This window comes from Schistocerca serialis, chromosome 8 (genome assembly GCF_023864345.2).
Source record: "Schistocerca serialis cubense isolate TAMUIC-IGC-003099 chromosome 8, iqSchSeri2.2, whole genome shotgun sequence".
In the NCBI taxonomy this organism is placed as follows: Eukaryota; Metazoa; Arthropoda; class Insecta; order Orthoptera; family Acrididae; genus Schistocerca; species Schistocerca serialis.
In genome coordinates this window covers 107,781,262-107,925,440 of record NC_064645.1, presented here as the reverse complement: position 1 = coordinate 107,925,440, position 144,179 = coordinate 107,781,262, and the positions used below count along the sequence as shown (strand labels likewise).

Here is a 144,179-nt window from a genome sequence, read left to right as displayed (position 1 = left end):
CTTGGGCAACTTCAACAATGATAACTAGCAATGGCAGAGGCATCGAAACTTTACTGGCACAGCTCGATCTTTGCTTCTTGAACTGTTGTGCCCCATGCAATTTAGTGTGGCACAAGCAACATACTTGGCCATTGATCTTCCTTGTTGCAGCTCTGCTCTGCTACAGTGTGTCCAGTGGGCAGTCGACGATGACCTGTGTGGTAGTGACCACTTCGCAATCTCCCTGTCCCTCACCTGGACGCTCGCCCAGATGAGTTCTCCATAATGCCGACATGTATGGGTTCACTTCTGCTGTTGTCCTTAGTTCCCGATTGCAAGGCTGTACGATATGGCTGTTCAGTATTCAATGGCGGCCATTCTTTTTGCTACTAACCAAGCCATTTCCTCTTCCTCTGGTTCCCCCTCTTCTGAACATGGTATCCTGTTGGACACCAGTGATCACTGCACCCATTATAGATCGTAGACAGGCTCTCCAACGCCATAAGTGGAGCACCTTATTGCCTTCAAAACAGCTCTGTGCCGTGTCCACTACCTCATAAAACCACGAAAGCAAGAATCCTGGGGATGGTATGTTTCCACCATTGGATCATGTACCTCTCAATCACAGGTATGGGCAAAGATCAGATGCCTCCATGGCTTCCAGTCCCCTACAGGTATACAAAGTATTTGCTTGAATGCTTCCATTTATACTGACCCAGATACTGTCACCGAATATTTTGCTTAGCATTATGCCCATGCATCTCGGTCTGAGAACTAACACCCCACCTTCAGACTCATTAACAGCGAGAGGAGCGAATGTGCTTACCTTTTACTACCCACCACCTGGAGCCGTATAATGCTCCATTCAGTGAATGGGAACTCTACAGTGCCCTAGCCCACTGCCCTGATATGACCCTCCACGGGGTCCACAACTCTTCTGTGGATATGTGTGTGGCGAGCACAGGGCCCCGAGCAACTTCAGCCTTCCTTCTTTCCAGGGTTGCATTTCCTTCCCCCTCCCAGCCCCCACTCCCAGCCCCCCCCCCCTCCCAGCCCCCTTGCTTATGTTGGCCCCTGCTATCCTCCTGGTTACGTTGGTTATACAATTTAGCTTTGTTATGTAACCACCTCCTTTTGGCACTATCTGGTCCCCCTCTGGGGTTTGACCTCCATTTCTAAATTTCTCTTCCGTAGTGTGAGTCATTTGGGGAAGAGCACCTTACCTAGTGTCTCATGTGTGCCCTTTTAGTTCATTCCACCTTTTCTTACATGTCATTGTCTGATGCTAGGGTGCATAGCCAGGATGGTAGCCAGCCCGTGTGGTGGGGTCGTTACGTACCCTTTTGGTTGAGCCCCCTGAACACACATGGATCACACTTCTGATACCTGAGCTGTGACCACCTCATGCAAGCCTTGGAGTGGTTGCTAGTCATCCTGGATCATTGGAACTCCCAGTAATGGCCGCTGTGCCAGACGGCCCTTGCTGTAGCTGGGTGAGGAGAGCCCCTGATCGGAGTGGGTGGTATCAGGATGGACGCTATGCAAATGAAACACGTACAGGTCCAGAACTCTGTCCATTCTTCTGCGGCCGTCTCTCTGTGTGGAACTGATTCTTCTAGTGCTGCTTCTCCTGCCCCTTCAGCCTTCCCTTCGATGGCTACACCCTGGGAAGAGGGTCAGCTTCTGTGGTTCTACAGGAATCCCATTTTACTGATGATCGCTCACCGACCCTCTGTGGGTTCCGTGTTTTCTGTCGAAATTGGGTCAGACCCCTGCGGTTTTCTGGTGGCGTTTGTACATTGGTCTGTACAGACATTGCTAGGGTGTGGATTCCTCTTCAAACTACATTGGAAGCGGTTGCTGTTCGGGTCCACCTGGACTCTGAGGTCACGGTTTGCAATCTTTATCTTCCTCCTGACAGACCTCTTACACTTGCTGCTTTGACTGCCCTTCTTCAGCAACTTCCTTCTCCGGGATTTTAATGCTCATCATCCTGTGTGAGGCAGTGCATTTCCATCTAGATGAGGTCTTCTCTTAGATCAGTTTATTACAGACCACGACTTGTGCCTTCTTAATGGTGGCTCCCCTACTCATTTCAGTGCCAGTCATGGTATCTTTTCTGCCATTGATCTTCCTCTTTCTCCTCCCTCTCTCCTCCCTTGATTACACTGGTCGCCACACGACGACCTTTGTGATAGTGACCATTTTCCGTTGATTCTCTCTCTCTCTCTCTCTCTCTCTCTCTCTCTCTCTCTCTCTCCCTCTCCCTCTCCCTCTCCCTCTCCCTCTCCCCCCCCCTCCCCCCAATGGACAGGTTACCTCGTTGGTCTTCCCAACTCGCCGATTGGCCTCCATACACTGCACAGGACGTGTTTCCTCCCTCTTTGTCAGGATGTATTGATGTCTTACGCGACGTGTGTGATGCGATTGTTCGCGCTGCTAGCCTTGCTGTACCGCGCTCATCTGGACCATTTCGTCGCCGACCAGTCCTGTGGTGGACTACGGCCAATTCCATTGCCATCTGTGATCGCCGTCGAGCTTTGCAACACCTTAAGAGGCACCCATCCGTTGTCAGCCTTATTACCTTTAAACGCCTTTGGCTAAAGCCCGTTATTTAATCAAACAGAGCAAACGGATATGTTGGAATGATTTGTTCCTTCCATCGGTTCTACTGTCCCTATCTCACGGGTATGGGCTACGCTTCCCCCTCTCCAAGGTTGCCATTGGCTGTCCACCCTCCCAGGCCTTCACCTCCCAGATGGCCTTTGTACGGACCCATTGATTCTTGCGGAACATCTTGCGACCCATTTTGCAATGGCATCAGCATCAGCCTCCTATCTGGCTGCTTTCCTTCACCGGAAACAGCGGGCCGAAGCTTCCACCTTATGTTTTACCCCTTGTCAGTCAGAATCTTAAAACAAACCTATTTCTGAATGGGAATTTCCTTCCGCCCTTTCTTCTTCTCATGATACGGCCCCTGGCCCAGACTCCATTCATTACCAACTGCTTCAATATTTCAGTGCTCCACAACGGCAACATCACCTCTGGGTGTTTAACCATATCTGGCTCCAGGGTCCTGTCCTTAAGCCTGGTAAGAACCCCCTATTTGTTGGCAGCTATCGGCCAATTAGTCTGACCAATGTAGTTTGCAAGTTACTTGAATGGATGGTAGCCCATCGGCTCAATTGGGTCCTCGAATCTCGGGATCTATTGTCCCCATACCAGTGTGGCTTCCGAGAGGGATGGTCTCTGATCGATCATTTACTTCACTTGGAATCTGCAGTTCGGCAGGCTTTTTCCCAGTGCCGCCATTTGGTTGCAGTATTTTTTTACCTTCGCAAGGCCTATGACACGGCCTGGCGCCATCACATCTTACTTTATCAGTGGGGGTCTTCGGGGCCCACTCCCGATTTTTATCCGCCAGTTCCTGTTCCATCAGTCATTCAGGGTTCGGGTTGGTACTGTTTTTAGTTCTCCACAGACCCAGGAGACGGGCATCCCACAGGGTTCTGACTTGAGTGTACTTCTTTTCCTCATTGCTTTCGATGGACTTGTGGCCTCTGTCGGTCCTTTGGTCGCCCCTGCCGTGTATGTGGATGATTTCTGCATTTGGGTTCGTTCCTCTTCGATGGCCTCTGCAGAACGGCAGCTCCAGGGAGCCATACGGTGTGCCTCGGCATGGACCCTCTCACAGGGGTTTCAATTCTCTCCTTTAAAATCACTGGTGGTCCACTTCTGTCGCCGTACTACAATCCATCCTGATCCAGAGCTCTATCTCGATGCACAACGATTGCGTGGTCCCACAGTTTCGTTTCCTGGGTCTTCTTTTCGACGACAAGCTTACTTGGCTGCCCCATATCAGACTTCTGAAGGTAGGATGTTTCTGTAAACTCCATGTCATTCGCTTCCTTGCCCACTCCTCTTGGGGTGCGGACTGCTCCCTCCTTCTCTGTCTTTATCATGCTTTAGTTCTGTCTCGCTTGGACTATGGTTGTCAAGTTTATGGTTCGGCTGCTCCTTCCACACTGCACATGCTGGATCCAGTCCACCATCATGGTATCTGTTTGGCCACCGGTGCCTTCCCTACTAGCCCTGTTGATAGTCTCCAGGTTGAAGCTGGGATCCCCCCCCCCCTTTTCTGTTCGGCGGTCCCAGCTTATGGTGTCTTATGCACTCGCCGTCCGTTCCTCTCCCACTCATCCTTCCTATTCTATCTCGTTCCAAGAGCATGGACATCGCCCACCTGATTCCTGCCCACAGGCAGGTTTACCGGTTGGGCTCCGCCTTGCGTCTATTTGCCGTGATTTTCAGCTTCCTTCTTTCTCTGTCTTGTCTTCCTCGCTCCCTCCCCTCAACCCCCCCCCCCCCTTGGTTAGTTGTTAGTTCCTCGGCCTCGAATTCGGATGGATCTCCACCGAGGTCGGAAAGATTCCATCCCCCCGATGGTGTCCCATTCCTTTTTCCGCCGAATTTTATGGGAGTTTCGGGATGCTGTGGTTTTTTGCACTGATGGCTCTAAATCTGCTGATAATGTGGGGTATGCCTTCACGTCCTCTGTTGGAACGGAAAATCATCTGCTGCCACCTAGATGTGGGGTGTTTACTGCAGAATTTATGGTAATTTCCCAGGCCCTTACCTTTACTAAACAGTCCCAACACAACCGCCTTTTCTTATGTACGGACTAAATGAGTGGCCTTCTGGCTATTGACCGATGTTTTTCGCGCCATCCCTTGGTCTCTGCCATCCATAACCATCTCGCTGCTATTCACCATGCTGCTTGTTCCGTTGACTTCCTTTGGGTCCCTGGCCATGTGGGTATTCCGGGTAATGAGCTCGCTGATCGTTTGGTTGGGGGAGCAGTCACTTACCCCCCATTATCTGTAACCCATCCTGCAGCGGATTTACGGCTTCACATCAAATCCCACTTCTTGCAATCATCGACCAACTTTTGGGAGGCTACTTCCCTGTCTAATAAACTTCATGCAATTAAGGTGACATCAGGCCCTTGGTCTTCTTCCTATCGCCTCTCCCAAAAGGACTCGGCCACACTGTGTCATCTCCGCATTGGCCATACCAGGCTAACCCATGGTTTTCTTTTGTGTGATGAGCCATCCCCACTTTGTGGTTGTGGAGCCTTCCAGTCAGTAGCCCACATTTTGGTTGAATGCCCCTTCTTTTAGCTCTGCGTGCTAGGTACAGTCTCCCCCGCACTTTACCTTTGATGTTGGTTGACGATTCCCGGATGGTCGACCTAGTTCTCGGTTTCCTCCAGGAAAGTGGTTTTTATTCTCAGTTTTAAGGTTTATAATCTCCATTTGGTGTTGGGGCAGGGCGGTGAGTGTTGGGGTATCTCCCACTATAAGCCGTGTTTGGAGATTCCTGACTCCCCTCCCTGGCCGAGATCCTCTTTTCTTCCCCTTTTACTCTGTTTTTATCATTTTTTAGGATTGATTAGTCTCCTTTTCCGTTACACACTTCTACATTCTAGCTGTTGCACCTTTTAAGTCGCAGGTGGTCTTCCCTCTGCTGCTTCAGAAGTGAAACATTTCCTGCCTGTAGCATAGTGTTGGGTTCGCTCTCATGCTGACTTACCTCATTTTGTTTTTACCATTGACAACATGTCTGCCCTTTTACAATTTTTAACCTTTTCCCTTTTATCGTTCTCACTTTTCTGAGATGTCAGACTATCAGAATGGACCATATTTGAAACAAGGGACTGATGACCTTGCTTTTTGGTACCTTCAACCCCCACCAACCAACCCTGATATGACCCAAGGAGTAAACCGCATCAAAAACCAAATGTTCAAACATCTCTCAGTGGATTGTCACAGTCACATGCTTGCTCTCTTTATTCAGATCTAGAATGAGGATAAGTTCCAATCTCAGTGACGAGAAAGTGCGATAATTCCAGTAAAGGAACCAGTAAAGAGATACAGTTCTCGCCCAGTCAGCCTTACCAACATTATTCCCTGCAAGTTGCTTAAACACATGGTAAGCAAATGGCTGTGTTGGCTCCTTAAGGCGTGGGGTCTCGAGGCTGCCTCTCAGGGCAGTTTTCGCAATGGTTGCTCCACTGCTGATAATTTGGTTCACGTAGACTCTGCCATCCAGTCAGTCTTTGCACGTTGCCAGAAACCCATCGCTGTCTTCTTCGACCTACAGAAGTCTTATAACGGAACATGGCATCACCACATTATTTACTATGTTTGAGAGGGGTCTCTGTATCTCTTTCCACCCCCCCCCCCCCTTCCCATATTAAAGAACATGGTCCCACAGGGCTCTGTGCCGAGCATCTCCATCTTTCTAGTGGCCATCAGTGTTCTGGTGGTGGCTGTGAGGTCTTCGCTATTGCCTCCCTTAAATGCCAACAAGTTTAGCTTTTGTGGATTGCTCCTCTAGGGTGCCATACGAAAGGCGCAGTCATGGGCTCTTACCCATGGTTTTCTGTTTCCAGCCGCAAACACTCATGGTATGCACTTCTGTCGCTGTTGTACTGGCCATCTCCATCCAGAGCTTTACCTAGACGATGATTTACTGCTGGTCGTTGGGACGCACCATTTTCACGAACTAGTCTTAAATCCCAATCTGACATGGCTTCCCCACCTTCGCCAATTTAAGCGAAAGTACTGGCGACACCTCAATACGCTTCACTGCTTCATTGACACTAAGTGGGGATGCAGATCGCTCCACAAAGCCCTGATTATGTCCTATCTTGATTATGATAGTCTTAGTTGTGGGGGGGGGGGGTCGTCCTTGGTTGTTGTTGGGGGGGGGGGTCGTCCTTGGTTGTTGTTGGGGGGGGGGGGTCGTCCTTGGTTGTTGTTGGGGGGGGGGGTCGTCCTTGGTTGTTGTGGGGGGGGGGGTCGTCCTTGGTTGTTGTGGTGGGGGGGGGTTGTCCTTGGTTGTTGTGGTGGGGGGGTCGTCCTTGGTTGTGGTTCAGCATCACACTCAACATTGCAGATACTGGACCCCAGTTGTCATTGTGGGATTAGACTTGCGACAGGAGCCTTCCAAACTAGCACTGTGAAAAGCCCACTAGTTGAGGCTGGAGTTGTTCCATTACCTATCAGGCAGCCAAGAAAAGCCTCTGAATTGCGCTATATACGTCGTAAGATAGGGCTTTCTGGCCTCACTGACTTCCTGATAGGTTCATGGGGCCTCTCTCTTCTGCTCTGCCCCATCCACCCTCCCAGGGGTTCCTTTGTGGCCCTTGCTTGGTGGCCCAGCCTGGCCTCTTCCCTTTCTACCTTTTTACGTTATTCTTATTATTTCTCGGTTTTAATGCCTTGTCTGACTTGTCTGTTCTGTCTTTTTTTCTGGGCTCTTACCTCTGTTTTTTTGTTGCGTTGGTTACATTTAAGCTTTCCAGGATTTACCTATTGTCCCCTTCCTTTGACGACCGCTTCTGGGTTGAAGGGACTGGCGACCTTGCAGTTTAGTCCCTTTCACTCCAAGCCAACCAGCCGTCTGAATGATAGTGTAAGATAAAGGTTAAATACACAAAAATATTAATACTTAGTACTAAAACATGGTCCTCAGTTGGATGTATCATGAAATAAGAAATATGTTCGGCCTGTATTAATTGGTCCTCCATAATATTCTTGAAAAACGTCACTGTATGTGTTACAGAAATGTTCACTGTCACAATGGTGGCATGTAAAACTACAAAAACATTACTTACTTATCGACCTTAGTTGGATGCATTCCCTTATCTAAATGTTGGTTGACCTGAAACATAAAAGATAGCAGAAAATAGTCCTTCAGATTATGAGAAAAAACAACTCTCCAAATACACAGAAAATGTCGTGAGGTACCATGCAGTACAATGTGACAGAAGGTGTGCCGTAGTATCACATACGTAAGATATAAAAGGGAGTCCATTGGAAAAAGTCATTTGTACTAGGTGCTTCATGTGAAATTGTTTCTGATGTGATTGATACAATCTGCATGCAGAATGGTAACCGGAGATAGATGCAAGGGACATAAAAATTTTGGTAATCGTTAAGGAATTAAATATTCCGCGACCCACAGTGTCAAGTGTGTGCTGAGAATTCCACATTCAAGCATTACCTCTCACCACAGACAATGCAGTGGCTGACAGCCTTCTCTCGACGACAGAGCAGTGGCTTTTATATAGAGGTGTCAGTACTACAAAATGATCAACACTGTGTGAAATAATCGCTGAAATCAGTGTGGGATGTACGCCGATCGTGTCTGTCAGGACATGGCGGCGAAATTTGGCAGCAGACAAAAGAAAAGAGTGCCTTCGCTAACAGCGTGATATCGCCTGCAACGCCTCTTCTGGGCTCGTGACCACATCGGCTGCACACTAGACGATGATGCCTGGTCAGATGAATCCCGATCTCAGTTGGTAAGAGCTGCTGGTAGGTTTCCACAGTGGCGCAGGTCCCACGAAGCCATGGGCCAAAGTTGTCAACAAGGGACAGTGTAAACTAGTGGTGGCTCCATAGTGGTGTGAGCTTTTTGCGTACAGTGTACTGGGTGCTCTGGTCCAACTGAACAAATAATTGCCAGCCGAAGTGGCCGTGCGGTTAAAGGTGCTGCAGTCTGGAACCGCAAGACCGCTACGGTCGCAGGTTCGAATCCTGCCTCGGGCATGGATGTTTGTGATGTCCTTAGGTTAGTTAGGTTTAACTAGTTCTAAGTTCTAGGGGACTAATGACCTCAGCAGTTGAGTCCCATAGTGCTCAGAGCCATTTGAACCAACAAATAATTAACGGAAATGGTTATTTTCAGCTCCCTGAAGAGCATTTTCAGCCATTCATGGGCTTCATTACTTCATTTTCCCAAACAATAATGGAATTTTTATGGATGACTATAAGCCATGTCACGAGGCCACACTTGATCACTGTTGGTTTCGAGAACCTTTCGGATAATAAAAAAAAACCGTTTGGTTGCCCAGATCACCCAATTTTAATCCCATCGAATATTCGTGGGACCTAATTGAGAAGTCCGTTCGTTCACAAAATACTGCGCCAGCAAAATTCCCACAATTATGGATGGCTATAGAGGCAGCATGGCAAAATATATCTACAGGGGACTTTCAATGACCCAAGTCTGTCGCATCAAGATGCTGTGCTATGCTAGACAAAAAGAGGTCCGATATATTAGGAGATATCTGATGGCTCTTGTAATTTGGGGGATGATAATGTTCGCATAAGTATTTGTTTCGTGGCACTCTGTCTCCCAAGGACACAATGAGGGGAGGGGTATATGCAGAGAGGGCATCTACTCAGTTTATCGCCTCAATCTGTCTTTACTCAAAGGCCACGCAAAGTTGTTGACCTGCATCAGCAAAACATTGTCCTATCATAAATCACAATTTATTAATCATTGTTCACAAATCTCTCTACCTGCAGCCTGTAGCGGGCCAGGCCCTAATGATGACATGAAACGTCCTTAGGAGGGAACTACACACTGCTGCTACTCTTAACACACATGTTCGCAACCTCTGGTCCATTCAAGTACCCAGTGCAGCACTCAGGATATTGAGACTGTAAGTCATTTCAATTTATCACTCTTCAGTGTAGTCTGCAGCCTTTAATTTTCGGGTTGCCCACTTCTACATGTTTGATATTTGTGTATAGGTCAGTGGAACCCCGCCTCCCGGTAGGACAGCAGGCCTGAGACAGTAGCAGACGAAGCAATTATGTGTGGCAACGTATCTCCCAGTGGTTATATCAGTGTGGGTGCTCTTTGTGGCCTGCAAGGAGACTGATAGTAGATCAGCTGATGGCAGCAGGCAGTGACATGTGGGCATGATGGCATGATCAGTCCGGACCAAGGCTGGTGGGAGCTCAGATGGGCTGTGGAATGGGAAGCAGCAGGAGGTGACGGCTACTGTTGCCGGGTGCAGACCATCCTGTCTGAGCTGTGGTCTTTCTTCTTTTTTTAACGAAGTCTGAACTTCAGCTGGCCACAGGTATACTTGGCCTCGGATTTCGACAGTGGCCTTGGCATTTGTGGCACGTTGGCTCCCCCTACCAGAACGGACCAGAATATGGTAGCTTGCATCTGTGGTTCACTCTTTCGCCTCCCCCCAGATGACGACTGCTTCAGCGTTTGCTGCCCAAGCTTCACACTCGAGTGTGATGGCGTCATGCCTCATAACAATTTTAAGTCACTTGGACTATCTATATTCATTAAATGAATACTTAAATAGGACATAAGCAATTTAAAATAGGGCGGGGGTGCGCCCCCCCCCCCCCCTACACACACGCGCACACGCGCACAATATAATTGTTACATAACGAAAAATGGCGGCCGGTTTCAGGATAATAAATGGATTGTTGAAACTGCTATTAACAATGCATTTACCTAAGAATAAAAAAACATAATTTTGAAAGGCCTTTAAAATGTAATTGAACAAAATAGTTACGCATGATAAATCACCTAAAACTGGCGCTGCGAATATGTTGAAATGGAAAGTGTTACTGATGTGAGGTTTTCACAGATTGTATTTGCAGTTAGGGGCACATATCATTAGCCAGTCAACAGATTGTAATAACACTTAGAAAGTGTATTTTTTGTGCAAATATACAGTTTGTAAGTGGAACAATACCTACTGACGTTAATAAACTAAAAGTAGGGTAAATTAAACTGTCGGTCGTATTTGTTGCAGGATTCTGCTGTGAGTTGCTCACGAGAAACCATATTTTGAAAAGTTCTCACGCCTACGCTCGTAAAATACGTGGTAGCAGATACTAAAGAATAACACCAGTGTGTACTCTAGTTATGGCTCCCAGCAGCCTCGCCACCCTTTGGCAGGTTCGTGCTCGACTACCACGGGGCCCCAGCCTTTCCAACATATTCCCCCTCCCGTGCTGCATGTCTGTCCTCTTGCTATTCTTTTTCGCCTCCCTTGGGAACATGTCAAGGCTGTTCATGGAAATGTATTTGGCATTTTCGTTAGCCAATATCAAAATACCCTTTACTGTTCTTTGTTCCTTTTCTCTTTCTTCATTCGCCTTCTCCTATCCTTCTTCCGCATCGCCGTTTGAGGTTCCTCTTTTTTATCTTTCTCCCTGTGGAGCCCTGAAGGCCAGCATCATGCATCTGATGAGTAAGACTTGACTGAGTAATGCATAATTCCCAGCCCCAGATTGACAGGTAAGATTCGCCAGGCCCAGGAAGGGGTGATTACCTGAGCTGCTACCTTCCCGAATTGCCGATTGGTTTCCGGGAGGTGTAACCCAAGGTGTCAGTAGTCACCTTAGGTGGGCGAGCTCCTTTCTGAGTGGAGCCCCCAGCTGCAAGGAGCGCGCCATCGGGGATGCTGGCAGTCATGGAGATTTTCTTGTAATGGACCAATCATCATATTTACAGTCAGTGTCTGCTAAACGCAAACAGAATGAGGCTGATCATTCAATGACCCTCCCAGCTTCACCAATGTTCCTCATGGTGTCACGTATTCAAGATGCAGTCCTTCGCTACAGTAAATCCGTTTATTATTCAGAAAGGTGCTGACGCAGATGCCAGCTCTGTGAAATTCTGCTCTCGTTTACACAATGGCACTTCGCTTTTGGAGACTTTCTGATTCTCAAGCACAGAAACTGCTTGCCACTTCACTTCTCCATGGCTATCCAGTTCGTGTCGAGGCCCATAGAACTGTGAACTCGTGCCGTGGTATTATTTGCACAAGCCTGCTCTCAATGGTCTGACCAAGGCAGAAATGCAAACATACCTCTCTGATCAGGGTGCCATAGCATTCCATTGGGTGATGGAAAGGTAAATCGACCCTTAGTGATCACCTGCAGCCTTTTTGTCACTTCTGATAGTGTGCCTTCCTTCTAAGATCAAAGCAAGCTATGAAGTTATCACAGTACAACCATACATTGCAAACGCAATGTGCTGCAACTAGTGTGAGCGTTTCAACCACACTCAAATGTCCTGCAACGCCTGGCCAAATGTGTAAGCTGTGGTAGATATGCTCACAATGGCGACTGACTGCCTCCTTTTCCCCACCGTATCTACTGCAAAGGCGACAGTTCTGCCTCCTTTAGAGATTGTCTGACGTATCTCGATGAGGGGGCTATCCAGGAGCTCTGGATGAAGGAAAAAGTGCTTTACCTGACTGCTCACAAGGTACTTGCTAGTCGCAAGCCTGCATTCTACAGGGTGTTTCAAAAATGACCGGTATATTTGAAACGGCAATAAAAACTAAACGAGCAGCGATAGAAATACACCGTTTGTTGCAATATGCTTGGGACAACAGTACATTTTCAGGCGGACAAACTTTCGAAATTACAGTAGTTGCAGCGCCATCTGTTGTTGAAAATTGTAACTACTGTAATTTCGAAAGTTTGTCTGCCTGAAAATGTACTGTTGTCCCAAGCATATTGCAACAAACGGTGTATTTCTATCGCTGCTCGTTTAGTTTTTATTGCCGTTTCAAATATACCGGTCATTTTTGAAACACCCTGTACCATGGCCATGCAGACATGCGATCTCTAATTCACCACTGCAGTTGTAAAGCCGCCTAGTGTCATGGTAGCGTCACCATCTCCCCGTCCAGCTGTGCAACAAGCCACCATACATTAGCCTCCCAGGGCGAAGTCACCTGATACACAACCAGGCCAGAAAGCATAGAAGGAATACTCCCACGAAGACTTCCTGCGTCCCTCCAGCCAACAAATATGAATGAGTCTTTCTCTGCCACATGATACCCTCGCCCAGTCGTCCTCCGTGTCGCCAGTGTGCACCGCCAATCATTTTTCTGCAATAGGCTCTGCAGACAGATAGGAGTGTACCAACACCTCTGTAGATCTCATAGAGCAGGGACCTCTAGCCTCTGAACCCTGTAGCAGAGGTCTTTGAAGGCTGGCACTCCGCTGTCGCCGAGGTAACACTCCTTCATTTTTATATCTCCTCCCCTTTCCTCGTTACGATTCGCCTTCAATGGAACGTTAGTGGTCTTCAATCACACAGAGAATTTGTGGCTGCTTTTAAAATCGGAGCTTGGTTTGTTCCATGCCTCCAGGAAACAAAATTGTGTTCTGCCGACTGCTTTGATCTCTTGCCATTTTTTCCTGGTCCGTTTTGACCTCCTCCACCCCTTACGCTCTGCAAAGATGGCATTCCATCTAATGGGGGAGTCGTCTGCTCATGCAGAATGACGTTCATAATCGACCCATCTCCCTGACTACTCACATTTCAGTGTCGCATTTTCCCTTTTCCTTCCTCACTTGACCTTTTCCCTATGTACAATTTACATCCCTCAGTCATGCTGTGTCACCAGGGCAGACTTTCTCCACCTTAGTGAGGGACACCCACACACTTCCAACACGCACCATACCTTTCAGGGCTCGCCCAGAACGTGTCCAAGAGGTGCCCTCTTGTCTGACCACCTTAATCAACTTAACCTCCTCGGTCTTAACATAGGAGCACCCACATTCATTTCAGACGCCACGAACACCTATTCCCATTTGGACCTATCCTTCTGAACTGCCCAGCTTTCTCATTTCGTGTGGTCCCTCATTTCGTGTGGTCCCTCATTTCGTGTGGTCCCTCATTTCGTGTGGTCCCTCATTTCGTGTGGTCCCTCATTTCGTGTGGTCCCTCATTTCGTGTGGTCCCTCATTTCGTGTGGTCCCTCATTTCGTGTGGTCCCTCATTTCGTGTGGTCCCTCATTTCGTGTGGTCCCTCATTTCGTGTGGTCCCTCATTTCGTGTGGTCCCTCATTTCGTGTGGTCCCTCATTTCGTGTGGTCCCTCATTTCGTGTGGTCCCTCATTTCGTGTGGTCCCTCATTTCGTGTGGTCCCTCATTTCGTGTGGTCCCTCATTTCGTGTGGTCCCTCATTTCGTGTGGTCCCTCATTTCGTGTGGTCCCTCATTTCGTGTGGTCCCTCATTTCGTGTGGTCCCTCATTTCGTGTGGTCCCTCATTTCGTGTGGTCCCTCATTTCGTGTGGTCCCTCATTTCGTGTGGTCCCTCCTACCTCACCTACGTGCACACGCAAATGGTAGCTGTCTAACTAAGGCTGACTGGAGGCCTTACTCCTCCCTGTCGACCTTCGACGAACATCATTTCCCCAGATCTGATGACAGGGTAGAATATTTTACAAACGTTACCCTTACCACCGCAGGACTTCCATTCCTCTCACTTTCTCTTAATCACACAGTGTCCCAGACCCTTGGTTTACTGAGGCATGCAACGACGCAATTTGCATGTGGAGATGGGCTCTCCGCGTTTTCAGCCATCATCCTAAGATGGCATACTCCATTCATCAGAAAGAGTTGCATGCACAGTGTTGTCGTGTTCTTCAGGAATTCAAGCTTATTTCATTCACTAGTACTTCTAACAGTACCACTCGCTCTTCTGTCATGTGTGCCAACCTCTAACAACTCTCTGGGACCAAGATCCAGTTCCCAATTTCCAGCTTGCCAGTAGCAGACGATGTCATAGAGGACCCTCTTGCTATCTGAAACATCAGGAGCCACCATTGCGCAAAACTTCAGAGTTCCTCCTACTATCACCCTGCCTACCTCCAGCGGGAATGAGTCGAGGTTTGGGCGTTACCCTTCTCTTGTCGCAATCGTGACTGCTACAATGCAGCCTGTACTATGATGGAGCTAGGTCATGTTCCCACTTCATACCAATCCTCCACCCCAGTGCCAGAGGCTGTTAACATTCCGATGTTGCAGCACCTTTCTCTTGCGGGCAAGCACTTCCTGCTTCATATGTGAAACAGCATCTGGGTAATGTGCACAGTTGCCAGATGCAGGCGTGAAGACACTATTGTACCCACACCTAAGCACAGTAAGGACAAAAACCTTCCTTCTAGCTACCACCCCATTTCCTCACCTGCTGTACTTGCAACGTCATGGAACGTATGATTCATGCTTGGCTGGTGTGTTGGTTTAAGTTTCGCGGTTTGCTGACCACTGAACAGTGTGGATTTCGAACGCGCCGCCCTGCAGTTGACAATCTCGTCACTTTGTCCACCCACGTCACGAATGGTTTTCTGCGAAAATCCCAAACTGAGGCCGTGTTTTTCGATGTGGAGAAAGCTTAAACACCTGCTGGAGGACTGGTATCTTCCATATTCTACACATCAAGTATTCTGAGGCCGCGTGTCCAGTTTCCTTCAGGAATGTTTAAAAGACAGAATTTTAAGGGTACGTGTGGGTTCTGCCTTATCAGACATTTTTATCCAGGAAAACGGTGTGCCTCAGGGTTCCGTCCTGAGTGTCTTCCATTTTGCTATCGCCATTAACCCTGTAATGGGCTGTCTCCCGCAGGGCATTTCAGGCTCCTTTTTTGTTGACTATTTTGCCGCCTATTCCAGTTCCCCATAGGTCTGTCTCATTGAGCGGAGTCTTCAGCGAGGTCTCGATCATCTTTACTCATGGAGCATCAACAGTGGCTTCTGTTTTTACACTGATAAAACTGTTTGTATTGCAATTGGTTTCCTCGATCGTCTTTACATCTTGGGCCTGTTACTCTTCCATTAATTGAAACTAAGAAATTCCTGGGACTCAAGCTCGATAGGAAACTTTCTTGGTTCTCCCACGTGTCTTGCCTGGCAGTCCCTCAATGTCCTACAAGTCATCAGTGGTACTTCCTGGGGACCATATCAAATGACTCTCCTTTGTTTGTATCGGTCCCTTGTGTGCTCGAAACCAGACTGTTTCGTTTATGCATCTGCATGTCCGTCCTTAGGCCGTCTCAATGCTGTCCACCAACGTGGCATCCATTTGGCGCCTATTACGCTAGCCCATTTGAGTGTCTGTCTGCAGAAGCTTCCGAACTACTGCTGTCCTACCGCCGTGACTTTCTCCTCAGCAGATATCATGCCATTTGTCTGCCACGCGTGGTCACCCATCCTATGACTCCTTATTCGATGACTCATTTGGTCGCCAAAGTGGGGTGCATCCTTCTATTACCTCCTGGCGTTCGCTTTAGACTCTTGCTCTAGCAGCTTAACTTCTACCTCTTTCCTGATGCGTATGAACCCTTCATCACCTTTGCTTCATGCGGCGGCCTGACTTGACCTTGGCCTTCATTTGCTTTCTAATGACACTACTCTAGCCTCACTCTGTCGCCTTCAGTTTCACGCCCTACACAGTGAACTTCATAATAGTACCTTTGTGTGCACCGATGGTTCTCGGACTGACAGAGGTGTGGTGTCTGCCTTCGTCATCGGCACTTTCTTCGGTATCGGCTTCTGGAACACTGCTCGGTATTTATAGCAGAGCTCTTCACCCTGCATCAGACCACGCAGTACATCCGGCGACACAGACTTTCCAATTGTGTGATTTGCTCAGACACACTCTGCCCTTGAAAGCCTCTCTGTGCTGTACACCATCTATCCCTTAGTGCAATAGGTACAGGAAAGTTGCTTGCTCACTCTTGATGGTGCCACTGTGATAATTATGTGGGTTCCTGATCACTTTGGTCTGCCAAGGCTGCAGTCCTCATACCTTGGCCTGCTAGTTCTGACATTCCCTCCGATGCTCACTGTGTTGCTGTCTGTTAGCAAGTGGTGTCACTTCGTATCAGCACTGGTCCTCCCTCCATGGGTTCAAGTTCCAGGCTATGAAGCCTTTCCCAGGGGGTTGGACGACCTCCTCTCGGCCCTCTCACCGTGAGAACATTTTAGCTAGGTTGCGTAACGGGCGCTGTCATTTTAGCCGTCGGCATTTAAGTGGTGCTCCCCCACCACTTCGTGCTCATTGCGTCAGCCTTTGACGGTCCGCCATTTCTGATGGCCTACCCATTTTTAATCACTTACATCCTCGTTCCTGTTCACCGTCTGTGTTATCGGCCGTTTTAGCGAACGACGCGCGGGCTGTCGACCGCGTTTTCTTTTTCCGTCCTAGCAGTATGACGAAGGACATTTAATTTTTAGTTCTAGACCTCCATTTATCTATGATGTATTTTGTAGACCTCTCTCCACGTCCCTGTTTATAGCTGTCTTCTCTTCCGTCGGTTGGGATTGACGTTTAGTCGTTTTAACTCATCTTTGTCTTCGTGTTCTACAGTTCTGACATGGGCGCGAATGACCCTAGTTTTTGCGCCCTAAAACAAAACAAGACTCTAATTATGTGGAGTCTGACCAGTAACGAGATAACTGAACAAAACGGGCTGTGTTCAAAATTATCACCAGCAGCGGCAATACACGCTTGCAGTTTGGTATGGAACGACTGCCGCACGTATGCTAGCATTTCTAAGGAGACGTCGGAGTGGGCTGCAGTAATACATCTACATCTACATTGATACTCTGCAAGCCACCCAACGGTGGGTGGCGGAGGACACTTTACGTGTCACTGTCATTTCCTCCCTTCCCGGTTTCAGTCGCGTATGTTTCGCGGGAAGAACGACTGCCGGAAAGTCTCCATGCGCGCTCGAATCTAATTTTACATTCGTGATCTCCTCGGGAGGTATAAGTAGGGGGAAGCAATATATTCGATACCTCTTCCAGAAACGCACCCTCTCGAAACCTGGCGAGCAAGCTACACCGTGATGCAGAGCGCCTCTCTTGCAGTCTGCCACTTGAGTTTGCTAAACATCTCCGTAGCGGTATCACGCTTACCGAATAACCCTGTGACGAAACGCGCTGCTTTTCTTTGGATCTTCTCTATCTCCTCCATCAACCCTATCCGGTACGGATCCCACACTGATGAACAATAATCAAGTATAGGTCGAACGAGTGTTTTGTAAGCCACCTCCCTTGTTGATGGACTACATTTTCTAAGGACTCTCTTAATGAATCTCAACCTGGTACCCGCCTTACCAACAATTAATTTTATATGATCAATCTACTTCAAATCGTTCCGCACGTATTCTCCAGGATATTGTACAGAAGTAACTGCTACCAGTGTTTGTTCCGCTATCATATTATCATACAATAAAGGATCCTTCTTTCTATGTATTGGCAATACGTTACAATTGTCTATGTTAGGGGTCAGTTGCCACTCTCTACACCAAGTGCCTATCCGCTGCAGATCTTCTTGCATTACGTCGTTGTATATCATCAGCTGTAGTTGGTGTGTCCATGTAGACAGCGTCTATCAGCTTTCCTCACAGAAAAGCGTCTATAGGCGTTGAATCCGGCGAAAGGGCCGGCGAAGGGACAGATCCTCTGTATTTAATCCAACGATTTGGAAACACTGTAGTATATCATGCACTACGGACCGGATAGCCATCATATTGGAACCACAGATTCCTCCCAGTCTGCAGAGGAACATTTTCTAGCATCCATGGAAGATATTGTATTAATAGGCTGCAACACTTATGTGCGTTCAGTGTTCTGTCTAAGAAAAACAGGCCTATGAGCTGATGGTTTACTATACCGCACCACACTTCTACACTCCATGGACGCTGATGTACCACATGACGAGGCCAATGGGACCAGTAGTGCACGGTTCGATGGTTTACTTGGCCATGATGGGTAAATGTGGCTTCATCACTGAACAAGATAAAAGATGCATCTGGTGTACCTTAACGCCTATGTACAAAAGTAAATACAATTCTCATAGTTGTTTCCATGCAGCTCTTGATGGAGGAAGACGATAGGACTGGAACCTATGTCTATGAATAATGCGTAGGACACTTGCCTGACTCGTCACTTCCCTCCGCTATTGCATGCGAGCTAACATAGGGATCAACTGGTACAGAAGCAAGAACATTTTTTCCCTCTTCTGTTACGTTGTCAAAGTGTTACACGCTACTTTCGTACAAGTAGTTGAAGAGGTTGATAAATAACTGCCGAGATGGCTTACGTCTCTTGGGATATCTTGCCACGTACACTGTACAAGAAAAACTGCAATCCCCTTACACTTCCCGTACAACATGAGCATGTCAGCTTTTTCTTTATTTGTAAATACCATCGTCCACTCACGACCTACTGCTTGGACTGCCACACACTGAATAGCAAACTACGATGTACTCCAGAATCACACAAGCGAACTGTAAGCAAACATAACATCGTAGCTAGCAACTACGCGGGTTGAATGGCGCAAGTCACAGTGTGGAAACTTTTCAAAATGTATATCGTAAATGAATCGCACTAAAAGCATGCAACAATACCACTAACGTTCTAATTTCTTACTTTTAATTTCACTAGCCATTATTCTACTTAAAAATTTTGTTTGCACAAAATAGGTATTATTACAATTTTTAGTGGCTAACAATACGGGCCCCTGACTAAAAGCCCATTCTGTGAATATCGCATATTACCCTTTCCATTTCCGCAGCTTTTACGATGCAAGTTTTAGGTGATACACCCTGCGTAGGCAAGCGACAACACTGCTCATACCCCACCGCGACAATGAATATCATTTGTTGCCGTTACGATTATTCTAATTCGGTATGAGTCTACACAGATGGATCGGAAGTCGATGACAGAGTTGGTTACACTTTTGTACGTACAAGGATACATGAGAAGCACTCTTTGCCGAGAGCCTGTAGTATATACACTGAAGAATTGACTGTCGTATCTCAGGCTTTGCGGTACATAAAGTCTCTGGCCAGCGCGAACTTTCTGATCTGTAGCAATTCTATTAGTTGCTTAAAAGGCATATCCCTGTGTTATAACCCTCAGGGGGCTCAGCATTTAGTTGCTGGGTACGGGCTTAGCGACCCCAGGATCCCTGAGCTGGGGACTGGGAAGCGCCACCAGTCCTCAATACTGTAAGCTCTGAGCGTGCTTCATCGACCACCGTAAGGCGCGACGGTGGAACGTTGTATGGTACAGAGCCCGGGGATCTTGGCGTACCTGCCTGGGTCGCGAGGATGGTATAAACCTCTATAAAAAACCCTCAATCTCAAGATGTGCTGCGCGCTAAGGAGATGCATGGCTGTTGAGATAGAACAGTTGCTAGCGGGTGACCTCTGGGGAACCTGCCGCCCCCGGTTGTATCATGCTTAGCCAGGCAAGTGGGGCTCTGTCTGGGTGGACAGTCCTTTCCCTAGCTGCTTGTGGGACCACCATGAAAAGAAATACGAATAGTGCGCAAGCACGAGTCTCTAAGAGAGGAATGTTTAATGCTTTAAAGTATGATTCCCCAATCGTTTCCTTCCCTGCCCACACCAGGGGAGGAACGGCAGTCTAACTTACCTGATGAGACGTATTCTCCTCGATTTCTGGTCTGCAGCCGAACAGATGGGGACTCATTTCTGACCACAAAGCCTCAGTTTTTTGTGGAAAATTTAGAGGACAAGTTCGGAGAAGTTTAGGGCATGTCTAAAATGCGGTCTGGGGCAGTCCTCATACAGACAGTATCCCCAGCACAGTCACGGGCACTGCTTGTTTGTGACAAGCTCGGTGATGTTGCAGTCTCTCTTACGCCTCATAAGAGCCTCAATATGGTTCAGGGACTTATTTTTCATCGTGACCTGTTGTTGCAGTCTGACAACGAGCTCCGTGCAAATCTGGAACGCCGTCGTGTCCATTTTGTACGTGTCTTCAGGTAACTAAAGAGTGTAGGGTCGCCACCGGCGCCTTAATCTTGGCTTTCGAGGGTGACACCCTGCCTGAGAAGGTCAAGGTGGTGATATATCGATGTGATGTTAAGCCTTACGTCCCTCCTCCCATGTGCCGCTTTAAGTGATGGAGGTTTGGGCATATTTCATCGAGATGAGACGCCAACCCTACCTGTCGGGATTGTGGACGTGCCTCCCACCCCAACGTCCCATGTTTGCCGGCCCCTGTTTGTGTCAACTACAGACAGAAACATTCACCTTGCTCGTCAGACTGTGCAGTTTATCATAAAGAATGAAGATTATTATGGAGTGTAATACCTAGGACAGGCTCACTTACGCAGAGGTTAAACGCAAGTACGATCGACTTCACCCTGTGCACATTTCATCGACATTTGCTGCAGCAGCTTCGATGTCGCCATCCCTGGCGATAAGCCACCAAGCTTAGCCACTTTTTGTGGGCCCTCCAGCTCGGCCGTCTATTCAAGCCCACTAGTAGTTGGGGAACACCCTCTTCCATTGCTCCCCTGTTTTCAACATCGGGAGTACCAACCCCTCCTTCTTTGGGGACTTCAGTCCTCACCTCTGCGCCAGAGAAGTGCCCACCTCCTCTGGCTCCCCACGCGCAGAAGGGATCGCTTGGTGCCCTTCCTTCCACAGTTACTGGCCCTCCAGATGTCAGCCAGTGGCTGAAAAAGCCACCACCTGAGGGCAGTAGGGCTTCCAGGTAATCCTCGGTCCATGAGACTGGGTCGGAAAAGCCCACCCAGCCTGATAAACCGAGGGACAAATGGGACCCTACCAAAAATAAGAAAAAGCAAAAGGACATAGACATAAAAGGAGTTCACCACTGCACCGGAAGATGATGATGTGGGGCATCTAATGTCCACTCAGTAGCTTGATGTTGCTCGACCCGCAGCTCCTATGGAAGTTGATCAGGCTACTTCGCAATCAGTGGCGGCAAGCGCTTCCAAGGCGTGACCTATCTCTCCCCCCCCCCCCCCCCCCCAGGTGCTTTCATGTCTTCACAGTTGGATACCATTATCCTTCAATGGAATTGCCATGGTTTTTTCCACCACCTTGCTAAGTTGAAACAGCTTTTGTGCTGCTTCCCTGTCACTTGTCTTGCCCCCCCCCCCCAGGAAACTTGGTTTCCTGTTCAGCGGACCCCCTCCCTCTGTGGCTACCGGTTTACTATAAGAACCACGTAGAATACGACAGGGTGTCTGGCGGTGTCTGTGCTTATGTTCTTGCCACTGTTCCTAGTGCCCCAGTGCCACTTCACACAGCTTTCGAGGCTGTGGCTGTTCAAATCTGGGCAGGAATGGAGCTTACCATCTGTTCCCTCTACCTTCCCCTGGATGAGGTTGTCCCTCTTGCTGATCTAGCTGCCTTGTTCGCCCAGCTCCCCTTGTCTTTCCTCCTTTTGGGGGACTTTAATGCCCACCACCCTTTATGGGGTGGGGCCCAGATCTCAGACCAGGGTAGGAACGTTGAGGCGCTCTTGGCACAACAGGACATTTGCCTCCTTAACATTGGTGCTCCCACATATTTTAGCTTGACTGATGGCATATACTCGGCCATTGACCTCTCTCTTAGTAGCCCCGGTCTTCTTCCATGCATCATGTGGAGGGTCCACGATGACCTCTGTGGTAGCGACCACTTTCCTATCCTGGTTTCTCTTTTTCAATCCCTACCCCCTGACCAGCTACCACGATGGTCTCTTCATGGAGCCGACTGGGCAGCCTACACCTAAGCTACTATGGCCATCGCTCCGCTCCTAGTGACATTGATATGGCAGTGGACGAGGTCACTATGGCTATTGTTTCTGCTGCAGAGGAAACTGTCCCCTGTTCTTCAAGTACCCTAAGGCATAAGTCAGTCACTTGGTGGACACCAGAGATTGCAGAAGGTATCCGGGACCGCCGGCGAGCCCTGCAACGACACCGGCGTCATACTTCCCTAGAGAATCTGGTTGCCTTTAAATGGCTGTGGGCCCGGGCTCAGCGGTTAATCTGGAGGAGCAAACAGGACTGCTGGGAACGATATGTTGCCACCATAGGTTCTCGCACCTCCCCATCTCAGGTGTGGACGCGGGTTCGGCGCATTTTGGGCTTTCTGCCTCATGCGTCTGCCCTTCGTTTTTCTCTTTGAGGTACACTTTGTACTGACCCAATCGCCATCGCCGAACATCTGGCAGAGTACTTCGCTCGTAGTTCGATGACAGCAGGCTACAGTGCAGAGTTCTGCGTCATTCGAGAGCAGGCTGAGCGTACGCAGTTGTTGTTTCGCACGCACCGTTGGGAATGATACAACGCCCCGTTCAGTGAACGGGAGTTCCAAAATGCACTTACAGCTTGCCCTGACACCTCTCACGGTCCAGACCGAATTCACAACCAGTTTCTTTGCCATTTCTCGGCGCCCTGTCAGGATGAATTACTCACCCTGTTTAACCGCATCTGGATGGAGGGCGTTTTCCCGACTAGTTGGCAGGATAGCGTTACCATCCCGATGCTGAAACCTGGTGCAGATCCGCTGGTGATTGATAGCTATCGTCCTATCAGCCTTACCAACGTTATGTGCAAACTCCTGGAACGAATGGTGAGTTGGTGGCTCATGTGGATCCTCGAAGCTCGGGACCACCTTGCCCAGCAACAGGGGGGCTTCCGTCAGGGCCGCTCAGCGATCGACAATTTAGTCTCGCTAGAGTCGGCTATTCGTACAGTTTTACTCGGCGAGAACATCTAGTTGCTGTTTTCTTTTATCTTCAGAAGGTGTACGATACCACATAGTGCCATCATATCCTTGCTATGCTGCACAAATGGGGCTTACAGGGTCCACTTCCGATTTTTCTACGGAATTTTCTCTCCATTCGTTCCTTTCGGGTTAGAGTTGGCACTTCTTTTAGCTCTGCTCATATTCAGGAGAACAGTGTCCCGCAGGCCTCGGTTCTCAGTGTTCCCCTCTTTTTGGTGGCGATTAATGGTCTTGTGGCTGCGGTGGGCTCATTGGTCTGTTTCTCTCTATATGCCGATGACTTTTGTCTTTATTACAGTTCCCCAGGCATCAGTGTCGCTGAATGGAGGCTGCAGGGAGCTATCCGTAAGGCACATTTTTGGGCATCCAACCATGGTTTTCAGTTCTCAGCCTCTAAGACCAGAGCAATGCATTTGTCGTCATCGAATGGTCCACCTCCATCCAGAGCTCTACCTTGCCACTGAACACCTTCGCATTGAGGAGACACATCGTTTCCTTGGCATATTGTTTGATGCTCAGCTCACTTGGACATCTCATCTGTGCGAGCTTAAACAATGGTGCAGGTGGCACCTCAACATCCTTCGCTGCCTCAGCCACACCATTTGGGGGGCTGCACGAACAACCCTCCTACAGCTCTAAAAGGCCTTAGTCCAGTCCTATCTCGACTACGGGAGCGTGGTGTACGACTCAGCAGCACCTTCAACGTTGCAGATCCTCGACCCGATTCTCCATTGTGGCGTCAGACTGGCGACAGGTGCCTAACGCACTAGTCTGGTGACTAGCCTTCTTGTAGAAGCTGGAATCGCTCCCCTACGATTCTGCTGACAACAGTTGCTTGCATCATACATCGCCCGCGTCCATGCCTCGCCCAACCACCCAAACCGCCGGCCCCTTTCTCCATCTTCTGCACTCCCCTCCCCACGTCGGCGGCCTAGGTCGGGTCTCCCGATCGCGGTCCGCGATCTTTACCTTCTCTCGTCACTCAAGTCATTTCCCCTTCCTCCATCCTTCCGGCCCTCTTCTTCTACCCCTCCTTGGTCCCTCCCTCGCTTGCAGCTTTGCTTAGATTTGTCCTGCGACTCAGTCCTCAGTTCCACCTGCCAGTCTTCAACAATTCATGGCTCTTCTTGCCTCGTTTCGCAATGGACATGTAGTCTACACCGATGGTTCTGTGGTCGATGGACGCACTGGGTTTGCTTTCATCCACGGCGACTACATTGAGCAGCATTCCCTGCCTTGTGGGAGCAGTGTTTCCACTGTGGAGCTGGTTGCTCTTTGTCATGCGCTCACTCACTTTTTCTCCTGCCCTGGGGAGTCACTTTTCATATGCAGTGACTCCCTGAGTGGATTGCAAGCACTCACCAGTGTTTTTCTTGGGACCCTTTGCTGCGCAGTATTAAAGATGCTGCTTTTGCTCTCGTCGAATGTGGTTGTTCAGCGACGTTTGTGAGGACCCCTGGCCACATCGGCATTCCAGGAAACGAACGTGTCGATCGATTGGCCAAGCAGGCCACCGCTTCGCCACCGCTTCGCCACCGCTTCGCCACCGCTGGAGCTTGGTCTCGTGGAAAGAGAGCTCCAGTCAGCCTTACATCGCAAGGTCCACGGCGTCTGGAGCTCTGAATGGTCTGTCTTGAACACGCCAAATAACCTCCGCATGGTAAAGTCGTCCACAGCCGTATGGAACTCATCCTTGAATAGCACGCATAGTGACTGTTCTTCTCTGCCGTCTCCGAATTGGACATACGCGGTTGACCCACAGCCCAAGTGTCACTGTGATGCAGGGCTGACAGTGGTCCATCTTCTGATGGACTGTCCCCTTTTAGCCCCCTTGCAGCAGTCCTTTAATTTACCAGCTGCACTTCGTTTAATTCTAGGTGACGATGCCTCTATAGCTGACTCAGTTTTATGTTTTATCTGTGCACTCTAGTGCGGGCACTCTAGCATGATTTCTCAGGCTACACCCACTCCAGCGACTTTTGTGACGTGGATACCAAAATAGTGTCTTTCATGGTAACAAGTTGTGTTGGTACCTCTATCAACACTTTCCAGCTGGAGGTTCTTCGTTTGTAGTTAAGTGGTTGGCTTTTACCTGATCCATCAACCACTGAGGTCTGTTTTACTCTACCTAACTATTTGCTTTGCTCCTTTTAAGTGTCCTTTATTTTGTGTTATTGCGGTGTTCATTTTAGCTCTGTACCCCTTGGTGTTCCCTCCCTTTGAGTGCTGAGGTTACGCATTTACTGTATAGGCCTTTTACAGGTATGTCTGTTTGGAACAGAATACTGTGGTCCTCGATGTTTAGCCCCCATAAAACCCCAAAACCAACCAACCCACCCACCCTGTGTTACCCCAAAAATCTTTGGCTAGTCAACATCCAGGATCTCTGCAGATCTGGAAAGGCAATGACCTTCATATGAACACTGAGTCACATAGGCATTTCAGAAAACGAACTCTCCAACCGTCAAGCTAAAGACGCAGCTGTAGATTAACTTGATGTCCGAATACTGGACACAGACTTACAATTACAACTTTGACGAAATATTTTGAGGCTCTGGGAATTGGAATGCCAGGCTACTGCGACCCAACACAAGTTAAGAGCGATTAAGTGGTTCTCAAAAATGTCGTTCATCTTTCCAGGTCTCTCAGAAAGATGCCATTGTGTTGTGCCGACTATGCATTGTCCACATTAGACTAAGCCACGAATTTCTTCTGCATTAGGAGGATCCCCCCTCACGTTAGCCTTACCTGTTTACTACTTCATCTCATGAGATGGAAGCACTGGTGTTACAGTAGTTTAGTCCCTTTAAACCAACGCCGCCGCCACTACGAAATAGAATAAAGAATAAAATTATCCACAAGTGTGTGTGAAATATAGGCGGAAACTCAACGTATCAAATGATAATCTAAGAAACCTAAAATAAGAGAACTATTATAAAACAAAAACCAACAATCATGGCGTGACTTGTCTGTTCCATGATGAAAGTCAGTTTACAGATACCATCTGATAAAGAAATTCTGAGAAATAAGTTGCTTACTATCACAGGGCTGTTCCAAAGTAATTGCTTTGTTGGATACGAACTACAGAAGTAATTCTGGCTCAGTCTATCAAATTTCGGATACTGGTTCGTATAAGCGAAATGGACTAGTGGAAATAAACAAATTGCAGTATAATTGGATAATATAGTCCTTAAGATTACAGTATAACCATGGTATTTTCCAGGAAATTGACCAGCAAGCGCAATCTGGAGCTTCGCAGGGCCCACACCTGCATGCACAACAAGGAGCTTGGCAAGCCCCATACCTGCATCCACAACCTGGAGCTTCACATGGTGGCTACCTGCCGGTCAAACCTGGACCTTCGTATGGTGGCGACTACCAGCCGGGAAAACCTGGGCCTTTGTATGGTGGCGACTACCTGCCAGGCAAACCTGGACCTTCGTATGGTGGCGACTACCTGCCGGGCAAACCTGGACCTTCATATGGTGGCGACTACCTGCCGGGCAAACCTGGACCTTCGTATGGTGGCGACTATCTGCCGGGCAAACCTGGACCTCCGCATGGTGGCGACTACCTGCCGGGCAAACCTGGACCTCCGCATGGTGGCGACTACCTGCCGGGCAAACCTGGACCTCCGCATGGTAGCGACTACCTGCCGGGCAAACCTGGACCTCCGCATGGTGGCGACTACCTGCCGGGCAAACCTGGACCTCCGCATGGTGGCGACTACCTGCCGGGCAAACCTGGACCTCCGCATGGTGGCGACTACCTGCCGGGCAAACCTGGACCTCCGCATGGTGGCGACTACCTGCCTGGCAAACCTGGACCTTCGCATGGTGGCAGCTACCAGCCGGGCAAACCTGGACCTTCGCATGGTGGCGGCTACCTGCCGGTCAAACCTGGACCATCGCATGGCGGCGGCGGTGGCTACCTGCCGGGCAAGCCTGGACATTCGCATGGCGGCGGCGGCGGCGGCTACCTCCGGGGCAAACCACCTGGACCTTCGCATGGCGGCGGCGGCGGCGGCTACCTCCGGGGCAAACCATCTGGACCTTCGCACGGCGGCGGCGGCGGCGGCGGCGGCGGCGGCGGCGGCGGCGGCGGCGGCTACCTCCGGGGCAAACCACCTGGACCTTCGCACGGCGGCGGCGGCGGCTACCTCCCGGGCAAACCTCCTGGACATTCGCACGGCGGAGGCTACCTGCTGGGCAAACCCCCTGGACCTTCGCATGGCGGCGGCAGCGGCGGCTACCTGTCGGGCAAACCCCCTGGACCTTCGCATGGCGGCGGCGGCGGCGGCGGCGGCGGCGGCGGCGGCGGCGGCGGCGGCGGCGACGGCTACCTGTCGGGCAAACCCCCTGGACCTTCGCATGGCGGCGGCGGCGGCGGCTACTTATCGGGCAAACCCCCTGGAACTTCGCATGGCGGCGCCGGCGGCGGCGGCGGCGGCGGCGGTGGCGGTGGCTACCTGTCGGGCAAACCCCCTGGACCTTCGCATGGCGGCGGCGGCGGTGGCTACCTGTCGGGCAAACCCCCTGGACCTTCGCATGGCGGCGGCGGCGGCGGCTACCTGTCGGGCAAACCCCCTGGACCTTCGCATGGCGGCGGCGGCGGTGGCTACCTGTCGGGCAAACCCCCTGGACCTTCGCATGGCGGCGGCGGCGGCGGCTACCTGTCGGGCAAACCCCCTGGACCTTCGCATGGCGGCGGCGGCGGCGGCTACCTGTCGGGCAAACCCCCTGGACCTTCGCATGGCGGCGGCGGCGGCGGCGGCTACCTGTCGGGCAAACCCCCTGGACCTTCGCATGGCGGCGGCGGCGGCGGCGGCGGCGGCTACCTGTCGGGCAAACCCCCTGGACCTTCGCATGGCGGCGGCGGCTACCTGTCGGGCAAACCCCCTGGACCTTCGCATGGCGGCGGCGGCTACCTGTCGGGCAAACCCCCTGGACCTTCGCATGGCGGCGGCGGCGGCGGCGGCGGCTACCTGTCGGGCAAACCCCCTGGACCTTCGCATGGCGGCGGCGGCTACCTGTCGGGCAAACCCCCTGGACCTTCGCATGGCGGCGGCGGCTACCTGTCGGGCAAACCCCCTGGACCTTCGCATGGCGGCGGCGGCTACCTGTCGGGCAAACCCCCTGGACCTTCGCATGGCGGCGGCGGCTACCTGTCGGGCAAACCCCCTGGACCTTCGCATGGCGGCGGCGGCTACCTGTCGGGCAAACCCCCTGGACCTTCGCATGGCGGCGGCGGCGGCGGCGGCGGCGGCGGCTACCTGCCGGGCAAACCCCCTGGACCTTCGCATGGCGGCGGCGGCGGCGGTGGCGGCGGCGGCTACCTGCCGGGCAAACCCCCTGGACCTTCGCATGGCGGCGGCGGCGGCGGCTACCTGCCGGGCAAACCCCCTGGACCTTCGCATGGCGGCGGCGGCGGCGGCGGCGGCGGCTACCTGCCGGGCATGCCTCATGGACATTCGCATGGCGGCGGCGGCTACCTGCCGGGCATGCCTCATGGACATTCGCATGGCGGCGGCGGCTACCTGCCGGGCATGCCTCATGGACATTCGCATGGCGGCGGCGGCTACCTGCCGGGCATGCCTCATGGACATTCGCATGGCGGCGGCGGCTACGTGCCGGGCATGCCTCATGGACATTCGCATGGCGGCGGCGGCTACCTGCCGGGCATGCCTCATGGACATTCGCATGGCGGCGGCGGCTACCTGCCGGGCATGCCTCATGCACATTCGCATGGCGGCGGCGGCGGCTACCTGCCGGGCATGCTTCATGCACATTCGCATGGCGGCGGCGGCGGCTACCTCCCGGGCATGCCTCATGCACATTCGCATGGCGGCGGCGGCTACCTGCCGGGCAAACCTCATGGATATTGGCATGGAGGCGGCGGCGGCTACCTGTCGGGCAAACCTCATGGACATTGGCATGGCGGCGGCGGCTACCTGTCGGGCAAACCTCATGGACATTGGCATGGCGGCGACGGCTACCTGTCGGGAAAACCTCATGGACATTGGCATGGCGGCGACGGCTACCTGTCGGGCAAACCTCATGGACATTGGCATGGCGGCGACGGCTACCTGTCGGGCAAACCTCATGGACATTGGCATGGCGGCGGCGGCTACCTGCCGGGCAAACCTCATGGACATTGGCATGGCGGCGGCGGCTACCTGCCGGGCAAACCTCATGGACATTGGCATGGCGGCGGAGGCTACCTGCCGGGCAAACCTCATGGACATTGGCATGGCGGCGGTGCCAGCTACTTGCCGGACAAACCTCATGGACATTCACATGGCGGCGGCGGCTACCTGCCGGGCAAACCTGCTGGACCTCCACTGGGCCAGTATGCTCCGCCACAAGCTGGACCTCCACTGGGCCCAGAGTGGGCACAACATTCCAGCAGAGTTGAGGCAACACATCTGCACTTGGGATACATTGCAGGACAACATCAAATAGCGCGCCCCCTCAGTGCTGCACCACTGCGAATAAGGTAAGTCAGTTAAATGAATGACAGGTTCCTCGCTGTAGCTCCCTTCCCAAATACTACAGCAGTGTTATTGGTTCCCTCATGTTCACATAAAATTGAAACTAGTTAGTGGTGGAGGTAAATCAGTGCTCTACCAGGTGATCTGTTGAACACCAGCATTTCACTATCTGTGGATTTGTTGAGTGTTCTTGCATTGCTCCAGCCACTGAACTGACTTACCCATTTATAGTGGGGCTTACAGTTTCACGTGGTCTCCAAGCAAAGTTGCAGATTATCAGTTTTAACATTCACTAATAATTATCACAGGTGAAGGAAGCGATAAATGATAAATAACCCTAATACCAATTGTGGTTTGAACTTTGGAACTGTGCTGTCACACTAATCTGTGGAGCTACTGAGGCTCAATAGATAACTGAATGCTTGGTGTATGCTTCTAGAAGTGCATGAAATTTTCTTTGTTAAGCAGAACTTCCTTCTGCAATTGCAAACAGAGCTAAACTCTGCAGCAAAGCCTGAATTGGTTTCAATCTTGTTAGCTGATTAAAATTGTTGGCTGTGTTGTAGTTTCATAATTAGAGCACAGTGCTACACAGAGGTCAATGGTGGCGACTTAAATGAACTTCTATGATGTTTCTTTAACAGGGACCGATGATGCCTCTCTCATTGTAAATATTTCAGTCATTTCCGTTTTGCAGCCACTGGCTAGTGCATGCTAAGCCAAAACCTAAAAGTGTCACCCTGTTCTCTTTTAAAAAAGTCGACATATTGGGGCCAGGCAGTTTCTGGCGCACTCTGCATTGTTGCCAGATGTATCAAAGATTGCGATGAGCACTCTTGGCAACAGCTCATGACGTCATCCAATATGGCGGATTTTGGCGGGAAGATATCAATTGGGCAACCTCCACTAAGCTAACTCCCTCCCTCCCTCTCCCCTAGAAAAATGGAGGGATGTTCAAATTCCAACAGGATAATACATCACACCTTAGTTACTCTACCAACCTAAGAAAATGGTGGGAAAGAAAGGTAATCTCCACTAATCTGTCACCTAAACGCCACCTCCCCCCAGGGATTCGACCAGTGCTGGACGTAAGTCTTTACTTAATTAGAGGCACTATCACCATCTAGTCTGTTCGCCACAAGGTCCTGAGCCGAACTGACATAGTACACTGTAGCACTACCAGAGGGTGCTGTCATCCATTCTGTGATGTAATCCAAGGTCGCAGTCATGTCAGCTGATGATGCAAGTACAGTTATCAAAGATGGCGTCAGTCTGTTAACCACGAGGTCTGGACCTAGTACACAGTACTGCCACCAGAGGGTGTTGCCATCCATTGTGTGATGTAACCCAAGATGGCAGTCTCATGTGGAGGAAAGTTGTGGGAAAACGACTCAGCCTGCACCGGGTTGCTGGATAGAGTAAGGAAGGAGTGTACTTTATTTATTTTAGAACAATTTATTTAGGGATGGAGTATATCACACTGATACAAAACACATGCTTGGGGTCATGAAACACAGTCCACAGACCTGTAAACTACTCCTAAATATCGCTCTGAACACACTCAACTCCTGATGTATCAAAATAATTTTAGTACAGACATGCAGACTGTTCCTAAATATTGCAGTACACTGATGGATAGACATGCTCAGTACTTGCACACTGTCCAAATAATGCGTAATGCAGCATACAGACATGCTTCCAAAATAATGCAACAGACACACAAACAACTGTACGCAGACACCGCCCGTCGCCCCCTGTCCATTGGACTGTGCAGGAGGGTACTGCACATGTTACCAGAAGTCAGGATGCACAGACACCCCTCCCCCTCAAAGTGATGCACAGATGCCCACTCAGTTCCCACATGTATGAAGTGACGACATCCCTTTCATATTCCTCTTGAAATACGTGTTCACCTTGGCACTGTTCCTGAAGTGACAGGACGGGAGCAGAGACCTTTTTACAGAGAGCAGATGCTCCAAGGTAGGCCATGCGCACATGTGTTCGCAGTTGTGGCGTGAATGCTCCCTCTACCTGCAGTCCAGCAAAGAGCTAACTGCCGAGTGACGCCCCAGAAATCCGTTCCAGAATAGCACAAGCTGCTTTCTCCATAGCAATTCTAATGGACCATGTGTGCCATATGGCTGATGCATCGCTGCGTGTAGCTACATACCATCGAAAGTGCATCTAGCAATGTTCTCAATGTTACACTGTAGCCACTGGAAATCTAAAACAATAACAAAGTCGAACTCTGGCAAATTGCGTAGTGTCCCAGAAATACTTAATGTGCGCTTTTGTAAGAGTTTTCGTGATGTCTCAGCTTGTATGCACGGAAATTCTTGCCCTAACCGAACATGTTTACGAATACAGCGCAGAATAACGTCGAATGCAGTCTTCCTAGCGGCCCTAACATGGCACCCCATCCATCACGTGTTACCCTTCCTGCTTTCAACATGCACAAACGTTCTCAGCACTATTTAGAAACTCTTATATCCCTGCACAAAGGATGTCTTGTGAATGAATGGGTGATTATGATTGGCTCTCATTGAATGTACCCTCCAAATTACTGATGCCGTTGGTGTGGAAGCACCGTCCACCTTGTCTTTTCCTTTCTGCAAACAAGACTTTCAGCGGCAGAAAACTATTTTACACTGATCGCCATATTCCAACAACTACTAAACCTCGCAATGTGCCCTATGTATCCTTCAAGTACAGAGGGACTCTTATTCAGTTACACTGTCCTCCCACTGAGGACAGGAGCTTGAATATTAGAGCGTGAAACTGATCTCCAACCCAGCCCTATATCACCATGTACCATGTACCATGTACCATTTACCATGACGATGTAGTAAACATACAATTCGTATCCTACACCATACCAAAAGTGCCCCTTTTACATCATTTGCACAGTTACCATGAAGACAGATAGCACCATAGATACACTTGTGGCAATAGGTAGTTCCCTGCGAGGTTGGCAGTCATCCACTCCCGACATGTGATCAGAGCACTGTCAGCGGGCCAAAGTCGGAACGGTTATACAAATTCAGGATGGTTCCCCCTAGACAGCTGGCTGTTTTGACCGAGTGGTTCTAGGCGCTTCAGTCTCGAACTGTGTGACCACTATGATCGCAGGTTCGAATCCTGTCTCAGGCATGGATGTGTGTGATGTGCTTAGGTTAGTTAGGTTTAAGTAGTTCTAATTTCTAGGGGACTGATGACTTCAGAGGTGAAGTCCCATAGTGCGCAGAGCCATTTGAACCCTCTAGACACACACACATTGTGTAGACCTGCTTCCCTGCTTGCTTTTTTTCTACACCCATCTCCATACTCGGGGATGACAAGAACAAATATATTTCCACATGGTCCGCACACAGGAGTAGCCTACTGATCGCTCATGCAACATAAATCTGAAGATGCAGACTGGGAATTATTTCTCAACAAACCTGACCACTGAGTAACTAGAAACTCATCCCGTCTGCGAAGACCTTTACATGAGAACTCTAAACAAATTGAGGAAATAAATACTTCCACTTGTGAATACTGACGTCGGTGATTTAACAGATTCCAAATCATCTCTATGATTTACAAGGTCAACTAAGGTAGTTCTCATGTCTAGAGAACCGGCAAACGTGTCTTCCACATGCTAGATGCACACACCACAATCGATCTCTCTCAACTAAATCAAGACGGGAAATGAGAAGAAACTATCAACTGAACAATTTACATGGGAGGGAATAACCATCCAATGCAAACTCACCTACATACTTCTCAAATTTTCACTTGATCACGAAAGCTGTCCAACACATACTAAGTATTAGTTCGCTATTTGGTCGTCTAGAGGACAACAGTTAATTCATCTACATTCCTACACTCCAACAGACCTATCCATTCTGACAGCTCCTGCCGTTAATGGGAAACGTGTATCATTCCCACCACAGGCCGGGAAGAGAGAGTGAACGCGGAGCAGCTAGGAGGCGTGAGTTACGCATGCACTGTGTTGGGAAGCACACTGGGTGTCAGTATAAGCTGGCAACGCGTTGAACTGAGGCCGTTAGTACTAGCGTTGGTGATTCCGACGTTCATTAGTTGACGGAACTCTCAGTGGACAGCCTTGATTCTGCTCACGACGGCATTGGAACAATGGATAGATCTTCTTTTTTTTCTATTGGTGAGCAAAATTTCAGCCCATGAACTGTGGTAACAACGTCATTTAATGTATTGCTGCCTCTTGTTGCCTCATTAGAAATTCTCGTCAGCTACTTAAATCTGTGCTATGGGTATTGCCATCTGCCAGTCCTGAACGATTTCCTTAGTAGTGAAATGCCCTTATTTTGATGGTTTATCAAATGTGGTTAATTTTTTATTTTGTTTACTGGACCAATTGGTTGCTTGAAGTTTTCCAGGCCATAGCTTAAACTGTCGCTATTGTCTGCCCTGTATTCCCTAAAGCACATATGAGCATGTTATTGAGGCTTGTTGAATTAACACCATCTGCTTGTGTTTTAGAAGCTTGTCTTGTTACTTCGTGTTCTCTTCCGTGTGTACAACGACCTGCCTGAGGAGACGGGCGAGCTGGGTCTGTTGATTGTTGGAGAGTAAAAGGGCTCGCACCAAGAGCGGCAGTTCATGTGTAATGAGAGGAAAGCAGTGTAATCGTGCTTAAAGTACACGCCTCCATTTATAACCATTATCTATTGATGCATTTGTAGTTGCGTGAGTGGTGGCTTAAGTTTAAAACCACGAGTTTCTTCAATTTTGTTTAATGATCCTGTGTTGAACTATTGCAGAAGTTAGCTCTAAAGTCATTCACTTGTCAGCTTGAATTTGTTTTAGAGATTTCTATATTTAGAGTAATGGTTTTATGAGGAACTTTCTCTTAAAATTCTATGCTCTGTGCTTTTCTTTTTAACAAGTTCCAAGGAATGAAACTTTCTCAGAGTTACATTGTAATCTTGTTTGATAATTGTGGCCTAGTCCTTTCATTAAATGAAACTTGCCTGTGCTAGTGTCAGAGGCGCAGACTTGAATTTTTTTTTTTTTTTTTTTTTTTTTTTTTTTTTTGAGGGGAGCCAAGAATCATTTTATTAGGTACTACATTTGACAGGTAACTTCCCGTTTCCATCTACATGTTCGTCGACACTCCAAACCAATCCCATTTGCAGATGACACCAGTGTATTGATTGAAGGTGGAAATAGAAAAGCTCTTAGGCTGTATGCTGAAGTCACAAATGAACAGATTTGAGTGGTTTGTGAGGAATAAGCTACTGATTTACCCTTAAAAAAAAAGAAAAAAAGCCGCCACTATACAATTCCACACACAGCAAAATTAAAAATCCATTAAAACCAAATATTTCTTTCGAAAACCAAAAAATTGTCACTGAAACAAAATTGCTTTGTTCACTTACAAGACAATCTGAAATGGAATTCCCACATCACATTATTAAATTCTAAGCTATCTAAAATGACCTATGCAATGAGAATTACATGGAACAACACAAGTTCTGAAGCAGAGAGGTGTATTATGCACACATGCTTTCCCTTTCGAGTTATGACATAACTTCCAAGAAACAAAAAATATTGTGAGGGTAATGAAAAATGCAAACAGCTGAAAATCATGCAAACTACGATTGGCTGGCGACTAGCCCCTACCCCTCGACTCGCTGAAACGTCAATCACAATGTCATTTCAGTCGGAGTATAGGTCAGTAGTGGTACAGTACATATATAAATGAAGTTGAAGAAACATGCCTCAATTTTTGATGGCAAATGTACTCCTCAGATCATTCCTCATATGAACTCGCATATGGCATCAAGGTCGAGTTTTATCGACTCTTCTCTATGGGCGTTGAGAAGGGCGCTCGCATTACGACGATCCTGCCTCATTACAGAACGAAGATAAGTTTTCACCCTCCGCAGACAAGAAAACGATCACTTAGCGGTGCAGGACGTTACCGGAATCGTCAGCACTACACGTTTGAATTTCACTAGTTCAGGCAGTACGTCAAACAGGTGGTTTTCCTGTTTTCGGTATTTCGCTATGTCATCCAACGAACTAATATTCGCAGAATCACTACTTCGGATAATCTCATGAAATATGCTTCGGTGGAGAAGCAAGCGTTCTTTGTCTATATCTGATTCGTAGAAAGATAAAATATCGAATGAATGTTTATCACCAAGAAGAAATTGTTCAATTTGATTTACAAACATGACTGAATGATTGAGTTTTGAACCATGATTCCAAGAAGCTGGTGGATGTATCCATTGTTTATCTTCTATATTTGTCACATACTTGAGTGAATGTTTCTACACATGAATTGGAGTCATCGTATTTCTTAGGAACTTTTCTTCTAGCGGGTAATTTTGGGAATCAACATCCATATCTTGACATTTTGAAGTTACTTCACCCCCGAATGATTCAAAATTGTTTCTCATAAATTTAATAGAAGTTACAAGAGTGGAAATCCTCTTGTTGGCCGCCTCTAAGTGTAGAGATTTCCTCTGTAGTGCTGTGTTTACGGTATCAATGTGACCTAACTGTTTTCCCAAAGGTGATAACATGAAAAAGAAATCACATGTCTGCATATTAATCAAAAAGCCGCTTGCTTTGGCCCCAGTGTCTGAATTGTCGTTTCTTGAAACATTTAGAAAAAATTCCTGAAGTTCTGTATAGTTGGACAAAACTGAAGACATTGCCAAGTATCTTACGGCCCACCTTATAGGACAGAGTTTTAACGAACCGTGCCATCGCCCAGGGCGGCAGGTCTTTGGGGGCGCAAATCCATCTTGCGTAAATGAAGGAATGTGAGAGTAAATTGGAAACGCAAATTATTCATAAAATCAAGGGTCTTATTGAAAATTAGCTATGGTACAGAAACAGTGTGCTCAGATTTACGAAAGAAACGTTTCCTCCAACAAAAATGGCTTAAAATGTATTGCACTGTAAACGTATCACTCACTGCTGCTTTGATCTTAAAGACATATTCACAACAAAGAGACGAATGAGTGTGATATGTGAAAATAAGGCGTAATGTATTAAATATATTGTGGGAAAAGTTGACTATGTCGAAAAAGGGAGGGGGGTGGCGGTTGACACGTCCGCGCCGGGCGGCAAAATCCCAGGAGCCGGTGCTGATTTTGTGTGGTGCTGATTTTGTGTGGTGTTGTACCTAGTGATTGTCAATAGAATTTACAAAAACGAACGAAGAGTCTTTAACGTTACCTAGTCCTTCTAGCGATCGCCATCAAATTCGGCGTCACTATTGCTCATTAGTTTCTTTACAAGGAAGTGGAGCTCGTCCTAGCAGCCAAAGCGCTGCGAGCTCATGGTGAACTTACGTTCCCCGCATACCTCCGTACAGTAAAAGTGTGAGAATAGTACAGATGCAGGGGACAAACCCCGTCACGACACTTCTTCATATGCAGGGGTGGGAGCAGTAGCAGAAAGTAATACGCAATAGCTCGTAAAATCGGTATTTTTCCCTAAATAATCGTTACATCCTATTAAGCAAAAATGTGTATAAAAGTTTCAACAAAGTTCCCAGTTAAGGCTGAGGAAGGGGGGAGAGCGGTAAGAAATGCATGTTTGAATATTGGGGGGGGGGGGGGGGGGGCGAGGCCCCTACTTTTAAACTATTGGGGGGGCACAAAGTACCTTGCCCCCCCCCCCCCCCCAATAACTTGGCGCCACTGGTTAGCGTAAAGTTGCGCTACAGCTGTACTTACAATTAAATGTTACGATTGAAGGCTCAGTTGAACGACACTCGACAATGAGCGAAGTATCGTAAATACACCCTGCATTATTTTCTTTATCTGTGATCCCACAGTCAGCAGCTTTGGACTTTACCTCACACAGTTAGGGAAAGCCTAGGAAGTATTTGAATTCCTATTCAGAGCTTTGACAAGCTGTGTCATTTGGCCCAACTTTTAGTGGTTCCCACTTCACGTTCCTCTTTCCACACATAGAATTCGCTTCTCTTTAGCCAGGTCCGCCTATTTTAGTGAGAATCAGTGTCTTTGCTGTCCTGAAGGCAAATAAAAAAGGAAACAGTAAAATCACTTTGCAGACCAATAAGTTACTCAATTTTGATGTCTCTTCCATCCCTCCGTCCCATCCACACATTTGATGGATTCTAGCAAGAACTGGACGCTTGTGTAACTCTTAGAGATTAACTGAATGATACAGATGAAATGATGGGTATATATTTCCACTGTAAATAAATTTTGAGGCTTTTTAATGAGCTGTCTGTGAATGGATGACAATGGTTTCGATTGAAAGGCCTTGCGACAGCGTCAAATAGGCCTTTACATTATGGCAGAAATTTATATCATTTCACGAGAAAAAAGAACCCCTGGAAAAATCGTTGTGGAAATACCTCCGTTCAGAAACGAGCACAGATTTTTCGCGTAACGAGCCACTACACAGAGGTGACAAGACACGGCACATCTCCTAATGACGTGTTGGACCTCCTTTGCCCGGCGTAGTGCAGCCGCTAATATTGAGCAATGCTGCCTCTATAGTTGTCCATAATACCGAAAGTGCAGGGTTTGGGGCACGAATTAACGTCTCGATTATGTCTCATAAATGTTCAATGGGATTCAATTTAGGCTATTTGGATAGCCAAATCATCGATCGAATTGCACAGAATGTTCTTCAAACCAATCTGGAAATAGAAATACCTGTACCATCGTTATCACTTTACTCTTCTCTCTATCACAGTATCCCACGTCAAATCCATACCTTCCTTTCTGCACATGTCGGAACACAAACACATACTTTATAAGCCTGATGCTCAAGGTGAACCTATCACGCATCCCCTACTACTACTAAATATAATACTTCGCCAATAAATGATTGCCTACGATACGAAATAATAGTGAGAGAAAATCAATTGGAGTGAAAGTAAACCCATCCTAGTGTTGGGTGGACATGTCTCATAACTTTTACTTGCTGGTGCTACCACGTAATCGGCCAGATGTTAAAAAACCCGATTGCAAGAACTACTGTATGTTACTGTCACAAGCGGCCTTGCTTCCACAGGTGCACATCATTATCGATGTTAAGAGCTATACTTGCTTTATAAATCTAGATATGACATTACCTCTGAATGAGGTGGTTTTTCCGGACAAATACCGAGACGGTGATCACTGGAGTGTGTATTATCATACCAGCAGTCCAATTACACGTAGCCCACGATGCAGCCTCGTGATAAAACCGCTGAATTTTGACAGTGATTCAGCTAAGGAACGTGGTATGTAACAGGTATTTGTGAATCCCTCATGCCACTGCAGCTAGATATTTCTCCAATATGTGTAACGTATTCTGTCGCGATACCATATCAGAGGTTCTGCGCTATAACCACTGAGTTATAGGCGATGACTGACTGAGAAGATCACAAATTGCAGTAGATGGTGAGCTGATTGAGGTCGTAAGACATGTACACCAGCTTTTGAGATGTCTAGAAATGATGCATATGATTTGTAATAAAGTCCTCCCAGTCAACTACATACCTGCGTTGGATCATAACCACAAGTGAATCATATTTCTAACACTGTTGTAAGATTTCAGCATCATAACGAAGTAAGCGATAGGTGCTTGTGAGGGACTGCAATCCCCATTTATACATTTGCCTGACGGATGTGCTGTTTACAGAGTTCGTGACAGTGACTTGTAGACCACATGTCGGAAACTGCTGCCTTAAGTTCTCTCTCTCTCTCTCTCTCTCTCTCTCTCTCTCTCACTCACTCACTCACTCACTCACTCACTCACTCACTCACTCACTCACTCACTCACTCACTCACTCACTCACTCACTCACACACACACACACACACACACACACACACACACACACACACACACACACACGTTTTGTAAACAGATAGTGTTAGGGCAAGAATTTCCATGCATGCAAGCAAGCTGACACATCACGAGAACCTGGGCGCTAATGACCATAGCAGTTTTGCGCCCTAAAACCAAAACAACAAAAAAAAAATCACGAAAACTCCTACAAAAGCGCACGCAGTATTTCTGGGACACTATACAATTACTTAGTTAGACTTAGTTATTATTTTAGATATCCATGTGGCTTCAGTATAATACTGAAAACGTTACTAGATGCACTTGCAATGGTATGTAGCTACACACAGCGATGTCAGCCACACGTCTCCCATGGTCCATTAGAATTGCTTGGTAGAAAGCAGCTTGTGCTATTGTGAAATGGGTTTCTGTAGCATCGCCTGGCAATTAGCTCTTCGCTGAACTGCAGGTAGAGGCCCACCTTGGAGCGTCTGCACTCTGTAAATAGTTATTTGCTCCCATCCGGTCACGTCAGCAACAGTGCCTAGGTGAAAGGGTATTTAGAGAGGAATATGAAAAGGATGTCGCCACCTCATGCATGCGGGACCCAAACAGGCATCAGTGCATCACTCGGCACGTGGTGTTGATGCATCCAAACTTCTGGGAGCGCCTGCGGTACCCTCCTGCCAATGGACAGGCAGTGTCTGCGTACGTTGTTTGTGTCTGTTGCATTATTTTGGGAGCAGGTCTGTGGGCTGTGCTATGCGTTATTTGGACTTTGTAAGAGTACTGAGTGTGTCTACTCAAGTGTACTGCATTATTTAGGAGCAGTCTGCATGTTTGTACTGAAATTATTTTGGTAAATTAGGAGTTGTTTGCTTGTCTGCAGAGCGTTATTTAGTAGTAGTTTACAGGTCTGTGGGCTGTGTGTCATGACCCCAAGCATGTGTTTTGTATCAGTGTGATCTACTCCATCCCTAAATAAATTTTTCCAAAATAAATAAAATACACTCCTTCCTTACTCTCTCCAGCAACACGGCACAGGCTGGGTCATTTTGGCGCCATTTTCCCCCTCCAGACCACTTGGATTGTCACAAGAGGGATGACAGCACCCTCTGGAGGCTGTACTGTGTACAATGTCAGTTGGAGTCTAGATCACATGGTAAAGACACTGTCTGCAATATAGACTTACGTCAAGCAATGGTTGAGTCGTTTTCCCAAGAATCCCTGGAGAAGGTGGCAGTCTGGCGACTTACATTAGTGGAGGTAGTCCAGATTAGTAGAGAATACTGTGGTGTGATGCATTATCCTGTTGGAATTAAAACTTCCCGCCATTTTGCTGGAGGAGGGGTGGGGTGTGTTGGGTGGGATAGGTTAGTGGAGGTTGCCCAATTGACCTATCTTCCCTCCAAAATCCTCAATCTTGGATGACGTCACAGCCACAATCTTGGATGATGTCATGCACTGTTGCCAAATCTACACATCACAACTTGGCTGACGTCATCACCGCCATCTTGGCTTCATCTCGCAACAATGCAGAGGGCGCCAGAACTGGCCTTGCCCCAATACCCATGTGTGGTTGGATTTTCTTCTGATCCTTACATAAATACGTTGCTGCTTCAGCATATAATTAAGGTAACCGGATCTGTCAGATTCTGCATGTATCCCTGTGAGTCCCACACAGCTGATAGATGATTGCAACTAAATATAATACACATCGATTTTATATAGATCTACTTTATAAAAAACGCAGTGCACCTCACTGTTAGTGGGAGATATTGCAAGACTCAATCCAGCGACCTTGATGTTCACATATATTTAGTGCTTGCATATTACCAAAATTTTCAACAGTATGATTGAAAGCACAGCACAGCAATCTCCCACTTCATTTTGCTGTCCATTTGTGCGCTATGTAGTTTCGCATTCCCTGTCCGGTTAGGTCTTGGCTCAGCTGGACTCACAATCTCATAAATGGATTCCACGTACTCTTTCAGGTATGTTAACATGAAACAAAAATCTTATCTTCATAGTACAGAAATTTCATGAAACTCTACAATTAGTCACAAGTTACTTCTGTATTGTCGGTACTGCGTTTTTGGCAGTCTTTGTGCGTTTAACAATGAGACATACTGAATTACCACACTGCAATGTAATGTTTAAGTAATGTCTTATGAGAGACAGACCCACACAGACAGAGAGACAATATTAAAATCTAATACCACTGAAACACGACATAAGGCGTCAATCTAGCTTTGCGAGACGTATAGCTATCTGCCCTAGTCTATCATATACTAGTAAAATCCCTGCACAGAATAAAGCGCAGCTTTTGTTTCGATGTTAGTTAAAATCTTTCTGAAACACTCCGTATTAAGCCTACGACTTCTTGGCAAATTAGTTACGTAGCCTGTGCTTCTCTGCACTACTGACTGTGTCGAATAGAGAGACAAAGTATTGGAAGTGCCGAAAGAAAGATACTAACGCAGAACAGTGGTTATAGATAAATTCAATGACGTAAGCACATTATTAAGTTCGTCTGGCTGATTGACATTGGGTGAACAGAATCTCAAAGCACACATCAATTACGTTATTCTTTCCAAAGTCCATAGAAAATGAGCAGCACAATTAATTTACTAAGAATGGTAAAATTCAGAGCGATATTAGCAACTGCTAGTTTGTATTTCCACTTCACAATCACATTACATGGATTGTCTCCTTCCCAATATCTCGGGCTCCCTCTTTGTCGACGATTTTATGATCTCCTACAGCTCTCAACGGACCAGCCTTCTTTACCGACGTCTTCAAGATGTCTCGATCGCCTCCCCTTATGCAGCATCGAAACCGTTTTCCGATTTTCTCCCAGTAAGACCGTCTGTGTAAATTTTTGGCGTCGTGCGGAATTTTATCCGCCTTCCATACGTCTAGGCGCTGTTGACCTTCCGTTTGCGAACGTCGCCAAATTCTTGGGACCTATGTTTGATATAAAACTGTGCTGGTCTTCCCACGTTTCATATATTTCGGCTCACTGTCTGCGATCCCTCACCATCCTCCGTGTTCTGAGTGGTACCTTCTGGGGAGCGGAGCGAGTGTTAATCATCCTATATTGCGCCTTAGTGCGCTCGAAATTGGACTATGGAAGCACGGTTTACTCCTCCACACCGCCGTCTATTCCTCGGTGTCTAGATTCTGTCCACCACTGTGGTTTGCGTTTAGCGCCTGGAGCTTTTTATACCAGACCTGTGGACAGCCTTTACGCTGAGACTGCTGAACCTCCGCTGTCCAATCGGCAAGCTGCCTTAGTCGTTAAGCTACTAACGTCTTCCATGGCTGCTCATCCAACCCATGCTATTTCCTTCGATGCCTCCTTGGATTTAGGGTATGCAGGCAGCCCTTCCTCTCTACTACCACCAGGAGTCCGCTTCTGTCACCTGCTACATGCACTTTCCTTCAAATTTCCTGGAACATTCTTGAAAAATAAAGGTACATTGGCTTCGCCCTCGAACCTGCTTCCTACGTGATCTTAGTCAGGTTCCCAAGAACAGGAGCCCCCATCTTGTAGTTTATCGTAGGGCATTTGTTGCTGTATGTGTACGAATGGAGGATCCCACATTTATTTATACTGTTGGTTCCAAGGCCATCTTTGGTGTCTGGAGTGCCTATATTATTGACGACACCCCTATCAGATTTCTGCTTCCTGACCAATGTTCGGTTTTTACTGCGGAGCATTACGCTGTTCTCCAAGCTGTCCAACATATCCGTCGCCATCAGCGGAGCCTGTATATTATATGCTCGGATTCGTTCAGCTCTCTTCTCTACCTCGAAGCTCTTTATCATGCCCACCCTCTGGTACACCAGACTCAGGACTGCCTCCACATGCTCCACTTTGGAGGGCATCTCTGTGGCATTTCTCTGGATCTCTGTAGCATTTCTCTGGATCCCAGGGAATGTTGGTATACGAGAAAACGGGGCAGCCCATTTAGCGGCAAAGTCTACTGTATCTCTTTCTCGGCCCGCTGTTCGCAAGGTTCCCTTTGCCGATCTACTGAGTGTTTTATGTCGTCGTGTTGCTTTTTTATGGCACACACATTGGTCGGCACTTCAGGATAATAAGTTATGGGACATAAAACCTCTTCCCTGTGCTTGGTCCTCTTCCTCCCGAACGCGTCGTCGGAAGGAAGTAATTTTAACTAGACTCCGGATTGGACACTGTCCTTTTAGCAATCGACATCTTTCAAGTGGCGATCCTTCCACGCTTTGTCCCCATTGCTCTCAATCGTGGACAGTGAGACGTCTTCTACTTCAGCGCCCCTATTTTAATCCGCTACGCGCCCGTTAACTGCTGTCGCCTGTTACGTCTTCCCTTTTGGTGACGCGCGCCTAGCCGATCGCGTCCTTGAGTTTGAGTGTTATTGAGATGACATCGGTTATTTGAGGTTCTTTTTTGGGATAAACACCCTTTCAATAGCACTTTTCTAAGATTTCCTTCTAGTTTTAGTTTCCCTCCTTGAGTTTCACTCCCATAGCAAAAACAATCCAATCACCAACAGTCGACCTCAGGAAGGTAGGAACATCATTGATGAGCTTATTATTCAGGTGACATCGAATGACTAGTCCAATTTCGAACTCGCTGAGCTGTTCTGCCCGTCCTAGTCTGCTGCTACTGCATCTCTACTGGCAAAATGCGCTAACCTCTCCAGAGCGACTCCTCCAAGGAACATACACAGCCGGAGTAGTAGTGTTGGGAGCGTCAGAGCGGGTCTCAAAGATATGAGTAGAGGTTCATTGCCGAGCTTTACGCTTAAGGATAGAACAGCCTACGCTCCATATTCCCAGACTGACTGACCCCGACATCACTTCGAGCCCATGTCAGTAATGACTGTCTTTTTCTATGTTTATTATCAGAATTTCTGAAGTAAGCTCAATGGATAAAAGCATTTCATCTACATTGTTGTCCTCATTGTCTCATCTGGTAGCTCCTGTCTTAAATCTTTTGGCAGAAATTTCAGATTTCCCCATGGCTGCGGAAAAATCAGTCTAACATGCATTCCTGTTTTTGGATTGGCAAGTATTCCTAACGATTGTGAATTACCTTCCACCAACATCCATGAAGCAGAGTTAGTACTTTCTGCAGATGACACAAGCGTTAGAATTAATCCTGGTAGTGAGAAAGCAACAGATTAAAATGTTAGTAATAGTTTTCAAAGAATTTTTCAATACTTACCTGAAAATACCCATTATCTTGTAGAAACACAGTGTATTCAGTTACGGGCAACATACTGACCGCGAACTACTGATAGACCTTGATACTTTCAACATTGCAACCCCGTCAGCAATCGGGATAATCTAATATATAAGAAACTATCAGCCTCGAATGCGGTAATGAAACCAACCTAGGTTTCAGCCCAAGTATTTGAGCCTTCTTCAGAAGATAAACCTGATTCTACAATATGTCTACGAGGGCATGGTCTAGAAATAAAACTTCAACAGCCTGAATAGGCGTAGTCACATTTTAAAAATGCGGTACTGATAGATCTTATAAACTGGAGACAGTAAATAGGACATGAGATTGCCAATTTTTTGGGGAAATAATGATTTTTACCGGAACCTAGCACTGAGCTGCTCAAAGAACTTACTTGTAACTTTTGCTCTTAGCATCATATCTAGCTTTGGAAACACCAAATTGTGGTTTCTGTTCTTAAATTGGTCTTATGCTCTAATTGAAGCGTTAATCCAGAAAATTGTGCCATATTTATTGCTCTACATCGAATATGTGACGTGCATCCGCAATAAATTTGTGGACTGCTCATAAGGGAGTTAAATTTTAAACGCTCGTCAACATTACGTATGTTAGTCATAAAATTAAATCTAAATATCACTGCTCGGAAAGAATAGTTACGTCCACAGTTAGAACATCAGGAGGAAAAATAACTTCCATCGCGCAATAGTAAATCTATCATTGTCCTAGTACCCACGGTACTCAGCAGCAGTGGGTCGTATCCGCGCCTGGAGATGTCACGGCTGAAGTGGCGCGACCTTGTGACGTCCTCTGGCCGGCGCTGGACCTGGTTAATTGCTGTTGATGCAGACCATCGTCGCTACGTCTTCAGCTGGGTGTGCTGGCAGCCTGTTTCAGCAGTGACTGACGACGGAAACGATGGCGTTCTGAGAGTGAACCTCGGCTCTGACATCTGTTTGGTGACGGGGGACACTAAACGGTTTGGTCGCTAGAAAGGTCCTAGTTTGACCCTCATACTATTGGAACTGATGTTAGACCATATGGCAAGCAGTCCAGAAGACGAACGTGGCAGTGCTTCTCAAAGCCACGTCTAGGTAGCCTTCTCCACGGTGACCAGTCTCAGTATCTTCTCGCAGTTATGTGGCAGCTAGCACTTATGTGCCCAAGGTTTAGCCATGTTTACGTGTACATATCCCATGTGTCGTGTCTTAATGCATCCCAAATCTCTGTAACACTGCTGGTTGCTGACCGGCTGGTCGTAATAAAACAGGGGCCAGCTACGTTGGAAAAATACTAATATAGATACTTGCTGTAATTGAGGTGGCTTGTGCCAACCAGTGCCATGACAAGGCCCCTTATCTTTTTTGGGTTCAAATACCTGAGTTAATTGAACAACTAGATCTTTCAATCGATCATCACTGTGACTATACGGCTACAGAGGGGCTGAGTAGAGACTCTTGCAGGAAGTCAGTACAGCTGTTGGGAACCTGTGAAGCATCTTCGACACCAGTAAAACATTAGTTGGAGTTTATTCACAATGTTTACAACTCGTCTTTCTTCTGCACCATGCTTGGCTGTTGCTCATTCAGCTGTGTGTGTTTGAGTCTAGTCGACGTCTGTCCGTTCAGCTCAGCAGTTGCACGCCAAGGCGAGGAGTAACGATCTCAGCACGGAGGCAGATTCCTGGCGAGTTAGTACGACTGTTGCCCAGTGCTAAATAGTCTCATGTTGGCTCCCAGTGTGTCCACTGTCCCACTCAGAAGTCTACTCCGTTGAAGACCCATCAGCACTGAATCTGGTGTCGGTAATCTTGTGATTGGCTGATCTTTGTTACCAGCCTGATAGATTTCAGCACCAGGAGGCACCTGAGTGTTGAACATGAACCACAAGAGGCTCTGTTGTTGGCTTCCACTTTGAAGTTAAATGCTGGCAGCACCCTATGATGATGTGTCATGGTCAGAAGTCAGTCAGTTGATGTACCAGGATTTGATATATGGCAAATAGCATGAAATCCATCAGGTGAAGGTTACCACTTCGAGTACATCTGCAGTTAGTTCGGTGTGTGTGCTAGAGAATCTAGCACTTAGTCACTACATTATTGTAATCGTAGAATCAAGTGATGTTACTGTAAATGACATCGACCCCTGTGGTCAACTCGTGATGAGCTGGAACGCTGGATTATTCAAAAGGAGCTAGGATGAGGTTATCACACGAGGCTCAGTTTGTAATGAACACATGTCCACCTTGCTCTGCTGTATTCACTTCAAAAATTGTTCGAATGGCTCTAAGCACTATGGGACTTAACATCTGACGTCATCAGTCCCATAGAACTTAGAACTACTTAAACCTAACTAACCTAAGGACATCACACACATCCATGCCCGAGGCAGGATTCGAACCTGCTACTCAGATTTAAGGAAAACTCCCCTATCCCCAAAAGCTGGAGACTCGTCATTTCCTGGATCCAGTTTGTTAAGCAACAGCTTCAGATAACTTTGATGTCCACACTACGGTTAGTGACAATCTGCTCTAATCGCAATTATTACACATAAAATAACTCTCCAAATAGAAATTTAGATCGTAGTCATACAATTAGTTCTCAAACAACTCGTCCGTAGCTCCCTGGAAAACTTCAATATTTCGAAAGAATGATATCGCTAATCTGACCCTGCATGTTCTCGAACTATTCCTTTCTTTCTACAGGGGTCATCAGTCTTCTAACTAGTCTGGTGCTTTACAGTTTGGACTCCCCTTGTGCCAGTCTCTGCAACTCGAGTAGCACCTACATTAATCTTAAATTATTTGTTGCCGGCCGGAGTGGCCGTGCGGTTAAAGGCGCTTCAGTCTGGAACCGCGTGACCGCTACGGTCGCAGGTTCGAATCCTGCCTCGGGCATGGATGTGTGTGATGTCCTTAGGTTAGTTAGGTTTAATTAGTTCTAAGTTCTAGGCGACTGATGACCTCAGCAGTTGAGTCGCATAGTGCTCAGAGCCATTTGAACCATTTAAATTATTTGTTAGCCATGTCATGTATGTCGACTTCAGCAATGTTTGCCCTCTGCACCTCCCTTTAGTAGCGTAATTTATTCCCTGATTACTGGAGACATCGACTATCGTCCTATCCCCACCTCTAGTTACTTTCCCACATTTCTTTAACTGATACTGAGAACATCGTTTCCTACTGTCAACTTGATTTGAAACATTCTTCTGGAATATATTTCAAAAAAATTCTCTGCTTTCCGGTTTTCCATTAGTCCATGTTTTTAACATGTACATCGTCGAACATTTATTTCTCAAGTCAAGTTCTGCGTTTGCTGCCTCTACGCTTGTTTTGGCGAGGAATAGTCTTCTCTCTTCTTCTAGTCTGCTTCTTATGTAATCTCCATCGGCCTAACCTTACTTTTCTTTAAGACTGAGAGTACAACATGTGCTACATAGAGGATGGCAATATCATCAGCGAATCTTGTCACTGGCATCTATTCACTCTGAATGGTAATCCCCCTTCTGAACCTGTTTTTCCTTCATTGCTTCTTTGCTACAGTATGGGAGCGCCTGTTTCTTTGCCTTGGTGCCTTTTTGATAAAAGTACTTCTGTCTGCCGTTCTTATTGTTCGCTGATTGTACTTGAACGTATTGCATATTTCCAGTCTTTCCTTATACTGGCCGCACGGGGTAGGCGTGTGGTATGAGGCGCCTGGCCACCGTTTGACTACCTCACGTACCAAGAGGCCGAGAAGAAACAGGATCGCCTACATTATAGACATAAGACGGGGACGAATACTGCTACTACTATGACATCATCCATCTTAGACGTACTGCAATCGCCTTCCATGTCTTCTATGCCTGGCTCTTGGGGTCGCCTCATTTCACTTGCTCTGCTGATGGTTTGGCGTGCTGCTCGTAATACTTCCCCCACATCCCATTTAGGAGCATCGACTACCTACCCACTGGGACATCAGTCCCTGACCCCCAGGCAGAGAAACAAAGCCCTCCTCCAGCACTCTTCACCAGCAAGGGGTCCAAAGGGACACTCCCTTCCCAGGACTCTGTGGACTTGCACCTGGATACCAGCCAGTGACTGAAGGAGACATAGGTTTCACATTGTAGGACTTTGCATTCACCTGTCTAGCTAGCAATGGTCTAACTGCAGCTATGGAATCTGCGGTATCATCCTCCCTGCATGCTGACAACTTTTGCGTTGACTACAGCTCCTTAGTTGTGGGTATTTCTGAACACCAATTGCAGGGTGCCATATGAAAGGTGCAGTCTTGGGCTCTTGCCCACGCCCTCTGGTTTTCCGTTGCCAAGACATTCGTAATGCATGTCTGTTACCATTGTACTGTCCATCCCCAACCAGAACTCTACCTCAAGGACCAAATGCTCAATGTGGTGGAGTCTTAGCGTTTTTCATATTGGTCTTAAATGTCCAGTTGACATGGAGTCTCCATTTCAGCAACTTAAGCAAATGTGCTGGTTACACCTTAATACTCTTCACTGCCTTAGTAACACCAGTTGGGGTGCAGACTACACTTCTGAAGCTGTATAAAGCGCTGATACCATGGTATGTTAAATATGGGATCCTGCTGTAAGGCTCAGCATCACCGTAAGCATTGCAAATGCTCACCCACTACACCATTGTGGGGTCCAACTTCCAACAGAGGCCTTAGGACCACTCCTGTGGACAACCTACTTGTAAACACTGCTGTCCCTCCCTTACAAATCAAGCGCCAACTACTGCTGCTAAACTACACAATACACATCAGCTGCACCCCTGAAGATCTAAAAAACTGTGTCCTTTTTCCCAGTAGGGAGATCTACCTCCCACCAACACACCCCAAGGTCTTCATAGTGTCTGTGGCTGAACTCGTATTTCCTGGCTGTTGCGTCCTGTCAGGGAGAAATTGCATGTGCTCCAGTGGTGTGGTGTGCCCCATCTTTGGATGTTCTTCGACCTTTCCTTTGGACTGAAACACTCAATAGGCCCTATGATTTTCTACCACCTTTTCATGGTCATCCTTGCTGTATTTAAAGGCTCAGACATGGTATACACTGATAGCTCTGTGTTAAACAGATGAGCCAATTCTGTCTACCCATGTGCAAGAGGCAGTGAAGTACATTCCCTAGTAAATTGGTGTGGTGTATCCACTGCAGAATTGGTACCATTACTTGACACCACAGCCATCTTTGTTCTTTTAGTGGCGAGTCGTTCTTGCATTGACTCGTTGAGTATTCTTCGGGCTGTCAACTAGTGCTACCCTCAACACCTGTTGGTTGTGACCGTCCAGGATCTCCTGTATGACCTCCACCATGCTGTACTAGTCGGTCATCCATGTATGGGCCCTTCGTCACATTGGGATCTGTGTTGACCAGCTGGCAAAGTTCATTACCAGGATGCCAACTTCGGAGATAGGGGTATTGGAACCAGACCTTTGCTTGACTCAGTGGTGACTATTATTTGGGCCTTGGAATGCAGAGTGGTGTACCCTGATTACTCTCAATAAATTGTGTATAATAAAGGAGACCACGACCCTGTGGCAATCTTCCCTCTGTGCTTCTCACAGAGAATCTACTGTCCTCTGTTGGCTTCACAGTGGCCACACTCGGCCGACACACAGCCACAACTTCCATCGTTGCAACGCACCCCACTGTAGGTATGTTGCCTATCTCATTGTGGCCCACATCCTACACGACCCCCCTACTTTGGCCACCATATGATGGAACCTTAAACATGCTGACACAGTAAATTTGGTGCCACTGGACGAAATCAGAGTGATCTGGTTATACATTTTACCAGTGACTCCTGTGACATAAAGCACATTATCCTTGTTGGCCGATGGAGGGATTGGAGGGGTGCCCCATCACCAGCTCCCATCTGAGTGGCCCATGGCTACCCTTGCTCGTTGGTCTGGTTTGACTACTACCCTTCCACCTTTTTATATCTTCTTATTTCTTTACATCTCTTGATGATTGACACTGTCGTCAACGTTCTTTCCTGGGGTTTTATCTTGTCACTGTAGCTAGTTTTCTTTTGGTGCTTTCACACCAGTCAGAAGCAGGGGTATGTCTCCGGTTGCATAACGTGTTTTGGAGACCTCCACCTTCTTTCTGGGTGGGGAAACCCTCCCACCTTCACCTTTTTACCCCTCTCTCATTGTTTCTTACTTCTATATCTTTACTTCCTTGATTCTCAGAACCACAAGAGTCCATTGGGATTTGTCTTCTACGTACTTACTCTCCAAGTAGTAATTCCAGCTTGACACACACATGATTAACAGAGCACTGACCTTGTAGTTTAGTTCATTTAACCCCAGCCATTCCTCTATCTTTACCAATACATATAGTCAAACACTTTTTGTAAATCGACAGGTCCTATGAAAATGTCTTGAATTTTAAGTTTTGCTTCCACTATGAAATGTAACATCGTAACTGCTTCTCTGATGCCTTCACCTTTATCAAATCCAAATTGATAGTGATGTATCATGCTTCATCATGTAGATAACAAAAATTTCGTTCTGGGCTGAGTGTTTCGTTAAAGAGACATGTTTCACGTAGCCAGAATCATAAACTCTAACATAGTTTCAACAGTCTCAGAATGGAAACACATTATTATACCCAAGAAATCAAACCACCCATATTTCTAAGAAATGATACCTTTCAGACATACGATATACAGGCTCTGCAGAGCACCTCCAAGAAAAAGAGCTATGAAGAACAAAACAACCATCACCATAGAGCAAAACAAAGGAGCAAGACGGTACACAAGATATATATCAAAATGGAAATACTCGCAGGAGCAGAAGACTGTAAAATTAAAAATATTGCAGATACACCAGTACACAGAAGACAGCAGAACTAAAAAACTACACACACACACACACACACACACACACACACACACACACACACACACACACGGACCCCGGGACACGTTGGGATAGCGGGAAACGAACTCGCCGACAAGTTAGCCAAAGAAGCTGCCCGCAAACTGCCGTTGGAGATCGGCCTCCCGGCAACTGATCTCCGAACGGTTTTGCACCGTCGGGTCTTCGGGATGTGGGGAGACGAATGGCGCACTCTGTCTGCACACCCAACAAGCTGCGGCAGGTAAAGGCGACCACGACTGTTTGGGGTTCCTCCATGCGGGCCTCTCGCAGGGATTCTGTTCTGTGTAGGCTCCGCATTGGTCACTCTTGGCTGACGCAAGGTCATCTGCTGCGTCGAGGGGACCCCCCTCATCGTCGCTGTGGTGCGAGCATGACAGTGGCCCATATATTGTTGGAATGTCCTCTTTTAACCACTCTCAGGCGTGATTTTAATCTCCTGGGTGATTTATCCTCTCTTTTAGGTGACAATGTCTCTATGGCAGATCGGGTTTTAAGTTTTATTCGCGCAAGCGGCTTTTATAGGTCCATTTAAATTTTTTTAACGTCACCCTCTTTTGAGCTGTATCTTTTAATTAGTTTTGTGTTGTAATTCGACTCCACCCTAAACTTTTAGGCTGGAGGTTTTAACGTGTTGCAGAGTGGCTGGCTCATCCTATTATTTTCGTGATCAGCCAGCCACAGTCCTCTGCTGTGCAGTTTAAATTCCTTCTGCCTTTGTTCTCTACGTTGTTTTTGTTGCTGTGCTCTGTTTTCCGTGTTGTCTTACAATGGATCATGGGGCTTTTCTTCCCCCGGAATTTTTCTTTTAGTGCTTCGCCTGACTGGTGGATAGTTTCCCTGTGCTCTGTGTTTTTATGAAACAAGGGACCGATGACCTTTGTAGTTTGGTCCCTTTAATCTTTAACCCAACCAACACACACACACACACACACACACACACACACACACACACACACACACACACCTCCCTCTAGAGCACGTCATAATACATCATAATTAACTCAGACATAAGATTACTAACGTTTTCAAGTCAGATAAAATTGATGCATCCTTTAAAACAAACAGCAATATAAAAGGAATTAAAAACTGACGACAGAGAGAGAGATTTAGCAGTTTTTTATGTTTCCCACAACTTTGATGAATATAGACATAACATTTTGTAAAACATGAAACTGCTGTACAATTTATTTCTAATTGTATTATCGGTTTTGGTCAGACTTTTCCAGTATGTGTTGCACAATATAATGGATCTAGGATAATTTTCGCGCAAAAAGGATGTTTAAAAGTCTTAGTAAAATGCTAGCAATTTTTACAAACAAGTGGCCCATGGCAGTAAGAAGAATCGCACCAACCCGTAGCTCGCAATCGATAGCGACAATTTGCTCAATGGCTGTAGTGAATACATCCCCTGGTGTCTCTATCTTCTTGCAACTTCACTCCCGACTTCAAAAAAATCAGGAGCTCAGAAGCCTTAGTCCAAAACGACTAATTCCACATGTGGATTCCTTATGGCTGAGCAACGGTGCGATAGTGAGCTAGCGCAGCCTCCACGAGTCCACTCACTCCATCAGCTACTCGGCGAATGGGGCCAGATTGCTCACTCTCTTCTGATACTCTTCCCTATTTGGGGAAGCGTGTAGGATAGTTTGTAGCCTTTCGGCTTTTACTCCACTTGTTTACTTGTGTATGTGATTATTTCTGCATAATGTGATGATTGTTCTGTGTGTGTCTGTACTTGCCTGAGGTTGGCGAGATGAATGATATTATGGGGGAGGGAGGAGGATTAAGGATTAGATATAGGGATTTTCTCTTCAACTTAGTCGTCGAAGAGCATCATTGGCCATTTGTGCTTGTCGTGGGACGTGTCATACCGACCTAAGGAGTGGATGAGGACGTTTTCTGATATGGAAGAGCTTTCATACAAGGCCCTTGCCAGATCTTGGACGTGCTCTTTCAGGGGTGGGATTTCAGCTGCGGTGTGCAGATAGTCATTGGGGAATCGCAGATGTAGATGCAGCGCTCTCCTGAGGGCGCAGTTCTGCAGCTTCTGCATCTTGTCCAGGTGCTGCTTCACCACGTATCCCCAGACAGGGGCATGTATACTCCATTACTGGCCATATAAAGGCCTGATAAACATTCACTCCTACAGAGCAGGGAAGGGAGCTGGAAGTGTTAAGGACTGGGTAAAGTATGGGCATTCTGGCACAGACTTTCCTGTGGAGTTTCCAAGTAAGACGAGAGTCCAAGGTTACTCAAAGATACTTGGCGGTTCTGTACCAGGGGAGTTGGTCAGATTGCGGCCGCCAACGCAGGTCCGTGCCGGGTAGTGGAAGATGCAAAATCCTGTAGTATGTCCTCAGTGACAGTCGTGGAAGGATTTTGTGTCCACTTCAGGCGTGACTCCTTGATGGAGCTAAGTAATAGTTTCCATGCCTGGCTGAGTTGAAAACTTGTCTCAGTTTATGAGATCGTTCGTTATGCGAATTTCAATGACCACCTTGAAGATGCTGTTCCAGTGGAAGCTGGTAGGGGCCAGAATCTTGGTCTCTTCATATTTCTCTTTGTGTCCAGTTTCCAAGATGTATTCTGCCAGTGCCGATTTGTTGGCCTGGTCTAGGTGTCTGTGGCTTTTGTGTTCTTTGGAGTAGCCTTCGACTGTTCAGATTGTTTGACCGATGGAGGATTTGCCACAACCATATGGAATATTATATATGCTCACTTTCTTGAGCCCAAATCAGTCTTTCGCTGTCTCCAGTGAGGTGCACATCTTCGACGGCAGTGTCAACTTTGTTTTTAGCAGTCTCCCAACTTTTGACGTCATGTTGCCTGCATACGGTAAAAGGTTCCCCGCCTTTGGACTGTTCCCCGCCTTCGTTTCTGCTGTGTTTCCATCGTCTGAGGGCTGTCTGGATCTGTCAATTGCTGTACCCGTTCCTGCAGAATACATTTTCTAGGGGTTTGAGTTCTTTGTGCAGATTTTGTTCGTCCAGTATAGAGTATGTCCTGTGAATCAGTGTGTTGAGCATCCTGCCGAGTTCTGCAGGATGGTGGCTACCTGAGGCAAGTAAATATAAGTCCGAATGTGTAGGCTTGTGGTATGGAAAAAAGCACAGGTTTCCGTTTGGTCGCTTGTAATGCCTCCTCTTCAAAACTCTCCATAAATAAGTTGGCTACCACTGGTGAGACAGGGCTCCCCATAGCCACACCATCAGTCTGTTCATAGTATTGGCCATTGAAGATGAAGTAGATGGATCTAAGTATCTGCCTGAAAAGTTGTCAACAAGGATCAAATTTCTCGCTAATAAAGTGGTTCGAATCTTCTAGTGGGACCAATGTGAAAAGTGATATGACATCAAAGCTGACTATGTTGTCTGTTTCTCGTAGGGTCAGTTACTTAAGATGAAGTCCATGGAGTTCTGAATATGGTGTTCACACTTTCCCACATACGGTCTGTTCAAATCACTTTTCACCAACAAAAACAAACACCACTACACGTTCTGTACAACAAAAACACAACAAAAATGTCATCGGAGACCTCCCAAAATGACTGTCCCCTCAGGCTATTAAAACTGATGACTGCCCAGGGATTCGTCGTCAAGGGTGTTCAACAGATGGGCAAAGTTCAAAGCAAATTGCCTTTATTCCAGATCACACTGCCTGATATCCCCCAGAACAAAAAGAGAGAAAAATGGTAGTGGCTGTGCCTGTCACCACAGAGCCACTGCACCACAAAAACAAGATGGTGCAGTGCTTCAGGTGTCAGTCGCTGCGCACTGCACTATGGCGGTAATATGCAGGAAGTGCGCCAAGCCCCATGACATGAGGTCCTGTACACTGAAACCCATGGACCTACAAATAAGGTGCACGCTTGTGGTAAAAACCACACAGCTGGTTACCAAGGTTGTGAGGTCCATAAGACACGCACAACAGGGAAAAGGCGTAAAGGCAGCCACCCCTTGCACACAAAAACAAACAAACAACCACCACCACCACCTCTAGACACACAAAGAAATCAAACACATCAACATATACAGACAAGACTTGCATTACACCAAGACCCGATATGCTGAGGGCGACATGCGCCAAAATGGTTTCTCCACAAAGAAGCCAGAAAAGCATAGCCCTGTCCCCACAAATCAGCCACAAACACAAAAACAACACCGGGTAAGACAAAACAACAAAGACCATGTCCCCAACAGAGCTCTCTCTCTCCCACCCCCTCGGATCAGTTGGTAGGCATGATTGTCCAGACCACGAACCAAGGCAAAACATGCAGATTCTCATTGCCCTTCAGGCAGCAATCCAGCAGTCAGTCACTCCTCCGACTTCACCAGTAGCAGAAAATCCCATCTTGGATAGACAACCAAATATTCCAGGCCTGACAGTGCACATCTTTAATGCAGTTGGCATTGTTAATAAAGTGGTCGAATTCAGAGAGTTCATGAAAGAATTATCAATCGACATACGCATAATGGCGGTAACCCACCTCAAGCTGCGAATCAAAGTGACAGTTCCTAACTACAATAGTTAACGTGTAGACAGACCAACCCAAGGCAGAGGAGTGGCCATCTACATAAAGAGGGATCCCCCACCACCAGGCATACATACCAGCTACCAATAAAATCCAAGCAGTGGCAATAGAAGTAACCACTGCTACCGGATTCCTAACAGAAGCTGCAATCTACCGACACCCAAATGATGAGATTGATGAGATTGATGAGGGAGATGTAACAGCTTTAGGCCAAACAGAAAGCAAACTCCTAGTTGGCAACGACTCCAATGCCAAGCACCGACATTGGAACTCAAGAATAACCTTCAGAGCAGGCGCCAATCACACACTAAGGCTAGCAACCAAGCAAATCGCAAAAAGACGCACTAGGATGCTGCCACTGCATGGCGAGTGGGATCTGGCCTACAGCCATGCTAAAATGACAGACTCTTCGAGAAGCAGTTTCAAGCAGCAGGATGAAGAACATGAAGTGGTAGTCCATCATCAACCGGCTGTCTTCCTCATTGCTGAGGTGGAACCAGAGGACGTGGCAAAAGTAATTAGGTAGCTCCCCACAAAAAAGGCACCAGGACATGACAATGTCGCCAACCAATTAGTTAAAAACCTCCCAAATGATCATTGTCCATTAGCGTGTTCATAGCCATTTTGATAACTCAAAACATGACCACCTCACGCTTCTCCAAGCATGACACTTATTGCCATATGTGGGCTTCAGTTCTCTGTTGATTTCGATTGGTATTCGTTCCATGCTTCACAGGAAAGAATCAAACTCTGTTGTACACAACTGACATGTGAGTCTCAATCACAATCTTAAACGACTGAGCAGCACCGTGCTGCAGAGCTACCAGCAGATAAGGCTGGCTCAGTCCATGGAAGGTCTTTTGCTGGGAATTGATACATTGACTTAGGATTTACAACTGTAAGGTAATAAGGGCAATGACTTGGTTTGCCTTTGTAGATAATATGGTAAATTTTTATGCATATTTGTGTTTTTTGTGCACATTTTGATGTCTTTTGTATTACACTTACTTTGACAGCACAAGGAGAGACGTGGAGGCAACGTATGGCGTCGGCACACTGGGAATGGCAGCAGCGTATCAAAGATGCGCAGAAACCTTGCCGCAGGAGCAAGGTCCCAGCACCTACCCTGTCACACAGGAGCAAGTCCCAGGCACAGCTGATGAAGAATACTACTCCACACCACAAACCAGGCTCAGTCCAACCTCAGCAACTGGACAAGGCCACCGTGATGAACACAGGTATGCATTGTTAAACCACTCCAGTGTGGGCACATTCAAATTAGGTTTCCTGGTTTGACCATAATTAGATAGCAGATACATAAATTGGAAAAATAGTCTGACAGTTCACAAACTTGACACTTGTTCATAATTTTGTCCTGATTGCACTCTGTTATACAGGGTAGTTCAAAAAAATTCATGTTTCCAGAAATATATTCCTCATATTGGGGCCTTCAGAACTGTGATTGTCACATGCCTCTCTGAACAAAATAAGAAATTAAGAGTATTTTCTATTTTCATAATGTGCCTTAATTATGGTTTGAAGCACTAAATGCTCATTCCAAATGCAGAAATCCATCTCTCACAATGGTGACCCAGATCAATGTTTGAGACTGCAGTCTGCACCAGTCCCTCCTCTCTGAACTCCAGTACTTTCTTCTACCGCCTCTCACATACCTCAGCCACAGCTTTGTCTTCACCTATCACAAGGCCCAAGCGACTTGGTTTGTCGTGAGGCCCTCTGCCATCAATTTTTCTCCATCTTCGGTGCATCTTTATGGTTGTTGGTCACGTATGCTTTGCTTCCATGCAAGTGGGACATAACAAACTGCACACCTTGCCAGTTGACTGTAGCATTTTCAATGCAGAGTTAGTAGCCATCTCTCGTGCTCCTGAGCATAATCTGTTCCTGCACCAGTGGGTTCTTTCTCATATGCCATGAATCATCCTTCAGTCTGCAAGCCCTCGACCAGTGTTAACATCACCATTCCTTGGCTATGGCTGTTGAGGATTTCCTGTGTGCCCTTGAGCACTATGGATGCTCATTGACCTCCTCCTGGACACTGGGTCACATGGGGATCCCAGAGAATAAATGCACTTATAGATAACCCAAACTGGCTACCGGTAAGTCAACTCTTGATATAGGTGTTCCGGAAACAGATCACAGATACGTGTTACGGCATCACGGTTTAGGAACCTGAAACACAGAATGGCTCACTCAGACCACCAAACTGCAGGTGATAAAGGAGCCTATGAATCTATGAGGTCCTCCACGCAGGCCTCTCACAAGCACTCTGCCATCCTCTGCCTGCACTGCATCAACCATACTCTACTGACTTATGGTCGTCTTCCCCCATCATGAGGAACCATCCCGTTGTTGTTGTTGTTGTTGTTGTTGTTGTTCCCATTTGACAGTGGTTCACAGATCACTGAACTGTCCCAACCTGTCCACCCTTCAGTGGACTCGTAATCTCCCTCACTCACTACCCTTGGTGTTAGGAGACAATGCCTCAGTGCCTGACTTAGTTTTACATTTTATCAATGAAAGGGGCTTTCAACAGTCTCTTTTTATGGGAGCGCCACTTAACCTTATTGACCTATTGAGATGTTGGCAGAACACTCTGTTGCATTCTCTGCCCACACCAGGTTGTGGCTGTCTGGCTTAGTGGTACACCCCAGCCCTCACCCTACCTGCTTTTTCACTCTTCCTCCCCCTCATGCATGGCCTGTTTGACTTGTTTGTCTTTTGTCTACCTGTTCTCCTGTCTTGCCCTGTCCATGTTGCTAGTCTTTTCTACGCAATTTCTGAGTGGGGTACCTCTAGCAAGTGGTGGGAGTGACAGATGTACATACCTTCATTGCACTCTGCTTTCGGGGACTTCTGGCTGCTCCTTATATGGTGCATGTCGCCTGCTTTTCTTGCTATGTCTCCCCTGCTTTCTTGTCCCTTATCCAGTCATCATTAATCTTTGGTAGACGTTGGGCTTCTCTTCCCTTAGGGGTTTGCCTGAGGTAGCGCATCTCAGGTGTACATTCTTGGGGACCTGTAAAAGGAAGAAGGGACTGATGACCTACTAGTTAGGTCCCTTTAAACATCCTACCAACCAACTACCTTACATTTGGAAGTGATTCCATGTCAGGCACAGATGATGATACACTAATGATCTTGAATAGTCCCACAAGTAGAAATCTGTATGACTGAAATTGGGTGAGTGTGGAAGCCAAGTAATTGGGCCATTTCTACCCATCCATCGATCAGAAAACATTCGAGAAAGTACTGGCAAGCTGTGCAGCTGGGGTGAGTAGAAGCACCAACATTCAAAAGTGAGCCTGCCAATGAAAGACTAGTGGAATGTCTTCAAAAGTGGGAAGTATGTTGTTCTTCCAGAAATTTGTGAGGACCTGCTTCTTAAGTCTGTTAGCAAGTACATGGAATCATGCTGACTGCCAATGATACTGGTCCCTATTTTGAGGGAGAACAGCACTTGGTGAAGAGTTGGAACAGTTACATGTGGGTTTGTGTGTACCCATATATGCATGCTGTGGAGGTTTGTAATGCCGTCTCGTGTGTTCTGTGCTTCATCGGTGAATAGCATTAAACAGGGAAGACTGCTGCAAGAGCTACTGGCAGAAACCAACTCGTGGAGAGTAATCTGCTGGGGATGGCCTGTAAGCCTGACAAATATGGATACAACTGCTGTTCTTGTAATTGTCTCCAGACAGTTGTACCAGAAACATTCACTTGAAACTTTAACCTTCATGTGCTGATAAGTCATGATCACAAAATGCTGAATGTCCTCCAACTGAAGCTGCAGACCTTGGTCATCCTTTCTCTAACTCACATACCAATTTCTCATTGGCAGACACTGTGATGGAGATGTTCAAATGTCATCTAATCTAAAAGCCATCACTGTGGGTACCTCTCCTGGTGCAAACTGAGCTCATACAGCATTGTGGTTATTTTAAGTCACCAGTTCTCTCTGACTGGTTTGATGTGGCCCACCATGAATTACTCTTCTGTGCCAATTTTTCAATCTCAGAGTAGCACTTGCAACATACATCCTCATTTATTTCCTGGATGTATTCCAGGCTCTATCCACCTTCATAGTTTCTACCCTGCACAGAGGTCTCCCCCCCCCCTCCCCTGGTCTCCCTCCAACCACCACAATCAGAGGGATTGCTGCTGTTTGGTGGGTTCGTGCTTGGCTATCACAGGGCCCTAGCTTTTGCACCATCTATTCCCTCCTTCCATGCTGCATGTCTTTCCCCTCTCTTGGGGAATGTGACTGGGCTGTTTCTGGAAAAGTATTCTGCATTTTTGGCAGTCAACTTCAGAATACTCTTCACCATTTTCTGTCCCTTTTTCTTCATTCATCTTCTCATATCCTCCTTCCACTTAGGTGTTTGAGGTTCCTCTTTTTCTTCTTCCCCCCTGCACGCTCTTGCATCTGACATGTAACAGGTGACTGAGTAAAGCATAATTCCGAGCCCTGGGTCGACATGTGAGGTTCTCACATACTCTCTGGTACAGGCCAGTCCCAGGGGCAGTGATTGCTCAAACTGCTGCCTTCCCAAACTGGTGATTGGTCGATCTGTCAGGTGTTTGGAAGGAGTGACCTGAGGTGTGAACAATCACCAAAGGTGAGTGCACCCCCTTCTGAAGGGGTTCCCAGTTGGAGTGCACCATTGGGGATAATGGCAACTGGAAGAGATTTTCTCACATTGAGCCAATCATCTTCACAGTCAATGGCTACTAAACGTAAATGGAATGAGGCTAACGATTCTAAGCAACATGGTTCCTTGTGGTTTCACCTACTGAAGATGGTCAGTCCTTTGTTACTGTAAGTCCGTTTATTATTCAGAAAGGTGTTGATGCAATTGCTCAATTGCTGCCCCCCCCCCCCCCCCCGTAAAATCATGCTCTTGTTTACGCAATTACGCAATGGCCTTTAACCTTTGAGACTACTTCCGATTCTCCACAGGTATTGCATTTGCTGTTGTAGACCTCGTGGAGCAGGATCTGCTGCCTCTGTGCCATGTAGTAGCAAGCCTTCAAAGGCTGGCACTCAGCAGCTGCAGAGGTGCACCCCTCCATATTTTCCTCATCTTGACTCTCCTCCATGGCAATGTCTGGGGTCTTTGATCCAATAAAAGGGATTTACGGCTGCTCTTAGAATTGCAGCATCCACTCGTTTCTCCCTTCAGGAAACAAAATTGCATCCTCGTGACCATCTTGCACTCTCGCATTTCCTCCTGGTCCATTTGACCTTCCCCAAGAACGGCTTTCCTTCTCCTCATTGGAAGTCATGTGGGATAACATTTATAGTCGACCCATCTCCTTCAAACCGTTGCCTTTCCCCTTGCTTACTAGACCTTTCCCCTTTGCACCATTTACATCCCTCTGTCATTCAGTGTCACAAAGGCAGACTTCCTTAAGCTTACTGGGCAGCTACCTCAGCCATTTCTGCTGCTCAGTGACTTTAAAGTGCACCATCCCCTTTGGGACTCCCCAAAATCTGTCTGAGATGTGCCCTCTTGGCTGACCTTACCAATCAACTTAGCATCTTCTGTCTTAACACAGGAGCTCCCATTTTTCTTTCAGGATCCTCAAAGATCTATTCCCATTTGAACCTATCCTTCTGTACTGCCCTTCTTGACCGTCTCTGGGGGTCCATTCTCTGACATGTACTCGAGCAACCATTGCCCACGTCCTATCAGTTGGCTGACTACTACCCCATCTATGTGCACACCCAAATGGCAATGTACTAAGGCCAACTAGAGGCCTTACTCCTGCCTGGCGACATTTGATGAACATTATTTCCCCAGTTGTGATGAACAGGTAGAATACCTTACTTACGTTATCCCTACTGCCGCAGCATGTTCCATTCCTTGCACTTCCTCTTTACCATGCTGTCTCTCGGTCCCTTGGTGGACTGAGGCATGCCGCGATGCAGTTCACGAGTGAACACATGCGCAAACTGCATTCATTATAAACAGTTGTGTCCACCATCTTGTATAGTTCTTTGGGATAGCAAAAAAGTTAGCTGGCTTTCATTCACTACTTCTTTTAACAGTTCCACTCCCTCTTCAATTGTGTGGGCCAACGTCCAACAGCTCTCCAGAAATGAAGTCCATTCCCCAATTTCCAGCCTGATAGTAGCAGACAATGTCATAGTGGACCCCCTTGCTATCTCAAATGCCTTGGGCTACTACTTCGCAGAGATTGAGATCCTCCCAATATCATCCTGCCCTCCTCCATCAATAATGAGCAGAGGCTCTTCTCAGAATAGTGAGTGCTACAATGACACCTTTACTATGAGGAAACTAGATCGTGCTCTCGCTTCATGCTAGTCCTCCACCCCAGGGCCAGATGATGTTAACGTTCAGATGTTTCAGCAGGCAAGCACTTTCTGCTCAATATGTACAACCACATCTGGGTGGAGGGCACGTTTCCCAGACACTGGCATGAAGCCAGTCATACCCATACCTAAGCACAGTAAGGGCAAACGCCACCCCATCTCTCTCACCGTCTGTTTTTGCAAGGTGATGGAATGTATGGTTTGTGCCAGGCTGGTGTGGTGGCTATAACGATATGTTTACGTAATGTGTATACATAAACATACAGTTATAAATGTCCCCGTTCGTAGCCGCTAATTATAACAATATGTTTACTTTTGTGCTGTAACATATAGCTATAATCATCGGTGGAAACATATTTGCGAACGCCGACCTTGTGCGGCTGTTTCTTGTTGGATCGTCTGATCAGTCGGAAGTTGCATTGCGGAAGAGAGTAAATCCCTATTCAAAATATAATTATTTTTGGATAGCTCAACATGAATTTCCTAAGGGACCGTAGTTTATCGTGCATTTACCAATAGAACATGGCGCGGAGAAAATATTTCGCCGCATACAACTTCCGTCCGATTTCGACGAAAGAATTCGTGACTGTGAACTCTCTATTTGGCAGAAACATAAAGAAAATTAAATAACTTCATGAAGGAGTGAGACATAGATTCTATATTAAATAAATAGTCCATACACCAGTTCCATTTAAATCTGAATTTATGGCAATTAACAGACGAACTTACACTGCAACGAAGGATTTAACATGGATGCCGTTTTGACTGGCACTTCTCGTAATGAAAACAATTCCTTTGACGTTTTCACATACACGTCGCACAATAAATCTACTGCTAGGCACTTTCAGTATTACACATTTACTTTACACTAGAACAATATTATTTTTAACAATAATAATACGGCGGCAAGACATGCGCGTCCGACACACGTTACAGGAGACAAGAGAAGAATGAGTAGCTGTTCATCGAGAATATCTCGTACATCAAAAAAAAAATGCGTAAAAAAGTGTTCTTCTGTCCGTTTTTCGCGCCGCGGTTTTCAAAGTCGATAACTCGCAGCATCTCTGACGGCGCTTCGACAATAAACAAGTTACGTCACAGGTCGTTCACCTTTTACATTCTCGCAACATTATTTGGTAACTGTAGCTGTTGCCGAGCGACTGCTCGATTAGTGAATGATTTAAAATGATAAGGCAATCACATAATGTTACATTGCCTTCCATGGGAATCTTGGAAATCAAGGAGATTACCAAGATTCACATGTCGCCGTTAACATTATGGGATTGAGTACTTTACAGATTTACATTGATCAAACACAGTATTCCTGTCATTTGATTATTAGGATTACACAAATATGGTGATCTCTCATTCATAGACAAAGTCAGTTCTTAAGGTAAAGATATACAAAAAAATTTAAAAACTCAGACAGTAAATCTACGAAGTTTACAATGGACATTATACACTATACTCATTACAATCCTTTTTTTACAGAGTTCATACCGACCATCTTTGTGGCCTCAAGTTATTGTCCAGAGCTCATAGGCTCTTTGCTCCTGAAAGAAAACACATAGGATTCATCTTTTTATACACACATAATTCTCACACATGGAATTTCTCACACGTGTCCATTTTCCATTGCTCACTAGTTGTTATAATTTTTACGCTTTCATTGTTTGTGTATTGACAGGAAAGTTAAAATTTGATTCTTCTCCAGGTGAAGCTTATGCCTTGAGAAGTTGGATCGCTACTTTGCGGTCCCCGAGTAGAAAACTTTTCATCAGCTCTGGCGGGCGAGTCTCACTCGCACGTTACGTACACACGTTACATGTAACAAAAAATATAAATACCCATTAGTCTAAGAACTAAGCTTAAATCTAATTTTAGGACTTGGGATTCATAGGAATTTGACTTCGTCACTATTCGCGTGTGGTTTGGCTGTTCGCATTTCATCCACGGGATATAACATTAGCATAGTATGTGATATGTTGTGAACTCATATAAGAGTCTTTTATTTTGGGAGCGGCTTTCATGGAAATTCCGTTTCGTCGAACTGCAGCGGGAGTGCTGTGCAAGTACATCACTTTAAATTTAACGCGTTTGTTGCGTCGATGGACGTTGACACAGGCTGATTGTTAGAGCTGAATCGCAACTCGAGGCGCTCACCAGCCTCCACGCGGTACTTCAGCTTTCCCGCGCACGGTTCAGTGAACACGTTGCGTCGATGGTGTTGTGGTTTGCTGAGCTGGTGCGGAGGGACGAGGATTACCAGGGACAGAGACTCCATTGAAACCATCCCTGTCTCCACATTTTCCAGCCGATTTTGAAGATTTTAAGGTAGGCTAGCGCTCGCACTTTGCAGAGCAGCTAACACACTTGGTTTCCGATGCACTGCACGTAATCACATCACCGCCTTCGGTTACACAACCGGACTATCATTGTCCGTCGGCCTATCTGCACGTTTAACACTTTTTATCTTCATCGTGTCTGTGGCAGACTTCCACACCATTTTAAGCCTTCACTTATACACTACTATGTACACAATTTTTTTTTACAGTTTATAATCAAATAGTTTGTCTCACTTTGAAGCTTGCTAATTGAGAGCTTCGATTATCATGTCCATTTCAATTTCTGTTACTTTGTTGGTAACTATCTTTAACATTTCGCTTTACATTGTTCATCATCTTTCTCTAAGACTAATTATGCTTTTAGTTCAGTCACAATACATTAGTTTCTCCGATCTGTTAGCAATTATTATTATTTTAATTCATTTCAACCGTTCTTTCTATTTATTAGCTTCATTAAAGTTATCACTGTCATTTCAACAAAAATTCTCTTTTTACTAGATGTGAGGATCAATCAGTCACATTTGATCGCCCTCTCACATGAGAACAGAACACCATTCAAGAAAATATTCAAATTCCTTATCGCGATCTCGGTTTTCGTCTCGGATTGACTTTAAAAGGAAAAATAAAGACATTTCAAAACTAGCTTTTCCCGATTTCGTTCACGCGTTTCCTTTTGAAAATCGTATGCCAAACCAGCCTTCCACGACAACCGCATTTCTCAATCTGTGACGTCAAGTCTACGGGACGGGTTTAGGCGGGTTAGGGTATTTAAACAAATTCAGAAGAAAGACATAGGTATAATAATACGTAGAAGAAGAAATCTAGCAAACAACTCCTTCTTCCTTATGACTTAGAAATTAATTTCCCTTTGCGCCGTACGTCTGCGTACGCGCTCCAATTAAGAACTAGTTGCGTTGTTTTGCCGGCTGTTTCATTGTCATTTTATTCTCGCCTTGACGCCTGCTTGCGCTACACTGCATTGACCTCTAAATATGACCTTAAGTCGTCATTGCTTCGTCCTTGCCATTTACGCTCTTATACTTGGTATTTATTTCACTTATGGCTTTGAATGTATCTGTCCTGCGTATTGCAATTACAATTAATGCTACTTTGTTTATCTAGCTGAAGGATAGCGCCTTCGTGGTCATGTTGGTACTTACAAGTAACTCACATGCTTCGTAAACATTACGTTATTTTAATGCAGAGATGAACCTGTTCCAGATTTCTATGTACATTGGAACTTAGTCTAGACATAGCTGACTTAGAAACTAGTTACTTGTTTTCCTTTTTAGTGGGATCAGGAACCAATAATTGTCAAGCGACCCTTGTCCTTGGCGAAAATAAATTTCGTTTCTGGATCATTGCTCCTTGAAATTAAAAAAAATTCTTACATACTATGTTTTATTTTCACTTCTTTAGCATTTCATATCGCAGAAGCCGGCTTGTTAGGCACATCCTTAGCTTTATATTTCATTTTTCTCTCTTAAATATTATCTCCTTAAAACTAAATCTTAAAACTAGAGTTCTTGGAGTTGATCACTTTCTTTGTTAAACAAGAATTTTTTTTATTTATCAGCTTGTCTGTACTTAAATTATGGCTCAAGATAACATATTTTAAATTGTCTGCCGTATAGCAAGATAGACTCACTGTCGTGTAATATATTCTAAGCATTTTTTTTAACGAAGTCAAATCAGTTGTCACTTAGTCACTAGCGGCTAACCTTCTCTTGTCATTATAAAGCTTTCCTTTTGACTTATTCTGTAGCATGATATTTTTTAAGATCAGAGTGATGGTATAACCCTTTTATTTTTCCATTTGCGGGATCAGAAATCAGATAACAACCTGTATGCGGTATATGAAGGATCTCGTAAGGTCCCTCAAAAAGACTTTGCCATTTTCGAATTTTGTGTAAGAGCAACGATGGTTTAAAGTGTGTTTTTAGCAAGACCTTTTCGCCTACTTTATAAGTTAACACCTTATTAATATGTTTGTCATACGCCTTCTTGCGTAAATTGGCTTGGGTGGTCAACGTTGTTAGAGCCTGTCTTATTCTGGCGTCTAAACTAGCACTTGTGTTGTTACACTTAGGAATTGAATTGACCCATTCATTTTTCTCTTGGTCAGAAGACATCAACTCACTCGGAGTGAAACCAGTAGACAGGTGTGGTAGATTATTCAATTTCCTCGAAAGGTGACACATAGTCAACCCAGCGAGTCTGCTGATTTGGTATATAAGTACGAATAAAACGATTAAACTCCTTGAACACCCGCTCAGTCGGGTTCGACTGCGGTCTAAACTTGGAAATAAGGATTTGCCTAATTTGATGACTAGCAAGGAAAAGTCTCCATCTTTTGCAGACAAAGTTAGACCCATTGTCTGAGAGAATTGATTCAGGTTTTCCGAATCTAGGAAAGTAGTCACGTTCTAAACGATTGATGATTAGTTGAGTATTTGCAGATCTCATAGCGTACAATCTCAAATGTTTGGTAAATAGATCAATGACAGCTACAAGGTACCTTAGTCCTCCACGACCTCGTGGGAGGGGTCCTGCCAAATCTATGCCTAGGGTTTGTCTAGGTTTCTCTGTGATAATAGGATTCAAAGGCAGTATATTCGAAAGATTAAAAGGTTTTGCCTTTTGACAAATGATACAGTGTTTCAAGAGCTTGTGAATTCTGCTATGAAGGTTAGGGATGTAGCAGTACTTCGCTATTTTACGCTTACGCTTTTCTGGACCAAAGTGTCCCCACGAAATATGTGTATACCAGAGTAAGTGTTCTACATATTCCAGCGGAATGCATACTAGCCAATTTTCTGATGACAGTGATGTTCGATGGAAAAGAACTTGATTATGCAATTTGTAATATTTGCACATGCGATGGGTAGGATTAGTTTCGAGGATCTGTTTCACACCTCTCCATTTTGGATCAGTTTCCTGCAATTGGACAATCTGGTCACAAAGATCAAGAAAATATTTCCGATGTATTGGATCCTTCATAAATAGAATTCTGTAATTTGACATTTGTTCCAAAAGTTCAGTACTGTCCGAAGAGCCTTCAGGCATGCGAGATAGAGCATCCGCAATGTTATCTTTGCCTTTTATGTAGATTATTTCGAAGTCATATTCCTGTAAGAAAAGACACCACCTCGTTAAGCGAGGATGTAGGAGTTTTACACGTCAGAAGAAAACTAAGAGCCTGATGATCAGAATAGACTTCGATTTTCTTGCCATTGATGTAGTAGTTGAATCTCTTGAAGGCCCAAACTACTGCAGGAGCTTCCAACTCAGTAATAGAATAGGATCGTTCAGTTTCTGTAAGAACCCTACTAGCAAAACTAATTACTCTGATGTCTGGTTTTCCATTGGTTTCATGGATCTGGAAGAGACATGCGCCTAATCCCTGAAAACTTGCGTCAGATGACACACAAAATTCCTTATTCATATCTGGACGATAAAGAATGTTCCTATTTAACAAAGCTTCTTTGATGTCGAGGAATGCCTTTTGACAGTCGTCAGTCCAATTCCACTGAGTATTTTTCTTTAACAATTTCAATAAATCAGGGTTGTTCATTACTTGCTTTGGTAAAAATCTTCTGAAGAATGAAGCGAGTCCAAGATAACCTTTAAGTTGTCGTTTTGAAGATGGGATAGGAAAATTTTTAATTGCACTTAGCTTAGCCGGATCAGGACGGATTCTGTCAGATGAAATGACGTGTCCTAAGAATTTGATTTCGGCTCGGCCAAAGTGTGACTTTTGCAAGTTGGCAGTGACTCCGTATTCCAGGAATCGCTGAAACACTTTCTGTATCAGTTCAACGTGCACTTCCCAGGTTTTAGTGGCAATTAAAAGATCATCAACGTAGAGAGTGACTTCATCAATAAGATCTGGACCAAGAACATGATCTAAGGCAGAGATGAATACTCCAGAACTAACATTCAATCCAAAAGGCGTGACCTGAAATTGATAGGATCTGCCGGCGAAGATAAATGCCGTATATTTTCGTGAGTTAGGATTTAGTCTCACTTGCCAAAATGACATTTTCAAATCTATGCTACTCAAATATTTAATTCCATAAAATCTCTGGAGGTGTTCTTCAATCGCTTCAGGTCTCGTTCGTACTGGCACAACAATTTTATTTATGTTTCGTGCGTCAAGTACGAGTCGTACGGTGTTATCCTGTTTCAAAATCGTCAACAAGGGGCTACTATATGGCGAATTAGAATACTCTGACTTTCCAGTTCAACATTTTCTTAATTTCATTACGAACTGCTTCCCTTCTTGCATACGGTATGGGATATGTCGTACGACAGAAAGTTTGGTGCGGCACCACTTCCATAGTATATTCATAGTCTTTTATAATACCGGGTCGTTTTGAAAACACGTTGATATAGTGTGATAACAAATTGAATAATTCCTGTCGCTGAGGTTCGGATAACTCAGTTGATTCTGTAGTCTTATTGGTTATTTCCTGCTGAGAGGGTAAGTCACTGACTGTTATTGTATCATTAAATGTATCACAGTTACCATAAAACAAATTGAAATGATTACGACAAGGAGGTTTTCTGCCTATCCTTTGTAATCTAATGCTATTACAAGTCCCAAAGTTTTTTACTCTTTCTTTCACTAACTCCAGTGCAACTTCTGTTTGCTGTACTAACGGTGTGTAAATGCCTATATAAAGATCTATCGTCGTAGAAAATCCATTCCCAAGAGACATGGCACTGCCAAATTCTTGACAACGAGGAAAATACATTTTATGGGTATTGATTGAATCTCCAGTGGTACCCAAGCTTGTATACTGACCTTTTGTGTCTGGGAGCCGATGGCTCCTGTTATTGAACATCCTTGGACGGGTAATGTTGGAATTTTAATTAATGTACTAATTTGCTTATACGAGGGCAGTTCAATAAGTAATGCAACACATTTTTTTTTCTGAAACAGGGGTTGTTTAATTCAGCATTGAAATACACCAGGCTATTCCCCAATCTTTTAGCTACACAACACTATTTTTCAACGTAATCTCCATCCAATGCTACGGCCTTACGCCACCTTGAAATGAGGGCCTGTATGCCTGCACGGTACCATTCCACTGGTCGATGTCGGAGCCAATGTCGTACTGCATCAATAACTTCATCATCATCCGCGTAGTGCCTCCCACGGATTGCGTCCTTCATTGGGCCAAACATGTGGTAATCCGACGGTGCAAGATCGGGGCTGTAGGGTGCATGAGGAAGAACAGTCCACTGAAGTTTTGTGAGCTCCTCTCGGGTGCGAAGACTTGTGTGAGGTCTTGCGTTATCATGAAGAAGTTCGTTCAGATTTTTGTGCCTACGAACACGCTGAAGTCGTTTCTTCAATTTCTGAAGAGTAGCACAATACACTTCAGAGTTGATCGTTTGACCATGGGGAAGGACATCAAACAGAATAACCCCTTCAGCGTCCCAGAAGACTGTAACCATGACTTTACCGGCTGAGGGTATGGCTTTAAACTTTTTCTTGGTAGGGGAGTGGGTATGGCGCCACTCCATTGATTGCCGTTTTGTTTCAGGTTCGAAGTGATGAACCCATGTTTCATCGCCTGTAACAATCTTTGACAAGAAATTGTCACCCTCAGCCACATGACGAGCAAGCAATTCTGCACAGATGGTTCTCGTTTGCTCTTTATGGTGTTCGGTTAGACAACGAGGGACCCAGCGGGAACAAACCTTTGAATATCCCAACTGGTGAACAATTGTGACAGCACTACCAACAGAAATGTCAAGTTGAGCACTGAGTTGTTTGATGGTGATCCGTCGATCATCTCGAACGAGTGTGTTCGCACGCTCCGCCATTGCAGGAGTCACAGCTGTGCACGGCCGGCACGCACGCGGGAGATCAGTCAGTCTTGCTTGACCTTGCGGCGATGATGACACACGCTTTGCCCAACGACTCACTGTGCTTTTGTCCACTGCCAGATCACCGTAGACATTCTGCAAGCGCCTATGAATGTCTGAGATGCCCTGGTTTTCCGCCAAAAGAAACTCGATCACTGCCCGTTGTTTGCAACGCACATCCGTTACAGACGCCATTTTAACAGCTCCGTACAGCGCTGCCACCTGTCGGAAGTCAATGAAACTATACGAGACGAAGCGAGAATGTTTGAAAATATTCCACAAGAAATTTCCGGTTTTTTCAACCAAAATTGGCCGAGAAAAAAAATGTGTTGCATTACTTATTGAACTGCCCTCATAGAAACATAAGGACATAGCATTAATATTTGCACCTGTATCTACGATTACAGTCGTCAAAATTCCGGCTATAGGAAGTTTTGTGATAGCTTGCACTTGGTCATCTATAGGTTCATCACCGTCAGTCGTCTCTTTCTCTTGCAATAATTCTTGTCTCGTGTCAATCCCGTCATTGTATCTCAGTACAAGTACGTCATGGTTAGTCTCTCCGTCGAAGTGGTAGCCCCCATTCTCTCACACAGCATCACTTAGGGAGCTTTCAGATGCTGAACTTAGTTTTCCTGCTTGTGTGGTTTCGATTGGCTTTCATCATTAGAAAGTTCGACCAATCTGACATTGTGAGAACACTGAGGAACAAAATTACTGTTATGCACAAACCTCGTGTCAAAATGTTGCTGCGTTTGTTCTGGTGTCCAATACGTGTTACTGTCTTCCGCGTTTGCGAAAAATACAGGGGGATTGTAATGCCTTCGCGGGTCTGATGATTTTTATTACTATTATGATTTCCGGAATTGTTACTGTGAAATCCACCTTAACACTGTGGTTTGCCGTTAAACTGTGTGTATCTGTACTTTCCCTGCGCTTGATTTTTACTAGGCGCGGAGTTGTATTGGTATGAGTGGGCGTTATCAGCTGTTTGTTGCTGCCCGTAATCTGAGTGTTGGCTGCGCGAGTACGGTGCATTCCATTGCGATCCGCTCTGCTGTTGCCAACCTTTTTGACTGAAACCGTTTCCAAACTTCTGCTTGTACGATTGATTGCCGTACTGGTTACCAGTCGTGTTATACACGGGATTGAATCGGTTATGTTGATTATGTCTATTCCTTTTGTGCGGATACCCACTGCCTTTATTTCCGTTTTGCCAATCGTTATTATTTTTTGAATCGTTCCCTGACTTTTCATACCCGTTACTGTCGTAATGTTGTGGCCAAGAATTGTGCGGAGTATTCCGCGGTTTGTTAGCTCTCATGTCCTCATAGATCAGGTCTAGTGAATCTAATATCGACAGAAAGGTATCTGGATCATCATCTGGTATGGCTATCGGCTTTTCACGAATCGAAATGGGTAATTTAGACTAGAGAATCATAATTACATCTTTACTATTGATAGGGTTATCCCAATGCCTAATTTTGCCAAGATATTTTTCGAAGTACTTTCTCAGGCTACTATTCCTGGGGTCAAATTGTTCTGCATTATAGACTTCTTTACGAAGGCGCTTCTGAACACCTTCGCTCCAAAATTTGCTGAGGAAACAGTACTCAAACTCCTCATATGTTAGACACTTATCAACCATTTCTGTTCCCCATATTGCCGATTCGCCACCTATATATCCGGTAACAAATTGGATACGCTGTTTATCAGTCCACGAATTTGGAAAAATGCCGGAGAATCCACGAAGAAAAACAATTGGGTGGATATTTCGTTTTTCCGGGTTAAAGGTTTGAAAAACTCGATGCTTTATCATGCTTTCTTCCTTCATCATTTTTACTACTGAGTCAGATTCTTGGTTTCGGTGACTAACTGGAATATGTGGTGGTGAAGTGTGTTCATTAGATACAACAGGTATTCGGAATTGACGAAATAATTCATCTTCTTCCTCTGAGGCTAAAGAGTTAGGAAAATTCGGTCTCTGTATTCGGGAACTACTACTCAATTGTACTTTCAGGTTATTTAGCTGTTCCGTTACCTCTTGCTTCCAATTTGGTAATTCTTGCTGAAGGGTACGCCTAATGCTACCGAGTTCAGACATTACGGTATCTCCGGAGCTTCCAGGAGCTGACAAGATACCAAGACTGGTTGCTTTCACAGTCTCTACTAGGTCTTTGTTAATTTTATCTTCGACAAATTTGTCCTTTCCAGCAATCCAGTTCTCATACTTTTCTCTAAATTCTCTCTCATGACTATCTAGCCTCTCCTTTATTTTCGTTTCCGTTTCCACAGTCAAGTTTGACATTCCCTCGGTTAATTTTTCTACCTGCATAGTTACTCTGTCTAATCTGTGATTAACCGTGGTTACGGTGGAATCAAGATTCTTGGTTGCGTTTCGGATGTCAGCTGTCTCGCTTTGTATGGTATCTAAAGTGTCATTCAGTTCGATAATTATTCCACTTCGCATTTGAGAAACAGCATCCTTAACTTGCTTTGCTTCTTCATTGGCTACGTTTTCTCTAACAGTTTTTATTTCTTCGCTTACTGTAGACAGTTTATCTTCAAGCGAGGCTAACATTTGGCGATTTCCGTCCTGCATCATTTGACTTATTTGACTCAGTAGCTGTTTGAATACATCGTCTGTCACTACCCCTGAATTGCTTTCACCTGCCTCTCTTGTAACAGGTATATGGCTACGACTACTAGTGGCAGAAACTATGCTGGCATTGTCTAGTTCAGTACCAGTAACATTATGGTGTGAGGCATCAAAGTCCGTAAGATTTCCCACTTCACTTTCTACAATTGTTTCGATTGGTGTCTCAGCCCTACTAATTATTGTGCGGGACCGTAAGCGACGCGACACTTCACTCGTTTCATTCTGTTCATTTGAATCTAGTGATGGCATTTTATCGTCTGCCATAGCTCACTTATTTATAAACAGTAAGTCAATGAAGTTCGTTTGAGCTACGGCCGTCAGCTGTCGACAGAGATGTAATTTATCGGTTGCGAGTCGGTTGTCACTGCTACGTCCAAGTTCGGAATGTCGGGAGTTGCACGTCACGAGAACAAGAGACTATTCTGGACCGTAAAGAAAGTATGGCTGCACACTGGTCAAAATAAATGAAAACTAAGGCTGGTCAGCTCCGTGAACAGGCAGCGGACATTAAAAACAATTGATATGCAATACACAACAATGTCATTTTAACAATACTTGAAGAAATTTCTACTCTACTAAATGCAATCTACCGAATTCAAAGCAAATTTTTACTACAACTACTAAAGATCGTCACAAATTGATTAATGTCGGATGAAATTAAGGAAGCTTGGCTATGGCTAACGGAATTTTAACTTACGTTGTTGATGACTGCCTTGGGCGTTGCAACTAGATTTTCGCACAAATTCTGTTCAAAAAAAAAAATCTCTCTTCCGTAATTTTCTCTGAATATCTCGTTTCTTTCGCTCAATGGAAATTTTATTGGACGGCGTTTGATGTCATGTAACAAATAAAAAGCACAAGATTAGCTACAATTATTTTATGAATATTTCCACAATGCCTATCTTACATAAATTTTTATTCCTTTAATTTTTTTTTTTTTTTATTTCGGTCCCTGTTCGGGCGCCAATTATAACGATATGTTTACGTAATGTGTATACATAAACATACAGTTATAAATGTCCCCGTTCGTAGCCGCTAATTATAACAAAATGTTTACTTTTGTGCTGTAACATATAGCTATAATCAGCGGTGGAAACTTATTTGCGAACGCCGACCGTGTGCGGCTGTTTCTTGTTGGATCGTCTGATCAGTCGGAAGTTGCATTGCGGAAGAGAGTAAATCCCTATTCAAAATATAATTATTTTTGGATAGCTCAACATGAATTTCCTAAGGGACCGTAGTTTATCGTGCATTTACCAATAGAACATGGCGCGGAGAAAATATTTCGCCGCATACAACTTCCGTCCGATTTCGACGAAAGAATTCGTGACTGTGAACTCTCTATTTGGCAGAAACATAAAGAAAATTAAATAACTTCATGAAGGAGTGAGACATAGATTCTATATTAAATAAATAGTCCATACACCAGTTCCATTTAAATCTGAATTTATGGCAATTAATAGACGAACTTACACTGCAACGAAGGATTTAACATGGATGCCGTTTTGACTGGCACTTCTCGTAATGAAAACAATTCCTTTGACGTTTTCACATACACGTCGCACAATAAATCTACTGTTAGGCACTTTAATATTACACATTTACTTTACACTAGAACAATATTATTTTTAACAATAGTAATACGGCGGCAAGACATGCGCGTCCGACACACGTTACAGGAGACAAGAGAAGAATGAGTAGCTGTTCATCGAGAATATCTCGTACATAAAAAAAAGTGTAAAAAAGTGTTCTTCTTCTGTCCGTTTTTCGCGCCGCGGTTTTCAAAGTCAGTAACTCACAGCATCTCTGACGGCGCTTCGACAATAAACAAGTTACGTCACAGGTCGTTCACCTTTTACATTCTCGCAACATTATTTGCTAACTGTAGCTGTTACCGAGCGACTGCTCGATTAGTGAATGATTTAAAATGATAAGGCAATCACATAATGTTACATGGCTCAAGTCTCGCAATTTACTAAGCACTGTGCAATGTGCAATTTAAGGGCGCCATTCTGCAGTTGACCAACTCGTCACTTTCTACACCCATGTCAGGAATGGATTTCTGCGCAAATCCCAGACTTTGGCCATGTTTTTTGATTTGGTGAAAGCTTAAGACACCTGCTGGAGGACTGGTATCCTCTGTACACTCTACACTTCATGCTACCATGGCTGCCTGCCCCGTTTCCTTCTGGAATATTTAAAAGACCATGTTTTCAAGGTGTGTGTGGGTTCTGCCTTGTTGGACAACTTCATTCACAGAAACAGTGTGCCTCAGGGTTCCGTCCGAGCATAATCCTATTTGCTATCACCATTGACCCTGTAATGGGCTGTTTTCCGCAGGGCATATCCACTCCCTTTTTAGTGACGATTTTTTCATCTATTGCAGATCTCCATGGACATGTCTCATTGAGCAACATCTTCAGGTGCGATGTCTCAATCGTCTTTACTCGTGGAGCATCGACAGTGGCTTTCGTTTTTCCGCTGACAGAACAGTTTGCATGATTTTCTGGCGACGAAATTGGTTTGTTCCACTGTCTTTACATCATGGACGTGTTGCTTTTCCATTCATTGAAACTATGGAATTCCTGTGGCTGATGCCCAATAGAAAACCACCTTGGTACTCCCACGTGTCTTACGTGGCATCCCACTGTACGTGGTCCCGCAATGTTCCACACGTCCTCTGTGGTGCTTCTTGCGAAGCAGATCGAACACCCTCCTGTGTTTGTACCGGTCACTTGTCTGTTAAAACTGTCTCATTTATGCATCTGTACATTCGTCCCTCTTATACCCTCTCAATACTGTCCACCATTGTGGCATCCGTTTGGCTAGGGCACCTTTTACACTAGCCAGGAAGCTGCTGGACTACTGTTGTGACTTTCTCCTCAGCTGATATGCATGCCGTTTGTCTGCCAATTATGGCCACCCACCCTTTGCCTCCTCCTTTGACGTCTCCTTTGATCGCCAGTATGTGGTGCGTCCCTCTCATCTATTATCTCCTAGAGTACACTTTCAGCTCTTGCTCAGGCAGCTTAACTTTGTGCTACTTGCCACATTCCTGATGGATATAAACCCTTCACCAATTTGTCTTCATGCAGTGGCCCATGTTCACCTCAGCCGTCATTTGCTTCTTAAGGACACGACTCCAGCCTTGCACTATTGCCGTCAGTTTCATGAACTTTGCACGAAACTTCGCATACTACCTTTGTGTGCCCTGATGGGACTAGTGCATCCAACACACATTTTCTGTAAGAACCATGAAGAATAGATAGGCAATGGCTTGTACAGAGGAATATGGGCTTTGTTCTTGTCTCACTCCATTTGCAAGTGGAACTGGAAAGGAAAATCTGTTAGTGGTACAAGGAAAATGCTGCAATTCAAGATATGGTGGCTTGTGGATGTAGATGAGCATACAGAAAAAAAATTCTAAGAGACATAATAAGGATAATTTGTCTGGCAACATCACCTGCTTTGCACATGCAGATACATGAAAAAGTGAGAATGGCTGACTTGAAGGTAATCTACACTTTGACAAAATAAGCTGTAGCTGGTAGAGGGCACTTGTAATGAGGTAACATGTCTAGCATAATATATACAATAGTTTAAAACAGAGTAACACATCATTAAATGAAGTGGTTCCACGTGGTTGAACCGTGAATCTAACAGTCAAAAATAAAACACATTGTTACGTAGTAACAAAACCCATACTTGAAATCGGAATACAATCAGATCAAGAGTATCTGGACACCACTCTGTAAAGCAGATTTGACAACTAGATCTCTTGAGTGGCAGATGTATCGGTATAAAAGGACACAGTGACTATTTTCTGTAAAGAAGCAGTAACAGCAGAATACATCAGTCTTGAGAGCTCAGTGAGTTTGACATGGACTTGTCACAGGATGTCATCTGAGTAACAAGTCCACAAAAGACATTTCAAACTTCCGAAGTTGACTGTTGACATGATTCTAAAGTAGAAATGTAAAGAACCAACAGCTAAAACAAGATCAGACAGACCTCGTGTACTAATGAGCAGTGACTGTTGAACATTGCAGAGTGTTGTTCTAAAAGGTCACTTGAAATCAGCAGAAGAATGAGTGAAGCATGCCAAAGTGATGCCAGTAGTCCAGTTTACACAATGATGATGTGTAGAGACTTAATAAGCATGAGATAAAATGGTTGACCAGCTCCTCATAAGCCACCCATTTTTGTACACAGTGCTGACTGATTCCACTGGACAGTGAATTACTGGCAACAAGTGATTTGGAGAGATGAGTCACACTATGCCCTGTGGCAATCTGAAAGCAGGGTCTGATTTAAATTGTGCATGGAGAAGATTGATTGTAATCGTGTGTAGGTCAACAGTGAAGTACGGAAGTGCTGGTGTTAGTGTGTGGGTATTTTTGGTAGTTAAGATACTGTTCGCTTATTGTGTTTAAGAAAACTGCAAATGCAGAAGAATATTCACACACCTTACAGCACTGTGTACTCTTACAGGGGAACAATTTAGAGACTGATCGTATCAGTGTCTGTGCGGCTGATCCCGGCGGAGGTTCGAGTCCTCCCTCGGGCATGGGTGTGTGTGTTTGTCCTTAGGATAATTTAGGTTAAGTAGTGTGTAAGCTTAGGGACTGATGACCTTAGCAGTTAAGTCCCATAAGATTTCACACACATTTGAACATTTGTATCAGTGTCACAATGCACCCTGTCATAAAGCAGCATCTGTGAGGCAATGATATGCAGACAATAACATTCCTGAAATGAAATGGGCCAGCCTATCTAGAGCCCCAGCTCAAACCCAATGGTACAACTTTGGAATGAGTTAAAACATTGACTTCGCTCCTGATTCAAGTATCCCACATCCAAAAGTTTTCTGATTTTGGCTCTTGAAGGAGAATGGGCAGCCATTCCTCCACACACATTGAGATATTTCTTAGACGGTGTCCCCAGCAAAGTTAAAACCTTCATAATGACAGTGTGTGGACATGTCTCGTATTAATGTCCTATATCGGGGGTCTTGATACTTTCGATCAGAATGTTTAACTCTCTTAAAAGTTTTACACTACCTGTTAACAGAAAACTTTCTACCAGTGCAAGGTAATTAAAACAAGATTTTGCATGAAAGGCACTTGAATGAAATAGCAAACAATTTGTGTAGGACTTGATGGTCGACAGCACATGTCAAGTCTCATACTTTAATTTATATGCTCATTTAAACACTGTGAAACTGTTGTAACTAATGACTGTTAGTATCCTATTTTAAACTATTGTATTTGTGATGCTAGACAGTTTTTACATCAATAACACCTTCTGCTGGTTGTAGCTCATGTGGCATAAGTACGAAGTCTGTTCAAAAAAATTCGAGAACTTTGGCCACAAAATTTTTCTACACTTACTTTTTACTTGCAGTGCATGGTCTCCTTCGAAAAAGTTGACTCCACAATTGATACACTGCTCCCAACACAGTTTCCACTTCCAGGAGCAGTCTTGGTACCTCTCTTGCTGGGTCATGCCAGGCGCTATCTGTGAATTTTCTTTTATCTCATCTATCATTGAAAGTCTTCATCCTTTCAATGGGGTTTTGAACTTTGGAAATAAAGTCCACAGGGGTCATATCTGGAGAATGAGGATTATGAGACAGCACAGGGATTTCATTTTTTGTGCAATAGTCACACACCAACAGGGATGAATGTGTCAGTGCATTATCATGATGTAACAGCCATGAACTCTCACCACATTTCAGGCAGTTTCCTTCTCACCTTTTCTTGTATGTATTGCAATACATCCCAGTAGCACCATCGATTAACAGTTTGTCCCTTTGGCATAAATTCGTGATGAACTAATCCTTCAAAGTCGAAGAAAACTACCTGATGAGCTTTTTTTGCTCTTGGAGAACCTTTCATGACCCATTGTGAAGATTGAAGCTTGGTCTCAACACTATAACTTTAGACCCTTGTCACATAACCAGTTATGATTCTCTTAAGGAACATCTTATTCTCATCTTCCCAAATTGTCAGGCAAAGAACTTTCTGGTCTTAACTCATGAGCCATGGGACAAACTTGGCAGCAACACAGTGCATTCAGAATGCTGTGTCAGAATTTCATGATTTGATCCAACTCAAATGTCACAATCTTCTGTAATCTGTCAGTCTGTTTCAACTGGCACACACAGTTTCATTGACGTTCCTGATGTGAGCATCGTCAGTAGCTGTCAATGGGAGTCGTGAACAAGGGTTATCTTTAACATCCATCCAGGAATTTTTAAACTGTGTTGATCATCCATAACAATGAGTACCATTTAATCACTCCTCACTGTAGGCTTCCTGCATCATTTGGTGTCTCTCTGTAGGTGGTGTCGCTAGTTTCAAGCCAATTTTAATGCGACAAGTCCTCTAATTCTGTTATCTTGAAATTAGCAAATTGTGTGATGTAAGTTCTACTCAGTACAGCACTGAACAAGGTAACAGGAAACTTCCTGCAGTTACACATCAAACAGAGGGGTGTGTAGGGATGCCAACTGAATTCGCTCACACACACCATTGACACGAAATTACGAATGTTCCAGAATTTTTTGAACAGACCTCATACACACCACCATCAGGTTATTGCCAGCACTTATTCCTGTACCTGTGTGAACAAAGCATTTGGTCTTCATACTCATATTAGAATACTTCCAATAATATTTTATGGCTGTCAGCTATGTTGTTATTACATACTCTGACTTGTTTCTTTAGACTTGGCCTCAGCCGACTGAAGGTATTATTGTTAGGTCAGTCTTCTTTTTTCTGGTGCCAAAAAGCAGAAACCATTCATACTGTAAATTATTGTATGTGTGATCACAATGGACAATTTTGAATATAAATGTCAAATAGGTCACAGTTCTGATTTGCTACTTTAGATTAATATTTAAACTCGACTAAATTAGGAATGTTTGCCATTGGGCTCAGCCAGGAGACTGGTTGGGAACACCTTATAACACTACCATTTACTACTACAATATCAATAAACCGATAACGTTATGCCTATGAAAGGAATTTAATTTGATACATTTCCATTACATACAGTCACAGTCAGACTTTTTTTCATTATCCAAATGTTGTTTGATAGGAAGCAGTAGCCAGACTAGCAAAAATAGAACCAAGGTTCCAATGGTTATAAAGCAAAAATGACATAAAGGAAGCCACCAGCCTCATCAGGCAAATTGGCATAAAGTATTTATACTGTACATAAAAAAAAGAAATACTACTGTATAAGACTAGCACAATCTAGCATGCCTCGGAACACATTTGCAATGAGCAACATAGGTGGAACTTCAAAATACTCTGGCAATAAACAGTGTCTCACTAAACACTGAAGTGCCAAAGAAACTGGTTTAGGCACACACATTCAAATGAAGAGATAAACAGGCATTATATGGTGCTGTGTTGGGCAATGCCTAGATAAGACAAGTGTCTGATTGGTTACTGCTGATAGAATGGCAGGTTATCAAGATGCGAGTGAGTTTGAATGTGGTGTTCTAGTCAGCGTATGCAATGGGACACAGCATGTCCGAGGTAGCGATGAAGTGGGGATTTTCCCATATGACCATTTCATGAGTGTACCATGAATATCAGGAATCCAGTAAAACATCAAATCTGACATCGCTGCGACTGGAGAAAGAGTGTGCAAGAATGGGACCAATGATGACTGAAGAGAATTCTTCAACATGACAGAAGTGCAACCCCTCCGCAAATTGCTGCAGATTTAAATGCCGGGTGATCAGAAAGGTTCGGTGAAACATTGATATGGGCTTTCGGAGCTGAAGGCCCACTCATGCACCCTTGATGACTGCATGACACAAACCTTTATGCCTTGCCTGGGCTCAACAACACAGACATTGGACTGTTGATGACTGGAAACATGTTGCTTGATTACAAGAGTCCCATTTCAAATTGTACCGAGTGGGTGGACATGCACGTGTATGGAGATAACCTCATGAATCCATGGACCCTGCATGTCAACAGGAGACTGTTCAAGCTTATGGAGGTTCTATAATAGTGTGGGGCATGTGCAGTTGGAGTTACAATGGACACCTGATACATCTAGTTATGACTCTGACAGTTGACACATGTTTAAGCATCCTGTCTGATCATGTACATCCATTCGTGTCCATCGTGCATTCCGATGGACTTGGGTCATTCAGCAGGGCAATGCAACACCCCACACATCCAGAATTGCTGCATAGTGGCTCCAGGAATACTCTTCTGAGTTTAAACACTTCTGATGGCCACCAGACTCTCCAGACATGAACATTATTCAGCATATCTGGGATACCTTGCAATGTGCTGTTCAGAAGAGATCTCAATCCCCCTGTGTGCTACAGATTGATGGAAAGCCCTGCAGGATTCATGGTGTCATTTCTCTCCAGCACTACTTCAGACATTAGCTAAGTCCATGCCATGCTATGTTGCGGTACTTCTGCATGCTCACAGGGCCCTACACAGTGTTAGGCAGGTGTACCAGTTTCTTTGGCTCTTCAGTGTACATTACTTCTATATTAAGCACACGAAGGCTAATGTTCACTACAGTGCTACTACATGGAGGAGGACCACTACTACTTTGGACAAGAGCTTTTAGCATAAAATACAGAGAAACACTGGCTTAGAATTCATCTATAGATGATTGTGTTAAATGATCTGATTACTGTTCTCATTGGCAGGATTTACTACTTCGTATTAAGCATATATGAAACATGAGGTCCCTGAATCTGATGTAAACTGAAAAATTGCAGTCGGTTAAGCTTTAAAGAACACACAAGCTATTAAACTGACTGCTGCAGTTAAGTACTTTTACTGAAATAATATCTGTAGTAGTGGCTCAATATGTTTTATGGCAACCCAGAAACTACGCTATCAATTTACTGAAGACAGAACTAAACACTTAGAGCAAGACACAATACAGAAACAATTTTAAACACAAGTACACAAATAAAAAAAATTTTTACTAACCAGTGAAGCAGGTACTCATTAAATTAGCCTTTAAACTGCAATTACAAATAAGAACTTAAAGCTACTGTTGCATTCATTGACTTCTAATGCTCATCATAAATTTTAGTGAAGTACTTAGTTCTCCTCTTTGCTTCTACAGTTAAGTATTGGCTCAACACTTACAAAAATTTATGTGGAATATTTCAGAAACAAATTAACTAGACATGTAAATAATTTAATACTCCAAAAAAGTTAATGAGTGCTATTAAAGCTATAAATACTTTGCAGTTCAAGAAAATAGGTATTAGGATTGATTCAGTGTTCTCAACACAAAGTTTAACTAAAAACAATTATTATTTATAAAACAGAGCAACTAATTGGCCCATAAAGATGGGAACTTAATTATGGATCTTGCTGTATTAAAGCTCTGAAAATTATGTTCTTGGAATTGGATTATTGCAATTCATAACTAAACAGTAAATTCTATGAATAATTTGCCGGTTACCTTCCACATCCAAGGCACTACCATTCAATCTTGCTGCTTACTAGCCTCATTCAGCATACAAGATGTGAACAGTTTGCATGCTAACCATGACTAACTATGGTACAGACTAATGGCATTTCTACATAGATCTGGTAATTGCATGCACAGATTAATTACAATGAGATACACTGTCAAGAAATGAGAGTAAACATTTAGAGATGCTTAACCAACGAAAAAAAGATACAGATGTAACAGTGAGCATAGGGATAAAAAGCATGTACATGATACAGGTATAGTCGATATTGTACAGGTGTTCCAGGCTCTCAATGTTAATTGCTTCTTTCATGTATAACTATTGTGACTAATATCTAGTAAAGCATCTGTCTCAATCAAAAACCCTCTACCCTCCATTATAGAGATAACTATTCCTTGATGCTCAATTCAAATCAAAAGTTCGCCATAACAAGTCATACATGTGTGTATGATGTAAACGTGACAGAAAAGGAGACTGTGCTAAAAGTTACCAGACAGTCATATATACAAAGATACATGTCTTAAATGACAAATTCATGTGATTCAAATCTCCAAAGTGCATAGAGGAAATGAAAATAAATTAAGATTGCTTTCAGTACGTGTACAGTTTGTTGATATTCTTCGTCTGGTAATGACTTGTTAATTCAAAAGTCACAGTCCCCATATGAATTATTGGACACACCGAGGTCCATAGAAAAATAGCATAACAAGACACAGCTATACTATAGGTGCAGCCATGATAATTAAAATCTGTTGGGGGCCGAGAATAACCTGAGAGTCCTGAAAAGGAGCAGCAGCCTTTTCAGTATTTGCAGAGGCAATGATATCAATGATTGATTGATTGATCTGATTTTGGAACATTAGCAAATACAGAACTACGTTGGTACTATGGACAGCCGAAAGCTAAGGAAAACTGCCATTCTAATGTGTGGCTTAGTCATAATGGCATCTTCCTGAGCAAAATAGTCCAGGCAGGGACTATTTGGGAGATTGTCGTCAGGGACAACTAAAATGGTGCCATACAGGCTGGATTGTGGAATGTCCCACCTCTTAGTTGGTCTGGCAGCATAGATAATTTAAAAAGGGAAGTGGATAGATTGAGATTACAGTGGCAGGAAGAAAACTGCTTCTAACAAGGTGAGCACAGGGTTATAAATACAAAATCAACTTGTGGTAAGGCAAGACGTTGCCTAATAATGAATAAGAAAATAGGAATTTGGGTAAGTTACTATGAAAAACATAGTGAGTGCATTAGCAAAGCCTATGTGATATGAAATTAACACTCACCAAAGCAGTAAAAGTTCCTCTGCCTCCTAGCTTCACAGATTAAGGGATGGGAAGAATGTATGATGAGAACACAAATGATACACGTAGTTAAAGATAAAAATTTAGTAGGAAAATGGAGGCAAGGTAAAATCATACAATACAATGGACTGGGCAACAGTAGTAGTTTAAGAATAATGAAAGTAGGTAGTATATGTTGAAGAGACTGCAGAAACCAGAAGTTTGATTATGAAATAATAAGACTGATTTTTGGAGCAAAAATTAAAATCGTAACACAAATACAGATTGACAGTTCACAGAAATTTTTTTAGGTGACAGGTAAAAGTGAATATATACCAGGAGGATAGCATGACATGGTGCTGCCTTGTAATACTTATTCATTATGACTGGTTTCAGTCTTTGACTATCCACATGGCAAGCAAGATTACAATTGCATCATTACATGTCATAAATACCTTCCCATACAAAGAATAAATATAACATAATCAAAATGTGTAAAACAATGATGGTAAGTTTAAAGTACTACAGCAATGTTGATATAGACTGGGTCACATTGCTTCAGTACTGAGAACTTTTGATCATTGTTTTGCACATTTTGTACTATGTTAAAGTTATTCTTTATAGATGAAGACATGTATGATGTGATTTGATCCTAATCTCGCTAGCCATGAGAATGGTCAATGACTGAAACCATTTGTAATAAGCAAGTATTAAAAGACTGCACTGTGTCACTTTTTTTTCTTCAAGGAAGGAGGTTATAAATGGCAGATTAAAAATGAAGTTGCAGGAGGGGTAGAAAATTGAGGAGACTGGTTTTGGATAAATTGAAAAAACCAGATATTGCTGGGTTTCAGAGGGACCATTAAGCAATGTTATCACTGAAACAAGGAAATGGAATACAGAAAAATAACAGAATATGATGAATAGGTAGCTTTGAGGGATGAAATAATGAAGGCAGCAAGAGATCAAATAGATAAAAAGCAAAGAGCCAGTAAAAATTATTCATTAATAAATGAGATATGGAATATAAATCACAGAAGGCAAAATATAAAAACACAGCAAATATGTTGTCTAAATAAGATCAACAGAAAGTGTGAAGTGGTGGTGCAGAATAATTAGAAGTGAGCAGCAAAGCTGTAGAAATGTGTACAACTAGGAAAGATTGATGCCACCTATAGGTAAATTTGAGACATTGTAGTTATGCAGCCACTTCTCTTTTCTCCAAAGAGCTGTGCCGTCAATCCAATGATGGGCAAAGGAGGTAAGGCTGGAAGTGGGAATGAACACACAGACTGGCTATACAAAAGAAGTGAACTTCGAGGTGGAGAGAAGAGGAAGTAATTGTAGATGGAAAATAAGATACTGAGAGAAGAATCTTGCAGATGATGCAGACCTAAGTTGAACAAAGTCCCACAGGGCAAACAATATTGGCTTAGAATTATGAGGATCCTTGGAACAGCCAGCCATGACAGAACTACTCCACATAGTGCACAAGATATGAGAGAAGCAAAATTCCCAGAAGCTGCTTTCACACAAGCCATGCCACACTAAACCAGAGAAAAGATGCTTGGCACAGCACAGTGCATGCCAAACCATGCTCATTGTGCCATAATGTAAAAGTTCTGTACTATGTTGGGACATCAAAGGAAGTGGTACATTTGTCCACACACTATTTGGACAGCACTCCTCATTTTTCATTCTTATTGGTGTTGCCACACCAGAACATTGCTGCACACCTATGAACATGCTGCTCCATTCAGCACAGTTCTGCCCTGGTATATATAAACCAGAACAATGCTGTGCACATATGAATACTGTGCTCTATTCTGCACAGTTCCATCATACACTCTGTAAGATGCCTGAAAGCATGGTTGCTCAAATATTTTGCTCGGTTCTTGAATCTCGGACCCTTTTGTCCCCCTATCAATGTGGCTTCTGGGTGGGATGATGCACAGCTGATGCTCTGCTTAAGTTGAAAACAGCAATCTGACAGGCTTCTTCTAAATTCCAATATCTGTTGCACTTATTCTTGACCTACATAAAGTGTATGACACCATTTGGTGACATCACATTTTACTCAATGACTGGTGCCTTTGAAGTCCCCTACCAATTATTACCTGTGAGTTTTTATCCCACCAGTTTCTCTGGGTGACTTGTCACTTCACTCAGCTCCCCCCATGTCCAACAGAAAGGCATCCCACAGGGCTCTGAAATTAGTGTAACTCTTTTCCTCATTGCCATTAACAGGTCAGTACCCTCTGTTGGGCAGCTGGTAACCCTGAGTTGTATATTGACAATTTTTGCATATGGTACAGCTCCCACTCAGTAGCCTCTGCTGAATACCAGCTCCAAGGTGCCGTACAAGGGTCTCTGCATGAGCTCTTTTCCACTCTTTCCATTCCTCTCCTACAAAACACAAGTCATGCATTTATGCCATTGTACCATATTGGCCCAGAACTCTACTTAGGTACCCAGCTCTTGGACATTGTAGTATAGTCCTGTTCTTGGGCCACCTGGCTGCCCCATATTCATCACCTGAAGACTAGTTGCACGAGGAAGCTTAATGCTCTCTGCTTTCTTGCCTCACATCTTTGGGTGCAGACCATGCTACTCTTACCCATATTTCCCAGGCTCTCATTTCATCCCACCTGGACTAGGATTCCCATTTTCATGGCTCAGTGGCTTGGTGGTTCCTTCAGCTTTAAAACTGTTAGACCCAGTCCACAATCATGACATGCGTACGGCCACCAGTGCCTTTTCGACTAGTCCTGTATACAGTCTCCTTGTGGAAGTGTGGATCTTACCTTTCCAGATTTGATGCAAACTTCTTAATTCTTTGTATCCCATTCTCTTTGCATACATGGGGTGTCGTCATCCTGATCCTGCTCTCAGGTGGGATTACCAGTTGGAATGCCCTCCCTTCCCTCTGCCAAGATCTCCACCTCCCCTCCTCGTGCTCTTACAGTGTTACCTTGCACACTTCCTTGCGGATGGTACCCAGGTACAGACTAGAACTGATCTCTTTGAGGGTCCTAAGGCCTATCACCCCCATGACGTTTTGGCATCTGATACAACCAGTTCTTAAATAGTTCCAGGGTGCTACCATCTTTCAGACCGACAGCTCTAAGACTGTGGATCAGATGAGATATGTATTTACATCTACTGTCTGTATGGAACCCCACTCACTGCCAGGAACATGTACTATGTTTATGGTAGAGCTGACAGCCACTGGCAGGGTATCCATTTTATTAAACTGGCCTCCCTTGACCATGTTTTAACATGTACTGACTCAGTGAGCAGGCTTGAAGCTATTGACTGACTGCTGTTCTTGCCACCCATTTATCTCTGCTATTCCTCCTTACTGACCATCATCATGCTGCCTGCTCAGTTGTATTTCTCTGGGTCCCTTGTCATGTAGGTATCCTGGGGAATACTGACCATTTGGTTAGAGGAGCATTTACTCACTGCCTGTTCACTTTGCTGACACACAGGAGCATATCTGCAGTTGCACAAGAGACCTCTGCTCACTTGAAATGGAACGTCTTCTTGTGGGCTAGTGCTCCAGCCAATAAACTCTACACAACAAGGAGACACACCGAGCAAGGTGGCACAGTGGTTAGCACACTGGACTCGCATTCGGGAGGACGATGGTTCAATCCCGCGTCTGGCTATCCTGATTCAGGTTTTCCGTGATTTCCCTAAATCGCTCCAGGTAAATGCCAGGATGATTCCTTTGAAAGGGCACGGCCGACTCCCTTCCCCATCTTTCCCTAATTCGATGAGACCGATGACGTCGCTGTTTGGTCTCTTCCCCCCAAACAACCCCAACCCAGCAAGGAGACTACTGCAGCATGGTGCTCTTCCTTCTGCTTCTGCCAGGAGGAATCCAGTCCTATATTGTCTCCATACATTGGTCATACCATGCTAAGCAACAGTTCCTTTCATGCAATGAGCCATCCCCACGTTTTGGTTGTGGAGCCCTACAGACAGTAGCTCATCAATGGTAGAATGCCCTCTCCTTTTGGTCCTTCAATTGATCATGGGCTTTCAGACTCATTGACTCTAATATTATAGTCCAATCAATGAACGATGGCAGTTCATGCACATTGAGACAGGGACAGGTATTTCATTGTTGAAGATTCCAAGAGACAGTTGCAGTTCGTGCATGAGTGTGCTTTCCGCTTGAAGAAAGCATTTGTCCTGAAAAGTAAGTCTCCCACTTGCTTATGCAGAATTTATCACTTACCACCTGAATTAGCAATGACAACTCTCAACAAATGTAATCAAAATCTACTAAACAACTCGCTAAGATTGCGGTTAATGCTCGCATTAGCTATGGCATTCACAGCAGAGTGCTCAGAACACTACTGAATGCTAAATGGCTGTTGGAGAAAAGTAACACAAGTGTGCAGAACAAGCCTAAACTTGACAACCATCATTTGTAACACCAACTATAGCAGATGACCCATAGATGGTTTAACTGGTTCTGTATTTTCTCTGTGAAAGTGGTTTCTATTCTCAGTTAAGACTTCAGTCTCTCTCTGGAGCAAGTTGAGGGGACTGGGGATAGAGCACCTTCTTGCGAGACTAGTTTTCACCCCTCTTTCACTCTGTTTTAATCATTTTTTAAATTCAGTTTGCCTCCTTCCTACTGCACCCAGTTATTTTATTTTGGGAGCTTTACTTCATTGAATGGTGGGCACTACTGACTGTAATGGATCAGGGATAGGAAAGCTGCAGGCAGGAGATTTCCTCTTGCATGCAGAGCCCTGGGGACACCCCCATGCTGACTTCTGTCTCCTTCATCTTACTTTTATTATTGAGGTACATTTTGTTATGAATCTCTCAACTAGATCAAAAAATGTTCTCAGTGAACATCTCTACTTCCAAATTCACCGCTCATGGAGTGAGGGACTGCTGATGACCTTGTTGTTTGGTCCCTTACTCCCCCTCACCCTCCCCCCCCCCCCCCCCCCCCCACCAACACTATTTTGTGGAGGTGTCAACAAGAAGTTCCAAAAAGGTCTGAAATGTGTAAAATTAGATAGAACTCACTAAGTGCTTTTGTCCTCAAATACTGGAAGTTTGGAGTCAGAGTAATTTTTGTGCCATGACTTACACTGCCTCAAGACAGTTTCTAACTTAAATACTTAGATATTGTGTTAAAACTTCAACATAAGATTATACCTCTTTGTGCACACAATGGCATTTTAGACTTTTTAATTCAGTCATTAGTTACATGAAATATTCAAAATAAAATTTTTGTTCACCTTGGTTGCAGCATGGTGGCTACCTGAAACTGGCAGCATGCACCATTTTGGCCTTTCAGTAATGTAGATGGATGGAGACTGTGAGAAGGCTTTTGGGTGAGGTGACACACTGTGTAATGTGTCTTACAGTGGTCTCTCTGCGATATTTTCAGAAATTTTATAAATTATATAACTCGGTACATATCTCGAAATATCTCTTCTTATCTTACCGATTCCTAAACTTTAATATACGATGATTGTCAATGCAAAGTAGTTTCAAGCCCTATTATTCCTTGGAGCGTCCATTTACTCCATGGAATAGCTTCTCTGCTATCTATGTTTTCTCTTACGAAAAGAATGAAGAGTGCTTGCCGATTAGCCGTGAGAGGAGGAGGATGTATATGTATGTATTGTTGAGCTAGTCGCCATATTGATCAGATTCTGTATGAGAAGGAATTTAATACATGAACTAAACTAAAGTAAGTGTGTCTGCGTATTTTTTAACTGATTATTATTGATAGTGTCTGCTTACTACTCAGTGTTGCACGGGATCAGTGGGGAACGTCTGATTTAAACTGGACGAACCTGCCGTTTTGTATGCTCAAGATATCCAGTTACTTCAAATAAATAGGCTAACACAGTCTTACCAGCAGATCTCCGGTCTTCCCCATGTGATCACCGAAAGTTAATAATTATGACAAATGTTTTCAGGAGATCGACTGAAAATTTTCGTCGCACCGAGACTTCGAAATTGCTTCACTGCCTTATGGAATTCAAGTTAAGCTCAATTTAATCAGGATAGAACAGTATTTAACTGTGTGAATGTGATAAGCCTGCATTGTGAATGAAAATTCCCTTAACATACGCATGTTTTTACTATCCTGATCAGTGAAGCTAAATCAGGCCGGTGTGAGAGAGGTTTTTAAATTTTTTGAATACCACAAAAAAAATTAAAACTGGACTAACTGAATCATAGAAATAGAAAGATATTAACAAATATTGGCTGATTTCAGGTCACTGCAAAGAAAGCTAGTAGAAAACACTTCGCTTACCCCATTCTTTTGTAGATATACTCATTAAACAGTTGACTGTTGCTGAAATGTCATATGGAACAGAGCTTGAAAGAATATTATTTACAGGTATGTTGGACACAATATCAGTTTGTTACTGTTTGAAGTTCAAGGTGATTGGAAAAGAGTAAATACTGATAAATACTGATAAATAGCATTAAATTCCTATTGATGATGTTACTCCCACCAACCACCTCAATTTTGAGGCAGTGCATATTCGTTCACATCCTTATAAAGTATCTTGTCTGACAAAGGTCTCCCTAGTTATGGATCGGCTGAAGTCAGCAGAGTTTGAACCTTGAGTATTTTGAAGGAGCCACTGTCAGATTTGTCAGTATGTGCTGTAATTCAATTCAATTCATTAGCATCCTTGTACTACATCATCAAAATGACATAGGACTCGCCAATAAACATTACAATTTAAAGTACATGTACATGAAAATTTATAATTGAATTTACTTGTCACTTAGACATTACAACTTTAAGAACATTAACATAAAAATATATAAGTAGGATAACAACGTACAAAAAAAAAAAGCTAGTGATTCTCACATCAAAGATTATTTCCATTCTTACATTAACACTGTTTCACACTTTCATAGAAACAGCAAGTATTTAAATGTGAGCAATTACACACATTTATTATGTCAGGGAAATATTAACTGTGCTTTTATTGTCAATGATTCATAAACTCTTCAGTACTGTAAAAACTATTGCTCAATAACATGTTTTTTTAATTTTCTTTTAAATATGTGCAGTTTTGGTATTATTTTTAGTTCTTTGGGGAGACCACTGTAGAGGATTTTGGGTTGGTATAGTACACTTTTGTGATACATAGCTGTTTTATGAATTTCTCTGTGGAAATCATTCCTATTCCTTGTTTCGTAGTTGTGAAATTCTCTGTTTAATGTAGAAAATTCCTTGTGTTCTTTTAAGAAACATATGCTTTCATATATGTATAAAGATGGTAGTGTCATAATTTTTAATTCTTTGAAAGCATGCCTACAAGATTCTCTATATCCTATACCTTTTATTATTCTGACTGCCTTCTTTTGTAGTCTAAATGAATGTTTTGTTAGACTGTTGTTCCCCCAAAACTGTACACCGTATCTTAATAAACTGTGCATGAATGAGAAATAAACACACAACACTGTTTTAATATTACATGAGCTTTTAAGCATTCTAAGTATATAACATGTTGTTGTTGTTGTTGTTGTTGTTGTTGTTGTTGTCGTCTTCAGTCCTGAGACTGGTTTGATGCAGCTCTCCATGCAAATCTATCCTGTGCAAGCTCCTTCATCTCCCAGTACCCACTGCAACCTACATCCTTCTGAATCTGCTTAGTGTATTCATCTCTTGGTCTCCCTCTACGATTTTTAACCTCCACGCTGCCCTCCAATGCTAAATTTGAGATCCCTTGATGCCTCAGAACATGTCCTACCAACCGGCCCCTTCTTCTTGTCAAGTTGTGCCACAAACTCCTCTTCTCCCCAATTCTCTCCAATACCTCCTCATTAGTTATGTGATCTACCCATCTAATCTTCAACATTCTTCTGTAGCACCACATTTCAAAAGCTTCTATTCTCTTCTTGTCTAAAATATTTATCATCCATGTTTCACTTCCATACATGGCTACACTCCATACAAATACTTTCAGAAACGACTTCCTGACACTTAAATCTATACTCGATGTTAACAAATTTTTCTTCTTCAGAAACACTTTCCTTCCCATAGCCAGTCTACATTTTATATCCTCTCTACTTCGACCATCATCAGTTATTTTGCTCCCCAAATAGCAAAACTCCTTTACTAGTTTAAATGTCTCATTTCCTAATCTAATTCCCTCAGCATCACCCGACTTAATTCGACTACATTCCATTATCCTCGTTTCGCTTTTGTTGCTTTTCATCTTATATCCTCCTTTCAAGACACTGTCCATTCCGTTCAACTGCTCTTCCATGCATACAACATGTTTGACTTAATTTTTTGTTCAGTGATATTACATGCTTTTCCCATCTTAAGTGTTCATCAAACCATACTTCCAAGAATTTAGTGTATGATGCTTGTTCAATCTTACACTTACCCAGTTCTATTGTAAGGTTATTTTTTATTTTATTTGTAATATGTCTGAAGTTGATCCACGTTGTTTTCACAATGAGTCTGCTTTCATTAAACCATCTGTCTGCTTCGTCTGTTGCTAATGCGACTTTTTACTGTAAGTCAGCTTCACTATTTACTTTAACAAACAAACTTGTATCAGCAGCAAACAGTACTACCTCTGCTTCAGATAGTTGACTTGGTAGGTCATTGATAAATATTAAAAACAGTAATGGCCCTAATACAGATCCCTGGGGTACTCCGTACAAAACTCTCTTGAATATTGATGAATATGTCCTATCTGCATGGCTTACCTCCACCTTCTGATACCTGTCAGACACACACGATTCAAACCATTTGTGGGCAACTCCATGTATCCCATAGGCATATAACTTCGTAAGCAGTAACTTATGGTCAATGACATCAAAGGCCTTCGATAAGTCTAAAAATAATCCACAATTTAATTCCTTTCTAATTATGGAATTTAAAACAAGTTGCAAAAAATTGAAGATAGCTGTTTCAGTTGATTTATTTTTACGGAAACCATTTTGCGCATTAACCAATATTCTGTTCTTAAAAAGAAATTTGTATAGTCTATGATACATTATCCTTTCTATTATTTTTGAGAAACCTGACATTGATAAAGGCCTGAAGTTACTAACATTATATTTATCACCGTTCTTGTAAATTGGCTTTATAGTTGACATTTTAAGTTTTGATGGAAACACCCCTGTCTTAAAAGATTCATTTATAATTTCAGTGAGATGTGAGACTACATTTCTTGCACTTTGCTTAATGACTGGCAGGAATCCCATCACACCCACATGACATTTTATTTTTTAACTTATTTATAGCATTTAGTACCTCTAATTCAGTTACTGAATGAAGGAACATTGTCATGTCATTCATGGGGATTTTTACCTTGCTATTGGAATTGCATTTAGTTTTAATTAAATTTATGGCTATATTTGTGAAATGTTCGTTAAATATGTTGGCAATCTGAAGTGGATCCTTAACAGTTTTACCCCCATTTTTAATGGCAAAGCTGTTATCTTTTCTTTTGTGTCTACCTATATTTTTATTTATTACCTCCCAAGTTGACTTCATTTTGTTGTTACCTTTCTCAATATATGAATCATTATCAAGCTCCTTAGCGGCAATTATTACTTTCTTGTACAGGCTTCTATAACATTTCAAATGTGCTTTCAGAGCTACATTCTTCCTGGCTGATTTATTTAACTTTCTGAGAGTGTCTGATGACTTTCTAATCCCCTGTGTAACCCATGTTTTGGTTTTGTTTAGTTTTGACCCTTTTTATAGGAAAGGCAACATAGAAGCAGTGTTTGTAGCTTTCAAGGAATAAGTCAAACTTTGTGTTGACATCACCACTTGATTCACTACCGCCGTTGTTACTTTCCAGAATGTAATTAAAAATTCTTATGCTATCATCATTTATAAATCTCCTTTCTCTGTAATTGTTCTTGATAAAAGGGTCCTTGTAAGATGTGATATTTCAACTCAATTTGATACCCTTGTGATTCGAGAAACCAGTGTCAATTACTTCCGTGTTACATTCACACTTGTCCTTGTTTATAAATACTCGATCTATTACAGTTTGACATATTTCCCCATCTGGTAACTTCATTTACAGTTGTCATATTATGACACAAAAACAGATTGCACAGTTGCTGTTGTTTACTACAATCATTCTCAAAGTTAACATTAAAATCACCAAGAACCATTAAATTATGTTTAAGTTCATTCAGTAGTCCCTGAAGGTTTTCCATAAAAATGGCAAAGTTGCCCAATGGTGATGGGCACACACACACACACACACACACACACACACAATAGTAATTTTTAATTTGGTTAGCTCACATGTAATGTATTCAAAATCTTCTTCTATGCATTTTAGTTTACATTTAATTTCTTTTGATTCTACCCCTGTCCTAACATAAATACATGTCCCACCCCCTTTATCGTTGATTCTACAAAATTTGCTAAACATTTCAAAATTTGGAATAATTATGCTAGACGCTGGCATCCTTTTACCCAGTGCTCACTTATGCATAGTATGTTAGTCTTTTAGATAGTCAGTTAATAGAACTTCTATTTGAGCCAGTTTACTTTCTAGTCCCTGCAAATTTTGGTTGTTGTTGTTGTTGTTGTTATTGTTGTTGTTGTGGGCTTCAGTCCTGAGACTGGTTTGATGCAGCTCTCCATGCTACTCTATCCTGCGCAAGTTTCTTCATCTCCCAGTACTTACTGCAGCCTACATCCTTCTGAATCTGCTTAGTGTATTCATCTCTTGGTCTCCCTCTACGATTTTTACCCACCACACTGCCCTCCAATACTAAATTGGTGACCCCTCGATGTCTCGGAACATGTCCTACCAACCGATCCCTTCTTCTAGTCAAGTTGTGCCGCAAACTCCTCTTCTCCCCAAATCTATTCAATACCTCCTCATTAGTTACGTGGTCTACCCATCTAACCTTCAGCATTCTTCTGTAGCACCACATCCTGAAAGCTTCTATTCTCTTCTTGTCTAAACTATTTATCGTCCACATTTCACTTCCATACATGGCTACACTCCATACAAATACTTTCAGAAATGACTTCCTGACACTTAAATCTGCACTCGATGTTAACAAATTTTTCTTCTTCAGAAACGCTTTCCTTGCCATTACCAGTCTACATTTTATATCTTCTCTACTTCGACCATCATCAGTTATTTTGCTCCCCAAATAGCAAAACTCCTTTACTACTTTAAGTGTCTCATTTCCTAATCTAATTCCCTCAGCATCACCCGACTTAATTTGACTACATTCCATTATCCTCGTTTTGTTCTTGTTGATGTTCATCTTATAGCCTCCTTTCAAGACACTGTCCATTTAACTGCTCTTCCATGTCCTTTGCTGTGTGACAGAATTACAATGTCATCAGCTAACCTCATCGTTTTTATTTCTTCTCCATAGATTTTAATTCCTACCTCAAACTTTTCTTTTGTTTCCTTTATTGCTTGCTCAATATACAGACTGAATAACATCGGGGATAGGCTACAACCCTGTCTCACTCCCTTCCCAACCACTGCTTCCCTTTCATACCCCTCTACTCTTATAACTGCCATCTGCTTTCTGTACAAATTGTAAATATCCTTTCGCTCCCTGTATTTTACCCCTGCCACCTTCAGAATATGAAAGAGAGTATTCCAATCAACATTGTCAAAGGGTTTCTGAGTCTACAAATGCTAGAAACGTAGGTTTGCCTTTCCTTAATCTTTCTTCTAAGATAAGTCGTAAGGTCAGTATTGCCTCACGTGTTCCAACATTTCTATGGAATCCAAACTGATCTTCCCCGAGGTCCGCTTCTACCAGTTTTTCCATTCGTCTGTAAAGAATTCGCATTAGTATTTTGCAGCTGTGACTTATTAATCTGATAGTTCGGTAATTTTCACATCTGTCAATACCTGCTTTCTTTGGGATTGGAATAATTATATTCTTCTTGAAGTCTGAGGGTATTTCACCTGTCTCATACATCTTGCTCACCTGATGGTAGAGTTTTGTCAGAACTTGCTCTCCCAAGGCTGTAAGTAGTTCTAATGGAATGTTGTCTACTCCGGGGGCCTTGTTTAGACTCAGGTCTTTCAGTGCTCTGTCAAACTCTTCACGCAGTATCGTATCTCCCATTTCATCTACATCCTCTTCCATTTGCATAATATTGTCGTCAAGTACATCGCCCTTGTATAGACCCTCTATATACTCCTTCCACCTTTCTGCTTTCCCTTCATTGATTAGAACTGGGTTTCCATGTGAGCTCTTGATATTCATACAAGTGGCTCTCTTTTTTTTCCAAAGGTCTCTTTAATTTTCCTGTAGGCAGTATCTATCTTACCCCTAGTGAGTTAAGCCTCTACATCCTTACATTTGTCCTCTAGCCATCCCTGCTTAGCCATTTTGCACTTCCTGTCGATCTCATTTTTGAGACGTTTGTATTCCTTTTTGCCTGTTTCACTTACTGCATTTTTATATTTTCTCCTTTCATCAATTAAATTCAATATTTCTTCTGTTACCCAAGGGTTTCTACTAGCCCTTGTCTTTTTGCCTATTTGAAACTGCTGCCTTTACTACACTCCTGGAAATTGAAATAAGAACACCGTGAATTCGTTGTCCCAGGAAGGGGAAACTTTATTGACACATTCCTGGGGTCAGATACATCACATGATCACACTGACAGAACCACAGGCACATAGACACAGGCAACAGAGCATGCACAATGTCGGCACTAGTACAGTGTATATCCACCTTTCGCAGCAATGCAGGCTGCTATTCTCCCATGGAGACGATCGTAGAGATGCTGGATGTAGTCCTGTGGAATGGCTTGCCATGCCATTTCCACCTGGCGCCTCAGTTGGACCAGCGTTCGTGCTGGACGTGCAGACCGCGTGAGACGACTCTTCATCCAGTCCCAAACATGCTCAATGGGGGACAGATCCGGAGATCTTGCTGGCCAGGGTAGTTGACTTACACCTTCTAGTGCACGTTGGGTGGCACGGGATACATGCGGACGTGCATTGTCCTGTTGGAACAGCAAGTTCCCTTGCCGGTCTAGGAATGGTAGAACGATGGGTTCGATGACGGTTTGGATGTACCGTGCACTATTCAGTGTCCCCTCGACGATCACCAGTGGTGTACGTCCAGTGTAGGAGATCGCTCCCCACACCATGATGCCAGGTGTTGGCCCTGTGTGCCTCGGTCGTATGCAGTCCTGATTGTGGCACTCACCTGCACGGCGCCAAACACGCATACGACCATCATTGGCACCAAGGCAGAAGCGACTCTCATCGCTGAAGACGACACGTCTCCATTCGTCCCTCCATTCACGCCTGTCGCGACACCACTGGAGGCGGGCTGCACGATGTTGGGGCATGAGCGGAAGACGACCTAACGGTGTGCGGGACCGTAGCCCAGCTTCATGGAGACGGTTGCGAATGGTCCTCACCGATACCCCAGGAGCAACAGTGTCCCTAATTTGCTGGGAAGTGGCGGTGCGGTCCCCTACGGCACTGCGTAGGATCCTACGGTCTTCGCGTGCATCTGTGCGTCGCTGCGGTCCGGTCCCAGGTCGACGGGCACGTGCACCTTCCGCCGACCACTGGCGACAACATCGATGTACTGTGGAGACCTCACGCCCCACGTGTTGAGCAATTCGGCGGTACGTCCACCCGGCCTCCCGCATGCCCACTATATGCCCTCGCTCAAGGTCTGTCAACTGCACATACGGTTCACGTCCATGCTGTCGCGGCATGCTACCAGTGTTAAAGACTGCGATGGAGCTCCGTATGCCACGGCAAACTGGCTGACACTGACGGCGGCGGTGCACAAATGCTGCGCAGCTAGCGCCATTCGACGGCCAACACTGCGGTTCCTGGTGTGTCCGCTGTGCCGTGCGTGTGATCATTGCTTGTACAGCACTCTCGCAGTGTCCTGAGCAAGTATGGTAGGTCTGACACACCGGTGTCAATGTGTTCTTTTTTCCATTTCCAGGAGTGTATTTCATTCCTCAAAGTTACCCATTCTTCTTCTACTGTATTTCTTTCCCCATTCCTGTAAGTTGTTCCCTTATGCTCTCCCTGAAACTCTGTACCACCTCTGGTTCTTTCAGTTTATCCAGGTTCCATCTCCTTAAATTCCCACCTTTTTACAGTTTCTACATTTTTAATCCACAGTTCATAACCAATAGATTGTGATCAGAGTCCACATCTGCCCCTGGAAATGTCTTGCAATTTAAAGCCTGGTTCCTAAATCTCTGTCTTACCATTATATAATCTATCTGATACCTTCCAGTATCTCCAGGGTTCTTCCATGTATAAAACCTTCTTTTATGTTTCTTGAACCAAGTGTTAGCTATGATTAAGTTACGCTCGGCGCAAAATTCCACCAGACGGCTTCCTCTTTCATTTCTTAGCCCCAATCCATATTCACCTACTATGTTTCCTTCTCTCCCTTTTCCTACACTCGAATTCCAGTCACCCATGACTATCTAATTTTAGTCTCCCTTCACTATTTGAATAATTTCTTTTATCTTCTCATACGTTTCATCAATTTCTTCATCATCTGCAGAGCTAGTTGGCATATAAACTTGTACTACTGTAGTAGGCATGGGCTTCATGTCTATCTTGGCCACAATAATGCGTTCACTATGCTGTTTGTAGTAGCTTACCTGTACCCCTATTTTTTATTCATTATTAAACATACTCCTGCATTACCCCTATTTGATTTTGTATTTATAACCCTGTTTTCACCTGACCAAAAGTCTTGTTCCTCCTGCCACTGAACTTCACTAATTCCCACTATATCTAACTTTAACCTATCCATTTCCCTTTTTAAATTTTCTAACCTACCTGCCCGATTAAGGAATCTGACATTGCACACTCCGATGCGTAGAATGCCAGTTTTCTTTCTCCTGATAACAACGTCATCCTGAGTAGTCCCCGCTCGGATATCTGAATGGGGGACTATTTTACCTCCGCAATATTTTACCCAAGAGGACGCCATCATCATTTAATCATACAGTAAAGCTGCATGCCCTCGGGAAAAATTACAGCTGTAGTTTCCCCTTGATTTCAGCCGTTCGCAGTACCAGAACAGCAGGGCTATTTTGGTTCGTGTTACAAGGCCAGATCAATCAATCATCCAGACTGTTGCCCCTGCAACTACTGAAAAGGTTGCTGCCCCTCTTCAGGATCCACACGTTTGTGTGGCCTCTCAACAGATACCCCTCCATTGTGGTTGCACCTACGGTACGGCTATCTGTATCGTTGAGGCACGCAAGCCTCCCCACCAATGCCAAGGTCCGTGGTTTGTGGGGGGGAAGCACATTTTGGTATACAACTGTTAAAGTTTTATGTAGTAGATTTGCTGCAGTATTTTCCTTTGTACTTTCTTGTTGCTGACACTGTAAATATTCTGCCTTTTCTTCTTCTTCGAATTGCGAAGATCCCATAAAAAAATAGTCACTATGCACAGCAGCTCTTCTTATCCTGAGGGTCTTACTTTGAGATGTCTGCAGAGCAGCTGATGAGTTTCTGGATCTAGTAGAATGGTTCTTGGTTCTTGGCTGTTGGTGTGGTTGCAGTCCTAGTTACAAGTGAGCATGAGGCATTAAGTGTGTCGAATGTGCTGACAGCTTCATCCTTGGAGGTTTCAGGTGCACACAAGTTTACACTAGGTTTGTAGGCTTTCTCATCTAAAGAAATTGTTTCCTCTTCAACTTTGCTAGATGTTCCTGACATTTCTACTGGTACCCCATATTCTACCACTCCTTCAGATACTGGTACCGGTATGTTAGGTATCTCTCTCATCTTAGACATTTCCTTGCAAATTTCCATTTGCTCAGTTACTGCTATGGTGAGGATACCAGGTAGTTTGTCTTGATCATTGAGATTATTTATTGTTTTCATAATTTGAGCACATACATACAGTTGTCCTGCTCTATTTAGGAGATCTCCACTGTTTATGAAATGTTGTTTTCTGAAATCTAGCTGGACAAATGTTGAATTTGGGTAGCACTTTATTATTTTGTGAAGCAGTCTGTTAGTTTTTTGATTTCTTCATTAACACGAGATTTCTTAAAAAAAAAATCGTATGGAATGCTGGTTACCATCACATGTACATTTTTGAGCTTTTCGAGCGTCTCTTAGTGCTCGTCTTGCTGATAATACATTATTGCAGCAGACGTCTACTCCGCCCCCTAGGATTAGAACACAATCATTTTTCTTTATCTTGATACTCAGATTTTAGCAGTTATTGATGATCTTTCAGTGGAGCATCGGGTTTTATTACGCCAGTAACACTGCCTCCTGAGTTATATAGGGTTTCTGCCAGTCTTTTTCCGAGACTATCGGCAAGTATATATACAGTAAAAGCATTATTTTTTGTGCTCAAGTCTTCCGAAGTTTTGCAGTCTACTATACAATCTTCTTTCTTTTCACAGTCTCTATGTACTATATTATTAACAGATTTTAACGATTTGAGCACATTATGGGCTGAGTTGTTAAGTTTTTGCTCGAGGTTTTTGTTAACAGTTGCTTGTATGTTAGGTGTAACGAACTTTTCGGAGGCTTGTTTACTTTCAGTTCTCACGACGCTTAGTTCTTCCACTATCTCACCACAAGATTTTATTTCGTCACATATTTCCAGAGCATTGTATCTATTTTGTACAGCAATCTTTTTAGTTGCTTTTAGTTTTTTCTTTCTTTTAATTTACGCTCGTTTTAGGAAGATTAGATGTGCTGTAGATTTAGGAGTTGGAGTTAAGTGATGATACTCCATTCAATTCACATTCACAAAGCTTTACTTTTAGGACATTTATTGTTTTTCTAGCACTTTGCAATTCATACAACACACTTTGTAACACATTAATTTCATGTCCGGTAGCGAAAGCGACTAACATAGCATTAAATCCGTTACAGCTTCCGTGATCACATTCACATGAAAACACAGTTTTTACATTAATGTATCTCACACATGCAGAATGTATCCATAATTGTGATTCTAAGCAAAGTCTGAAACCATTTTGCACATTTGAATTACAGATTACACACGATTACTTTATAATTACTGTTTTCTTGAGAGAAACTATAACACACTGCTGTTACTGATGCCATATTGAATGAAATGTATGTACAGTAGCTGTTACAATGTAGTCGTCGTGCTGTGATGTGCCAAAGCAGTAGGCACATATGTAACATATATTGTTCTCATATGCAGTTCCACTATCTCTGCTTAAATGAGTAGAGCTTGTTCCTCAGATCCCCACATTCTAGAGAGATCCACAAGTTTCTATAAGCTAACTATGGTGCAACTGACAGCCTTTACACTTGATGAGAATTTGAATTTTGTGAAATATTTTTTGACAGCATTGTGCTACAGTAGTTGCTACACCCACCACTTAGAAAACCAACCATGCAAACAAACTAATGGGTGATTAGTCTCCTCTAATTGTGATGGTATGTGTCAGTGGGTAACATCTGTATGAGTGAAGTAATTGTTTTCTGCGAAGTTTTTGTTCCCTCATTGGTGAGTTTGATGGCAAACAGAGAAATGTGATTGTAGGTTTATGACCATAGTCAATACCAAGCCTTGTCTGACCAACCTCATGTACCCTAAATTTACATTTTCATGGAGTTTTCTTCTCTGTTGTGAAAAAATACACCATTTATATTTCCCAATAGTCTATACTCGATATGTGTATTTCAATACACAGAAATGCATACTGCCACCAACTCTGGTTTTTAGTCAGCTTCCTCCACTGCTTCTTAAGGCTGCTTTAAACTCTGGGACATTGTTGTGAATGATCACTGGATTTTAACTGTTGCATTTGTGAGCACCATTTCTTAGCATTGTTGACTAGTACTACAGCCACCATTATCTCAATTGGGTGGACACTTCAAGAATCCCTAAGCTGAAACATACCATGTGTGCAATCAAGTCAGCCACCTGAGTATCAATTGCTGATATGTAGCACTTTCTTGGCCTATTTGGAGGTCCTGAAATTCCCAGCTCATTTGCACTAGTCCAGGAAGTTACAGCCTAGTTGTCACAGAATGATTTGAGTCTGACTTGAGTTGATTGCTTGAAAAACTGAAGCCCATCAGTTCTCAACAGCATGCTTCAGACTGTGAGCTTAATTGAAAATCTGTGAGCAAGGGCATTCTCCTCAAAAAATGGTTCAAATAGCTCTAAGCACTATGGGACATCTGAAGTCATCAGTCCCCTAGACTTAGAGCTACTTCAACCTACCTAACCTAAGGATATCACACACACCCATGCCCAAGGCAGGATTCGAACCTGCAACCGTAGCAGGCCAGCGACATTCTCTTCAACCCTGTCTGAAAACAGTTGCAATGATCAAAGTTATGTTGTCAAGCCCCACACACACAAATGCTTTGGCTGTTCCAATGTGCACAACAATCTACAGTTGGTTCCACCATGTATCCTCAATGGTTGCCAGAACAGCCTATTCCCCATATATTTGAGGTACTGTTGTTACAACTGTGCACATTGTCTATATTCGAAACATGCATGTGGAGAGTTTGCATAAATTTGATGCCATTAATAACCTGTAAGTACGTTGTCAGTCTGCAGGGTGTTCAAGACATTATGGGAAGCATATCTTCTCTGTAAATATCAGACATCCTACACATTAAATTGGTTTGGTAACTCCTCAAAAAGTAATTAAACCACATTCAGGACCCAGAATTTCAAGAAAATGTGGTCATTTCTTGAAAATCTTGCTTATAGTTACTCACTCCCTTCATGTCCACATGCCGGTACTAGTTGATAGATATAAACATGTAGTATTCCAATAATGTAGTAAAAACAGCACAACATTTTACTCTCAGTGACACAAGTATTCTGATGTAAAAGTGATTTTGGGGGCAATATGTAAAAACAACATAGTAAACAATACTGGAAGTTGTATGAATCTTTTCGTGAATGATACTGATGTATGGAGAGAATTGTAGCGAAATGCAGGAACACATGCAGAGGATACACACTTCATGCAGGGAGTGGTGGTTGACCCTCAACATAAACCAATGCAGCATGTTGTGCATACATACACAGAAAGACACTTTCTGGTATGATTACATGACTACAGAGCAATAGCTTACAAAACCCTTATTCAATCAGTACATGAATATTGCTTGTCAATATGAGTCTGTACCAGATAGGATTCATAGAAGAAATAGGGAAGATCCAAAAAAAGACCAGTTTCATCTAGTAAGGGTGAAAGTGTGCATCAGAGATTGTCAAGCAACTCCAGAGGCAGGTGCTAAAAGAGAAGCATTGATCATCATGTGTAGTTTACTTTTGAAGTTCAGGAAGCAGTCAACAAATATATTGCTTTCTATGTATATCTTAAGGAGAGATTCTGAAGACAAAATCAGAGAGATTAAGGCCCACAGGGAGACCTACTAACAGATGTTCGTCCCATGAGCCATACATGACAGGCACAGGAAAGGAGGGAGTGGGTCATTCCACACCAAGTGGTCTAAAACTGAAAAAAGTTCCCACCATCATGGTCTCCAATTTTCGTCAAATTTTAACTGTAGCTTTAGTCAAGTGTTGAAGTAAGTTTCCCAAGATTTCAGGCCTCTAGCTGCAATAGCTGCTGATCTAGACCCCCTTGTCTGAAGTGTACTTAGTCCGTGTGCATGCAACATAAAAAAAATGTCATATTTGGAGTCTAATAAAATCGAAACTAATTCATAAGAATGGTTAGTAAGATGCGACCCTGTACAGTTTTTTTTGCTGATTCCAACGAAATTATGTATAACATTACTCATGCAAACCCCGGTCAAATAACTCGACTCAAAGTATACTTCAAAATTTGTCGTGACACAACGCGACAAATTTTGACCAATATTAAGACTGCAATGATTTCCTTGCAGTTGAAGATATGGACTTGAACTTTTGGCCAAGCTTCATGCTTGTGCTAGACATAATGCAGCCGGATTTGCAATGATCCAGGCCATATGGTCGCCCTGCAGTATCTCTTCAAATTAGGCAGTGTCAGCACAAACGGTAAAATTTACCAAAGTTTCAAGCCAATTACTAAAAAATAGTTGGCCTGAATCTGCTTGTGAATAGTATCACCTAAAAGAGAAACTCTTGCTCTACAAGACTGACATTTGTTTTTTTTGCAACGCGACCATTAAGTACTCATTAACTCACATCAAAGTTGTTATATTTTGTATGCGCGATGCACTAATTTTTCTTCATTTCTAGGAATTTGAATCTTAATAGTCGCTTAGAATTACTGATATAATTGGATATTTCATTCGTGTTTTATTCAGTGATTGGCCAGTGAGAGATGTCAGAAGTTAATGAAGAAGAAGAATCGTTGGCCCCCTGTTCAATTGGAAAAGATGCTGCTGCATCGAAGTGCCATGTTATCTTCTATGCTAAGAAGACTGGATTCAAAGCGTTTAGTGATTTCACAGAATGTGACCAGAAATTGCTTGTTTCGCGTTCAGAAGCCAAACTTGACGAAAATTCCATCATTTGCTTCCACCATGAAGCCCTCTTCCTACATGAATATCAAGCGATGCAAAAGAAATGTTGCAATCCATTCAAGAAGAGGAATCACAATGTAAAAGCTGGACTTAGACTGCTTGATAATGAAACAGCTGCCAAACTTTGCCTGTTAAAGAAAAAATAAGTGATTGATATAAAACCTGGTCAGAAGCTTTGCCCTCGCTGCATGTCGGCACTGAACCAAAAGCTAGAAGATTCATCATCACTATCAACCCAATCTGAACAAGATTTCACAACGGATGAAACTGAACCAGCCATCAACAAAAGTTTATCATTTATTGGTGCTTCACCATTGAAAAGAAGACAACTAAGTAAAAGAGATAAGCAAAGCTATGCAAAAAGAAAGATCTTGGATGCACAAAGTTTAATTGGGAATCAAATTGCTGCTGCTGTAGGAATCAATTACGATGAACAGCCAAGTTCAAGTAAAAGTCGCCCATGCAATAATTGTGCAGATCTTGATAATCTTATAGAAGAGTTGAAAGAAAAATGTAAAGTGTCAAATCGTAGGACAAAAGTTCAAATATTGACCTTGGTTCCAAGAAGCTGGACAATTAAAGATACGACAACAGCATTTAATGTATCAGAAAGAATGGTAAAGCAAGCGAGAAAACTGAAGAATGAGCAAGGTGTTCTAGCTTTTCCAGCAAATCGGCAAGGAAGGAAGCTTTCAGATGAAGTTGTTCAGAAAGTACATGACTTTTTTCAAGATGACGAATTCAGCAGACTTTGTCCAGGGAAGAAAGACTGTGTGCCTGTGAGAATTTCAGGAACAAAGGTGTACAAGCAAAAGCGGTTGTTGCTTTGCAATTTGAAGGAAATGTACGTGTCTTATCAGAAGCAAAATGGACCAGAAATTGGCTTCTCAAAGTTTTGCGAGCTTAGACCAAAATGGTGTGTTACAGTTGGCTCTGCTGGAATGCACTCAGTTTGTGTCTGTACAATACACCAAAATGTCAAGCTTATGCTCACTGGTGCATCAATCAATGAAGACTACAAGGAAATTCTTAGCAAAGCTGTTTGCAGCTTGGAAAACAAGGATTGTATGCTTCATCGTTGTGAAAACTGCCCTGGTCCAGAAGGTGTAGAAGCAGTTATTGCAACATATTTTGAAGATAATGACCCTGAAGAACTGATTGAGTACAAACAATGGATTCATACCGACAGGGATACTTTAGAAACAAAGCAGCTTTCAACAGAAGAGTATGTTGAAGATATTGCAGCAAAAATTTGGAACCTGTCTTGTCATCACTACATTGCCAAGCATCAAAGCCAGCACCTGAAAGCTCTCAAAACTGATTTGAAAGAAGGCGAATTCATAATACTAATGGATTTTGCTGAAAACTATTCATTTATTGTTCAAGATGCAGTGCAAGGCTTTCACTGGGAAAACAGTCAAGCAACAGTTCATCCATTTGTAGTCTACTACTGTGAAAACGAAGAGGTGCAATGTGTGAATCTTTGTGTTATTAGTGACTGCCTTCGACACGATACGATTACTGTCCATGTTTACATTGGAAAAGTAATCAATTACCTGAAGATGCAATTTTCCAAAATAAGCCACATCCACTACTTCAGTGATGGTTCAGCTGCACAATATAAGAATTTCAAGAATTTTCTCAACTTATGCTATCACAAAGAAGATTTTGAAATAACAGCAGAATGGAATTTCTTTGGAACAAGCCATGGAAAGTCGCCTTGTGATGGCATTGGAGGCACAACAAAACGGTTGGCAGCAAGAGCAAGTTTGCAACGTCCATATGAAAACCAGATTCTAACGCCCAAAGATCTTTTCAACTTCTGCAATGATAATATCAATGGAATCAAATTCTTTTTCATCAGCAAAGAGGAAGTTGAAGAAGAAAAAGCTTCTCAAGAAGAAAGATTCCTGCAAGGGCACACTCTAGCTGGCACAAGAGAAAACCACCATTTTTTGCCCATTGATATGACGACAATTAAGGTCAGTAGAGTTTCTAATGATGCGACATCTTTTTTGGCCAAAATTAGTGCTGCTGAAGTAGTAGTTCAAGTCATGGATCTTCAGCCTGGGCAGTATGTTGCTTGCATTTATGAAAAGAAATGGTGGATTGGAAACATCGTTGAAATCTCAGTCGAACAGAAAGATGCTTTCATAAGCTTTATGCATCCTCATGGTCCTGCAAGTTCATTTTATTGGCCCTTAAGACGTGATACTTGCTGGATTCCAGAACAACTTATCATTGGTGTTATTCCAGCTCCATCAGTGACATCATCTGGTCGGCAATACAGTTTTCCTGAAAGCATTCTCTTGCAAATCAACGATGCTTCCAGAATGATGAAGTAACTGAGGAAGACAGGCTTGGGAACCTGCATAAAGAAACCCACAATCAGGCTTGGGATCCTGTGGTAAAGACACCCTGTAATCAGGCTTGGGAACCTGCAGTAAAGATACCCACCCGTGGCTGTTACTGCATGGCTATCGGGCGTGGCCCCTATGGCGATGGGGATGCTGGTTTTATTGTGATAACCAGTAATGGCTCAGCCATCATGGACCAACGCAGGGCACTGCGCACACAAAATATAAGATACTTTGACCTGAGTAAATAAGCACTTAATGGAAGCGTTGCAAAAGAAAAATATATCCATCTCGTAGAGCAAGAGTTTCTCTTTCAGATGATACTATTCACAATTAAATCCAGGCTGACTATTTTGTAGTAATGGGCTTTGAACTTTGGTAAATAAAGCCATTTGCGCTGACACTGCCAAATTTGAAGAGATTTTGCAAGGCGACTATAAAGCCTGGGTAGTTGGAAATCCAGCTGTATTATGTCCAGCACAAAGATAAGACTTGGTAAAAAGTTCAAGTCCATATCTTTATCTGCAAGGAAATTATTGCAGTCTGAATATTGGTCAAAATTTGTCGCATTAAGTCACGACAGAATTAGGGGTACACTTTGAGTCGACTTGTTTGACCGGATTTTGCATCAGTAATCTTATAATTAATTTCGTTTGAATCAGCACAAAAAACTGTACAGGGTCTCATCTTACTAACCATTCTTATGAATTGGTTTCAATTTTATGAGACCCCAAAAATGGCATTTTGTCTGATGTCGCGCGCATGCGAACTTACTACCCTTCAGACAAGGGGGTGTAGATCAGCAAGTATTGCAGCTAGAGGCTTGAAATCTTGAGAAACTTAATTTAGCACTTGACTAGTGCTACAGATAAAATTTGAAGAAAATTGGAGACATGATGGTGGGAAGGTTTAGACCACTTGGCATGGAATGACCCGAGTGACAGTGGCACATAGTGCTCCAAACACTGAAAAATGACTTTCAGAGTATAGGTGTAGATGTAGCAATCATCCCCACATAAGGTTTCCACATCTGATATTCTGTAACAGTAATAGACATTGAGAAGGTATACTGTCACTCAAGGCATTCCAGCAATGTGTAGTATACATGCTATACACCTCTCTTTGTACCAAATTTTTAAAGGTCAAGGTATTTCTGTTCAGCTCTCTTTCAAAATTTTCTTTCCTGCTTTTGTAATGTACTGGATTGTGTTTATCTACAGTGAGACTGAAGATCTACCAGACATGCTCAGTTCTGAGACATCTGCAGACGAAGCAAAAAACTTCCCACCCGGATCACAGCAGTATCCAACATCTTATCCAGAGGTACTGGAACAGGATCAAATGGGTGCACCACTGCAGTTGCCAGTTGGGCCAACTGCAGAGGACACATCAGCATTTCGTGAGAGATCTAAATCTTATGGAAGTCTGTAAGTAAAAACTGACTTCAAATGTCTCAAACTAAAGCTGAGTTGTGAAAGTGAGAAGCCTATGGAAAAGACCAGATTGGAATATCAACATGGGCATAAGAGGAGAGGAGCAGAGAAAGGAAAAAAACCGGTGGCAGTGTGGGATACAATGAGGGTGAGGGTGAGGAGACATGAACTGGGAGAAGGTATGACAGAAGGGATGGAAATTGTTGGGTGGAGGGTGTGGGGACAGTAAGTTACTGTAGGTTGAGGCTGGGACAATTTTGGGAGTGGAGAACTACCATCTACCCAGTTCAGAAAAGCTTGTGGTGGAGGCGATGATCTGTATGGCCTTGGTTGTGAAGCAGCCATTGAAGTGAAGCGTGTTATGTTCAGCTATATATTGCACCACGAGATGGTCCACTTCGCCCTTGGCCACAGTTTGGCTGTGGCCATTCATCCTGGTGAATAACTGGTTGGTAGTCACAAAAATATAAAAAGCTGTGCAATGATTGTAACAGAGCTGTTATGACATGTTTGCTTTCAAAGGTGCCTCAATCTTTGATAGGTGTAGGATAAATGTGTAACAGCACTGGAATGAGGTGTCCTGGGTGGGTTGACTGTGCAAGGCTAGACCAGGGATACAATCCCAGTGCCAAGGGATTGGGATTGGGAGTTCCATAAGACTGGACTAGAATGTTTGGAGGTTGGGTGGGTGACGAAATACCACTTTAGGATGAGTGGGAATGATATAGGGTAGGATGGCTCGTATTTCAGGGCATGATGATCACAACCTTGATGAAGTATGTGGTTCAGCTGTTCCAATCCACTCCTAAAGTGGTGTTCCCTCAACTATTCAAGCTCAACAACATCCTATTCCATCCTTAAGAGACTGCTAATCCCAACCACTCACTACAAGGATCATATCCCTGTGCAAGAACCAGATGCAAGCCCTGCACAATACACCCACCCAGCTCTTCCTATTAGTCCTGTTGCGGAATTATACCACTGCATCAGGGGGTAATGTACCTGTGAAAGCGCTCATGTCATATATTCCAGCTCTGCTGCAGTAACTGCACAGCCTTTTATATTGGTGTGACTGCCAAACGGCTATCCACTGGGATGAATGGCCACCACTATACTGTGTCAGAGGGCAAACTTGACCATCCTGTTCAACAATATGATGTTGAACATAACACGCTTGATTTCAATGGCTGCTTCAAAACCTTGGCCATTCAGGTCCTCGACTCGATCACCAGCTTTCCTGAACTGTGCAGTTTGTAGTTCTCAGAGTCTGACATCATCCCAGCTTCAACCTACTGTCCCCAAGCCCTCCACCCGGAAGGTTCTGCCCCCTCTGTCGTATCACCTCCTCCCAATTAATGTCCCCTCAACCACACTGTGTACCACTATCTGCCAATGCACCCACCAGTCTTTCCCCTTCTCTGCTCCACTCCTTTCCAACTCACTGTTTGCACCATCCCTCCCCACAGCCTCCTGACACTGTTCGTGGCAGTGTTGTGCCACCTAGTCCCTGCCACCTGGTTGCAAATCAGCATGTCATCTTTACAGTGAGTAGCAGTCTATCATTTTCATAATATTGTTTTTGATTTGCTCTCCTACAAGGGCTCAGGTAGCACAATTGATTGTATTTGTTCAATAAGAGACAGAATAGTCAAGAGATCAGAAATGAGCCCTGTATACTCACTTTAAACTCCCCAGTAAGTCCTGTGGCCTCCTCTGCAAACTCACTCTCTGCTTTTCACAGTAGATTTGACTCGTGAGTATCTGCCACAGCCCAATCATCACCTGAATCTATTGCCAGGTACAAGTGGACTTGACTCACTCAGGAAGGAGAGTGAATACGCCAGATAGTGGGTATAAATGCAGACTCGGAGCATTCCCACTAGTTACACAATCATTTTGAAATAAATTTCCACTGTTAAACTGGAAAGTAATGTTAATTTATTTCACAATCATTATTTCATCTTTATAGCCATTCTCTAGTGCAAGCTGAAATGTCACAAGATGTTTGACCTACCTAAATGACAGAAGTGGCTTGAATACCAATATAACAATGATTGCTCAACTGTGATTATTATTCTTTTGATACATACATTTATTTAGGTAAAACTTTTGAAGACTGCTGTAGATTTATTTTAATATTTAATATACAGTATATTCAGAGAATGCCTAACAATTATATTGACATGTTTATAGGTATTACTGATCTGTAAGGACAGTAACAGAAAGCACGACATGAGGGTGAACTGCAATCTCTAAATGGTGATTAATTATTAAAATAAATTACAGAAATGAATGATAAGCAACACAACTCACAGCAAGCCCAAAAAGACAAGTTGCCATCACAAAATAAATACATAAATAACACACTCTTTTGTGGCACAAGTATAATAGTGATGATGCTCTGTGCCCAGTTTTCATTTGATGCAGCACATATATTTTCTCCTGGTGGAGGTGAAACAAACAAGAATAAAACCATTTTGATTGCATTTGACAACATTTGTATGTTTCTGTGTGAAGCATGGACTATAGTGTAAACATACTGCAGATACCACTCCACCTCTAATGGAACTCTTTTGCAATTGCATATTTTCCATCAATTAATTTTTGATTTACATCCTCTACAGTCCCATAAGACAGCTTCCTTAAATGCTATTTGATCCTGACAATTGGTCATTTCCTCCTGTTGGTTCCACTTCACAGCAGCAAGATCATGTACTCATCTCCTGCAGTAACAGTAAGTTTCAACTCACCTGCTTTAGTAAGAGGGAACAAGTCAATGAGTATGAGGTGACTGCAGCACCGTAGTTCTCAGACTCCTCTTACTCGCAAACTACAGCAGGAATGACGCAAACACATTTGCATTGATGTAACAGCAGTGCCTTGATGTTTTAAGTAAGCACCCTAACATCACTCATACTTGCTCCATTTGTGATCTCTAGTACTGCACGGACATGCAGTTTTAATTTACTGGATATCCAGGTCTTCATATGCAATCGTCAAACAGCTGCATAGTGGGTGGTAGAGAGTATCTTGTACAAAAGTTAGTTTGTTTGTCATGTTCAACTGGAATATGTTGAAATGCATCTTCACCTTGGCCTTTACATCCTTACCATTTCAGTATTATGGGAGATATGCACGCACTCAGCAAGATAAAATGTTGCTTCCAGAATGAGATTTTCACTCTGTAGCGGAGTGTGCACTGATATGAAACTTCCTGGCAGATCAAAACTGTGTGTCAGACCGAGACTTGAACTCAGGACCTTTGCCTTTCACGGGCAAGTGCTCTACCAACAGAGTTACCCAAGCGTGACTCACACCCTGTCCTCACAGCTTTACTTCTGCCAGTACCTCATCTCCTACCTTCCAAACTTAACAGAAGCTCTCCTGCAAACCTTGCAAAACTAGCACACCTGAAAGAAAGGATATTGCGGAGACATGGCCTAGCCACAGCCTGGGGCATGTTTCCAGAATGAGATTTTCACTCTGCAGTGGAGTGGTAGAGCACTTGCCCGTGAAAGGCAAAGGTCCTGAGTTCGAGTCTCGGTCCGGCACACAGTTTTGATCTGCCAGGAAGTTAAAATGTTGCTGTTTATTTTGCATGATAAAATCTATATAAGGCACATGCTGGTAACCTGAGCACATGTGATTGTTAAATTAAGCACTCATAAGGTCATCACTGAATCACTAACAAGTAAATCACACTGAAACATCAAAATAGTCTCCTAAAAGGATCTCTGTGCCTCAGAGTTCAATCAGTTCAAAACTAGTAACTGATAAAATTCCAATAACAAGAGCTAAATTACTTACTTACAACATGAAAACAGAATAGCAATAGCTGAAAAAGGAAGTTAGATTCATCCTGAAAAATTCTGTTCAGAAACTGGTACAAGAACTACTTAAATTTGCCACAGGTCTCAACAGGCATTCTCGTGTTCAGACAGGTGTAATGAAACAACAAGGTTATACAGTTCTAAAACAAAAAATAAATTCTAAAACATGTCATATTATCTTGAAACATTTATGTATAATTTAAGAAAAGGTACCAGGACTGCGCCTTTTTCCACTAATCAACTCTGGTCCAGTTGCACACATTTCAACATATTATAAGCCAATACTTTTAAGGGGACCCGAAACGTCCTATACCTCCAATGTTAAATGTAAGGAAAATTTTCTTATGAACTATTAACACCAGAATGATGAAACTTTTACAGTATAATATTACATATATTTAATACCATGTACCATATGGATTTTAATTTATTGGGAAGATATTATTGTTACTGAAAATAATTGACACATTTTTTGACATAGTATCTTTGAAATAAAATCTGTTATCAATTACGTATCACAAAAAGGCTATGACACAAGGTGTATATTGGCATTGTTTACATTCCTTGAAAATTTGAAGTCTATATCTCTAATAGTTTAGTACAAAATGTTCCTCATATGGCAAAAAAGTGAACTTGTGGAAAAAGAGTTTAAAAGTTTCACTAACATTTTAGTGGAGTCCAGGACCACAGGGGGGTTTTCACTGTTACTAGACATCTCCCCATCTAGCCTTCTTTTCACACCTTTCATTCTTTGTCTGGCTTGCCTCTCACACTCCTTTTATTTCCTTTCAGCATCCCGTTTCCTCTTTGTCTATCGACATCATTGCACTCACCATGTACTTTCCGGGCATCACATCCAACTTCTGCAGCACATTGCACTTTATAATGTCACCTTTGTTGTACGTAGCAATGGCATCATATACTCCAAAATGAAGAGTATGAGTTTCCACAAACACATTTTTTGGGATTCTGGTCCAAATTACATTATTCACACTTTCATTTTGATTTTGTGTACGTCCATGGAGACATTTCTTCAAAACTTAAGTTGCAGAAAGATCTCTGAAAATTGGTTTTATAGCCTTCATGACAGTTTCTGGTAGACTGTGGTGATGCTTGTATACACGTTCAGATCCCTGATATTTGTTGTACTTGCATCAGGAATTGGGTCCCTGTGGGCATAGTCCATGTAGTGGTTCCTCGTCAGTCGATAAGGTGTGATAGTAAAGTGCCATTACAGCCTTTTCCATTGCATCAACACTGAGTATTTTACCTTATTGCCAGTCCATAGTCTCTCTGAAATCTGTTGATTACCTCGTCTGTCAATCTTTTAGCTCCACCCAAAAGTTTTCCATCACTGAGTACTTGGCCTTTCATTGTGGTCTTCAGTCGACGCAGCCTTGTTCCCATACGTTTCTGAACATGACCTATGCAATCCTGTTTAGTAATGGTAACTCATTTCCATAAGGTTTCAGCTCAGATACAGCATCAAAAGACTTCGAATCACCATCACCCAGGAACTGTAGGTATCTGACCTTGTGCCACAGGAGAGAACGACTGTCTTTCACACCGGAAACTTCCATGGACCCACTAGACCCACTGTAATTCCTTCGACAGTTTTCTGCATGCTCATCCTTCACTCATTTAGGACACCTACAGTCCTTGGATTTAGTTATAACATCTATAACTTTTGTAGTATCAGCACTTGTTGCTGTTATTACCCCATTATGTGAAGTGTGTCCGCGCTTCTGCCATGTACCATCTAGTGCGACAGTCGGGTCCCGAGGATTCTCAACATCTGGAATTTATTCAATCGCTGCCATAGCCTCCTCCACTGCTTCTTTCAAGGGTTCTTGGGCAATATCTTCAACACAGGATCCAACAACCGAGTTATATTTTGAGAGTTTTGGTGGTGGTGGTGGTGGTGGTGGTGGTGGTGGTGGTGGTGGAGGAGGAGGATTCATTACACCACAAAACATTTGACCAGCAGAGTATCCCTTACGGACTGACCTTAGATCATAAACACATTTAATATTTACACAATAGTACTTGCTTTTTCACTATCACTTTCACCTTGGCCTATTTTGATATATTCTGAGTTCCAAAATGAAGCACTGTAATGACAACTAGTACAATGGAGACACATTACTGCCGCAAGTCCTATGTGTCGCTTGACATTTATTGACATACTCAATTTGCAACATTCCTTACACAGTACTGAACTCTCATTCACCTTTGAGAGCAATGAAATGTTAATTATTTCATTCACATTACCCTCACTACACTTTTCCAATAAACTGCAGTATTTTTTTTCAGTTGATCCATGCAACTTCTTGCTTCTGCTAGAGACAGGAGTAGATTTCATTTCATGAATAACCTCACTATTTTCAGAATCATTTCCCAAGGTTGGAGAAATTGTCACAGTTCCACTAGTGTACCTCAGAGGAGGCTTCTTCCTCCTGTAAACTCTGTTACTAAATCGAGGCATATTTGATAAGTGCCAGTTATGCAATAGAAATACAACACAAATCGTGCAATAACCACCAAATGCTCAATGTAAACAACAGTATCCAACGACTACAATACACAGACAAAACAATTGCCTATCAAATCATGTTGCCAACATAATACAAAGTCTTTGGAAAGACTGGAAGTTTTGAAAAACGATGTTTTCAATGAACATGTATCCATGGAAATTCAATGTCGCGACATGCCCTCTACAGCACATTATTGAAAATATTTTCAATACTTGGAGTTGTGCTACAGGTAAGATTAATATGTCATTTTAAAGAGGAAGATCTGTAGTATTTTATTTCAATAAACTGAAAACCCAAAATTTCATCATTTTTAAGTTCCAGGTTCCCTTAATTGCTACTGGGGAATTAACTCCTCTCTGTCATTAATTAAATTCAATCACAGTGACAACCCACACAACCACAAGACGACATAATAAACTTAACTACAGTCAATCAGCTCACCTACTTTGAAACAAAGTGAAGTTCATGGCAATATTTCACCCAGGGGTATAATATATACAGATTTGTGGTTATCACGGAAGACTCGTTGAGAAGTAACTCACTTCAATCTAAAATATACATTTATTGATCACTTGTACCTATAACAATTATGACGGTTCCACATCTTATGCACCAAAAGTTCACACAAGACATACTAGTCAAAAGAAGAAAGGTGCTAAAGATAGGACACTCTGTGCCAGAGACACCACAGATTAATTTCAATCACAGCAGCACACCAGGTACTTACTGCACTCCCTTTCAAATCTTAAAGGAACACACAAATTTAACATACTGTACCACAATAGTTACCACCTGGTTTCAAAACATCAAACAAAGAACCAATTTTTGTAGACACACAAATGATGGGCATCTGATCTTACATGAGTACCATATTCACCCTCGCAAGTAGTATGCTCACTGGCTTTGTACAACTAAGTCCTACTTACAAGGGAATGATACCATAAGACATGTTGAAACGTAGCCTGAAATTTTTTACACAGGAAGAAGACAACAAAAGAAATGTGCGTGCGAGGTTGGCAGCACATTTGTAAACAGAAAACACAACCAGATAAAAATTTGTAAAGGACACTTCAGGTTGCTGTTCATTGATAGTTTCTCTGATTTGAACCTGCGACCGTAGTGGTCGTGTGGTTCCAGACTGTAGCGCCTAGAACCGCTCGGCCACTCCGGCCAGCTTAGTCCATGCACATTGACAGTTGATAACATGGAAAGGCAGCAGGTTTTTCAATTTGGGGATCACTATATGATTGATAGCCATATATAAATTCTTCATTTTTTTCTTTTTTCTGCACTTCAATTGCTGGTCTGCAATATTTCCATATGATAGATGTATGTACTAATTCTGCCACAAAAGTAGTTCAAGGTGTACCTGCTGTGAGATCACTGTGGTATTCATTATCATATACCATAACAGAAGGTAATGATGAGCTCCCATCTGCTGAGTTACATCTAACAAGGGAATGGTCCATTAAGACGTGTCAAAACCTACCTTAAAATTTTTTACATGAGAAAAAGACAACGAAAGAAATGCACTGCCAAAATTTTCACTGCTAAGAGGCAGTGCAAACATTTTGTAAAAAATGTTGAAGTTACACATTTATGCCGCGCAAAGAATAGTTTATAACGGCAGTTTGTACAGCCCTGCCTGCCTAGCGTGTGACTTGGCAAATCACTCGTGCAGCCCCTAAAGACTGGTTTACAATGGAATGAATGGAAGTGAACATGTGCGAATGAGCATTTGCAGAAAAATTCACTATCTTTCACTTGTATATGGGTAGAATCATTTATACTACAGGAAATGGAACAGAACACGAGGTAGCAAACATTGACTATGAACACTGTGTTGTTAGTTTCTAGTTTTTGGAGGTAATATAAAACATACAGGATATTCAGTGATGATTATTTTGCATGGCGAGTGCACTGTTCTTGATGGAGTATGTAAAATGGCACAGGGAAGGAAGAATTTAAGTGTCAATTTGTATGGAAGCGTAATGTGTGGAGATTATGTACTTTACATGGAATTGAGTCTTCACCTCCCCTGGTACAAAATTTTCCTTGTATGTTGGCTGTCATTTTTCCCTGGCTCCCCATTACCATTGAGGGGAAATTTATAAACAGAACACTAATTACCAATGTCAAGCATCACCTCAAGTAGTGGCACAGCTAGCGTTTCCACTATGCGTGTAAGGTCTAATGGTCATTTTCTTTCCTCTGTTTTTCTAAAACAAAAATGGTCTAGTGGCAAAGAAAGCACTCTCTTAGTAATCCAGATAACACAGGATGTAATACTGTTTAGACCGCAACTTTTTCACTATGATTTTTAACTGAGTATTCAATTCTCACAGATGGAGTGGCCACGAAAGACATGCTCCGGATTTCCCGTTAAACTGCAGGTCTCCATTTTCCAATTAGCTAACGGGGGAGGGTTAGGGACACTTAAGTAGCTGCAGTGGCATCCAATTGAAAGACCTGCAAGAGGCCTACTGGTACACCAGGCAGAATTATCTTTTGCTTGTGCTTGTTCTTGTTTGCTCCTCTGAAAAACTGGCTTAAACTATACAAGCAATTTTTTGAATAACTTCATATTGACAGTTCAGTTCTTGCCCATGTAATTCTGAAAAAAGTGGCTGGTACAGAAATAAAAATCATGGCAGTGCTTGATGTCACATATGACTTCAGTCAGTGAGGACTTAATGTGTTGAAATGAAATATGTCCTGCGGTACAGTATGTTATAACAATACCTGTAGGCCATTCCTTATTATAATGTCTGAATGTTGTATATTTGACTATCAGTGAAACAGTTCTTTGTTTATTCCCCGTAGTGTCACAAAAATGTGAAATGTGTATTGAATGACAAAATCAAACATTATTCGTGTACCAGGCGCACTGGACAAAGGAAAAATTGATGAAGTCAGGCACTTTGCAGTAACCTAGTTTTATTTAGACAGAATTGGGATGGAGTCAGAAATGTTTGTTGTTGTTCTGCATATTGTGCTGCATACTATGTGTACTTCATCAAATTCGTGAAGCATGATGAAAACTGGTAATGCACATATGACCGGAGCTTAAGAATACTGTTCTGCTCATAAACCTGAAGTAAGAGAGACGTAGCAGAAATTATGTTGTCTGATTATTTCCTGAAAAGTGCTTTCCACTGTCGAAAAAAATTCTTTATTAAGAGGTTGAATCACTCTAGTAGTTCCAAGTGGGCTCCACACTACATCTACAGATTTTTTTGTCATCCTGCACAAAAACAGAGGTGTCATTACATCCAAACGATGAATCCAACAAAAGCAAGTTATTAGTTTCTGCAGCTGGTAGGAATATGTTTCGATAATTATTCTTTCCCATTTTTCCAGATTTTGATACACTGACTAAAAGATATTTGCAACTAAACACTCCATTTTTTTATTTGTGGTCCTGATTTGCTTTGCCATTGTTTAAGAGAGATATACAGCTGCGGAAACAGTAAACCACTCATACTTATCACTGGTATTATCATATGTGAATTGCATTCATTGATTGGCAGCCGACTTCATATTTTTTTATTTTTTTATTTATTTTTTATTTTTTGTTTTTTATTGTTTTTTTATTTTTTGTTTATTTTTTGTTTATTAATTTTTTATTTTTTTGTTTATTTCTTTTTTGTTTATTTCTTTTGTTTATTTTTTTTTGTTTTTTGTTTGTTTTTTGTTTGTTTGTTTTTGTTTGTTTGTTTTTTATTTTTTGTTTATTGTTATCAACCCACCCCACCCTCCGCATCCTGAAATGATAATGTGCAGTGTGCACGCAGTTCTTTCATGAAACCTGATTCATCGGCATTATTAACAGCAGTTTGTCTTTATGTCAACTATGAATTTCTCTTTAGCACTGTATATCAGTGGCAGCTGCTGTACATGTTTATGTGATGTAAACTTCGTAATTTTGCGACTTCCTATTCTGTAAGATTTCTTGAACATGCATAGCCTGTTCAACGAAGCCTTGAAATAAGAAACGTTCATGTCGGATGCAATTTGGAGGGCCCAGTCTCCTAGATCCCTATCGGTAACGGTGCATAGCCTCTCACGAGCTGTTTTAAATCTTTTGAACAGTTTTTCATTCAGATGGTTTCGGGTTTTTGCTTGGAGCATATTTCTTTCTTAATGTAATTCATTCTTCCGTTTGAACAGTTCACACTCAAATTGTACAAAACGAAAATGCCTTTGCACACTGTGTAACTTCAAGTGTTTTTCTCCTCTTTCGTTTAACTAATATTACACTGCCTTTTCTTTGTCACTGAAAGCAGTTTCAGTAAGTGTCTCTTTTAGGCTTGGAAGGTATTCTTCATAGCTGTTACTGGCACAACTGACGTCATCTTAATCACAATTCATCACATCGTCACAGTTATTTCCTATTTCTTCTAATGTATCCACAATTTCAAACAAAATGTCAATATCATTTGAATGTATGTCGAGGAAATAAACTAACAAATGACACATTTGTACATCCTCAGGAGAAGTAGGTGATTTTTGGCTGGAAACCACATTCTTCATATTTCATCATTGCTAAATAGATAACATTAATTGGATTCCACATTACTGTGAAACTGGAAGAAAAGATATCAGGCATGCCTTATGAAAGCACAATAAATATTAATTCAGCTTTGTCTGTATTGTCAATCTTAACAATACTCCAAAAAGCAACTGATAATTTGTAATACTTGAGTAGCCAATTCGAGAGAATAGTAACTGTGTAGTGTAGTGTCAGTGAAACTACCAATGAACAGCAACCTGAAATGTTCTTTACAAATTTCTATCTGGTTGTGTTGTGTTGTGTTTCCTGTTTACAAAGTAGGGGTGCACATTTGTACTGCTGCCTGGTGCACTAAGAATTTGGCAATTTTTAGCTGTTTTTTTACTTAGCAGTTAAAATTTGGACAATACATTTCTTTCGTTGTCTTCTTCCTGTAGGTTTTGACATGTCTTTTTGGACCATTCCCTTGTTAGTGCAAAGAAATGGGATTTGATACATCAACTTTGGCTAATGATATCTATAAATTGACATTTTTACAGGGTTTTTCATATGTACCTCCAGCATTTCAAAGGTAAACTATCCAAAAACAAGGCATACAAAGAAATGAGAATATTAGTAGATAGAGCATGAAGTAGTTTGTGAGAGCCCCACTGGTGGAGGCAGGTCAGAAAAGTGGTCTGTAATGGCATGGTGGGTGCATTTTGTGATAACAGATAAAAGCTCTGACAGAAAAAACAATCCACTCATGAGAAAACACATTCCATGGGACTGGCTGCTTGGCTGCTTATGTGACATAAGGAAGGCAGGTCAATTTTGAAGCATCAGCAGAGAAAGTGAAGAGAGAGAGAGAGAGAGAGAGAGAGAGAGAGAGAGAGAGAGAGAGAGAGAGAGTGTGTGTGTGTGTGTGTGTGTGTGTGTGTGTGTGTGTGTGTGTGTGTGTGTGTGTGTGTGTATCATTCGTCTGCTTCCCGAAGAAATTGATGACGCATGCAGCCAGAGAACTGAGAGAACTGCAGATACTGCATTCAAATGTCTGGAACATTCTATGCAAATGTGTGTGTTTAAAAGCATGACAGCTGCAGTTGTTCAGTGTTCTAACCACTCAGGACAATCATCACTGTTCTGACTTCCAGTGACTTCCAGTGACTTCCAGTGACTTCCAGTGACTTCCAGTGACTTCCAGTGACTTCCAGTGACTTCCAGTGACTTCCAGTGACTTCCAGTGACTTCCAGTGTTTACTGAAGGAAGACTTTCACAGAAATTGATTTTCAATGATGAAGCCATGTTTTATGCTTCTAAAGTTTAACCATAATAATACATATATTTTGGGCACAGAACCACCACATAAGATTGTGAAACAATTTTGTGATTCACCTAAAGTTATTGCTTTTGTGCCATGTCCTTGTAAGGACAATCTTCCTTTGTGGAGGAAACTGTGACTGGTTTTATTTATATTGACATTGTGCAGTAATGACACAGCTCAAATTACTGGAAGACAATGGAGACCTCATTGTGCAACAAGATTATGCTCTACCACTGTTTCTTTCAGATGGTGATTATTTCAATGCCAAATTACCTCAGCAATGGATTGGACATGCTCCCCATTATGGCTTTCCTTTCCTTTCCTTCAGTGGATCCTACAGTCACCCATCTTAATCCCATGTGATTTCTTTTTACACAGGGTTATGTCAAAAATTGTGTGTTCCTGCCTCCACTGCCATTTAATATGGAAGAAATAAAAGGCAGGATAATTAATGCAGTTGCTGATATCGACCCCATGTTGGTACATATATGGCAATAGTTTACTATCATACTGACATTTATCATGTCACAAATGGTACCCACATTAATCACCTGTAGAGTCGAGAACTTGGAGAAATGCTCTATCCATTGGCATATGTCTATTTTCTGAATGTCTGGCAATTGTTCCACAATAGTTTTTAGACTCTGGAGACACAAATACCAGTAACCCTGTATTTTTGTGGAATTCCAATTGTGCAATAAAATAATTTAGTTGCCAGTCCTAAAATGGACAAGTTTTCTGATAATTATTTGTTACTACCAGACTTCATGTAACAGTAATTTACATGTATATTGATGAGATCAGTAATTACATGTATGAGAGTAAATTCTCATAGTCATGGGATAAAAAAAGTTAGTTACATTGATGTGCAGAATCACAGCTTTTGAACTGTTTAAAATATTAATACATTATAATAAAAAAAAATGAGAGCTGTATGGATTACTGTAGAATGTGAGACAGCAATGACAACATTGTGGTCTCACATTCTTCATTGCTGTAAAGCCTGAACACACTTTTCCAAATACTTGAAATTCACAATCAATATTACTGCATTTAAATCTTAATTGCTACAAAGCACCTTGGTCACATTGGAAGCAGGTATCAAAGACATCTATACTAAAATTGCTGAGATCACAGTTAATTAATACAGGTACAAAAGTTGGATCTATTGAGGAAGGAGAAACTATGGGTTCAACCCCAGCTGGATAACATAAAAATAAGAGCCATCTATGAATGGGTCAGCCATCATCTGTTGTGGGGAAAGTTTCAAACAGCTCAGAAGCAATCTGGTCATAAATAATAGTGCTGCTCAAAAAACATCTGTGGCTATTGCCAAAACTATTGGTTCCAGACTGGAACAAAACCAATGAAATAATTTAAAGGCAACCCTGTACAGAAAAATAATCACTCTGTAACTACCACAAGAAGAATCTGAAAGACACGGGCATAGGACAGGACTGATGCATCTCAGACAGACATCAACCTATCGTATCAGACTGACAGCAGTATCAGTACTGTCTGAGGGGCTATACTTATCAGTGATGGCTACAAGTATCAGCATGGAACAAATTATTCAATCTGCTAAAGTGGCGCTCTGACTATTCCCACAACCTGAAGCCAAAGACTACAAAGAGCAAAACCACCCAAATGTTACATCTTTTGGGAAGAAAGACCCACCATAAAAGTAATTAAGGATAGAGGAACACAGGAATGAATACATGGTGGTTTTTCACGTGGATTAAGAAAAAGCCATATGGTTGCAATAGGTATTGTGCAATATGAACAAGAACTGACAGATTTGTTGAATGAGCCCATCTACAAACAACTTACAGTGAAGGTTATTAAGAAGATGCAATCATTAATCCAAAACTCCAGCCTTGATAATGATATAGCATGGGCACTGACCACCAAAGTTCTGGCAACACCAAGAATTTATGAATTACCTTTGATACGTAATGAAAGCTGCTCCCTGAGGTCCATTGTTAATGGGACTGAATTGCCTACCTATTGGGTTGCTGCAAAATTTCATAGTGTTTTTCCATAAGTTTCATAATCACAACAGATACACATAATAGAGACTTTAGTCATTAAGAATATATTTCCCTTCACTATTTACAACAGTCAGCCAATGCTGGGGTACCATTTTTATTCCGCAACTGTAGAAAACATGTGGTTTTCAGGTGAAGAACTCTTCGAGCCATGTTTGGAGTGCATTTTCGTCCAGAAAGGAAGTTCCTTAAAGGTTACTTGATTGAGAGCAGAAAAGGTGAAAATCTGAGGGACCAAACTAAGGTGAACAAGGTGGGTGGGGAATGACTTTCCAACCCATCTTCGGCATAGTGTTTTTTGTCAGTCTAGCAGAATGCAGGCGAGTGTTGTTATGGAGTAGCATCACTTCACACTGTATTCCTTATCATTGTTCTATTGTTCTTAGATTGCTTCTGCAGGAAGCCTCAGTTGTTAACAATAAATGTCAGCAGTGATCCAAATGACAAAATGACAATACGTAAACTCAAATAGAAACTACAAATAAAAAATGATGATCAATAAATAAGCCCATAGCAACTGGAAAATTAACATACCAAACAAAAATGTTACAAAATTACACACCACCCTAATGAAATAATATGTGAAGGATTATACTTGATTAATTTAGCTTACCCAGAAGCAGTGCGTACAGCAAACTGATACCTATTCCGTCCCTGGACTTGAGGCCCACAGAACTCCCAATGGCAGACACATGAGGTCTACTGAAAACTTACATACATCAACCAGTGCCTACATACCAAACCCCATCATCTCATTCAGAAGTGTTCTACCCTACACATGGCAACAACTAGAGCCCACATCAGTATCAAAAGCAAGATCAAACAACAATCGAGAGAACTGCATAACACCTATGGAGCTGACAGATACAATAAGTGGTCATGTGCTTACCATAAGTCAAGGGTGTCGATGACAGAGAAGGCAAACTGCTTTGCCAAGGAGGAATCAAATCTATTTCTGGAATGACAACAGGATCCAGGATTTGGTAGGCCCCACTAAAGTTACAGTAAAAGCCCTCATTATCACAGATTCACAAGAAGATAGTGCTAGTGTAGAGCAAAGGAGGGATATGGAGGGAGGGATTGGTGATCTGACTGACTGACTGACTGACTGACTGACTGACTAAGCCCAAGTGCTATGTCCAGCTGGGGCACACAACAGATCAGCACAAATTGAGCACCATCGTGATTGTAAGCAGGCTATAAAGTTTCAAGAAGCATGAAAACTTGCAAGACAGCCATTGCTGCATACATACAAAACAAGAAGCAATAAAAATCTGAAATCTACAGGGAACTGTCAGTCTACAGCTCCAAATCTTCCTGGAATCAGGCAACCACTTTACATCTCTATGCAGGTTATGTTGACCTGATATAATCCCAATAGCCAGCCACTAAATGCTATAAATGTGTGCTGACCATGCCTACTTGTTAAAAAAAACCCACAGAAAGGATAGTATCATAGAATTAGTTAAATTTGTGTCTTGTATGTTGTTGGTTCTACTCCTAAATGTTCCCGTTTGTTTTCCATCAAGGTTTCCTTATGGTGAGTTTGTGTCTTCACCTACCTCTTTTCTACTAGTAATATTACCCTTAGACTTCTACAGTGTAAAATGAGCCATACATTTAAAGGTAATCTTCTAAATGGGCGCTACCAGATTCTTCCTGTTTGTTATGGGCATTGTCTTAAATTTATCAGTGCCTAAAGAATATTGGTATTCACTACACAAAATAAATACCAAATCATAAATTCACTCAAAACTATTAAATGATCATACATTTCTGCACATAAAAGCATCTTTACAGTATCAAAATGCATCTTTGTTTCCTTTTACAGCCATAGGCAAACAGTTCCTAGATAAACAGAAAATTTTTGGCTTTGTTGAAAGAATGGCAACAATAATTATTTATTTACTTGTTGCTTATTTGGCCTGACCAGACAGTCAGTATGTACATAATTGGGAACTGAATGTTGACTGCCGTGTCCATTGATGACAGAATGGCACATACATACAAATTGTCATAGCTAACAGCAAAGACACAAGTTAATGGCAGGGATCGTACCTAGTCCATCTAAGGAGTAGGTCAGAATCTTGATAAATTAAACTCTCATTATAGATGACACAGATTCAGTGAAAGTTGGTGTTTTATTTTGTTACACATGGTGTAATAATGTGGGTGTTAACTTCAGTTGCAAATACTTTCTGCAATGCTCACTGAAGCAGTTACGGCATGTATTATTCATTCAAATAAATAACCCATAACGACTCACAACTCTTGTATGTGCTCGGCTACCATGAGAGTCCAGCCTTGGCGGCATTACTTCCTTTTCGTGCTGCAAGTTTATACTTCCACCATCCCTTTCCCCCACAGCCTCTCCATTGGATGGTTTTCTTGGCATAGACACTGCTTCCACATGGTTTATGATGGGGACTAGAGTTTAAAACTTCAGGAATTCTCTACAGTGTTTCATTAAATAAACGCATGGTCCCCAGTGTTCAATTTGACCTGCCACCAATTTTCAAAATTCTGCGTAAGTGTGGATCATGCAGGAAATGTCACCCAATGTGGTGTATGCTCCATCTTCATCTTTCCATCTGTGCATCCTTCCCTCTAATAAGATGATACACTCAAAATCCAGCACAGTAGCCATCCTGTTCTGGGTGGTGGTCATCAAGTACTTGCACCCCTGACCACACAGAGATCGCACTGTTGACGTCTGGGCTGCACTGTTGACATCTGGGCCGCTAACTCCACAAGCAGAATGTGTCCATCGTGACTGGGGCGGAAGGACTCTGAGCAATGGATTACTGGCAAGGTAGCCATTGCCGAGGCTGAGTAGTGCCAATGGGGAGACCCTCATTTGGAGTAGGTGGCACCATGGCAGGTGAGCTGCAAATGAAGCAGATGAAGTTCTATCACTGGTGGCCATACAGGCCCAATAGTCACTATGGAAGGAAAGCCCTCTTTTTAGTGTAGAGAGATACAAAACTAAAATGTTACTTTCCCTGGCTCTGCCATGGGTGGAAGGCTTCAACATGGGAGGAGCATAGGGCTATGTGACTCGCAGAAAAAAAAAACTCTCTCCAATATTTAGTTTGTACAAGGACTGATACGGATTCTTTCTTGGCCACAAAGCCCTCATTCTTTGCGGAGAAGTTAGAAGACAAGTTTGGGGAAGTGGCAGTCATCTCTAAAATGAAAAGTAGGTCAGTTTTGATCAAAACAGCATCCCCTGCAGACTTAAGGGTGCTGCTCACTTGTAAAAAGCTGGCTGGCATAACTAACTGTCACTCCCCACAACAGTCTGAACAACTTGGAACTAGGGGTGTACACTTCATCCGCCGTGTATATCGGGGACCAAAGTACAATAAAGTCACCTCCAGTACCTTCATCTTGGCAGTTGATGGAGACTAATTGTCTCAAAAGATCAAGGTGATGGTATACCAATTCAACGTGAAACTGTGCGTCCCCCCTTCACCATGAATTGCTTAAGTGTTTGAAATTTGGTCATGTGTCTTTGCATTGTTACACTAGCCCCATCTGCAGAGACTGTGGATGAGTGCTGCATCATGCCAATGCTCCCTGTGCCTGTCTCCCATATGAGTCAGCTGTGGAAAGCACAATTCTCCCTGCTCACCAGATTGCACTGTTCGAGAGAGAGAGAGAAAGAGAAAGAGAAAGAAAGAAAGAGAGAGAGGGAGGCAGGCAGGCAGGCAAACTAACTTACCAAGAGGCCAAAAAGAAGAGCAGTTGCACCCAGCATGTAAAACAAGTTTGTATGCTAAAGCTATGACAATGTTGCGACCCCCCCCCACCCACTTAGGCATTGGTGCTCCTGCCTGTTAAATCTCCTACACTGGACCCTCAGGGCCACTCAGCCATGCCTGCCCTCGCCCCTCCCCCCTCCCCCGATGGTTGGGGGCTCCACTCTCGCTGTTTCCCTTCTTTGGGATTGATGGTTTCAATTGACCCACCAGAGACATTGGTCCCTATCTCCTAGCCAGAGACGAATCGCCTTTCTCCAGCGTCTCCCGCCAGGATGGGTTACTTCATGACTTACTGTGAATATTTCTGCTGGTCTGCAACCAGACACTAGCCAGTGGCTGAAGGTGCCACAGGCCGCTAGTCACAGGGCTTCCCCAATTGCCATCTTCACCTAGAACTGATTCAGAGAAGCCCTCGCAATCATCAAAAGCCTCTATGGAGAGGAACGACAAGTAGTAGTCTCCAAAAAAAAAAAAAACATACCGGTGGCCCCCCACGTCACCAGATAGCAACTGTTCCACTCCTGCGGCTGAGGCAGATTTTCCAGCAGCCCCGGCTGCACCATTTTGCACCACACACTGGAACCTGGAACCTATGTATATGGAGGCCATAACCCCTCAACCAATGGCAACAGATGACTGTAGGGCCTGCCTCCTTGGTATTTTCATGGCCTCAAGCACACTGGCAACATTTTTCTCCAGTGGAATTGTAGCAGTTTTTTCCACCATCTGGCTGAGCTGAGACATCTTTCAAGAACTTACCCTGCCTTCTGCACTGCCCTTTAGGAGATCTAGTTTCCAGCATTGACCCCAGCCCTTTGTGGATACCGGGAATATTATAAGAATTGTGCTAACTATGACAGGATGCAGGGCAGAGTTTGCACATATGTTCTGGACACACTGTATAGCGAACTTGTGCCTCTTAATACACCTTCAGAGGCTGTGGCTGTTCAAGTAAGAGCATTTCAGGATATCACCATCTGCAATATTTACATACCTCCCTCTTGATGGTGAAGTCTCAGAACATTTTGTTTGCATTTGGTTGATCACATCAGCTCACCTTCAATAATGTTGGGTATATCAACACCCTTAACCCTTTGTGGGGCTGAGCCAAGATCACTGGCCACAATAAAGACCTTAGAAACTTACTGGCACAACTTAACGCTTGCCTCTTGAACACTGGCATCCCCACACACTTCTGTGTGGCACACGGAGCTTTGAAACTCCCTGGCAGATTTAAACTGTGTGCCGGACCAAGACTCGAACTTGGGACCTTCGCCTTTCACGCGCAAGTGTTCTACCAACTGAGCTACCCACATGCTTGGGTAGCTCAGTTGGTAGAGCACTTGCCCATGAAAGGCAAAGGTCTCAAGTTCGAGTCGCAGTCCAGCGCACAGTTTTAATCTGCCAGGAAGTTTCAAAATCAGTGCACACTCCACTTCAGAGTGAAAATTTCATTCTGAAAACACGGAACTTTCTATGCCATTGACCTTTCCATTTGCAGTCCTTGTCTTCTCCCATCCATCCACTGGAGAGTCCACAATGACCTGTGTGGTAGTGATAACTTCCCAATCTTCTTGTCCCTCCCTCAGCATTACTCCCATGGATGCGTCAAGATAGGCTCTCAACAGTGCTGGCTGGGATGCTTTCACCTCTGGTGCCACCTTGGCTCCCTGCCACATGCAGATATTGATGAGGCAGTCCAGAGTCCAACTATAGCCATTCTATCAGCAGCCAATTTGGTGATACCCTGTCCCTCAGAACTCCCCCAATGGATGACAGTACCTTGGTAGTAACCAAATATTGAAGTGGCCATTAGAGATCATATATGAGCCCTCCAGCACTGAAGGGGCACCCATCAATGGAGCACATCATTGTCTTTAAACAGCTACATGCTTGGACCAACCACCTAATAACATGACAGAAACAAGAATTCTGGGGACACTATGTTTTCACCGTAGGACCACACACCTCCCTTTTGCAGGTTCCAGCAAAGATCAGACATCTCTATGGATACCAGATACCTGCAGGTGTAGCTAGTATTACCTTGAGTGGCGCTGTCTACACTGACCTAGGTGGCATAGTTGAACTTTTTGCTCTCCAGCATCTGAAGAGTACGAATCTGCCTTTCATCCCTTAAACAGTGGGTGGACTGAAATCAATTATCTTTCACTATACACAACCTGGAGCCTTATACTCCATTCAGTGAATGGAAAATTTTGGTTTGGAGCACTTTGTCTAGGAGAGTATGGTGTGCACACAAACGTGCACAGGCATACATACTGCTCACCCTTCATCATTATTGGGGATCTTGTCTGCATAATTTGGAAGGATATTTTATGTTAAAACTGGAGCTGTAATGCTTAGGCTGCAGAAGACACACACATAGTAGCTGAATAGAGGAATTTATTGTCTTTTATATAAACCCAGACTGCAACTGCATTAAGTGCATTTGCCACTCATTGCCTGTAGCTTCATAATACATGTGTTCTAGTCCTCAGAGGGCAAATACCAAGTAGACTAAGCAAATTACTTGCTGTTTCAGATAGGTCTTCAAAATGCTCATTTTAAGGTGACCATTAAGGCAGTTTAAAGGTCCACTTCAAATGTATCACAAATTTGTGCATTTTCTGCATCAGTAATAGGCAGATACCTCACTGTATATGTACAGCAGCAGTTTACTGGAGATGCTACTTGAGCATTCCTGTAGTTACAAACACTGAGGGTGACATTGGTGTAACTTTCAGTGTGTTCCTAGATGTGATAATTAATTTCATTAAACACAACACAAAACAAAGCAAAAAGACATTGTTGCTGAGCATATTTTTAGCTGGCACTAACAAACTGTATAACTGCAGTTGAGTACATTTTCAGTAAACGCTTCCAGAAATTGCTGAGAACATCTTTACTTTGGCTAGAAAGAAGTTAAAATTATGCAAATATTTGAAATTGAGTAACTGAAATGTTGTTTGTACTAGTGACACTACATTTCGGCTAGTTTGTTTTTGATTGCCAATATAGTAGCTTAAGCTCAGATTAAATTATTTCATACATTGCTGTGAGAAACAGATTTGAAATGAATGTAGAAGTATGATGCCAGTCCAAAAGTGATGGTAGCTAAACAAGTCTTAACTGGATGTTAGTACCAGGCGTTTCAAAATTAATAAGGATCTTAAGGCTTTGTAGTGTTCATTACATTAAACTTAAAATTATAAATAATACAGCAAATTAAACAGCAACTCATATAGCTAAAGTAGGAAACAAGCACAAATACCTGCCCCCATCCCAGACCCCAATTCTGTGTGCGGCCTTTTCATATATATAATTGTTAGTGTGGAAGTGCTGTAAGGTTAATTGTAAGTTGAATGTAATATATGCTAAAAACCCTGATATTCATTTTAAAATCCCCAGTATATATTACAGAAGTAGCACACAGTAAATGGTTGGCTCCCTGTATTCTGGTACCATAGGAGAATTTTATTTGGCAACACCCCTCCCACCACCAACCCTGAGCTCCCACCCCCCTTCTGTTGAGTACTAAGAACAAAAACTAAGTTGTTAATCTAAGTAATATAACATTACAAACTATTGTAAAGCACCATAACTGATTTAAGAACACATTTTGAAATTTCATTATGAAAAAGATTAATTGCAGAATAAAGCAACATATCGGGCTGAAGGGAAAGCAGTTTTTTTCGTTCTTAGTGTAGGGTGAGAAGAAAATTATCCAATGTGGAGTCTGAGTGTTACAGCAGTGCACATAACTTTCAGAAGGGCTGACAAGAGTAATGTATTGATATCATGGTGGTCATGAGTCTAATATCATAAAAATGCAGAAAAACCAATAATTTTTATATAATCTGTGTGTATCAAAATAACATTTGCAAAGGACATTTCTGCCATGTTCTGTTCCCATCAATTCCTACAGAAATGTTTAAATAAGAAATGTAGGCTATCTTAATTTGCCTCCTTGTAAACATACGGAGAACATATATATTCTTTAGTTTGATGTAATGATACAGTACTGATAGCATGAAAGCTGAAGTGATTCATTTGTCAATTTACTCACTAACTTATTGCCAATTACCTATTATACTCCATAGATCCATCATGAACAGTAGTTTTCACTGATGTGGAATGGATATACGCAGATGTGACACTAATTATGTGTTCTCTCATAGCAACTACCTATCATTAGATTAGCAGAAAAGTTACTAAAAACTTATTGCTTTCTCAGTTAGCAAAATTAGCTACTGTCTAGCTACAAAATATTGTCGTACCAGAGCTGATAATTGCCAAATAGTTTCCCTTGACATTATAAGAATAGATTCCTGTTTATAATTAACATTGCTACTTGATGTGGTGCTAATACTAGTTTGCATTTCTTCAGAGTATTTGATGGGGTAATTTATGTAAGAAGTTATAAAGGAATTTAATAAATATCGTATGTTTTTGTTAACACTTTCTAATTTAGCTTCACTTTAGTGGTGAAGCCACTTTCCATGTTTTGGGAAACTCTCTCTCTCTCTCTCTCTCTCTCTCTCTCTCTCTCTCTCTCTCTCTCTCTCTCTCTCTCTCTCTCTCTCTGGGGAATTTATTGAACACATCAGAGTATGTGAGAAAGTTAATGTGTTCTGTGTCATGTCAAAAAAGCCAATGGACCATCCTTCACTTAGAGAACTACAAATGGCATTACCTACTTTAACATAATGCAACTGTGGTTCATGCCACAACTTGAAACTGATTGCAGAAATTCAGTCTTGCAACAAGATATTACCACTCCATATTTGCAAAACTATGTATGAAACTATCTGAATGAAGCATTGGCACTGGTAACCTAGTGCTACTCAAGTCATCATCTTGTAGGTTTACGTCAAGGATTTTGTTTATTCCATCTCTACCACAGACCTGCAACGACTTCTGATACTGCATCACAGCACCTGTTGTTACCATCACCCCTGATACACTGGTCCCTTAGGAATTCACACCCATTTGAACCTTTATTACATAAAGGATTATTCATTACATTGTCATTAGTGATTTATCATTTTTTATTTTTATTTAAATTTTTCATGGACTTTTTAATTAACCTGTATCATTTACTGTTAATTGTTATCTGCCCCTCTTCTTCTCTGGTTCTATCACTCTTCTCATTTCCTACCTCATATATTATCTTTCCTCCCCCCATGAACCATGGACCTTGCCGTTGGTGGGGAGGCTTGCGTGCCTCAGCGATACAGATAGCCGTACCGTAGGTGCAACCACAACGGAGGGGTATCTGTTGAGAGGCCAGACAAACGTGTGGTTCCTGAAGAGGGGCAGCAGCCTTTTCAGTAGTTGCAAGGGCAACAGTCTGGATGATTGACTGATATGGCCTTGTAACAATAACCAAAACGGCCTTGCTGTGCTGGTACTGCGAACGGCTGAAAGCAAGGGGAAACTACAGCCGTAATTTTTCCCGAGGGCATGCAGCTTTACTGTATGATTACATAATGATGGCGTCCTCTTGGGTAAAATATTCCGGAGGTAAAATAGTCCCCCAATCGGATCTCCGGGCGGGGACTACTCAAGAGGATGTCGTTATCAGGAGAAAGAAAACTGGCGTTCTACGGATCGGAGCGTGGAATGTCAGATCCCTTAATCGGGCAGGTAGGTTAGAAAATTTAAAAAGGGAAATGGATAGGTTGAAGTTAGATATAGTGGGAATTAGTGAAGTTCGGTGGCAGGAGGAACAAGACTTTTGGTCAGGTGACTACAGGTTTATAAACACAAAATCAAATAGGGGTAATGCAGGAGTAGGTTTAATAATGAATAGGAAAATAGGAATGCGGGTAAGCTACTACAAACAGCGTAGTGAACGCATTATTGTGGCCAAGATTGATACGAAGCCCACACCTACTACAGTAGTACAAGTTTATATGGCAACTAGCTCTGCAGATGACGAAGAAATTGAAGAAATGTATGATGAAATAAAAGAAATTATTCAGATTGTGAAGGGAGACGAAAATTTAATGGTCATGGGTGACTGGAATTCGAGTGTAGGAAAAGGGAGAGAAGGAAACATAGTAGGTGAATATGGATTGGGGGACAGAAATGAAAGAGGAAGCCGCCTGGTAGAATTTTGCACAGAGCACAACATAATCATAACTAACACTTGGTTTAAGAATCATGAAAGAAGGTTGTATACATGGAAGAACCCTGGAGATACTAAAAGGTATCAGATAGATTATATAATGGTAAGACAGAGATTTAGGAACCAGGTTTTAAATTGTAAGGCATTTCCAGGGGCAGATGTGGACTCTGACCACAATCTATTGGTTATGACCTGTAGATTAAAACTGAAGAAACTGCAAAAAGGTGGGAATTTAAGGAGGTGGGACCTGGATAAACTAAAAGAACCAGAGGTTGTACAGAGATTCAGGGAGAGCATAAGGGAGCAATTGACAGGAATTGGGGAAATAAGTACAGTAGAAGAAGAATGGGTAGCTTTGAGGGATGAAGTAGTGAAGGCAGCAGAGGATCAAGTAGGTAAAAAGACGAAGGCTAGTAGAAATCCTTGGGTAACAGAAGAAATATTGAATTTAATTGATGAAAGGAGAAAATGTAAAAATGCAGTAAGTGAAACAGGCAAAAAGGAATACAAACGTCTCAAAAATGAGATCGACAGGAAGTGCAAAATGGCTAAGCAGGGATGGCTAGAGGACAAATGTAAGGATGTAGAGGCCTATCTCACTAGGGGTAAGATAGATACCGCCTGCAGGAAAATTAAAGAGACCTTTGGAGATAAGAGAACGACTTGTATGAATATCAAGAGCTCAGATGGAAACCCGGTTCTAAGCAAAGAAGGGAAAGCAGAAAGGTGGAAGGAGTATATAGAGGGTCTACACAAGGGCGATGTACTTGAGGACAATATTATGGAAATGGAAGAGGATGTAGATGAAGATGAAATGGGAGATACGATACTGCGTGATGAGTTTGACAGAGCACTGAAAGACCTGAGTCGAAACAAGGCCCCCGGAGTAGACAATATTCCATTGGAACTACTGACGGCCGTGGGAGAGCCAGTCCTGACAAAACTCTACCATCTGGTGAGCAAGATGTATGAAACAGGCGAAATACCCTCAGACTTCAAGAAGAATATAATAATTCCAATCCCAAAGAAAGCAGGTGTTGACAGATGTGAAAATTACTGAACTATCAGTTTAATAAGTCACAGCTGCAAAATACTAACACGAATTCTTTACAGACGAATGGAAAAACTAGTAGAAGCCAACCTCGGGGAAGATCAGTTTGGATTCCGTAGAAACACTGGAACACGTGAGGCAATACTGACCTTACGACTTATCTTAGAAGAAAGATTGAGGAAAGGCAAGCCTACGTTTCTGGCATTTGTGGACTTAGAGAAGGCTTTTGACAATGTTGACTGGAATACTCTCTTTCAAATTCTAAAGGTGGCAGGGGTAAAATACAGGGAGCGAAAGGCTATTTACAATTTATACAGAAGCCAGATGGCAGTTATATGAGTCGAGGGACATGAAAGGGAAGCAGTGGTTGGGAAGGGAGTAAGACAGGGTTGTAGCCTCTCCCTGATGTTGTTCAATCTGTATGTTGCGCAAGCATTAAAGGAAACAAAAGAAAAATTCGGAGTAGGTATTAAAATTCATGGAGAAGAAATAAAAACTTTGAGGTTCGCCGATGACATTGTAATTCTGTCAGAGACAGCAAAGGACTTGGAAGAGCAGTTGAATGGAATGGACAGTGTCTTGAAAGGAGGATATAAGATGAACATCAACAAAAGCAAAACAAGGATAATGGATTGTAGTCTAATTAAGTCAGGTGATGCTGAGGGAATTAGATTAGGAAATGAGGCACTTAAAGTAGTAAAGGAGTTTTGCTATTTGGGGATCAAAATAACTGATGATGGTCGAAGTAGAGGATATAAAATGTTGGCTGGCAATGGCAAGGAAAGCGTTTCTGAAGAAGAGAAATTTAACATCCAGTATTGATTTAAGTGTCAGGAAGTCATTTCTGAAAGTATTCGTATGGAGTGTAGCCATGTATGGAAGTGAAACATGGACGATAAATAGTTTGGACAAGAAGAGAATAGAAGCTTTTGAAATGTGGTGCTACAGAAGAATGCTGAAGATTAGATGGGTAGATCACATAACTAATGAGGAAGTATTGAATAGGATTGGGGATAAGAGAAGTTTGTGGCACAACTTGACCAGAAGAAGGGATCGGTTGGTAGGACATGTTCTGAGGCATCAAGGGATCACCAATTTAGTATTGGAGGGCAGCGTGGAGGGTAGAAATCGTAGAGGGAGACCAAGAGATGAATACACTAAGCAGATTCAGAAGGATGTAGGTTGCATTAGGTACTGGGAGATGAAAAAGCTTGCACAGGATAGAGTAGCATGGAGAGCTGCATCAAACCAGTCTCAGGACTGAAGACCACAACAACAACATATTATCTTTATTTCGTTACATGAAGATAAGTACCCAGCAGAAAAGTTTGTTACAAAACTTCCAAGACACACATGCAACTGTATAATAGGTGTAAAACTACAGATAGAGAGATGCTGAAGCACATTTATTTGGCTGCCAAGAGCGCAATGCATGACGCCTTCAATTATTAGCATAGCAGAATTTTGTCTAATTATCTTCCAAAAAACTGAAGAAATTTTCATTGTATGTGAAGGCTGTTAGCGGCACCAAAATTAGTGTCCAATCACTTATGGCCAAAACAGGAACTAGAACTAAGTGTATCAAAGCAGAAGCAGATATGCTTAGTTGCTGCTCACCATACAGCGCAGATGCTGAGTCTCAAATAGGCACAACAAAACGACTGTAAGAAAGTGAGCTTTTGGCCAACAAGTCCTTTTGTCGAAAATACACACACATACACACACACACATACACACACACACACACACACACACACACACACACACACACACACACACACACACACACACATACACACACCTCTGGCAGCTGAAGCCAGACTACAAGCAGTAGTGCATGATTAGAGAGGCAACTGAGTGAGTGGGGGTGAGGAGGAGGAGGCTGGGGTGGGGAGGGGGAGGGATAGCAGGTAGCAGGGTAGGGGTGGAGGATAGTAAAGTGCTGCTAGTGGGAGTGTGCAGGGGTGAGGTGGAGGGAGGGTAGGGCAGATAGGTACAGTTGCTAGGTTAGACAGAGGGTGGGGGAGGGGTAGGGGGGTAGTGAGAAGGGAGAGAAGTAAAAACACTGGGTGTGTTGGTGGAATAGAGGGCTGTGTAGTGCTGGAATGGGAACATGGAAGGGACTAGATGTGTAAGGACAATGACTAACGAAGGTTGAGGCCAGGAGAGTTACGGTACTCAGTATTTTGGAATTACGTTTTGTAATGAGCTATAGCAACATCAGAACAGTATTGTATACAGTGCTAATGGCATTAGTGGAAAAAGATGCCTGGAGAGTTCCCTAAAAGATTAAATTTTTGGCCGATTGGCGACCCTCTTGAACTCTATTTAGATGCTAAATTGTAATCAGTATTCAAATTTAACAAAAGTAAATGCATGTCATGGTGTGTGAGGCTACATAATTTTGTTCCTTAGACCAGTATATAAAGATATTATCAGTGGCTGTTTTTGACCTATTAGCTATCATAGTAGAGAAGTTTACAGGGAGACTTAAATTGAATGGTAATGTTACTGATTGCCGTAAATGCTTATTGGAAGAGTCTTAAAAGAAAACTACCTTAAAACAACCAGAAAAGGCCATTTCTTTGCTCATTACTGTTAACTAGGTCAATAAAGCTTAAAGGTTCTTTATGAAAAGGTTAAAATTACCTACAGGTGCTAAGTATAACTACTGTAATGAATTTATTATGAAATTCTACTGAAGTCACACATGTTTCTATATGCTGCTGTAAGCTAAATTTTTCAATGTCTGTTCTTAAATTCAAGAAAACTTCTGATGAATGTGGCAACTTCTCCTTTCTCCATTTATTTTCTGGAGAAGTGAAATGCTAACATAAATCCTATAGTACATAACACACAGATACCAGCTGTCACATCACGGACGGGCAGATTTTCACAACTGGGTTTGATGACACTTATAAACTATTTACCTGCATCTATGAATTCAGTTTACTTCCGTCCTAGAATTTGGCAGTTCACACTGAAATGTAATTGGGTGGAAATTAAATTCCTAGTAACTGTTGAAAATTTTCAGTCAATAACTGTTTGGACTGATGCAATAAGCCAGAGCTATGTCGCAAAATTACTTTTTTAAAACAGTCTGTTTGAATCCTGTCCTCTCTTTAAAAAATTTTTTCCTCCCAGCAGTTCTAGAAAAGATGTCTCCTCCCAATTCTAAAGAAGACTCAAATCATAAAACTGTAACAACTGGTATTTGTCACTCACAGTGCATACCCCCCCTCCCTGTCCACTTTCTGTTGTTAACCCTGCCAGTTTACCTTCCCTTTCCCTGTTATGAAGGATATCCCTAGCGTGTTCCCATCCACTGACAGAATGAACAGGAATACCAGCAATAGATGGCACAGCACATCACATAAGCTGCTGTTCCAACTTGAAATTAACTTATCTGAGGTCTTCCATGGCATCTCTGGACTGTTCAGAACTCGGTTATGGTTCAATGCCACTTCAATCGTACCAAGTCTTACTCTATTCTGTGCCCATATCCCTTAGTACTACAACCTGGCCCACCCACTATATTCATGGTGTCGTCCTTGGTGAAGACTTAATGAAGTGATTGCAAAGATCATTTAAGACAGAGGTTAAAACATTGGTGACCTGGTATTCCAACCCTAGTTCATTCTGCAAATGCCATCATACACTTCTAGCTTGGGGATTATCTAACATCAAAGCTTTCTTTCTTTTATCTTATGAACATTCTTACTTTACAATTTATTGCTGAAAATTTATTATGCCCTGTCCATACATACATCTGTCAGTCTTATCCACTTGTAATTGAGACAATGGGCCAGTTATTTTCCATTTTCACCACAAATGTATCACATGAAGTTCTGTATTATGAGAAGGCAAAGTTCTACTCATCGTATAGCTAAGATGCTGAGTAGCAACTTCCCTACTCATAATGTTGTTACACTCCATTCCAGATTTCCCATTGTTAGATGAAGTTCTTTGCATGTTCTGCCTATTACCTGTTGCCACACCCTTCTCTTCACCATTCTCCTGCTTATCCTGTCCAGATCTATCTTAGTTTTAATTAATTAGGGCTGAAAAGCAGCAATTTTCCTGCCCTGTTTCACTCCCCCCCCCCCCCCCTCTCTCTCCCTCTCTCTCTCCCCCCATGTATCCCTCATGTCCATACAAGAGCCTTATTTACTTCCAGTTTCCACACTACTACTCACCACAATGACAAAACTGCAGCAGCTAGAACTAAAAATTCTACAGCAAATCAGGCACTTTCCATTCACTGTACAGTAAAAAATTAGTAAGAATAAATCACATTACAGATAGACTACAAAACAAATTTACAATAATTTGGCTCATACACAAATGTATACAAAGAAACTACTTGTGCAAGTTTCCAAATCAACCAACTTAAATTTTATGCTATCTTGCAGAAGTATCAAAATGTAAACAAAAATATGACTAAGACCCAAAATCAAGAACTTGTTGCATTTTCTGGAATAATCTGTAAAGAAAACTGAGCTTTAATAATAGAAATTTTAAAACACAAACTAATTAACTTTATTTAATGAGTAATGTAAGAGTTATTTTAATACAGAAAATACTAACTCATTTTCACGGTGGCACTAAGTACTTAACTATCACCTGATGCAAGGTTGCCAGACGTATAACAATCCTTGCTCAGAAAAGTAGAGCCATTTCTTCTCCCAAATGGTCTTGTATCGTCAAATGCATTACTGAAACTGCTAACTCTTTCTAGCACTTGAAATAACAACAAACGAACCTAGTAAATAAAATAATTTCTAGATTCCAAAACACTTCCAATACTATACACAGGGTAAAGAATTTAAATGATCACTATGTGTGAAGGAGTGAATAATATGGAGACAGTTTGTATCCAAGTGTGTTTTTATCTTAATCTGGGGGTAGCGGATACATTACTGAAAGAGGTAAAGACCTGTCACCCATTCTAAAATTGTAATACATGCAGTTGACTGGGTAATCTGCTCATACACTTTGAAAAAGCTAAACTATAAATTTAATTTTGCAGCATGAGGTTTGGCACTTCAGGTTGCTTCATGCTGTAGTATGAGTGGTATTGCTGTTAACATCCAATTGACAAACTGGCAGTTTCCAGTGTCAGTGCTTACTGCAAGAATCCATTGTCCATCCAGGGCCTTGTTCACAAAAATAGCAAATTGGTGATTCATTCTGTAGCTGACAGGCAGTAACATCGGAAACTACTGGCTAAATGTTTAACACCAACACTGCTGCATCAAGCCACCTATAGTATCCAGTATCATGCTACAAATGTGAATATGTAAACTTTTGTATGTTTAATCTCAAGAAGAGCCTGAAGGAGGTTGAAAACTATTTCATAGAAATTATATAGCAAATGACTGGCCGTAGCCATTTTAGTTACATTTTATTTGATGGTGGTTTGCTTTCCTTATTGAAGAATTCTTTCCCTTTGCAGCTAAAAAATATTAGCCACTTAGTAATAACTTCAGCCTCTACTATTTTATAATATTCCTCTGTAGTGAACTATCTTTCACAGTCATCTCATAAACATATTATCCGCAGATCGTCAGAGGAAACACCCGAAGGAAACACTGCTGGGAAAGTGCAAACAAGACACAGCCGGCATGGAAGTGGAGAGCTAATTTGCCCCACACAGCAAACAACTGGTGGGGACAGCTGGCTGTCAATTGCTGGCCCATCAAGAATGGCACAAGAGCAGTTACCAGGAGAATGTCCAGTGCAAGAGGCACCTGAATTTTCAGGGTCGGCCTCAGCTAGTCAGACAGCAACTGAAATGACACTACTACAAGAACAAGATGTCAGTTCAACATCCAGCTTCGTCCCAACACCTGGACCATCTGGTTTAGCACGCAAACGACGAATAGGAGGAGAGCTGTTTGACTACCAGCATAAAGTGAGAAAGGAAGCTGAGCGATCAGACACAGCAAGACACAGCTGGCATGAAACAAAAAGTAAGGTTTTGCCACAACAGGGTGGAAGTACCAGAGCCAAAGCCAAAGGCAAAAAGAGTGCCACATCACCACAGCAGGCTGATACAGAAAGGAGAGGTGAGTATACATTGGGCGAACAGTCAGGAGGCAGTCCCTTCACAGCATCAGAAACTAGTGAAACAGGTGATGATGACTCTGAAGAGCAGTAAGTTCAAATGTTACTGAATAAAGTGACAACTGAAACTAAATTGACAGTGACAGTATATTGCCTTCAGAAGACTATTTTGGGCTGGGGGGGGGGGGGGGGGGTTTATTTTAAAGACTTCATTCACAAAACACATAAAGAGAATTTTTAAAGAAACTGCTCAGTTCTACAGAATGGACTAAGCACTTAAATTTTTAATCAAGTGACAACACTCGTAAACAGCGTTGAGAATGTTTGTGAGGGAATATTTTGCCAATAACTCGGTGATATATGCTGCTTAAATATTTCGACTAGATTTTCAGAAGACCCATAAGAAGAGTTACGCTTGGTGATAAATTTGGCATCAATGCTGCAAATGCGTCAAGAAAACAAGGATTGTGTAAATGCATCACAATAATGTTCTTATGGCCAATATCTAAGTTAGTGAACAAAATAATTTTTAAAATCAAAACAGTAAGTGACAAAAGAAAATTGATGCCATGTGTTTAAGCAGCTTTTGTTGAAAAGCCATTAAGCTTAATTGCTTACCTAATCATAATAGATCTGATAGAAGTATGCAAACCATATAACTGAAATAACATGGCTGCAAAAATCTACATCTATACCGAGTTTTCAGTATATGAATCTGTTGTATACATATATAAGGTGTCAACAAAGAAAATTTTTGCTAACATTAATACAAGGTAATTGAATCACTGATTGGAAAAAGGAAGATAGTCTATTATTATTATTTTTTTTTTTTTTTTTTTCGAAAGTAAGCCGAGATATACATATAATTTTGGAGCTGTCCAATCATTGATGAGTGGAAACAGTAAGAAAAAACAGGTAATAATACGGAAAGTATAGCCTTTCAAAGTTTTTAATTAGTGGAATAGAGAAGAATGTCTGGACATTCTTCTGTTTTCCACTTGCTTGTGTAAGTAGCACCACCAGATGTCAGGCAAAGGATGTTACAACAATGCTACTAAGTGGCATTTAAACACATTGTTTCAGTTCTACTGTCCCACATTGTCAGTGTGTTTACATAAGTTGCTGTTTGTAGACTCTTAGCATATGAGTGAAAGTGACTCTGAAATTGAAAAAGTGCATGAGAGAAGAATAGGTGTAAGAAATGTAGATGACTATGTCAAAGAAAGAAGCAAGAGAGCTGGATCACTAGGACAGGAAAACATAACATCTAAAGGATTAAATGCGCCAGCAAAACAGTCTGATCCACCATGCAAGTTACATTTATATAAAATGTTTTCATGTGATATCTGTCTTCATTTTAATGTGTAATATTTAAGTGAAGTATATTGTATCTTGCTCCAACATTGTTTTATTGCAGTTGTTCAAAAACATGTTTTGAACATTTCAAAGATGAGGATCAAATTGAAATAATTAGGAGATGGAGAAAGATCTGTATTTAATTGGACTGATAGAGCATTCACCTGTACAAAGGAGATGGAGCAAAAAGAAAATCAGAAATTTTCCGGGTGGAGTCATTCCTGATGTGGAAAGGGTCCTTCCGGATGCCATGAACAGCACAGGGTGCAGCCAGCTGCAGGTGGTGGCACATGACGGCACTAATGACGTGTGTTGCCTTGGCTCTGAGGAAATTCTCTCTGGATTCCAGCGGCTATCTGATTTGGTGAAGGCTGCCGGTCTTGATTAAGAGATGAAGGCAGAGCTCACCATCTGCAGCATCGTTGACAGAACCTACTGTGGACCTTTGGTGCAGAGCCGGGTGGAGGGTCTGAATCAGAGGCTCAGACGGTTTTGCGACCGTGTTGGCTGCAGATTCCTTGACTTGGGCCATAGGGTGGTGGGGTTTCGGGTTCCGCTGAATAGGTCAGGAGTTCACTACACTCAGCTGGCGGCTACGCGGGTAGCAGAGGCTATGTGGCGGTTTTTTAGGTTAGAAGGCCTTGGGAAAGTACGGGATTGGCTGCCAATCTCAAAGGGTGCATGGCAAATACAGGACGTGCTTGGATCAAGGAACAGTCAGAATTGTAGTTGTAAATTGTTGTAGTTGTGCTGGGAAAGTCCCTGAGCTTCAAGTGCTAATAGAAAGCACAGAAGCTGAAATCATTATAGGTACAGGAAGCTGGCTAAAGCCTGAAATAAGTTCTGCAGAAATTTTTACAAAGTCTCAGACGGTGTTCAGGAAAGATAGATTAGGCAGAATTGGTGGTGGAGAGTTTGTGTTTTGTCAGTAGTGGTTTATCTTGTAGTGGTTTATCTTGTAGTGAAGTCGAAGTAGGTACTCCTTGCGAATTGGTATGGGCGGAGGTTATGCTTAAGACCCGAACTATGTTGTTAATTGGCTCCTTCTACCAACCCCCAGACTCCGATGATACAGTTACTGAACAGTTCGGAGAAAATTTGAGTCTCGTAACAAATAAATCCCACTCATACAGTTATAGTTGGTGGGGACTTCAACCTTCCGTCGATATGTTGGCAAAAATACTTGTTCAAAACCGGTGGTAGGCAGAAAACATCTTCAGAGATTGTCCTAAATGCTTTCTCCGAAAATTATTTCGAGCAGTTAGTCCATGAACCCACGCGAATTGTAAATGGTTGCAAAAACACACTTGACCTCTTAGCCACAATCAATCCAGAGCTAATAGAGAGCATCATGACTGATACAGGGATTAGTGATCACAAGGTCATTGTAGCTAGGCTCAATACCGTTTCTTCCACATCCACCAGAAACAAACGTAAAATAATTTTATTTAAAAAAGCAGATAAAGTGTCTCTAGAAGCCTTCCTAAGAGACAATCTCCATTCCTTCCGAACTGACTATGCAAATGTAGACGAGATGTGGCTCAAATTCAAAGATATAGTAGCAACAGCAATTGAGAGATTCATACCTCATAAATCGGTAAGAGATGGAACTGATCCCCCATGGTACACAAAACAGGTCTGAACACTGTTGCAGAGGCAACGGAAAAAGCATGCGGAGTTCGCAAGAATGCGAAATCCCAAAGATTGGCTAAAATTTACAGACGCGTGAAATTTGGCACAGACTTAAATGCAAGATGCCTTTAATAGGTTCCACAACGAAACATTGTCTCGAAATTTGGTAGAAAATCTGAAGAAATTCTGGTTGTATGTTAAGTACACAAGCGGAAAGACGCAGTCAATACCTTCACTGCACAGTGCCGATGGTACTATTACCGACGACTGTGCCGCTAAAGCGGAGTTATTGAACACAGTTTTCCGAAATTTTTTCACCATGGAAGACGAATGGAATATTCCAGAATTTGAAACATGAACAGCTGCTAGCATGAGTTTCTTAGAAGTACAGAGTGTTTCAAAAATGACCGGTATATTTGAAACGACAATAAAAACTAAACGAGCAGCGATAGAAATACACCGTTTGTTGCAATAAGCTTGGGACAACAGTACATTTTCAGGCGGACAAACTTTCGAAATTACAGTAGTTACAATTTTCAACAACAGATGGCGCTGCAAGAGATGTGAAAGATATAGAAGACAATGCAGTCTGTGGGTGCGCCATTCTGTATGTCGTCTTTCTGCTGTAAGCGTGTGCTGTTCACAACGTGCAAGTGTGCTGTAGACAACATGATTTATTCCTTAGAACAGAGGATTTTTCTGGTGTTGGAATTCCACCGCCTAGAACACAGTGTTGTTGCAACAAGACGAAGTTATCAACGGAGGTTTAATGTAACCAAAGGACTGAAGAGCGATACAATAAAGGATCTGTTTGAAAAATTTCAACGGACTGGGAACGTGACGGATGAACGTGCTGGAAAGGTAGGGCGACCGCATACGGCAACCACAGAGGGCAACGCGCAGCTAGTGCAGCAGGTGATCCAACAGCGGCCTCGGGTTTCCGTTCGCCGTGTTGCAGCTGCGGTCCAAATGACACCAACGTCCATGTATCGTCTCATGCGCCAGAGTTTACACCTCTATCCATACAAAATTCAAACGCGGCAACCCCTCAGCGCCGCTACCATTGCTGCACGAGAGACATTCGCTAACGATATAGTGCACAGGATTGATGACGGCGATATGCATGTGGGCAGCATTTGGTTTACTGACGAAGCTTATTTTTACCTGGACGGCTTCGTCAATAAACAGAACTGGCGCATATGGGGAACCGAAAAGCCCCATGTTGCAGTCCCATTGTCCCTGCATCCTCAAAAAGTACTGGTCTGGGCCGCCATTTCTTCCAAAGGAATCATTGGCCCATTTTTCAGATCCGAAACGATTACTGCATCACGCTATCTGAACATTATTCGTGAATTTGTGGCGGTACAAACTGCCTAAGACGACACTGCGAACACCTCGTGGTTTATGCAAGATGGTGCCCAGCCACATCGGACGGCCGACGTCTTTAATTTCCTGAATGAATATTTCGATGATCGTGTGATTGCTTTGGGCTATCCGAAACATACAGGAGGCGGCGTGGATTGGCCTCCCTATTCGCCAGACATGAACCCTTGTGACTTCTTTC

General features: G+C 43.2%; 3 protein-coding genes across 3 annotated transcripts; 1 reads left to right on the top strand and 2 right to left on the bottom strand.

Moving 5' to 3' along the window:
* Positions 1–26,658: 26,658 nt before the first annotated feature.
* LOC126416856 (uncharacterized) lies at positions 26,659–27,462 on the bottom strand. Its single transcript, XM_050084739.1, has one exon. It carries the CDS (start codon positions 27,460–27,462, stop codon positions 26,659–26,661), a length of 804 nt encoding a protein of 267 aa, XP_049940696.1.
* Positions 27,463–27,573: 111 nt separating this feature from the next.
* Positions 27,574–28,656, bottom strand: LOC126416855 (antifreeze protein Maxi-like). The gene has a single exon (XM_050084738.1). The coding sequence runs from the start codon at positions 28,654–28,656 to the stop codon at positions 27,574–27,576; it is 1,083 nt and encodes a 360-aa protein (XP_049940695.1).
* A 24-nt stretch (positions 28,657–28,680) lies between these two features.
* On the top strand, positions 28,681–108,385 carry LOC126416854 (uncharacterized). Its single transcript, XM_050084737.1, has 3 exons — positions 28,681–29,675; positions 57,125–57,346; positions 108,175–108,385. Exons 1-3 carry the CDS (start codon positions 28,681–28,683, stop codon positions 108,383–108,385), a joined length of 1,428 nt encoding a protein of 475 aa, XP_049940694.1.
* The last annotated feature ends 35,794 nt before the right edge of the window (positions 108,386–144,179 follow it).

Excerpts from the sequence above, each read along its gene's own strand:
- LOC126416855 (XM_050084738.1), bottom strand. The coding sequence starts at position 28,656 with ATGCGAATGTCCATGAGGCATGCCCGGCAGGTAGCCGCCGCCGCCGCC.
- LOC126416856 (XM_050084739.1), bottom strand. The coding sequence starts at position 27,462 with ATGCGAAGGTCCAGGGGGTTTGCCCGACAGGTAGCCGCCGCTGCCGCC.
- LOC126416854 (XM_050084737.1), top strand. The coding sequence starts at position 28,681 with ATGCCTCATGGACATTCGCATGGCGGCGGCGGCTACCTGCCGGGCATG. Across the intron at positions 29,676-57,124 it reads GCTGCACCACTGCGAATAAG|CACAAGGAGAGACGTGGAGG; the intron begins GTAAGTCAGTTA and ends TTACTTTGACAG. Across the intron at positions 57,347-108,174 it reads GGCCACCGTGATGAACACAG|TGAGACTGAAGATCTACCAG; the intron begins GTATGCATTGTT and ends GTTTATCTACAG.